Consider the following 144,179-nt stretch of genomic DNA (forward strand, 5'->3'; position numbering starts at 1 on the left):
TGCATAGGGGTGGACATAGGGGTATTCTACACCAGTGATTCCCAAACAGGGTGCCTCCAGCTGTTGCTAAACTCCCAGCATGCTTGGACAGTCAATGGCTGTCCGGAAATGCTGGGAGTTTTTGTTTTGCAACAGCTGGAGGCTCCGTTTTGGAAACACTGCTGTAGGATACGTTTTTCATTTTTATTGGGGGGGAAGGGGGGTGGTAGGGGGGGCAGTGTACGTGTGTATATGTAGTGTTTTACTCTTTATTTTATGTTAGTGTAGTGTTTTTAGGTTACATTCACACTGACGGCGGATTACACTGAGTCTCCCGCTAGGAGTTTGAGCTGCAGCTCAAACTTGAACCGGGGAACTCACTGTAATCCGCCGCCAGTGTGAATGTAACCTGTACATTCACATGGGAGGGGGGGGGGGGGGGCAAAACTACAACTCCCAGCATGTACTGACAGAACGTGCATGCTGGGAGTTGTAGTTTTGCAACAGCTGGAGGCACACTGCTTGGAAAATACTGAGTTAGGTAATAGAACCTATTACCTAACTCGGTATTTCCCAGCCAGTGTGCCTCCAGCTATTGCAGGACTACTGTTGCACAACTCTCAGCATGTACTGATTGCCAAAGGGAATGCTGGGAGATGTAGTTATGCAACAGCTGGAGGCACGCAAGTACAACTCCCAGCATGCCGAGACAGCCATTTGCTGTTCCTGAATGCTGGGAGTTGTAGTTTTGCAAGATTTAGAGGGGTTCAGGCTAGAGATCACTGACAGTGGTCTCTAAACTGTGGCCCTCCAGATGTTGCAAAACTACAAATCTCAGCATGCTAAGACAGCAAACTGCTGTCTGGGCATGCTGGGAGTTGTAGTTTTGTAACATCTGGAGGGCTACAGTTTAGAGACCACTGTCAGTGATCTCTAGCCTGAACCCCTCTAAATCTTGCAAAACTACAACTCCCAGCATGCCAACACAGCAAACAGCTGTCAAGGCATGGTGGGAGTTGTAGTTTTGCAACATCTGGAAGGCCACAGTTTAGAGACCACTCTCTAAACTGTCGCCCTGCAGATGTTGCTAGGCAACAGACTCCCGGACACGCGGCGCCATACTCACCTCCATCGCCGCCATGATCACAGCCGCTGCCGGGTAAGTGACCGCCGCTGCCGCCGCCGCTACTACGCGGTTCCCCCCGCTGTGCCCGGACACCGATGGGTGGGCATAGCGGGGGGAATCGAACTTTAACCCCCCCGCCCCCAGTCTGCTATTGGTCGGTCGCTCCGCCGATCAATAGCAGGGATAGGAGGGGTGGCAACCCTGCCACCTCACTCCTATCTCTTCAAGGGGGATCGAGGGTGTCTTGGAAACCCCCGATCCCCTTTATTTTATCGCGGCGCCGCCATTGATGGGCAGGGGGAGAGCGCTCCCCCTGCAAACACCATAGATGCAGTGATCAGAACTGATCACGGCATCTATGGGGTTAATGCTCGCGGCCCCGGCAGCTGCGGTGGGACTCCAGCTGTGATTGACAGCTGAGTCCCACCCGCGATCTCCTGCGCTGCCCGCGGCAGAGCAGGAGATCGCTTGGACGTATGCAAACGTCCATTTGCGCAAACGTGTAGTTCGCCTGGACGTATGCATACGTCCAATAGCAGGAAGGGGTTAATAAACTCAGGATTTTATGTGCTCGCTACATTCGTCTATTGTGCTGCTTGTCTTGAGGATTGCCGTCTATTCGTCTGCTTGTCTTGAGGATTGCCGTCTATTCGTCTGCTTGTCTTGAGGATTGCCGTCTATTCGTCTGCTTGTCTTGAGGATTGCCATCTATTCGTCTGCTTGTCTTGAGGATTGCCGTGTATTCGTCTGCTTGTCTTGAGGATTGCCGTCTATTCGTCTGCTTGTCTTGAGGATTGCCGTCTATTCGTCTGCTTGTCTCGAGGATTGCCGTCTATTCGTCTGCTTGTCTTGAGGATTGCCATCTATTCGTCTGCTTGTCTTGAGGTTTGCCGTCTATTCGTCTGCTTGTCTTGAGGATTGCCGTCTATTCGTCTGCCTGTCTTGAGGATTGCCATCTATTCGTCTGCTTGTCTTGAGGATTGCCATCTATTCGTCTGCCTGTCTTGAGGATTGCCATCTATTCGTCTGCTTGTCTTGAGGATTGCCGTCTATTCGTCTGCTTGTCTTGAGAATTGCCGTCTATTCGTCTGCTTGTCTTGAGGATTGCCGTCTATTCGTCTGCTTGTCTTGAGAATTGCCGTCTATTCGTCTGCTTGTCTTGAGGATTGCCGTCTATTCGTCTGCTTGTCTTGAGGATTGCCGTCTATTCGTCTGCTTGTCTTGAGGATTGCCGTCTATTCGTCTGCTTGTCTTGAGGATTGCCGTCTATTCGTCTGCTTGTCTTGAGGATTGCCGTCTATTCGTCTGCTTGTCTTGAGGATTGCCGTCTATTCGTCTGCTTGTCTTGAGGATTGCCGTCTATTCGTCTGCTTGTCTTGAGGATTGCCGTCTATTCGTCTGCTTGTCTCGAGGATTGCCGTCTATTCGTCTGCCTGTCTTGAGGATTGCCGTCTATTCGTCTGCTTGTCTTGAGGTTTGCCGTCTATTCGTCTGCTTGTCTTGAGGATTGCCGTCTATTCGTCTGCCTGTCTTGAGGATTGCCGTCTATTCGTCTGCTTGTCTTGAGGATTGCCGTCTATTCGTCTGCTTGTCTTGAGGATTGCCGTCTATTCGTCTGCTTGTCTTGAGGATTGCCGTCTATTCGTCTGCTTGTCTTGAGGATTGCCGTCTATTCGTCTGCTTGTCTTGAGGATTGCCGTCTATTCGTCTGCTTGTCTTGAGGATTGCCGTCTATTCGTCTGCTTGTCTTGAGGATTGCCGTCTATTCGTCTGCTTGTCTTGAGGATTGCCGTCTATTCGTCTGCTTGTCTTGAGGATTGCCGTCTATTCGTCTGCTTGTCTTGAGGATTGCCGTCTATTCGTCTGCTTGTCTTGAGGATTGCCGTCTGTTCGTCTGCTTGTCTTGAGGATTGCCGTCTATTCGTCTGCTTGTCTTGAGGATTGCCGTCTGTTCGTCTGCTTGTCTTGAGGATTGCCGTCTATTCGTCTGCTTGTCTTGAGGATTGCCGTCTATTCGTCTGCTTGTCTTGAGGATTGCCATCTATTCGTCTGCTTGTCTTGAGGATTGCCGTCTATTCGTCTGCTTGTCGTGAGGATTGCCGTCTATCCGTCTGCTTGTCGTGAGGATTGCCTTGACTGGAGGCTCAGGTGAGCTGATCAACTCCTTTTCTACTTAATTTACTAATTTGTTTAACTTTCTGCCACCAGTTGATTTAACAAACAAAGTTTGCCAGTCTAGTACCCCTTGAACCTACCAACTCATCTCTCCTACCTAATGTACCCAGCCTGCAAAGTTTGTTTACTGTTTATTTATTGTTTCTTTATTGTCATTTAACCCCTTAACCCCTTAAGGACCAGGCCATTTTATACCTTAAGGACCGGAGCGTTTTTTGCAATTCTGACCACTGTCACTTTAAACATTAATAACTCTGGAATGCTTTTAGTTATCATTCTGATTCCGAGATTGTTTTTTCGTGACATATTCTACTTTAACTTAGTGGTAAAATTTTATGGTATCTTGCATCCTTTCTTGGTGAAAAATCCCAAAATTTGATGAAAAAAATGAAAATTTTGCATTTTTCTAACTTTGAAGCTCTCTGCTTGTAAGGAAAATGGATATTCAAAATATATTTTTTTGGGGTTCACATATACAATGTCTACTTTATGTTTGCATCATAAAATTTATGAGTTTTTACTTTTGGAAGACACCAGAGGGCTTCAAAGTTCAGCAGCAATTTTGAAATTTTTCACAAAATTTTCAAACTCACTATTTTTCAGGGACCAGTTCAGTTTTGAAGTGGATTTGAAGGGTCTTCATATTAGAAATACCCCATAAAATACCCCATTATAAAAACTACACCCCCTAAAGTATTCCAAAAAACATTCAGTAAGTGTATTAACCCTTTAGGTGTTTCACAGGAATAGCAGCAAAGTGAAGGAGAAAATTCAAAATCTTCATTTTTTACACTCGCATGTTCTTGTAGACCCAATTTTTGAATTTTTGCAAGGGGTAAAAAGGAAAAAAATTTTACTTGTATTTGAAACCCAATTTCTCTCGAGTAAGCAAATACCTCATATGTCTATGTTAATTGTTCGGCGGGCGCAGTAGAGGGCTCAGAAGGGAAGGAGCGACAAATGGTTTTTGGGGGGCATGCCGCATTTAGGAAGCCCCTTTGGTGCCAGGACAGCAAAAAAAAAAACACATGGCATACCATTTTGGAAACTAGACCCCTCAGGGAACGTAACAAGGGGTAAAGTGAACCTTAATACCCTACAGGTGATTCACGACTTTTGCATATGTAAAAAAAATATATATTTTTTTTACCTAAAATGCTTGGTTTCCCAAAAATTTTACATTTTTAAAAAGGGTAATAGCAGAAAATACCCCCCAAAATTTGAAGCCCAATTTCTCCCGATACAGAAAACACCTCGCATGGGGGTGAAAAGTGCTCTGCTGGTGCACTACAGGTCTCAGAAGAGAAGGAGTCACATTTGGCTTTTTGAAAGCAAATTTTGCTCTGGGGGCATGCCGCATTTAGGAAGCCCCTATGGTGCCAGAACAGCAAAAAAAAAAACACATGGCATACCATTTTGGAAACTAGACCCCTCGGGGAACGTAACAAGGGGTAATATGAACCTTAATACCCTACAGGTGTTTCACGACTTTTGCATATGTAAAAAATATATATTTTTTTTTACCTAAAATGCTTGGTTACCAAAATTTTTACAATTTTAAAAAGGGTAATAGCAGAAAATACCCCCCAAAATTTGAAGCCCAATTTCTCCCGATTCAGAAAACACCCCATATGGGTGTGAAAAGTGCTCTGCTGGCGCACTACAGGTCTCAGAAAAGAAGGAGTCACATTTGGCTTTTTGAAAGCGAATTTTGCTCTGGGGGCATGCCGCATTTAGGAAGCCCCTATGGTGCCAGGACAGCAAAAAAAAAACACATGGCATACTATTTTGGAAACTAGACCCCTCGGGGAACGTAACAAAGGGTAATTTGAACCTTAATACCCTACAGGTGTTTCACAACTTTTGCATATGTAAAAAAATATATATATTTTTTACCTAAAATGCTTGTTTTCCCAAAAATTTTACATTTTTTAAAAGGGTAATAGCAGAAAATACCCCCCAAAATTTGAAGCCCAATTTCTCTCGAGTACGGCGATACCCCATATGTGGCCCTAAACTGTTGCCTTGAAATACGACAGGGCTCCAAAGTGAGAGCGCCATGCGCATTTGAGGCCTAAATTAGGGATTGCATAGGGGTGGACATAGGGGTATTCTACGCCAGTGATTCCCAAACAGGGTGCCTCCAGCTGTTGTAAAACTCCCAGCATGCCTGGACAGTCAACGGCTATCTGGCAATACTGGGAGTAGTTGTTTTGCAACAGCTGGAGGCTCCATTTTGGAAACAGTGGTGTACCAGACATTTTTCATTTTTATTGGGGAGGGGGGCTGTGTAGGGGAATGTGTATATGTAGTGTTTTTTACTTTTTATTTTATTTTGTGTTAGTGTAGTGTAGTGTTTTTAGGGTACAGTCACACGGGCGGGGGTTCACAGTAGTTTCTCGCTGGCAGTTTGAGCTACGGCAGAAAATTTGACGCAGCTCAAACTTGCAGCCGGATACTTACTGTAATCCTCCGCCCATGTGAGTGTACCCTGTACGTTCACATTGGGGGGGGGGGGGGAACATCCAGCTGTTGCAAAACTACAACTCCCAGCATGTACGGTCTATCAGTGCATGCTGGGAGTTGTAGTTTTGCAACAGCTGGAGGCACACTGGTTGTGAAACACCGAGTTTGGTAACAAACTCAGTGTTTTGCAACCAGTGTGCCTTCAGCTGTTGCAAAAGCTACAACCCCCAGCATGTACGGACAGCGGAAGGGCATGCTGGGTGTTGTAGTTATGCAACAGCTGGAGGCATACTACTTTGGCTGGGGATGCTGGGGATTGTAGTTATGCAACAGCTGGAGACACACTGGTTTACTACTTAACTCAGTGTGCCTTCAGCTGTTGCAAAACTACAACTCTCAGCAGTCACCGACAGCCAACGGGCATGCTGGGAGTTGTAGTTATGCAACCACCAGATGCACCACTACAACTCCCAGCATGCACTTTAGCTGATTGTGCAAGCTGGGAGTTGTAGTTACACAACAGCTGAAGGTACACTTTTCCATAGAAAGAATGTGCCTCCAGCTGTTGCAAAACTACAAGTCCCAGCATGCCCATAAGGGAATGCTGGGAGTTGTGGTGGTCTGCCTCCTGCTGTTGCATAACTACAGCTCCCAGCATGCCCTTTTTGCATGCTGGGAGCTGTTGCTAAGCAACAGCAGGAGGCTGTCACTCACCTCCAACGATCCTCGCCGCACAGGTCAGTCCCTCGTCGTCTCCGCCGCCGCCGCTGCTCCTGGGGCCCCGATCCCAACAGGGACGCCGGGGATCGGGGTCCCCAGCACCGGGGGTCGTCTTCCCGCACCCGCTCACGTCCTCCGGAAGAGAGGCGGAGCGGGTTGCGGGAGTGACACCCGCAGCAGGCGCCCTGATTGGTCGGCCGGTAATCCGGCCGACAATCAGGGCGATCGTGAGGTGGCACCAGTGCCACCTCACCCCTGCTGGCTCTGGCTGTTCGGGGCCGTCTCTGACGGCCCCGATCAGCCAATAATTCCGGGTCACCGGGTCACTGGAGACCCGATTGACCCGGAATCCGCCGCAGATCGCTGGACTGAATTGTCCAGCGATCTGCGGCCATCGCCGACATGGGGGGTCATAATGACCCCCCTGGGCGATATGCCCCGATGCCTGCTGAACGATTTCAGCAGGCATCGGGGACCGGCTCCGCTCCAGATGGTTGCGGGGGGCCGGTAAAACACATGACGTTCTCATACGTCATGTGTCCTTAAGGACTCGGAAATGGAGACGTATGAGAACGTCATGTGTCCTTAAGGGGTTAAGGACCAGGCGTTTTTCGTTTTTTTGCACTTTCGTTTTTTCCTCCTTACTTTTAAAAAATCATAACCCTTTCAATTTTCCACCTAAAAATCTGTATTATGGCTTATTTTTTGCACCACCAATTCTACTTTGTAATGACATCAGTAATTGTACCCAAAAATCTACAGCAAAAAGGGGAAAAAATCATTGTGCGACAAAATTGAAAAAAAAAATGCCATTTTGTAATTTTGGGGGCTTCCGTTTCTACACAGTGCATTTTTTGTTAAAAATGACACCTTATCTTTATTCTCTAGGTCCATACGGTTAAAATGATCCCCTACTTATATAGGTGATTTTGTCGCACTACTGAAAAAAAATCATAACTACATGCAGGAAAATGTATACATTTAAAATTGTCATTTTCTGAGCCCTATAACTTTTTTATTTTTCCATGTTCAGGGGTAGTGTTGCTCGCGAATATTCGCAATACGAATTTTATTCGCGAATATCGCATATTCGCGAATTCGCGAATATAGCACTATATATTCATAATTACGAATATTCGTAATTTATTTTTTTTTTTTTCACAGTGATCATCCCTCTCTGCTTCCAGCTTGTGTGGTGTAAAGAAGGCTCTAATACTACTGTGTGAGACTGGCGTGCAAATTTTCGCATATGCGAAATTTTGCATATGCTAATTTCGCATATGCGAATTTTTGCTTGCACAGGTTTTCATATATGCAAATTTTCGTATATGTTAATTTTCGCATACGCGAATATTTGTATATGCGAAAATAAAACGCGAATATATTACGAATATTCGTCCATATATTCGCGAATTCGAATATGGCCTATGCCGCTCAACACTGTTCAGTGGGCTATCGGGGCTAATTTTTTGCGCCGTGATCTGAAGTTTTTGTCGGTACCATTTTTGCATTGATCGGACTTTTTATTTATCGCTTTTTTTTTTTATCTTTTCATGATATAAAAAGTGACCAAAAATACGCTATTTTAGACTTTGGAATTTTTTTGCGTGTACGCCATTGAACGTGCTGTTTAAAAAGCGGTATATTTTTATAATTCGGACATTTCCGCACGAGGCGATACCACATATGTTTATTTTTATTTTTATTTACACTGGGTTTTTTTAATTCTTGGAAATGCCGGATGATTCAAACTTTTATTAGGGGAAGGGATAATTGAAAGGCTTAAAGGAGTAGTCCAGTGGTGATTCAGTGGTGAGCAACTTATCCCCTATCCTAAGGATAGGGGATAAGTTGCAGATCGCGGGGGGTCCGACCGCTGGGGCCCCCTGCGATCTCCTGTACGGAGCCCCGACAGCCCGCGGGAAGGGGGCGTGTCGACCTCCGCACGAGGCGGCGGCCGACACGCCCCCTCAATACAACTCTATGGCAGAGCTGAAGCGCTGCCTTCGGCAATCTCCGGCTCTGCCATAGAGATGTATTGAGGGGGCGTGTCGGCCGCCGCCTCGTGCGGGGGTCGACACCCGCTATCTCGGCGGAGAGCCGGGGCCCCGTACAGAGAGATCGCGGGGGGCCCCAGCGGTCGGACCCCCGCGATCTCAAACTTATCCCCTATCCTTAGGAAAGGGGATAAGTTTTTCACCACTGGACTACCCCTTTAATGATTTTTTTTACACTTTTCTTATGCAATATTACAGCCCCCAGGGGGAGCTATAACATTGCATTAACTGATCTTTACCACTGATTGATGCATCTCCATAGGGATGCATCAATCAGTGTTTTCGGCGATTGAATGGATCTCAGGCTTGAAGCATTCATTCGGCGATCGGAGAGCAGGAAGGAAGGTAAGAGACCTCCTCCTGTGCTACAGCTGTTCGGGATGATGCGATTATACCGCGGCGATCCCGAACAGCTCCCTGAGCTAACCGGCACATTTTACTTTCACTTTTAGCCGCGCGGCTCAGCTTTGAGCGCGCGGCTAAAGGGTTATTAGGGCGCGGCACCGCGATCAGTGCCGCCCGCTATTAGGGGCGGGTCCCGGCTTCACTACGACGCCAGGCCCGCCGTGATATGATGCGGGGTTACCGTGTAACCCCGCGTTATATCACGGGAGTGGGACTAGGGGCGTAAGTTTATGCCCTTGGTCCTTAACAGGTTAAAGGGGTATTTCAATTCGGGGCAGTTGCGGCATAGCTACCTGATACAATATAAGTGTCCGATTGATATTGGTCCCACTTCTGTAACCCACCCCTACTGTATGTGGAGCATGAAGGTTGATCCTAGTGACCCTAGATAGGCCCCCACTTTATGATCAGTGGCGGTCTGACTTCCAGCCGTCCCTATTCACTTCAGTGGTGCTGTGCTGTTGTTTGTCTGCACAGCCATATGGCAGCCTTTGGCTGTCCGGGCATGCTGGGAGTTGTAGTTTTGCAACAGCTGGAGGCAACCTGCTTGGGAGACATTGCCATATGGTATTACTTTATAGTTCTATTATTACAATAAAGAACCTAAAAATGTAATAAGTGGAGATTCTGTATCTGTAGCACGGAGTGAAGGGGCCTGCAGTGGTGGAGGAGGAGTTGGCGGAATCTGGGGCAAAGCCAAATATTGTATGCCCCCTTTCCCCCCCCCCTTTAACCCCTTAAAGGGGTATTCCAGGATTTTTTTTATTTGACTATGCTACAGGGGCTATAAAGTTAGTGTAGTCCATAATATAGTGTCTGTACCTGTGTGCGACGGTTTTCTCACAATTCTTCTGTGATTTTCATCCCAATATTTATTTTTATCAGCATACAAAATGACTGTTGTCTCAGCTTTTTCCCAGCTTGCAATGCGGCCGAGACCTGACATCACTAGTCAGCTGATGACAGGGAGCCTGTCTGCTTCAATGGGTGGAGCGATCGCTTGGTGGGAGAGAGATCAATCTGCAACTAATGCAACAGCTGTAGGCAACCTGATTGAAAGCCACAGGTCTTTTGTTTCAATGGGTGGCTGATGTGTGGGAGGGAGGAAAATGGAATTGTGGGATTTGTAGTCAAAAAAAGAAAAGTTAAACAGGAAATACAAGTTCACAAAAAGCTAGCCACAGTGTTATGGTATTCTCATGACATAACCATTTATCCCCAAGACAAGCGCAGATCCTTCCTAAGCATGTCCATTACTGTCTGCCAGGTAGGTACTAAAATTATCTTATGGTGGAGAACCCCTTTAAGGACCCAGCCAATTTTCAGTGTAGGACCCGGCCATTTTTTGCACATCTGACTACTGTCACTTTAAGAATTAACAACTCTGGGATGCATATTCTACTTTATGATAGTGGTAAAATGTTGTCAATACTTGCATCATTTCTTGGTGAAAAATTCCAAAATATGATGAAAAAATTGGAAATTTTGCTTTTTTTTTTTAACTTTGAAGCTCTCTGCTTATAAGGAAAATGGATTTTCCAAATAAATTATATATTGATTCACATATACAATATATCTACTTTATGTTTGCATCATGAAGTTGACATGTTTCTACTTTTGGAAAACATCAGAGGGTTTCAAAGTTCAGCAGCAATTTTCCAATTTTTCCCAAAATTTTCAAAATCGAAATATTTCAGGGACCAGTTTAGTTTTGAAGTGGATTTGAAGGGTCTTCATATTAGAAATACCACACAAATGACCCCATTATAAAAACTGCACCCCTCAAAGTATCCAAAATGACATTCAAAAGGTTTGTTAACCCTTTAGGTGTTTCACAGGAATAGCAGCAAATTGAAGGAGAAAATTCAAAATCTTCATTTTTTACACTGGCATGTTCTTGTAGACCAAGTTTTTGAATTTTTACAAGAGGAAAAAGGAGAAAAATCTTCCTAAAATGTGTAACGCCCCCTCCCATATACTTCAATGGAAGGGCATGGCGTGCTGTTACGAGGGGCGTGGGGTGACGCCACATCTCCAGTCCCGGAAACGAAGAGGTTTCCGGGACTGGAGACGTAGCCCTGCATAGAATGCGGGTGCTGCACGGAGATTGTTGGGGGTCCCAGCTGCGGGCCCCTCGCGATCAGACATCTTATCCTTTGGATAGGGGATAATATGTTTTTGGCAGGAATAACCCTTTAAAAGAAATTAGCTCTGCTACACCTGTAAAGAGAAGCTTTATCTGGATGGCTGGAAGTCTTGTCATCATTGTGTAGTGTTACAACTTCCCTACTAACCAAGTCTTACTCGCTGCTGATTGGCTGGAAATAAGTTAACTGTAGATTGCTACTGGAGATCATGCTGGGATTTCCTGCTGGGAGAGAGGCAGTGAGCGCTGCTTTATTAAGAGGGCTTCCGCAGGGAGAGCAAACTGTGAAATATGATTAAAATAAAAGAGAAGAAACTGCTGGGCTTGCATGGGGCTGACAGTAGTTGTCAAAAAATATTGTCTGTAGGTATATTTTGCTGTTTGACTATCGTAAAATCACCAGCTGAACAGCTCTGCGGTATTTTTTTCGGATTCCTATGGGAATATTCCCAAATCACTAGGATGGGCCTTCCCTTCATATTTAGGAGGAGCTAACCTCTGGGTGGGTAACCTACCCCATGAACCAAGAAGCCTCTTTCACAGTCTATCTACACAGTTGCCCATATACCTTATACTTAAAGGGGTACTCTGGCGAAAAACATCTTATCCCCTATCTGAAGGATAGGGGATTGGATAGCTGATCGTCCCACTACTGGGGACCCCCGCGATCTCCGGCACAGCACCCCAGTCCTCCGTGATCGGAGCAAACTCTGCTCCGTGCAGGATGACTGGTGTCTACAGCCGCCATGCCACCTCCATTCATGTCTATGGGAGGAGGCCGTCACGCCCCCTCGTATAAACATGAATGGAGGGGGTGTGGCGTGACCTCACAAACATGCAAGCTCCAAGCTGCCCACCGCTGGGGAACCCCGCAATCAGACGGATGACCGGGGTGCTGTGCTGAAGATCGCTGGGGTCCCCAGCAGTGGGACTATCAGATATCTAATATCTAATCGCCTATCCTTCGGATAGGGGATAAGATGTTTTTCGCCAGAGTTCCCCTTAAACCCCTTAAGGACACATGACGTTCTCATACGTCTCCATTTCCGAGTCCTTAAGGACACATGACGTATGAGAACGTCATGTGTTTTACCGGCCCCCCGCAACCATCTGGAGCGGAGCCGGTCCCCGATGCCTGCTGAAATCGTTCAGCAGGCATCGGGGCATATCGCCCAGGGGGGTCATTATGACCCCCCATGTCGGCGATGGCCGCAGATCGCTGGACAATTCAGTCCAGCGATCTGCGGCGGATTCCGGGTCAATCGGGTCTCCAGTGACCCGGTGACCCGGAATTATTGGCTGATCGGGGCCGTCAGAGACGGCCCCGAACAGCCAGAGCCAGCAGGGGTGAGGTGGCACTGGTGCCACCTCACGATCGCCCTGATTGTCGGCCGGATTACCGGCCGACCAATCAGGGCGCCTGCTGCGGGTGTCACTCCCGCAACCCGCTCCGCCCCTCTTCCGGAGGACGTGAGCGGGTGCGGGACGTGCACCCCGGGTGATGGGGACCCCAATCCCCGGCGCCCCTGTTGGGATCGGGGCCCCAGGAGCAGCGGCGGCGGCGGAGACGACGAGGGACTGACCTGGTGCAGCGAGGATCGTTGGAGGTGAGTGACAGCCTCCTGCTGTTGCTTAGCAACAGCTCCCAGCATGCAAAAAGGGCATGCTGGGAGCTGTAGTTATGCAACAGCAGGAGGCAGACCACCACAACTCCCAGCATGCCCTTATGGGCATGCTGGGACTTGTAGTTTTGCAACAGCTGGAGGCACATTCTTTCTATGGAAAAGTGTACCTTCAGCTGTTGTGTAACTACAACTCCCAGCTTGCACAATCAGCTAAAGTGCATGCTGGGAGTTGTAGTGGTGCATCTGGTGGTTGCATAACTACAACTCCCAGCATGCCCGTTGGCTGTCGGTGACTGCTGAGAGTTGTAGTTTTGCAACAGCTGAAGGCACACTGAGTTAAGTAGTAAACCAGTGTGTCTCCAGCTGTTGCATAACTACAATCCCCAGCATCCCCAGCCAAAGTAGTATGCCTCCAGCTGTTGCATAACTACAAGACCCAGCATGCCCTTCCGCTGTCCGTACATGCTGGGGGTTGTAGCTTTTGCAACAGCTGAAGGCACACTGGTTGCAAAACACTGAGTTTGTTACCAAACTCGGTGTTTCACAACCAGTGTGCCTCCAGCTGTTGCAAAACTACAACTCCCAGCATGCACTGATAGACCGTACATGCTGGGAGTTGTAGTTTTGCAACAGCTGGATGTTCCCCCCCCCCCCCAATGTGAACGTACAGGGTACACTCACATGGGCGGAGGATTACAGTAAGTATCCGGCTGCAAGTTTGAGGTGCGGCAAAATTTCTCCCGCAGCTCAAACTGCCAGCGAAAAACTACTGTGAACCCCCGCCCGTGTGACTGTACCCTAAAAACACTACACTACACTAACACAAAATAAAATAAAAAGTAAAAAACACTACATATACACATACCCCTATACAACCCCCCTCCCCAATAAAAATGAAAAACGTCTGGTACGCCACTGTTTCCAAAATGGAGCCTCCAGCTGTTGCAAAACAACTACTCCCAGTATTGCCAGATAGCCGTTGACTTTCCAGGCATGCTGGGAGTTTTACAACAGCTGGAGGCACCCTGTTTGGGAATCACTGGCGTAGAATACCCCTATGTCCACCCCTATGCAAGTCCCTAATTTAGGCCTCAAATGCGCATGGCGCTCTCACTTTGGAGCCCTGTCGTATTTCAAGGCAACAGTTTAGGGCCACATATGGGGTATCGCCGTACTCGGGAGAAATTGGGCTTCAAATTTTGGGGGGTATTTTCTGCTATTACTCTTTTAAAAAATGTAAAATTTTTGGGAAAACAAGCATTTTAGGTAAAAAATTATTATTTTTTTTTTTACATATGCAAAAGTCGTGAAACACCTGTAGGGCATTAAGGTTCAAGTTACCCCTTGTTACGTTCCCCGAGGGGTCTAGTTTCCAAAATGGTATGCCATGTGTTTTTTTTTTGCTGTTCTGGCACCATAGGGGCTTCCTAAATGCGGCATGCCCCCAGAGCAAAATTTGCTTTCAAAAAGCCAAATGTGACTCCTTCTCTTCTGAGACCTGTAGTGCACCAGCAGAGCACTTTTCACCCCCATGCGAGGTGTTTTCTGTATCGGGAGAAATTGGGCTTCAAATTTTGGGGGGTATTTTCTGCTATTACCCTTTTTAAAAATGTAAAATTTTTGGGAAACCAAGCATTTTAGGTAAAAAAAATATATATTTTTTTTACATATGCAAAAGTCGTGAATCACCTGTGGGGTATTAAGGTTCACTTTACCCCTTATTACGTTCCCTGAGGGGTCTAGTTTCCAAAATGGTATGCCATGTGTTTTTTTTGCTGTCCTGGCACCATAGGGGCTTCCTAAATGCGGCATGCCCCCCAAAAACCATTTGTCGCTCCTTCCCTTCTGAGCCCTCTACTGCACCCGCTGAACACTTTACATAGACATATGAGGTATGTGCTTACTCGAGAGAAATTGGGTTTCAAATACAAGTAAAAATTTTCTCCTTTTTATCCCTTGCAAAAATTCAAAAATTGGGTCACACCCCTACCCCTTAATTCCCTGGTTGAACTTGATGGACATATGTCTTTTTTCGACCGTACTAACTATGTAACTATGTAACTATGTAACTATGTAACTATGTAACATGCGAGTGTAAAAAATGAAGATTTAGAATCTTCTCCTTCACTTTGCTGCTATTCCTGTGAAACACCTAAAGGGTTAATACACTTACTGAATGTTTTTTTAAATACTTTAGGGGGTGTAGTTTTTATAATGGGGTCTTTTATGGGGTATTTCTAATATGAAGACCCTTCAAATCCACTTCAAAACTGAACTGGTCCCTGAAAAATAGTGAGTTTGAAAATTTTCATTTTTTTCATCAAATTTTGGGATTTTTCACCAAGAAAGGATGCAAATTACCATAAAATTTTACCACTAAGTTAAAGTAGAATATGTCACGAAAAAACAATCTCGGAATCAGAATGATAACTAAAAGCATTCCAGAGTTATTAATGTTTAAAGTGACAGTGGTCAGAATTGCAAAAAACGCTCCGGTCCTTAAGGTATAAAATGGCCTGGTCCTTAAGGGGTTAAGTCAGTCAAACCTGCCACCAGGATTGGCCGATTGGTCTTCAGCATGTGGTGACCTCCCAATGACTCTCCACAGATGATGTTGGTAGAGAGAAGGGTTGGACGTGGTGGATTTTTACCAACTCTCTAAGGCACGTGGTGGACTCCTGACTCTACACAGATAATGTTAACCCCTTCATGACCGAGCCCATTTTCACCTTCAGGACCTGGGCATTTTTTGAAAATCTGACCACTATCACTTTAAACATTAATAACTCTGGAATGCTTTTACTTATCATTCTGATTTCGAGATTGTTTTTTCGTGACATATTCTTCTTTGTGTTATTGGTAAAATTTCACTGATATTTGCATCCTTTCTTGGTAAAAAATCTAAAAATTTCATGAAAATTTTGAAAATTTAGCATTTTTCAAACTTTGAAAGTCTCTGCTTGAAAGGAAAATGAATATTCCAAATAAATTACATATTGATTCACATACACAATATGTCTACTTTATATTTGCATAAAAAAATTGACAAGTTTTTACTTTTGGAAGACACCAGAGGGCTTTAAAGTTCCACAGCAATTTTCCAATTTTTCTCAAGATTTTCAAAATCATACTTTTTCAGGGACCAGTTCAGGTTGGAAGTGGATTTTAAGGGTCTTAATATTAGAAATACCCCATAAATGACCCCAATATAAAAACTGCACCCCCCAAAGTATTCAAAATGACATTCAGTAAGTGTTTTAACCCTTTAGGTGTTTCACAGGAATAGCAGCAAAGTGAAGGATAAAATTCTAAATCTTCATTTTTTACACTCGCATGTTCTTGTAGACCCAATTTTAGAATTTTTACAAGGGGTAAAAGGAGAGAAATCACCCTAAAATTTGTAACCCAATTTCTCTCCAGTAAGGAAATACCTCATATGCGTATGTAAAGTGTTCGGCGGGCGCAGTAGAGGGCTCAGAAGGGAAGGAGCGACAATGGGATTTTGGAGAGTGAGTTTTTCTGAAAGGGTTTTTGGGGGGCATGTCCCATTTAGGAAGCCCCTATGGTGCCAGAACAGTGGACCCCCCCCCCCACATGTGACCCCATTTTAGAAACTACACCCCTCATGGAATTTAATAAGGGGTGCAGTGAGCATTTACCCCCCACTGGCGTTTGACAGATATTTTAAACAGTGGACTGTGCAAATCAAAAATTTTAATTTTCATTTTCACAGACAACTGTTCCAAAAATCTGTCATACACCAGTGGGGTGTAAATTCTCACTGCACCCCTTATTACATTCCATGAGGGGTGTTGTTTCCAAAATGGGGTCACATATGGATATTTATTGTTTTGCGTTTGTCAGAACTGCTGTAACAATCAGCCACCCCTGTGCAAATCACCTCAAATGTACATGGTGCACTCTCCCTTCTGGGCCTTGTTGTGCGCCCCCAGAGCACTTTGCGCCCACATATGGGGTATCTCCGTACTCGGGAGAAATTGCATTAGAAATTTAGAGGGTCTTTTTTCCCTTCTAACTCTTGTGAAAATGAAAAGTATAGGGCAACACCAGCATGTCAGTGTAAAAAATTTATTTTTTTACACTAACATGCTGGTGTAGACAACAACTTCACCTTTTCATAAGGGGTTAAAGAAGAAAAGCCCCCCAAAATTTGTAAGGCAATTTCTCCCGAGTACGGTGATACCCCATATGTGTCCCTAAACTATTGCCCTGAAATACGACAGGGCTCCAAAGTGAGAGAGCGCCATGCGCATTTGAGGCCTAAATTAGGGATTTGCATAGGGGTGGACATAGGGGTATTCTATGCCAAAGATTCCCAAACATTGTCCAGCTGTTACAAAACTCCCAGCATGCCTGGACAGTCAATGGCTGTCCGGCAATACTGGGAGTTGTTATTTTGCAACAGCTGGAGGCTCCGTTTTGGAAACAGTAGCGTACCAGATGTTTTTCCTTTTTTAGGGGAGGGGGGCTGTGTAGGGGTATGTGTATATGTAGTGTTTTTTACTTTTTATTTTAGGTTAGTGTTAGTGTAGTGTAGTGTTTTTAGGGTACAGTCACATGGGCAGAGGTTCACAGCAAGTTTGCCGCTGGGAGTTTGAGCTGCAGCGCAAAATTTGCGCCATCTCAAACTTGCAGCACTCACTGTAAACCTCCGCCCATGTGAGTGTACCCTGTACATTCACATTGGGGGGAGGGGGCAAACATCCAGCTGTTGCAAACTCCGAGCATGCCCTTTGGCTGTCCTTGCATGCTGGGAGTTGTAGTTTTGCAACAGCTGGAGGCACACTGGTTTGGAAACACTAAGTTAAGTAATAAACTTTCAAGTGTTTTGCAACCAAACTTAGTGTTTCCAAACCAGTGTGCCTCCAGCTGTTGCAAAACTACAACTTCCAGCATGCATGGTCTGTCAGTGCATGCTGGGAGTTATAGTTTTGCAACAATTGCAACAGCTGGAGGCACTGAGGTAAGAAACGGACAATGTTTCCCAACTAGTGTGCCTCCAGTTGTTGCAAAACTACAACTCCCAGCATGCCCAGACTGCCAAGGCATGCTGGAAGTTGTAGTTCGGCAATATCTGAAGGATCAGATGTTGCCGAACTACAACTTCCAGCATGCTTGGGCAGTCTGGTATGCTGGGAGTTGTAGTTTTGCAACATCTGGAGGTCCACAGTTTGGAGACCACTGTATAATGGTCTCCAATCTGTGCTCTTCCAGATGTTAGAGAACTACAACTCCCAGCATGCCTGGACAGACTGAGCATGCTGAGATTTGTAGTTTTGCAACATCTGGAAGAGCACAGATTGGAGACCATTATACAGTGGTCTCCAAACTGCGGACCTCCAGATGTTGCAAAACTGCAACTCCCAGCATGCCCAGAAAGCCAAAGGCTGTCTGGGCATGCTGGGAGTTTCAGTTTTGAAACTCCCAGAGGCAGCGGTGAGATCACTTTACGGCGATCTCACTGCTGCCAATGAAGATGCCGCCCTGCTGCCGGAAACTCACCACCGGCACGCAGCGCCGCCGGGACCGCATGGAGGACGCCACTCGCACCGGGACCGCCTGGAGGACGCCGCTCGCACCAGGACCGCCTGGAGGACGCCGCTCGCACCGGGACTGCTCGGGACACCGCATGGCCGGGTAAGTGACGCCGGGGGACGGGTCAGGGACACTTGATCGGGACTCACACACTGCTCTGCTAAGTATTCTGATAGCGAAATGCTGCTATCAGCTAGTCAGATTTGACTAGCTGATAGCAGAGATCGCTGGGGTGGTGGGGGTGGGGTATGAAACCCCCTGTGGTCACATGATAAGATGGCTGGCTGCAGTGATAGCCACCATCTTACCGGTTGCTGCGGGATGCCGCGAGTAGCAGCAAAAATTTTCATGACGTACCTGTATGTCATGGGTCGGGAACACCTTGCCACTCATGACGTACAGGTATGTCATAGGTCGGGAAGGGGTTAATGGACAGAAGGGTTGGGCACATTGGATTTTTACCGACAGTCTAAGGTATGAGAAGGCTTTCAGCTCTCCACAGATGATAGTGATGAAGAGAAGGTTTGGTCATGTTGGATTTTCACCATCTTTTTGTTTTCAAAGGGATTACCTGGCACCAGAGCTATGTGACTGTTACGCCGAGTGCTCCAGGTCCCTGCTCCTCCCCTGAGCGCTTGCGGCGTTCTTCTGTGTGCAGCGCCCCGGTCAGACCAGCTGACCGGGAGCGCTGCACTGTTATCGCCGGCGGGGATGAGATCCGCGTAGCGGGACGTACCTGCCCGTCGGTTGCATCCCAATCATCTCACCTGTCCCGTTGCCCTGCTGTCATGTCCCGGAGCGCGCGGCCTCGCTCTCTAGGGCGCGTGCGTGCGCCGGCTCTCTGAAATTTAAAGGGCCAGTGCACCACTAATTGGTGCCTGGCCCAATCAGTGGTATCACTCCCAAACATATATAAACCCACTTCCCCTTCCTGTCCTTGCCAGATCTTGCTGCCTTGTGCCCTGTGAAAGCCTTATAGTGTGTTCCCAAGCCTGTGTACCCAGACTGCCTGCTGTTACCCCTGACTACGAACCTCGCTGCCTGCCCTGACCTTCTGCTACGTCTGACCTCGCCTCCGTCTAGTCCTTGTGTACCGCGCCTGTCTCAGCTGTCAGTGAGGTTAAGTCGCTATCACGTGGAACGACCTGGGGGTTACCTGCCGCTGCAAATCCATCCCGCTTTGCGGCGGGCTCTGGTGAAAACCAGTAACCCCTTAGACTCCGTTCCCCTGGTACAGCCCACGCCATCACCTCACTGACACAGAGGATCCACCATCAGTGTCCTCTCCGCATACCAGTCCGGATCCTGACAGTGACCTTGGCTTACCCCATCCCTCCCTAGAGACAACACATGAACATTTTGCCATGCTGACAATTCATGTGTATGGGGAGGTTGGGAGAGATAACTGTTGGCCAAATTAATATTATTATGGCCACCTTAACCCATCTCCAGTCAAGTAGAAGGGTCTGGTGCAGATGGATGAAACCCATATCGGGTTGGTAGAGACAATGAGATCTTCGGTAGAAGCCATTTTAAATGGTGAGAAACCTCATTGCTTATAATGGTTTAAACATGTGCCAATAAACCTATATGGCTTAAAGGAAATATTCAGTTCTGAAAAACATATCAGTGGTTGATCAAGGGGGTTCTGACGGGACATCCTGATATCTCTAGAACGTGGCTCGTCTATCACTGCTGAGTGCTCTGGCCTCCACCTTCAAAAATGAACTGGTCTTGGCAGTGATGGCCAGTCACCGGCTGAGACAGGACATGGCTGTGACCAGTGATTGAGTGGCCCATCACTCCCGAGACCAGTTCGTCTCGGAAGGCGGAGGCTAGAGCACTCACATGGTAGAGTTGGGCCCCGTTCTGGAGATCATGGTGGGGTCGGACCGGTCAGACTCTAATCACCTATCCTGTAAATAGTGGATACATTTTTCATAACTGGATAATCCCATGAATGGAGGTCAGTAAAGGGTTTCTATGGCATCACCTAGGCTGGTGTATGTTAGTTTGTTTCCTATAAATTTGGGCACCACAAAAACATTGATGACTTATGCCACTATATGGCTTGGAGATATCCCTTAGATGTATGGGTTGTGAGCATTTCCCAACAAACACGTTCAACACATGCCCAAAAGGCAGTGTGAATGGAGCTTATGGGAACACGATCGGATAGTAGATGGACAGGGCCCTTAATAGAGGCTCCCGAAAAGAGATTATATATAAATATGTAACCATCTTAAAACCTCAAAGGCACATTTCCAATTGTTGCATTGCTTGCAAACCGAAATTCATTCCACATACATTAAACATGTCAGATGCAATTAATTCATGGGACGAAATGCGTGGGGAATGGAGTCCTATATAAATAAATAAACTATAATTGGAGGAATTTGATAGCATTACAATATTTTCTGAAAACATATCGCCTCCCCCCCCCCTCTATGAAAAAAACAACCTGACACAAGAGATCTCGTGGCCGTGACGTGGAAGTGTTTTGTTTGCGCTACTAGTCATTGAAATAAAAGTTGGTCATATGGTAATAGGAATCTCGGCAATTCATCTCTTGTCACTTTTCTGTACGTTACGAAGTGACAGCCAATATACGGTTCGTGTTCCTCGAGATGATGTGATTATAATGAGCAGTGGGCTTGTTATTACCATTAGGAATGTTCCGGAAGAAGCAGACAATGCTCTGACTGTATGCACATCCAAACAAATAGCAATACACATCCCAGGCAGGATACAGATAATTGAGATTTAAAAGAACAAGGATTTTCTTCAATTTTGTCAATTTCATATTTCCTTCTCTTTGTCTTAAAGGAACTGGATGTTATTATATAATACAATGCTACGGAGACTTGAAGGAGCTGTCCATCATCTCCAGCTTACATAGAGAATAGAGGAGTTTTCTCCTAATCTTAGAAAATATCCGTAGAACGAAGGCGGCCATACATATTAGAATGCTTGTCCTCTGCCAATTCTCCCATACACATGCAGGACTGGCTCGACTTGGCTGCCAGACTCAACAAAAGGATCGGACAGATGAAATCACACTGCCTGATCCTACTCTCCTCTGACATCTACCATTGGAGGAAAATCAGGGGGCCCCATACACATAGGATGGGAGGGTTTGACCAATTTGTAGCTAAAGTGTATAGTCAGCTTAAAGGGGTATTCTGGCTTTATACGTCTTAACTCCTATCCAAAGGATAGGGGATAAGATGTATGGCCACATCTGGTTTCTGGCAGCAGTTTATTTCACTCTTACCATTCGGAACACAAATACAAGACTACTTCTCCTTGCATCCTCCTCCAGGACGAGATCTTATCCTTCCAGACATTTCTGGCTCAAAGGGGTACTCTGCCCCTAGACATCTTATCTTCTATCCAGAGGATAGGGGATAAGATGTCTGATCGCAGGGGTCCCGCCGCTGGGACCCCCGCGATCTTGGTGCAGCCCCCCCACATTCTGTGCCGGGCACTGCCTCCAATGTGTGGTTGTGACATCACAACCACGCCCCCTAGTGACATCACACCTCACCCCTCCATTCATGTCTATGGGAGGGGGCGTGACGGATTTCACATCCCCTCCCATAGCCACGTATGTGCTCTTCAATGCATTTCTTTAGCGAACATATTGTGTTGCCTACATAGAAGGACTGGCAAGTGTCACAGCAAATACAACAGACAACATACGTAGACTGACAGATGATAAAGGTACGAATGGTAAAACTTCTGTTAGTGCTTTGGTCCACAACAACATGAGTTTGATGCGCATGTCTACCGACTACACATCTAGGGGAACCACATTTATGGAAACCCCTAATGTGAAGCCAGGTGGTACTTATCGTATTGTCCGAGATGAAGGCACTGGGAGACAAGATGTTACCTAAAGTAGGAGCGCGGTGAGATGAAAACCTACAACCGCTGCGTGTGAATTTGGCCAAAATAGGGGTAAGTACTTCTTTACAATCTTAACTATTTCCTCATATTCAGCACTAAAAGTGGTGACGAACGTGACCTTATTTTCTTCAGAATGTTTATTTTCAAAAGATTTCCTGTTGGACATAACCAATAAATCTTTTCTATCTTTATGGTGCACTGTGGATATTGTTCTATTGATCAGATGAGAGGAATATCCCCTATGTGTGAGGCGCCCAGTCACCACAGCCGATTCCCTACCAAAGAGCTCTTTAGAAGAGCAATTTTGTTTTGCACGTGTGAATTCCCCCACTGGCACTGCAGAAATAGTGTGTCTAGGATGACACGATTCTGCCCTTAAGAAGGAATTACCAGCACTTGGCTTGCAGTAGGTGGACGTCCGAACACCAGGGGTATCAGCAACCAACAAAATGTCAAGAAAAGGAGTGTCACGATTCGGCTTCCAGGTAGTGGATCCTCTGTGCCAGAGAGGGATTGGCGTGGACCGTGCTAGTGGACCGGTTCTAAGCCACTACTGGTTTTCACCAGAGCCCGCCGCAAAGCGGGATGGTCTTGCTGCGGCGGTAGTGACCAGGTCGTATCCACTAGCAACGGCTCACCTCTCTGGCTGCTGAAGATAGGCGCGGTACAAGGGAGTAGGCAGAAGCAAGGTCAGACGTAGCAGAAGGTCGGGGGCAGGCGGCAAGGTTCGTAGTCAGGATGGGTAGCAGAAGTTCAGGTACACAGGCTTTGGACACACTAAACGCTTTCACTGGCACAAGGCAACAAGATCCGGCAAGGGAGTGCAAGGGAGGAGACTAGATAAAGGCAGGGAGCAGGTGGGAGCCAATTAAGCTAATTGGGCCAGGCACCAATCATTGGTGCACTGGCCCTTTAAGTCTCAGAGAGCTGGCGCGCGCGCGCCCTAGAGAGCGGAGCCGCGCGCGCCAGCACATGACAGCAGGGGACCGGGACGGGTAAGTGACCTGGGATGCGATTCGCGAGCGGGCGCGTCCCGCTGTGCGAATCGCATCCCCAACGGCCAACACAGTGCAGCGCTCCTGGTCAGCGGGACTGACCGGGGCGCTGCAGGGAGAAAGACGCCGTGAGCGCTCCGGGGAGGAGCGGGGACCCGGAGCGCTAGGCGTAACAGTACCCCCCCCCTTAGGTCTCCTCTTCTCTTTGTCCGGTAACTGCCTCCCCTGGGATGAGGACACCGGGAAAAAATGGAGGGTTTCCTCAACGGCAGGCAGTACAGCAGGAGTGGGAATGGGGAGGGAGGGCAGAGGGCGAGGCCTGGCACGGGGCAGTGTGACACCAGGACGGGGGCCATGGGGAGGCACAGAGGCTTGCCTGATGGGACTGGGAGGGGGGGAGAGGCACTTCCTGTGGCAGGCAGAGTCCCAGTTCCTGATCTCCCCGGTGGTCCAATCAATGGTGGGGGAATGAAGCCGGAGCCAAGGCAGACCGAGGAGGACCTCAGAAGTACAGTTGGGAAGAATGAAGAACTCAATCCTTTCGTGGTGGGGTCTGATAGACATCAGGAGGGGTTCTGTGCGGTAACGCACGGTGCAGTCCAATCTGGCTCCGTTGACCGCGGAAATGTAGAGCGGTTTGACGAGACGGGTCACCGGGATGCTGAATCTATTAACAAAGGACTCCAACAAAAAATTCCCGGAGGCACCAGAGTCCAAGCAGGCCACGGCTGAGATGGAGGAGTTGGCTGTAGAGGAAATCCGCACGGGCACCGTGAGACGTGGAGAAGAAGACTTAGAAGCAAAAGATGCCACACCCACGTGAGCTGGGTGCGTGCGTGCGTTTCCCAGGCGTGGAGGACGGATAGGGCAATCCACCAAGAAATGCTCAGTACTGGCACAGTACAGACAGAGATTTTCTTCTCTACGGCGATTCCTCTCTTCCTGGGTCAGGCGAGACCGATCCACTTGCATGGCCTCCTCGGCGGGAGGCCCAGGCGAAGACTGCAAAGGATGCTGTGGGAGAGGTGCCCAGAGATCTAAGTCTTTTTCCTGGCGGAGCTCTTGGTGTCGCTCAGAAAAACGCATGTCAATGCGGGTAGCCAAATGGATGAGTTCTTGGAGGTTGGCAGGAATCTCTCGTGCGGCCAGCACATCCTTGATGCGACTGGATAGGCCTTTTTTAAAGGTCGCGCAGAGAGCCTCATTATTCCAGGATAGTTCAGAAGCAAAAGTACGGAATTGTATGGCGTACTCGCCAACGGAAGAATTACCCTGGACCAGGTTCAGCAAGGCAGTCTCAGCAGAAGAGGCTCGGGCAGGTTCCTCAAAGACACTTCGGACTTCAGCAAAGAAGGACTGGACTGTGGCTGTGGCAGGATCATTGCGGTCCCAGAGCGGTGTGGCCCAAGACAAGGCCTTTCCTGAAAGAAGACTTACTACGAACGCCACCTTAGACCGTTCTGTAGGAAACAAGTCTGACAACATCTCCATATGCAGGGAACACTGAGACAAAAATCCACGGCAGAGTCTGGAGTCCCCATCAAATTTGTCCGGCAGGGACAAGCGGAGGTTAGGAGCGGCCACTCGCTGCGGAGGAGGTGCAGGAGCTGGCGGAGGAGATGGTTGTTGCTGTAGCAGAGGCAGAATTTGCTGTAACATGGCGGTCAACTGCGACAGCTGCTGTCCTTGTTGGGCAATCTGCTGCGATTGCAGAGCGACCACCGTGGGAAGATCAGCGAGACTTGGCAGCGGCACCTCAGCGGGATCCATGGCCGGATCTACTGTCACGATTCGGCTTCCAGGTAGTGGATCCTCTGTGCCAGAGAGGGATTGGCGTGGACCGTGCTAGTGGACCGGTTCTAAGCCACTACTGGTTTTCACCAGAGCCCGCCGCAAAGCGGGATGGTCTTGCTGCGGCGGTAGTGACCAGGTCGTATCCACTAGCAACGGCTCACCTCTCTGGCTGCTGAAGATAGGCGCGGTACAAGGGAGTAGGCAGAAGCAAGGTCAGACGTAGCAGAAGGTCGGGGGCAGGCGGCAAGGTTCGTAGTCAGGATGGGTAGCAGAAGTTCAGGTACACAGGCTTTGGACACACTAAACGCTTTCACTGGCACAAGGCAACAAGATCCGGCAAGGGAGTGCAAGGGAGGAGACTAGATAAAGGCAGGGAGCAGGTGGGAGCCAATTAAGCTAATTGGGCCAGGCACCAATCATTGGTGCACTGGCCCTTTAAGTCTCAGAGAGCTGGCGCGCGCGCGCCCTAGAGAGCGGAGCCGCGCGCGCCAGCACATGACAGCAGGGGACCGGGACGGGTAAGTGACCTGGGATGCGATTCGCGAGCGGGCGCGTCCCGCTGTGCGAATCGCATCCCCAACGGCCAACACAGTGCAGCGCTCCTGGTCAGCGGGACTGACCGGGGCGCTGCAGGGAGAAAGACGCCGTGAGCGCTCCGGGGAGGAGCGGGGACCCGGAGCGCTAGGCGTAACAAGGAGTCTTGCTTTGATTCAATGAAAAAGTAAACAACAAATGAAATGGATTATTGTTAATATAATCCACACATTGGCTAAGGAACCGATTCCTGCCACGATTGGTCTCATGGGAGGAGGAAATCGGTTCTTGTGTATACCTTAGGCAACGAGTGGAAAATAGGTGTAGTGGGGTTAGAGACAAGCATGTAATCAAATTGCTTTCGTGTGAAATTGGGACGTGAGTGTAGGATGCACAGGAGTCCAGTACCCTTCTCAGATCATCCTTAAATTGGGATGAAGGTAAAAAGGAGGAGAAAAACAACGGGGTGCTCCCTGGTGTAGTATTTATTGGACAAGAAGTGGATGATGCAAATACCCACCCCCAACACCCAAGGTAACGCACTGACCTTAAGTCGATGTACAAAAAGGTCAGTATGGCCTCTGTCGTGTGGTCAGGGGTATCCAAGGATTAGATTGCAATAGTCTTCTGCTCTCACCCCTTTTTTCCATGTTCCCAAGGGAGACGGACAACAAAGGCAATGTGGAGAGTACAAAAAGATGTTTTTTTTTTTTTTTCTGAGAACGCTGCTGTGTCTCGACGGGAATCAAATAAAACAGAGATATGAGCCAGCACTTATGCAAGATTAACTTTTATTGAAAAAAGAAGTCAAAAGTAAAAACAGGACAACACGTTTCGGCGCACACTCGTGCCTTCCTCAGGTCCACAAATATAATTTTATGTAGTCCTGGCCGAGATTCCTGGGGGCGGGCTGTGACACAAGATCTAGGATACAATCCCGAAAATTAACCCTTACCTTCCATAATCGAAACAACCTGTACACCATGCAGCAGCGCCGGTCAGGACCCCTAAAACTACTTCCATATCAGCCACCAGGGAACGCGGATACGGTCCACAAACAGCACACTGTATATATAAACATCATGTCTTCTATAGAGTTTTGCCTATCACAGAACATAACTCGTCCAGGTAAGTATATGGTGGGGGGTAAAGATCTTCCCAAAATACCCCACCAGGGAATTGCTGCTTTAACCCCTTGGGGACGGAGGGTTTTTCCATTTTTGCACTTTAGTTTTTTCGTCCTTACCTCTTAAAAATCATAACCCTTCCAATTTTGCACCTAAAAATCCATATGATGGCGTATTTTTTGCACGACAAATTCTACTTTGTAATGACATCAGTAATTTTACCCAAAAATCTACGGTAAAACAGAAAAAAAAATTATTGTGCGACAAAATTGAAGAAAAAATCTCATTTTGTAACTTTTGGGGGCTTCCGTTTCTACGACATACATTTTTTGGTAAAAATGACACTTAATCTTTTTATTCTTTAGGTCCATACAATTAAAATGATCCCCTACTTATATAGGTTTGATTTTGTCGGACTTCTGGAAAAAATCATAACTACATGCAGGAAAATGTATACCTTTAAAATTGTCATATTCTGACCCCTGTAACTTTCTTATTTTTTCACATATGGGGCGGTATGAGGGCTCATTTTTTGTGCCGTTATCTAAAGTTTTTAGCGGTACCATTTTTGTATTGATCGGACTTTTTGATTGCTTTTTATAATTTTTTTACATTATATAAAAAGTGACCAAAAATACGCTATTTTGGACGTAGAATTTTTGCAAAAACGCCATTGACCGTGCGGTTTAATTAACTATATATTTTTATAATTCGGACATTTCTGCACGCTGCCACACCACATATGTTTATTTTTATTTACACAGTTTTTTTATGCGAAAAGGGGGGTGATTCAAATTTTTATTAGGGAAGGTTTTAAATGATCTTTATTCACTTTTTTTTATTTTTTACTTTTTTTTTCACAATATTATAGCTCCCATAGGAGACTATAACACTGCACACACTGATCTCTTACACTGATCATTGTTATTCCATAGGAGACTATAACACTGCCCACACTGATCTCTTACATTGATCATTGTTATCCCATAGGGACCTATAACACTGCACGCACTGATCTCTTATACTGATCATTGTTATTCCATAGGAGACTATAACACTGCACACACTGATCTCTTACACTGATCATTGTTATTCCATAGGAGACTACAACACTGCACACACTGATCTTTTACATTGATCATTGTTATACCATAGGAGACTATAACACTGCACACACTGATCTCTTACACTGATCATTGCTATCCCATAGGAGACTATAACACTGCACACACTGATCTTTTACATTGATCAATGGTTTCTCATAGGAGACTATAACACTGCACACACTGATCTATTACACGGATCATTGTTATCCCATAGAGGGCTATAACACTGCACACACTGATCTTTTACATTGATCAATGGTTTCTCATAGGAAACCACTTATCAATGATTCTACCGCTTGACTGCTCATGCCTGAATCTCAGGCACTGAGCAGTCATTCGGCGATCGGACAGCGAGGAGGAAGGTAGGGACCCTCCTGCTGTCCTAGGCACGCTGTGGCCCCGCATTATAGAGCGGGAGTGGGCAAAGGGCGTACAGGTACGCCCCCTGTCCTCCAACAGGTTAAATGTGTTTTAAGTAGGTCAACAGGAAACATGTGTTCCTCCATGTCTCCTTGACGCTCATGCACCTTCTTGCACATTTGCCCTAGACAGGCTTTAAAGGGGTTATACAGGAAAAAACTTTTTTTTATACATCAACTGGCTACAGAAAGATAAACAGATTTGTAAATGACTTCTATTAAAAAAAAATCTTAATCCTTTCTGATTAAGTACTTATGAGCTGCTGAAGTTGAGTTGTTGTTTAATGTATTTTATTTTAATGTAATGTATTAATGCACCCCTTTAATGAATTTTATCTTGTTAGATTGAATTATTTTGCTCACCAAGTTATGAGTTTCATGACAGATTCTGAATAGAGATGTGCGAATTACTGAAAAATTTGATTTGGCCAATTTCGTTTTGGACCTAATTTATTTGTGTCAAATCACTATTCTGGCCTAAAGAGAGGCTCAATTGAGGTGTAGAACAATTTGCCTTGTCCTACCACGCATAGGGAGTGTGCTGTGTTAGTGAAATAATACTGTTATTCAGTATGACATGCAGATTACAGGCATCATTTTTAGAATCCCTGCAGCAGAGCATCTGGATGTTGCAGATTTTTAATGTAATTTTTATTTAATTTAATTTTAATTTATTTACATTTTTTGATTACCCATACTGGTGAGCTCGATGCTCCTCCACCAGGCGAGATGCCACCTGTTCCAGCCCCTGCCTCTCAGCGCCCCCCCCCCCCCTGACTGTGAAAGTGCGAATGTTTCATTTAATCAGTTATGGTTTGTTGTTATCGTTCCAAGCTGTTTCATTAGATTCTTGTGATAATTCCATAATGTCCTGGTGTTTACTTTGAACTAATACTGTATGACCACAAAACCCAAACCAACAAGGAGTCCCATGGTGGAACAATAACAGAGCCTAGAGGTGGCAGCAGCATGAGGAGACCATAATCTGGCAGAATGACACAGCCTTGAATTGGTGGCAGCAAGAGGAGACAATAGGGCTTCAAAATCCCTAAGATCAAAAGATTAATTTTCTAATTTAAATTGAAAATTTATGGTAGCTAGTGCTACCAGAAAAAAATGTAGGTAATGTATCAGGCCCAGCAGCATCAGTAAACCATATTGTGGCTGAATGACACAGCCTGGAGCTAGTGGCAGCATGAGGAGACCATATAGTGGCTGAATTGCACAGCCTGGAGGTGGCGGTAGCATAAGGAGGACATATGGTGGCAGAATGAGATAGCCTGAAGGTGGCAGCAGCAGCATCAGGAGTCCTGAAAGTGACCCGGTGACAGAGTTGTGCGGTGGGTGGCAATACCAATCCCCGGTGACAAAGGTGGGGGAAAAAAGGTCTGATGCGTAGGAAAGTTTGTAACTGGGGATCAGCGCCTTAAATCTGTTTGGCACTGTCCATATTTGTGAAGTGTTGGTGTGGCACCATGGTCAAGCTACTCCCATGCATCAGGCATTGGTGGGTGGAAATCCTGGCTGATCCATGCCTGATTCATCTTCACAAAGGTCAGTCTCTCCACATTTTTCGTGGACAGACAAGTTCTCCTTGGGGTGACTATGGGACACGGTGGAGGATGAGGAGGTGGAGTCGCACACTGTCGCAGGACCAACAGCCTGAGAGCGTGGAGACGGAAGTAGTGTGACCTGTCAAAATTGCTGTTGTGGCTGTGCTGGAACCACATTCCCCCAGTGGGCCATAAAGGACATGTATTGTCCCTGACCGTAGTTACAGCTCCACACGTCGACAAAGTGTTGGTGTGCACAAGTAAGTATTGAGGATATGTATAACGTAAAACTTAACTTTTAACATTATTCTTAGGATAAAATATATGGACCCCAAATTTTTTTCTATCTAACAAAAGTAAAGGTGTGCAAATAAACACCATGTGCCATATACACCACTAAGTATTGATGCGATGCAAAGACCTCAAAAAGGTGGAAGGGAAAAATGTATGGTCCTCAATACTTAATTGTGGTCTAATGCAGAGGAATTTCTGTAACTGGGGACCAGCGCCTTAATTATGTTTTGCAGTATCCATGGCAGCACAATGAGAGAGCCTGGAGGGGGTAGCATCAGCATGAGGAGGCCATATGGCAGCACAATGACAGAGCCTTAAGGTGGCAGCATCAGCATGAGGAGACCATAGAGCAACACAATGCGAGAGCCTGGGGGTGGCAACATCAGCATGAGGAGACCATAGAGCAGCACAATGAGAGAGCCTGGAGGTGGCAGCACCAGCATGAAGAGACCATATGGCGGCAAAATGACAGAGCCTTGAGGTGGCAGCATCAGCATGAGAAAACCATAGAGCAGCATAATGAGAGAGCCTGGGGTGGCAGCATCAGCATGAGGAGACCATAGAGCAGAACAATGAGAGAGCCTGGAGGTGGTAGCATCAGGATGAGGAGACCATAAAGCATCACAATGAGAGAGCCAGAAGGTGGCAGCAGCAGAATGAGGGCCATGCCAAGTGAGGGTTGAGTCTGAGGAACCCACCAACTGGGGGTGTTGGATGTCACTTGGGATGAAGTTGATGACCGAGTGAATCAATCAATCACGGCTGCTGGATTGCTGGTCGAGACACCACTTCTAGCTGACACCAGGAGCTCAGACCTCTCACTGCGACTCCTGCTGCCACACGCCCCTACTCTGCTACAACCTCTGCCTGTGCCTAATGAATTTTGGCCTCTGCTGTGACCTCTGCCTACGCCTGATGAATTTAGGCCTCTGCCACTCCTCTGTGTTTGTCCTGGCACTTCTCTGCCTGACATACTTAGTGCGTAAATGAGGGGAGTACAACACGCTTCACTACGCTTAAAACAGTATTTGTCTAGAACAGCAGCAGGTATAAACTTTTGGCTGTCCTTTCACAGTATATAGGCCCTTGAGTTTAACAGGTACAAAATAATACACCACTTAGATGTACGTATAAGGTATGCACTTATGAGGACAGAAAAATGCGCTACAGTATGCTTAAAAAAGTATTGGAGTAAAACAACAGCCGGTGATTACTTTTGGCTGTCCTTTCACAGTATCTAGGCCCTTGACAGATTAACAGGTAAAAAATAGTACACTACTTAGATGTAGGTATGTGGTATGCACTTATGAGGGCAGAAAAATGCGCTACAGAACGCATATAAAATTTATTTGTGCACAATACCAGCAGTACACAACAGTGCTGCAGCACACAGTCGCTGTGTACTAAACCCAAAATTGCACTCTCTCAAAGACTATTAGGAATGGACTGCTGGTTATTATACCATCTACAGACTAGTATAACCAGCAGATGATTTGTTGTGGAATAAAGACACAGAATTACACTGACAAATTATTCCTGTCTCCTCTGCTAAGGTTTATGAAGTTGAGGCAGCTTGTTTAAACGTATAGGTAACACACAGCTATGTGCCCCTCTCTGTAATACTATGCCGAAGAAAGTGACTGGGAGGTTAATGGCAGCAGTAAAAATTATTTTCTTTGAAAAAAAACACACTGCTCTCTGTCCACCAGAGCGCTGATGTGACTAGGAGGTGAAACGCTGCTGTAAAAAGCTTTTCTGTATAACACACAGTGATGTCCGTCCTATCTCTCTGCAGTGTAATGAATGAAGTGACTGGCCAGAATTTGGCTGCCGATTATAAAGGGCTGTGACATCACAGGGGTAACTGGCTGCTGATAGGCTGCATCCTGCATGTGATTCAGGGTCACCCTGCCTACCCTTGTTCCCGTCTTCCCAGGATTCCTTGCCCCATGTCTTCACATGTGGATACACCATTTTAGATGCCCTGGAGCCTGGAACGCACTAAATTGAGTTTAAAGAAGCAATTTTTCATGAAATTCGTAAGGAATATGGATTTTTCATATTCGATTCGCTCATCTCTAATTCTGAACCATGAGGTCACTTCTACATTATGTATCACTGTAAGTTCCAAGACTTCCCGCAATTTGTCTCCAAGTCTTGTAGGGGCCTCTGCGGTGTCACGTGACTTTGGTCGGCCATGGCCTATGGTGTCCCTTACACCTGATGAGAAACCAGTTCTTTACCCACTGCTAATGTCCTTTAATACATTTTATAAGACACATTACTGAATATGTAATGAAATCCCCAAATCTATTAATCTTCTCTGTTCTCCGTGCACCCGTAGCTGCAGGTGCGACCGTCGTGCCATGTCGCCAAGCACACCGTGGGGATAATATTAGTTCTCATTTTTACATACACCATTAATCTTTCATTTATAAATAGTTGGAGAATTCCACATGGACACTTTCTTAAGTGCTCTCAATATATAAGAAGCACAAGAAAATATTGTGGTCGGGTCCGGTCCAATATACTGCAACCATTCTGCCCCTATGACTGGACTATTTTGTGTCTAAAGATCTAGCTACAGAAAGTGACATGGCCATCACCTAATTCATATCATCTATGACATAAATAAAGTGGGAACTTTAATATTTTCCTCTTTTGTGAGTGCCGGATTTCCTCCTATATAGAACCTTGTTCTCCCGACATGACCATCACATCTACTGTATATAAGCTTGTTGGATGTCCCATTTCAAAATCATGGCTGATAATATTAAGTTGGGTCCTTTTTGCAGCTAAAACATCCTTCCCCGTAATAAGCAGGACATGGTTTTGCCCAAAGAGTTAAGTTTTCAGTTTTTTTTGGCTGGCATCATACGTAGCTGTGGTAGCGCCCGGACCAATTAGGGGGCATGTACTTGGAGCCTATCAAATCAGCTCTCTGAGTTCACACCCTCCTCAGGTGCCAGCCTGCCATTCATTGCTCACATTTGTTTGTCTCTATCAGCACTTGCTCTTGTCTTGTATATTCAACCTTTGGCTATGGTCTCCTGACTATTCTCCTATCTTCTGTATCCGTACTGTAACGCTCTTTATGGTAAAGACCCAGCCTGTTGACTCTGATTTTGCATCTATTTGTGTATTCCCTGACTGTCCTCCCCCCCCCCTCCCCTTTAACCCTTATATCCCGACCTAATTTCCCTGACCTTTGATCTAGTAGTAAAGAGATTACATGAGGAGGTTTGTTACAGTGTATCATCCCAGTATTACGGGGAATCCTTGAATGAGCCCTGACTGTAGCCCTCCAGATGTTACAAAACTATAACTCTCAGCTGCCTGGACAGCCAATGGCTGTTTTGCAACATCTGGAGGGCCGCAGTTTGAGACCACAGTTCTAGAGTGAAGACTTAGCAGCATTATGTGCAGTCACTATCACTGTATGTACCTCATGTTGTGAGGTTAATGTACAGAGCTAAGAGCCCCATGACATACGGCCATATGACAACGCGGGTGATTTAATGGCAGACATGGCTGAATATTCTCACAAAACCTTTTTTCTATGAGCGGATTTAATCAATTTTATGGACAGCGAAGCTCTGTTTAACATTCATTCCTAGATTTAATATCCATTTTATTACATGTAGCCCTCGCTGACCTCAGGTTCCGTAATTAGACTCCGTGTCCTGACATAGCAGATATATTACTATATTAGGACCGGGAGAGGATTTGCATTTATAAGACTTGATCGAGATTAAATTATTGTTACTGGAGATCACAGGGTTAAACAGGATCAGTACTATTGTATCTACAGTGTATGATAATGTGGACTATATATATGATGTGTGATAATGTGACTATATATGAGGTATGATAATGTGGATTATATATGATGTATGATAATGTGACTATATATATATATATATATATATATATATATATATATATATATATATATGATGTATGATAATGTGGACTATATATGGTGTATGATAATGTGGACTATATATATATATGATGTATGATAATGTGACTATATATATATATATATATATATATATATATATGATGTATGATAATGTGGACTATATATGATGTGTGATAATGTGACTATATATATATATATATATATGATGTATGATAATGTGGACTATATATGAGGTATGATAATGTGGATTATATATGATGTATGATAATGTGACTATATATATATATATATATATATATGATGTATGATAATGTGGACTATATATGGTGTATGATAATGTGACTATATATGTATATGATGTATGATAATGTGGACTATATATGGTGTATGATAATGTGGACTATATATATATATATATATATATATATATATATGATGTATGATAATGTGGACTATATATGATGTATGATAATGTGGACTATATATATGATGTATGATAATGTGACTATATATATATATATATATATATATATATATGATGTATGATAATGTGGACTATATATATATGATGTATGATAATGTGGACTATATATATATATATATATATATATATATATATATATATGATGTATGATAATGTGACTATATATATATATGATGTATGATAATGTGGATTATATATGATGTATGATAAAGTGGACTATATATATATATATATATATATATATATATATATACATGGTGTATGATAATGTGGACTATATATATATATATATATATATATATATATATATATATGGTGTATGATAATGTGGACTATATATGATGTATGATATTGTGGACTATATATATAATGTATGATAAGTGGACTATGTACATGATGTATGATAATGTGGACTATATATATGATGTATGATAATGTGGACTATATATATGATGTATGATAATGTGGACTATATATGGTGTATGATAATGTGGACTATATATATGGTGTATGATAATGTGGACTATATATATGGTGTATGATAAGTGGACTATGTATATGATGTATGATAAGTGGACTATGTATATGATGTATGATAAGTGGACTATATATATGATGTATGATAATGTGACTATATATGATGTATGATAATGTGGACTATGTATATGGTGTAGGATAATGTGGACTATATATGATGTATGATAATGTGACTATATATGGTGTATGATAATGTGACTATATATGATGTATGATAATGTGGACTATGTATATGTTGTATGATAATGTGGACTATATATATGTTGTATGATAATGTGGACTATATATATGATGTATGATAATGTAGACTATATATATGGTGTATGATAATGTGGACTATATATATGGTGTATGATAATGTGGACTATATATATGATGTATGATAATGTGGACTATATATATATATATATATATATATGATGTATGATAATGTGGACTATATATATATATGATGTATGATAATGTGGACTATATATATATGATGTATGATAATGTGGACCATATATATGATGTATGATAATGTGGACTATATATATATATGATGTATGATAATGTGGACTATATATATATATATGATGTATGATAATGTGGACTATATATATGATGTATGTTATTGTGGACTATATATATATGATGTATGATAATGTGGACTATATATATATATATATGATGTATGATAATGTAGACTATATATATGGTGTATGATAATGTGGACTATATATATGATGTATGATAATGTGGACCATATATATGATGTATGATAATGTGGACTATATATATATATGATGTATGATAATGTGGACTATATATATGTTGTATGATAATGTGGACTACATATATGATGTATGATAATGTGGACTATATATATGGTGTATGATAATGTGGACTATATATATGATGTATGATAATGTGGACTATATATATGTTGTATGATAATGTGGACTATATATATGATGTATGATAATGTAGACTATATATATATGGTGTATGATATGTGGACTATATATGATGTATGATAATGTGGACTATATATATGATGTATGATAATGTGGACCATATATATGATGTATGATAATGTGGACTATATATATATATGATGTATGATAATGTGGACTATATATATATATGATGTATGTTATTGTGGACTATATATATATATATATATATATATATATATATATATATATATATATATAGATATGATGTATGATAATGTGGACTATATATATATACATGGTGTATGATAATGTGGATTATGGGTGTATTGTGCTGTTTAATACGACCAATAAGTAATTTGTTTTTATAATCCTTATATAAGTGGTGAAGCTCTTTTTCGTTTGTGTATACATTCTATTTGCATTTATAGAGTCCGAAACTATCAGTCAGGGTTGTGGGCGGTGACATCTGCTGTAGAAATCCGCATGTTATTAGGGATTAAGGATATTTTGTGGACGGGCGATCAGCATATTATCTTAATAAGTGTCCCTGTCATATCACAGGCAAGCACTGAATCCGCCCTTGTTCACCATGCAATCACTTCCTAAGTCTCCTGTGCTGTGCTGGGGACTCCTCATCCAATCACTGCAGGCAGCTCTGTAACCCCCTCTTCCCTGTTTTCATGCTTCAGTCTGATAGGGCAGGAGTGAGCACAGAGGAATTCAAGTCCAGTCCTCACTTCCTGGACTTTGTCCATGCCTGTGCTTCAGCTGGGACAAAGATGATGCTGCAGCCAGACAGGATTATGTTCTGAATGGAGACCTCTCCAATACTGCCCCCATGTGGTCTCCTCTAGTAACTGTGACCTCTCCAATACTGCCCCCTGTGGTCTCCACTAGTAACTGTGACCTCTCCAATACTGCCCCCTGTGGTCTCCTCTAGTAACTGTGACCTCTCCAATACTGCCCTCTGTGGTCTCCAGTAGTAACTGTGACCTCTCCAATACTGCCCCCTGTGGTCTCCACTAGTAACTGAGACCCCTCCAATACTGCCCCCTGTGGTCTCCTCTAGTAACTGTGACCTCTCCAATACTGCCCCCTGTGGTCTCCACTAGTGACTGTGACCTCTCCAATACTGCTCCCTGTGGTTATCACTAGTAACTGTGACCTCTCTAATACTGCCCCCTGTGGTTATCACTAGTAACTGTGAACCCACAACAGAATGGAACATTCGTTTAGCCGTTCCAGTGGTGCAGATACCTGCGTGTCGCTCATTTTTGCACATAAATGGCGATTTTTTTTTTAGCGAACTGGCCATTTATGTTGATAAATGAGCGACATTTGGTGCATGTACAACGCCTGTATCAAGGGGCGTGAAGGAGGGATAAAGAAGGCTTGAAGGGGGCTCGGCCTTGCATTTAGGGGGTGTCCAGGGGCGGGGCAAGACACATCTGTGTGTTGGGAATATGTTAAAAGAACACACCTATAATTTAGGAAAACATTTTATCGTCATCCAGAATATATGCCGAGAAAATTAACCCCAAGCGTGCTGCATGTCCTGGGCCACAGAGTATAATGCGGCGCGGATGAGCGGAGTTCCTCCAGTATATCACGTGCTGTTAGAGTCTGCCGCTGTTTACTATCTTTTACATTGTGGTTGTGTTACGTGTTTGTTTCCCTCTAATGTGTAAATGTTGGAGTTTCAGGAGTTTCCCCAGTGGACGGTGAAAATTGATGTAATAAGAAGTTCCATATGTATGTAGGCGTGCGCCGCATATTTTACCACAACAGTCAATGTTTAAATATTTTAACACACATTGAAGCGGAGAAGATACAGATGGAATATATATGGCCGGGGCTGCGCCGTAACATTTCCACTAGTTAAAATGGAACAAAGTCCTGACAGTCGTCTACGGTCCACATGTGGCTCATTACGCTTTATGGAGACGCTCGAGCTCTATTGCCTTTCGAAAATCTATTTAAGCCACGTACTTTCTGATGCGCAATTTGTAGTTAAAACAGATGCCGGAATAATTTCCCCATCTTCATAATGACTCCCGACTACTAAAAACTCTGTCTTGGCTCAATGTCCATTGGCGACTGTAGTACAAAGATGTTCTGTCCTTCAGAGCCGTCCGCGGTGTGTGTGATCTCCGGATGAGTGTGGATGAGTATGGCCGCCCTGTATGGAGATTAGCCCCATGACCCCCGAACAAAGATAAAATCCAGGGATCAGTCTGTGTGAATTAACATTAAATGGGGGAAGATCCAGTAAATGGAAGGAAGTCTGGTCATTGGGGCTACAGGGGGCAGTATTGGAGAGGTCACAGTTACTAGAGGAGACCACAGGGGGGCAGTATTGGTGAGGTCACAGTTACTAGTGGAGACCACAGGGGGGCAGTATTAGAGAGGTCACAATTACTAATGGAGACCACAGGGGGCAGTATTGGAGAGGTCACAGTTACTAGTGGAGACCACAGGGGGTAGTATTGGAGAGGTCACAGTTACTAGAGGAGACCACAGGGGGTAGTATTGGAGAGGTCACAGTTACTAGAGGAGACCACAGGGGGGCAGTATTGTTGAGGTCACAGTTACTAGTGGAGACCACAGGGGGGCAGTATTAGAGAGATCACAGTTACTAGTGGAGACCACAGGGGGCAGTATTGGAGAGGTCACAGTTACTAGTGGAGACCACAGGGGGTAGTATTGGAGAGGTCACAGTTACTAGTGGAGACCACAGGGGGGCAGTATTGGAGAGGTCACAGTTACTAGTGGAGACAACAGGGGGCAGTATTGAAGAGGTCACAGTTACTAGTGGAGACCACAGGGGGGCAGTATTAGAGAGGTCACAGTTACTAGTGGAGACAACAGGGGGCAGTATTGAAGAGGTCACAGTTACTAGTGGAGATGACAGGGGGCAGTATTAGAGAGGTCACAGTTACTAGTGGAGACCAGAGGGGGGCAGTAATGGAGAGGTCACAGTTACTAGTGGTGACCACAGTGGGCAGTATTGGAGAGGTCACAGTTACTAGTGGGGACCACAGTGGGCAGTATTGGAGAGGTCACAGTTACTAGTGGAGACCACAGGGGGCAGTATTGGGGAGGTCACAGTTACTAGTGGAGACCACAGGGGACAGTATTGGAGAGGTCAGTTACTAGTGGAGACCACAGGGGGCAGTATTGGAGAGGTCACAGTTACTAGTGGAGACAACAGGGGGCAGTATTGGAGAGTTCACAGTTACTAGTGGAGAGCACAGGGGGCAGTATTGGTGAGGTCACAGTTACTAGTGGTGACCACAGGGGGCAGTATTGGAGAGGTCACAGTTACTAGTGGAGACCACAGGGGGCAGTATTGTAGAGGTCACAGTTACTAGTGGAGACCACAGGGGGGCAGTATTAGAGAGGTCACAATTACTAGTGGAGACCACAGGGGGTAGTATTGGAGAGGTCACAGTTACTAGTGGAGACCACAGGGGGGCAGTATTGGAGAGGTCACAGTTACTAGTGGAGACAACAGGGGGCAGTATTGATGAGGTCACAGTTACTAGTGGAGACCACAGGGGGGCAGTATTAGAGATGTCACAGTTACTAGTGGAGACAACAGGGGGCAGTATTGAAGAGGTCACAGTTACTAGTGGAGATGACAGGGGGCAGTATTAGAGAGGTCACAGTTACTACTGGAGACCAGAGGGGGGCAGTAATGGAGAGGTCACAGTTACTAGTGGTGACCACAGGGGGCAGTATTGGAGAGGTCACAGTTACTAGTGGGGACCACAGTGGGCAGTATTGGAGAGGTCACAGTTACTAGTGGAGACCACAGGGGGCAGTATTGGGGAGGTCACAGTTACTAGTGGAGATCAGAGGGGGGCAGTATTAGAGAGATCACAGTTACTAGAGGAGACCACAGGGGGCAGTATTGGAGGGGTCACAGTTACTAGTGGTGACCACAGGGGGCAGTATTGGAGAGGTCACAGTTACTAGTGGAGATGACAGGGGGCAGTATTAGAGAGGTCACAGTTACTAGTGGAGACCAGAGGGGGGCAGTAATGGAGAGGTCACAGTTACTAGTGGTGACCACAGGGGGCAGTATTGGAGAGGTCACAGTTACTAGTGGGGACCACAGTGGGCAGTATTGGAGAGGTCACAGTTACTAGTGGAGACCACAGGGGGCAGTATTGGAGGGGTCACAGTTACTAGTGGAGACTACAGGGGGCAGTATTGGAGAGGTCACAGCTACTAGTGGAGACCACAGGGGGCAGTATTGGAGAGGTCACAAATAATAGTGGAAACCAGAGGAGGCAGAATTGGAGAGGTCACAAATACTAGTGGAGACCGCAGTGAGCATATTGGAGAGGTCACAATTACTAGTGAAGACCAGGGTGGACTGGCTATCGGGCACGCCGGGCATTTGCCGGTAGGCCAGGCCATCCTCCTGCACTGTACGGTAACACAATGCGAGAGTCTTATGCCAGAGCAGGAGGCAGAGAGTAAAAACGCTCGGCCTCCAGCTGCTCTCCGGCTCACCTGTAATTGCTCCGCCCCTAAATAAGAGCCAGCACCTGTACGCACGTTGGTCGGCCGCCGCGTAATGAAGCTCACTCACGTCACGCTCTCAGAATTCAAGGGCTGGCATCACTACATCCTGATGCCAGCCCTAGGTATTCTGAGAGGTTGATGTGAGCGAGCGTCATTACGCTGCGGCCGACCGACGTGCATAGTCGTGCTGGCTTTTATCTGGGGAAAGGTGCTGCTCTGAATCCCCATCAACTACAAAGGTACCAGTCGGGGGTGGGGGGTTGTCTAATCTGGGGGTACTACTGTTGAAATTGGTTAATATGATTCTGAATGCTGATCAATATATTAATACTTATATGCCATTGCTAATGCTGCAAAAATATATTTGTTACCCGCCCTTAACCTATATACCAGCTTGCAATCTGCTTGTGACTAAGATGGAGACCTTGGGATGAGGCCAAGAGAAGCGAGATAAAGAAGGCTGAAGGTTGGAAGACAAAATATTTGAAGAGATATAGACTGTGTAGACGCACAGAGAAATACGTCATTTTCCAGTATGAGAGTGAGAGGGCAGCATAAGTGAACTTTGGCCAAGAGAGAAATGGATGCTTAAATATGCTAATATATACACAGACGCAATACTCAAATAACCAATCAGAATATAACAGGAGGATTTTGACGTGATAACTAACTTCCCTTTTTTGTCAAATGTAAAAACCAATATACAGATGAGTGTAGAGATGAACAAAGAAACTCGGCGACTCACCCCTGCTGCAAATGACTTTATTTGGTCACAGATGACACTGCATATTACCAGACATCAAGGCAGGACAAGGATGGAGGGAGGCATCAAGGCAGGACAAGGATGGAGGGAGGCATCAAGGCAGGACAAGGATGGAGGGAGGCATCAAGGCAGGACAAGGATGGAGAGAGGCATCAAGGCAGGACAAGGATGGAGGGAGGCATCAAGGCAGGACAAGGATGGAGGGAGGCATCAAGGCAGGACAAGGATGGAGGGAGGCATCAAGGCAGGACAAGGATGGATGGAGGCATCAAGGCAGGACAAGGATGGAGGGAGGCGTCAAGGCAGGACAAGGATGGAGGGAGGCATCAAGGCAGGACAAGGATGGAGGGAGGCATCAAGGCAGGACAAGGATGGAGGGAGGCATCAAGGCAGGACAAGGATGGAGGGAGGCATCAAGGCAGGACAAGGATGGAGGGAGGCATCAAGGCAGGACAAGGATGGAGTCGGCATCAAGGCAGGACAAGGATGGAGGGAGGCATCAAGGCAGGACAAGGATGAAGGGAGGCAGGGGTTGGGTGTTTCAGCGCAGTTTCGTGCCAAACTGGCACTTCTTCAAGCCACTCAGAGTGTTGTCTGGTGATATGCAGTGTCGTCTGTGACCAAATAAAGTCGTTTGCAGCAGTGGTGAGTCGCCAAGTTTCTTTGTTCATCTCTACACTCGCCTGTATTTTGGGACTGCTATATCCCACTTGTGCACCACCAATACTGCTCCCTGCAGCGGGTTTTGGCACATCCTAGCTTCAGCAAATAGAGACTGTTTACCCCTATCGATAGTAGTGCCAGTCTATGCACTCTTCACTACAGTGTAAAAACCAATGTACTTCCGTGTAATAAACAGAACTCTGAGATCTCCTGGGGATGGCTCCTGAGCTTCCTGCTGAGAAGGAGCTTTATACCAACTTTTTGTCTGGTGTATATTTCTTTTGTCGACACTCAGCAGTATACAGCGGCAGTAATGCACATTTTAAGGCCTATCCAGAAGCCATCCTTAACACTACCTACCTACTGGGGGGGGGGTCTAATCTGGGGATACTACTGGCCTACTGGGGGGTCTAATCGGGGGTTACTACCTGCCTACTGGGGGGGTTATTATGGGGGTACTACCTGCCTACTGGGGGGGGGGGGGTTAATCAGGGGTTACTACCTGCCTACTGGGGGGGGTTATTATGGGGGTACTACCTGCCTACTGGGGGGGTTATTATGGGGGTACAACCTGCCTACTGGGGGGGGGGTTAATCGGGGGTTACTACCTGCCTACTGGGGGGGTTATTATACTACCGGATTACTGGGGGGGGGGGTCTAATCGGGGGTTACTACCTGCCTACTGGGGGGGGGGGTTATTATGGGGGGACTACCTGCCTACTGGGGGGGTTATTATGGGGGTACTACCGACCTACTGGGGGGTCTAATCGGGGGTTACTACCTGCCTACTAGGGGGGTTATTATGGGGGTACTACTTGCCTACTGGGGGGGATAATCTGGGAGTACTACCTGTCTCCTGGGGGGGATTAATCTGGGGGTACTACCTGCCTACTAGGGGGGAGGGGGTTAATTTGGGAGTACTACCTGTCCACTTGGGGGAAGGGTGTTAATCTGGGGGTACTACCTGCCTACTGGGGGGTTAATCTGGCGGTACTATCTGCCTACTGGGGGGGGGGAATTATCTGGGGGTGCTACCTGTTTACTGAGGGTGATTAATCTGGGGGTACTACCTGCACACTGGGGGGGGGGTAATTTGGAGTTACTACCTGTCTACTGGGGGGGGGGAGAGGGGATTAATCTGGTGGTACTACCTGTCTACTGGGGGGTCTCATCTGGGGATACTACCTGTCTACTGGGGGGGGGGAGGGGGTTAATACTGGGGGTATTACCGGTCTACTGGGGGGAAGGGGGTTAATCTGGGGGTAATACCTGTCTACTGGGGGGAAAGGGGGTAAATCTGGGGGTACTACCTGCCTACTGGGGGGGGGGAGGGGATAATCTGGGGGTACTACCTGTCTACTGGGGGATTAATCTGTGGGTACTACCTGTCTACTGGGGGATTAATCTGGGGGTACTACCTGTCTACTGGAGGAGGGGGTTAATTTGGGGTTACTAACTATTTACTGAGGGGGAAGGGGGTTAATTTGGGGGTACTACCTGTCTACTGGGGGGGGGGGAGAGGGGGTTAATCTGGTGGTACTACCTGTCTACTGGGGGGTCTCATCTGGGGATACTACCTGTCTACTGGGGGGGTTAATCTGGGGGTACTACCTGTCTACTGGGGGGCTAATCTGGGGGAACTACCTGCCTACAGGGGGAGGGGGGTCTAGTATGGGCGGATTACCTGCTTACACACCTTCTAACCTAACTACCATGAGATGATATATGGGGGCAGGAGAATGTGACATGAAGGAGAATGTGGCATAAAATGGACATGTGACATAGGGGGAGAATGTGACATGGGGGGGGGGATAGAAATGAAATGGGTTGTGGACATGAAATGGGGGAATAGATGTAAAATGGGGGGAGATTGGACATGAAATGGGAGGATTTCACCCTTTATTTATTATATTGAAATCGCAATATTTAGGTCCATAATCACAATCGCAGTTTCCCCATATTGCAATTGCAGTACCCATACCTGGCGACCTAACTACCTACATCAGTGTTTCCCAACCAGGGTGCCAAACTAAGACTCCACAGCCAGAGGCCGTCTCGGCATGCTGGGAGTATAGTTTCGCAACAGCTATAGGCACCATAGTTGGGGAAACGGTGACCTACCTACATACCTGCCTACCTGCCCTTTTACTGAGTGGGACACCAGGGGGGGCGTTATTACAGGCTATAGATGAGGAGATTGTGTAGCGTTGAGGAGAGCACTGGAAAAAAGCAGAGTCTAAGATGTTTGTTCTGCAGATGAAGAGAGATGAAGTTTTGGCTGGAAGAAGACATCATGGCGGTCTGAGTCTGACGGGGGAAGAAAAGGAAAGAGGACGACGATGATCAGAAAAGACGTGACCTGTGAGTTCCTTCATGTAGCTGTAATCACTAATATGGGGTATATATCCTGTGTACAGCTGGTGTATACCTCTATATGCTCCTGTATATAATCACTTATGGTATATATCCTGTGTACAGCTGGTGTATACCTCTATATGGTCCTGTATATAACCACTTGGAGTATATGGTATACAAATCCAGTGCATAGGTGGTATCTACCTCTATATGGTGAATGTATGTGGGGATATTGGTCTTTTGTATAGTCGATTTTATTCGGTAACAATATAGCGGTATTAGTCAGTGGCAATGGTCATGGTGGTCATGGTGTGGCAGTATTATTTGTCCCTTACTTGTAACACACTAGCACTGTGCACGCATTTTGATTTTGTTTGGAGATGCTGACCATTTATGTTTTTTTTGTACTGGTAAGATTAGTAAGTATTATTGGTCTCAGATTTGGTCACTAACAGTATGATGGTAATATGTTTGGTGGTAATATTCCTCTTTTTACTATGGTATAATTGGTAATATTGGTCTCAGTATACAGGATTTGCTCAGTAACAGTAACATGGTGATATGTATGGTGATAATATTTCCTCCTTACATGCAGGTGTTATTTGGTAACTCTCTGCTTTTATAATGTGTGTGTAATATATATATATATATATATATATATATATATATATATATATATATATATATATATATATATATATATATATGTATATATATATATATATATATAATTTTTTTTTTTTTATGTACCCTATTATAACCAACTACTACCAGTGGAAACCTCAGGGGGCAGTATTGGAGAGGTCACAGTTACTAGTGGAAACCACAGGGGGAAGTATTGGAGGGGTCACAGTTACTAGTGGAGACCACAGGGGGCAGTATTGGAGGGGTCACAGTTACTAGAGGAGACCACAGGGGACAGTATTGGAGAGGTCACAGTTACTAGTGGAAACCACAGGGGGCAGTATTGGAGGGGTCACAGTTACTAGAGGAAACCACAGGGGGCAGTATTGGAGAGGTCACAGTTACTAGAGGAGACCACAGGGAGCAGTATTGGAGAGGTCACAGTTACTAGTTGAGACCACAGGGGGCAGTATTGTAGAGGTCACAGTTACTAGTGGAGACCACAGGGGGCAGTATTGGAGAGGTCACAGTTACTAGTGGAGACCACAGGGGACAGTATTGGATAGGTCACAGTTAATTGTGAAGACCACAGGGGGCAGTATTGGAGGGGTCACAGTTACTAGTGGAGTCCACAGGGGACAGTATTGGAGAGGTCACAGTTACTAGTGGAGACCACAGGGGGCAGTATTGGAGAGGTCACAGTTACTAGTGGAGACAACAGGGGGCAGTATTGGAGGGTTCACAGTTACTAGTGGAGAGCACAGGGGGCAGTATTGGTGAGGTCACAGTTACTAGTGGTGACCACAGGGGGCAGTATTGGAGAGGTCACAGTTACTAGTGGAGGCCACAGGGGGCAGTATTGGAGAGGTCACAGTTACTAGTGGAGACCACAGGGGACAGTATTGGATAGGTCACAGTTAATTGTGAAGACCACAGGGGGCAGTATTGGAGAGGTCACAGTTACTAGTGGAGACCACAGGGGACAGTATTGGAGAGGTCAAAGTTACTAGTGGAGACCACAGGAGGCAGTATTGGAGAGGTCACAGTTACTAGTGGAGACCACAGGGGACAGTATTGGAGAGGTCACAGTTACTAGTGGAGACCACAGGGGACAGTATTGGAGAGGTCACAGTTACTAGTGGAGACCACAGGGGGCAGTATTGGAGAGGTCACAGTTAATCGTGAAGACCACAGGGGGCAGTATTGGAGGGGTCACAGTTACTAGTGGAGACCACAGGGGGCAGTATTGGAGAGGTCACGGTTACTAGTGGAGACCACAAGGGGCGGTATTGGAGAGGTCACAGTTACTAGTGGAGACCACAGGGGGCAGTATTGGAGAGGTCACAGTTACTAGTGGAGACCACAGGGGGCAGTATTGGAGAGGTCACAGTTTCTAGTGGAGACCACAGGAGGCAGTATTAGAGAGGTCACAGTTACTAGAGGAGACCAGAGGGGGCAGTATTGGAGAGGTCACAGTTATTAGTGGAGACCACAGGGGGCAGTATTGGGGAGGTCACAGTTACTAGTGGAGACCACAGGGGGCAGTATTGAGAGGTCACAGTTACTAGTGGAGGCCACAGGGGGCAGTATTAGAGAGGTCACAGTTACTAGTGGAGACCACAGGGGGCAGTATTGGAGAGGTCACAGTTACTAGTGGAGACCACAGGAGGCAGTATTGGAGAGGTCACAGTTACTATTGGAGACCACAGGGGGGCAGTATTGGAGAGGTCACAGTTACTAGTGGAGACCACAGGGGGCAGTATTGGAGAGGTCACAGTTAGTAGATGAGACAACAGGAGGTGAAGCAGGAGGGATGGTCTTTTTTTTACACAGTAAACATCATTGTCATTACGAATATATATCACTATAGTCTAAATATTAGCAAAATTGCTAAGTGCTGATATTCGCGGTAAAAATTTGCATTTCGATTTATTCACGCTCAATACTAGTCTCCAGTTCCCTGGCTTCTTTTTCTCCTTAGACAACACATGATGCTCTGCTGTCTCGATGCTCTGCTGTCTCGATGCTCTGCTGTCTCGATGCTCTGCTGTCTCAGGACGTGTGACTGTATCTTATCTCTGAACTTCACCCCCTAAGTGATGTCACCACCTCTGACCAGCGCCTACAGCCCCATCACTATATTTCTGTCATATACATAGGTATCTTTATTGGGTATTTAGGGAGGAATGAGGTGTGGTTACAGCATGCTGCCTTGTCCTGAACAATATCACTACCAGAGGAGCAGACAGGGTATGACAACAGCAGATGCTGCAGCCTCACTGATTGTGCGATAGGCGATTTGGGAGGGGAGTAGGCAGGGTGGAAAAACTATGACAGAAGAGCAAGGGGAAAGCAATGCATTCTGGGAACTGTAGTATCTGAGCAGCTGCACAATTAGAAAGTACTGGACTAAATTCCCCATAAAACAGATGGATTTCTGATGGTTCCATTACAGGACACATAAAACAATGTTATTTGCATCTGTAGCATATTGTTTACCTGACATTGGAGGACACCTTTAACTCCACCTCTATGCAGAACATGTGGAGATCTGTATCAGAAGAAAATTAAAGGGGTATTCCAGTGGAAAACTTTTTTTTTTTCAAATCAACTGGGGAAAGTTAAACAGATTTCTAAATTACTTCTATAAAAAAAAATCTTAATCCTTTAGGTACTTATCAGCTGCTGTATGCTCCACAAGAAGTTGTGTAGTTCATTTCTGTCTGACCACAGTGCTCTCTGCTGACACCTCTGTCCGTGGCAGGAACTGACCAGAGCAGGAGAGGTTTGCTATGAGTATTTGCTCCTTCTCCGGACAATACCTTACAGGGACAGAAGTGTCAGCAGAGAGCACTGTGGTCAGACTGAAAATAACTACACAAATTCCTCTGCAGAATACAGCAGCTGATAAGTACTGGAAGGATTAAGATTTTTTTTATAGAAGTAATTTACAAATCTGTTTAACTTTATGGAGCCAGTTGATATAAAATAGATACATAAATGTCTTTCACCAGAGTACCCCTTTAAGCATAGGAATAAAAAAAAAAAAATAAATAAAGATCTAGCCTTCCGTAAAGAAACACAATAGCCCTAAATTTAGAATGTGAGGTCCCGGGGGCTAAACGGTTAACAGAAGGAGGAGATTATCTATTCATGTTATAGTTTTCAGTTACATTGAATTTAAATTGTTACTTTGTATCAATTTAATAAGTGATGTATCAGCCGAAACCTTTTCTATGATCACAATGAAGTCTCCTGCTCCGCCCTGGCACACGTTAAAGCGCCCTCGCCCTATTGTGCTGGCATACAGCAGGTATACGGCGGCGTACAGCACATTAGCAATGCTTTATGCTCCAGGTGATATACCGTTATATTTGGTGCCACATTATATATTTTTTCTGCTGCTTTTTATTGGAAACAGCTGCACGAAAGCATCGGAGAGGTGAACGTCAGCCCGCGGCGCACAACAGCTGTTACCTAGTGATTTACAATCCCCGGCTTAACGGAAAAGAATGGTTACAAGCGCTTGTAAGCCCCTCGGGCAAAAGGACAAAAGTTTGGGGGCTTAAGAAACGCTTCCGACATGGTAAATAGCAGTTTGCGGAGCGGAGAGAGAGAATAAATCTTGTCTGACAGCCCCTTATCATCTCACCGGAGCCGGAGACGTGGCAAGTCCGGCTGAGATGTTTCCTTGGCTTCAATAAGATGGAGGATAGCGAGGTCCTCGGCGCCGTACCCACCGGCGGGTAGTAATCTCATCTTATATTACAAAGTGGAAACACCAAGGGGATCCCGCGTCGCAACTTGTTTTATTGGAAAGGGGGGAGGCGGGTGTATACGCGTGGCTTACGCCTTCTTTATATGACCAAAGTGATATCAGTGCAAATTTATTTCTCCAAGGAGTTTAGGGATGGAAGACGTGACAGCCGAGATGGAGGAAGAGGAAGTTCTGCATCAGGTTTTCTTCTCTGGCGGGAATTTGGTTGGGAATCGGTCATTAATGGGGAAAACTAATTGTAGGATAATAAAGGTGCATCGGTGAATAAAAGAAAAACATTTTTTACATTCACAATATATGATAATGGCCCAAAGTGACTAAAGTTTTCAGTTGTCTAAAAGTGTGGGCCTCCAGATGTTGCAAAACTTCAACTCTCAGCATGCCCGGACAGCCGTTGGCTGTCCGGGCATGCTGGGAGTTAAAATTTTGCAGCATCTGGAGGACCACGGTTTGAGACTACTGGGATAAAAACAAATGTCCTGGTAAGAGCGGTGTCACAAATGATGATGTGTAACAAGTTTTAGTGAGTACAGCTCTGGAGTATAATACAAGATATAACTCAGGATCAGTACAGGATAAGTAATGTAATGTATGTACACAGTGACCTCACCAGCAGAATAGTGAGTACAGCTCTGGAGTATAATACAGGATATAACTCAGGATCAGTACAGGATAAGTAATGTAATGTATATACACAGTGACCTCACCAGCAGAATAGTGAGTACAGCTCTGGAGTATAATACAGGATATAACTCAGGATCAGTACAGGATAAGTAATGCAATGTATATACACAGTGACCTCACCAGCAGAATAGTGAGTACAGCTCTGGAGTATAATACAAGATATAACTCAGGATCAGTACAGGATAAATAATGTAATGTATGTACACAGTGACCTCACCAGCAGAATAGTGAGTGCAGCTCTGGAGTATAATACAGGATATAACTCAGGATCAGTACAGGATAAGTAATGTAATGTATGTACACAGTGACTCCACCAGCAGAATAGTGAGCACAGCTCTGGGGTATAATACAGGATATAACTCAGGATCAGTACAGGATAAGTAATGTAATGTATGTACACAGTGACCTCACCAGCAGAATAGTGAGTGCAGCTCTGGAGTATAATACAGGATATAACTCAGGATCAGTACAGGATAAGTAATGTAATGTATGTACACAGTGACTCCACCAGCAGAATAGTGAGTGCAGCTCTGGAGTATAATACAAGATATAACTCGGGATCAGTACAGGATAAGTAATGTAATGTATGTACACAGTGACTCCAGCAGCAGAATAGTGAGTACAGCTCTGGAGTATAATACAGGATATAACTCAGGATCAGTACAGGATAAGTAATGTAATGTATGTACACAGTGACCTCACCGGCAGAATAGTGAGTACAGCTCTGGAGTATAATACAGGATATAACTCAGGATCAGTACAGGATAAGTAATGTAATGTATGTACACAGTGACCTCACCAGCAGAATAGTGAGTACAGCTCTGGAGTATAATACAGGATATAACTCAGGATCAGTACAGGATAAGTAATGTAATGTATGTACACAGTGACCTCACCAGCAGAATAGTGAGTACAGCTCTGGAGTATAATACAGGATATAACTCAGGATCAGTACAGGATAAGTAATGTAATGTATGTACACAGTCACCTCACCAGCAGAATAGTGAGTACAGCTCTGGGGTATAATACTTCATGTAGTTGGCTGCATTTATAAGTTGATTTAACATTGTTAAAACTTTTAAATACCATCCTTGAAGAAGAACAATTACTGTATATAAAGGTGTAACAAACATGTTACTAAGATGTATGTCAGAAGTGTGTCTGGGTCTGAGTCCCCAGGTCTTATATATCAGGACATAACAAGGGGATCATGTCGGGTTCTCCCTCACAGGTGCCTGTATATAAATCATGTGTAATAGTAAAATACATCCTATAATGAGATAACAGGATCTAAGCCTTACTGTAAGTCACAGAGAGATAATTCAGTATATACCGCGCTGTCAGGTTACATCCAGTTTCCTGCAGAATATTAATGCAATATGGATTCTCGAACACAAATAGACGTCTTAGCTCGGAGAGGCGGTCAATATAATGTGTAAGTAAGCAATATAATCACTGGTGGTATTGTTAAGGAAAATCCGCAGCTACAATAGACATATAAATATTAACTACTGTATCGCAAGTCTAATAAATAATTCAGGTCTAAATAAAGAGCGGGGGAGGGGCGGGATCCTTACAGCGCAAACATCCTGCAGGAACATTCATTACAATGGGAAGAAATTTCTTATTGATCATTTGAAGTGGAAAAAAAAGCTCCTGTCGCTCTTTGAGCGCATCACAACACGAGCGAGCGTAATTATAAGTAAGAGGTGGAACGATTAGGAGGGACGGCGAGGATCGGGGCGAGCAGCAAAAGACAAGGAGGGGATCAATGCCGAACATTCTGAACGTGATTGAAAAGCGTTTTATACCGTCATATACATTTAACCGGCCTCAGGCTGCCTGCGCCAAACTCTGTGGATACAAATCAGCATGTGGATTGGTGAACGTTCACCAAACTGATAAATGACTAATCTAGAATATATAATAAGTGTATGAAAAAATGTAGGCGTGTGATAGTAGTTATATTATTACACATAGGAGCAGTATTATAGTAGTTATATTCTTGTATATAGGAGCAGTATTATAGTAGTTATATTCTTGTATATAGGAGGCAGTATTATAGTAGTGATATTCTTCTATATAGGAACAGTATTATAGTAGTTATATTCTTGTATATAGGGGCAGTATTATAGTAGTTATATTCTTGTACATAGGAGCAGTATTATAGTAGTTATATTCTTGTATATAGGAGCAGTATTATAGTAATTATATTCTTGTATATAGGGGCAGTATTATAGCAGTTATATTCTTGTATATAGGAGCAGTATTATAGTAGTTATATTCTTGTATATAGGAGCAGTATTATAGTAGTTATATTCTTGCATATAGGAGGCAGTATTATAGTAGTTATATTCTTGTATATAGGAGGCGGTATTATAGTAGTTATATTCTTGTGTATAGGAGGCAGTATTATAGTAGTTATATTCTTGTATATAGGAGGCCATATTATAGTAGTTATATTCTTGTATATAGGAGGCAGTATTATAGTAGTTATATTCTTGTATATAGGAGCAGTATTATAGTAGTTATATTCTTGTATATAGGAGCAGTATTATAGTAGTTATATTCTTGCATATAGGATCAGTATTATAGTAGATATATTCTTGTATATAGGAGCAGTATTATAGTAGCTATATTCTTGTATATATAGGAGGCAGTATTATAGTAGTTATATTCTTGTATATAGGAGCAGCATTATAGTAATTATATTCTTGTATATAGGAGCAGTATTATAGTAGTTATATTCTTGTATATAGGGGCAGTATTATAGTAGTTATATTCTTGTATATAGGAGCAGTATTATAGTAGTTATATTCTTGTATATAGGAGCAGTATTATAGTAGTTATATTCTTGTATATAGGAGCAGTATTATAGTAGTTATATTCTTGTATATAGAAGCAGTATTATAGTAGTTATATTCTTGTATATAGGAGCAGTATTATAGTAGTTATATTCTTGTATATAGGAGCAGTATTATAGTAGTTATATTCTTGTATATAGGAGCAGTATTATAGTAGTTATATTCTTGTATATAGGAGCAGTATTATAGTAGTTATATTCTTGTATATAGGAGCAGTATTATAGTAGTTATATTCTTGTATATAGGAGCAGTATTATAGTAGTTATATTCTTGTATATAGGAGCAGTATTATAGTAGTTATATTCTTGTATATAGGAGTAGTATTATAGTAGTTATATTCTTGTATATAGGAGCAGTATTATAGTAGTTATATTCTTGTATATAGGAGCAGTATTATAGTAGTTATATTCTTGTACATAGGAGCAGTATTATAGTAGTTATATTCTTGTATATAGGAGCAGTATTATAGTAGTTATATTCTTGTACATAGGAGCAGTATTATAGTAGTATTATAGTAGTCATATTCTTGTATATAGGAGCAGTATTATAGTAGTTATATTCTTGTATTTAGGAGGCAGTATTATAGTAGTTATATTCTTGTATATAGGAGCAGTATTATAGTAGTTATATTCTTGTATATAGGAGGCAGTATTATAGTAGTTATATTCCTGTATATAGGAGCAGTATTATAGTAGTTATATTCTTGTAAATAGGAGGCAGTATTATAGTAGTTATATTCTTGTATATAGGAGCAGTATTATAGTAATTATATTATTTTTCATGAAAGGAATTAGTTGTGCAGACTTGGTAGGTGACAGCTATTGTAGGTTTTCATCAACTGGTTTTGTGCCAATTTTAAATTTTAACAATTTTATAACCTGTAGAGAAAAGTCTTAGAAACTAATTCTCTTAACTCTGACGGAAGGAATGGAAGGTCTTTATGTAAGTTACCGCATTAGTTGGGACCACAGTAGATCCCATTACAATCCCTAATAACTGATTTAAAGTTCTATAATCGCTCCTTTTAATTCTAACAATTGTCTTTGCCTTTATCTGCCCTTTAATGATTACAATTTCCTCCACATAGAAATTGCAGCACCAAGAAGAAGAAGCTGTCAGGTTACGAAAATCAAAGTAATAGCCTACGTTCTGCAAATTATCACATTTTAAAACACCAAGTGCCAATCTGTGACATTTGGGTTGGGCTATAATGGTATAAAAGCCAGATTGAAAGCAAATATTTTCAGCCACATGACCCCAGAATTCGGATCAAGCTAGTACAGTATGATTGTATTTTATTGCATCGTATTGGAAACTAGATAAGTCAGAATAGTCTGGTGTTTGCAGTTTTCTTCAGCCTACCTTTTAGCTTTGCTGCATAGACTGGGACATAATGAACAGAGTCATGTCAGTATCATCAGAAGGTGGGTGCCGTCTTTTGTATTTCGATGAAGGTGTTGATAGTAAAACTGTATTCTATCATTCTATCCACAAGGATAATTCTCCGTATTCAGCTCCCCTGTCACTCTTTCGCTTGGAGTGGAGGTGTCTTAAAGGTGTACTCCAGTTTAAATTTTTTTTGTTTTTTAAGTCAACTGATGCCAGAAAGTTAAAGGACAACTGCAGTGGTACACAGTCATATATGCCCGTGCCCGGGCCACAAAAATAAACAAAATAAACTCATTCATACCTTCCTATGAACCCCCGTTGGTCCTGCACAGGCCTCACGGTCCGTCAGTGCTGACTTCATTCCACTTCCTGGGGATGGGGGACGCCGCAGAGCCGTCGGTGTATCTCCGGCCGTAGCAATGTCCCGCTGCAGTCAGTGATAGGCTGAGCCCACTGTCATGTAAGGAGCTCTGGCCGGGTTCTTACATGACAGTCGACTCAGCCTATCACAGGCCGGGGTGGGACATCACTAAGGCCGGTGATACACCGACGGCTCTGCGGCGTCCCCCATCCCCAGGAAGTGGAATGACGTCAGCACTGCCGGACCGTGAGGCCTGTGCAGGACCAACGGGGGCTCGTAGGAAGGTATGTATGAGTTTATTTTGTTTATTTTTGAGGCCCGGTCACGGGCATACATAAATGTGTACCACTACAGTTGTCCTTTAAACAGATTTGTAAATTACTGCTATACAAAAATCTTAATAACTCCAGTATTTACCAGCTGCTGTATGCTCCACAGAAAGTTGTGTAGTTCTTTCCAGTCTGACCACAGTGCTCTCTGCTGCCACCTTTGTCCTTGTCAGCAACTTTCCAGAGCAGAAGCAAATCCCCATAGCAAACCTATCCTGCTCTGGACAGTTCCTGACATGGACAGAGATGGCAGCAGAGAGCACTGTGGTCATAATGGAAAGACAATTCAAAAGAGAACTTTGTTTCCTGTGGAGCATACAGCAGCTGATAAGTACTTGAAGGATTAAGATTTTTTTATAGAAATAATAAAAAAATCTGTTTAACCTTCTGGCATTATTTGATTTAAAAAAAAGAAAGAATGTTTTCCAATGAAGCACCCCTTTAATTCTTAATTTCCCGGACACTGCAATGCCGTATAATATTTCCTTGTCAATTGAAGGCAAACTTTGTGTCTCCAATATGGCCGTCTCCACCCAGAGAAGTTAAAACAATATATAAACAAAGAAATGAATGAATATTTTTGAAAAGAAACATCACTTTACAACTGGATCAGACGGACACTGATTAATGACAGTAAAATTGCCAACCAGACATTCCCTTTAAATGTGATTTGCGCTGCAGGGAGTAGATTAGTCGCTTCTTCCCATAGAACTATAGGTCTCTGTCCTAGGAAATTTCTTGGGTGCCGTAAAATTGCTGGGTGCCTGTTCTCTCTATTAATTTTACCAGGCAAAAAGCTGACTGTGCTCGAAAAACAAGAATAATGTTTGTGAGTTGGGTAAACACTTTCCCCCGTCAGGTCACACAGAGTCCATTGCTCACCAGGGACAATAGAGACCGCAACTGACCGACAATCTTACAACATCATCTAGTACGGCAGAGATGGATATAGAGATCCAAAGGAATGGTCTGCACCTTCTGCAGACACTTGGTCACTTGCCGGGACATGTACACGTCGATTCAAAAAGGCCCTTTAAATGCATCTGCCCCATGATGCCCTCACTGATTGGGAACTCCGTGGAATGATGCTGGTCTCATTCAGCGGAGGAAGTCCCTTACCTCAGGAATTGTGTTGTGTTAACATACAGTGGGGATCAAAAGTTTGTGCACCCCAGGTAAAAATTTGTATTAATGTGCATAAAGAAGCCAAGGAAAGATGGAAAAATCTCCAAAAGGCTTCAAATTACAGATTAGACATTCTTATAATATGTCAACAAAAGTTAGATTTTATTTCCATCATTTACACTTTAAAAATAACAGAAAACTAAAAAATGGCGTCTGCAAAAGTTTGGGCACCCTGCAGACTTAATATCTTGTACTGCCCCCTTTGGCAAGTATCACAGCTTGTAAACACTTTTTGTAGCCAGCCAAGAGTCTTTCAATTCTTGTTTGAGGTATCTTTGCCCATTTTTCCTTACAAAAGTCTTCCAGTTCTTTGAGATTTCTGGGCTGTCTGTCACGCACTGCTCTTTTAAGGTCCATCCATAGATTTTCAATTATGTAGAGGTCAGGAGATTGTGAAGGCCATGACAAAACCTTCAGTTTACGCCTCTTGATGTAATCCCCCGTGAATTTCGAGGTGTATTTAGGATCATTATCCACTTGTAGAAGCCATCTTCTCTTTACCTTCAGCTTTTTCACAGATGGCATCAAGTTAGCATCCAAAATGTATTGAATCCATTTTTCCTTCTACTCGGGAGATGTTCCCTGTTCCACTGGCTGCAATACAACCCCAAAGCATGATTAATCCACCCCCATGCTTAACAGTTGGACAGAGGTTCTTTTCATTAAATTCTGTTCCCCTTCTTCTCCAAACGTACCTTTGCTCATTCCGGCCAAAAAGTTAAATTTCATCGGTCCACAGAACTTGTTTCCAAAATGCACCAGGCTTGTCTATATGTTCATTTGCAAAGTTCAAACGCTGATTTGTGTGGTGAGGACGTAGAAGATGTTTTCTTCTTATGACTCTTCCATGAAGACCATATTTGTACAAGTATCTCTTTATAGTGGAATAGTGTACCCCAACTCCAGTGTCTGCCAGGTCTTTCTGGAGGGATTATACAGTCAAATATGGCTTTTGAATTGTTTTTCTCACAATCCTGCGAGCTGTTCTGTCTGATATTTTTCGTGGTCTTCCAGATCTTGCTTTAACTTCCACTGTTGCTGATGACTGCCATTTAAAACCTTTGAGATTGACATCACCTGGTCTTCCCAGATGATGATTGAGAACAATCCATGACACTCGCAGGTCTCAGCTTTGCAAAGGGGGCAGTGCATGCTATAAATTCTGCAGGGTGCCCAAACTTTTGCAGATGCCATTTTTTTTTGTTGTCTGTTATTTTGAAAGTGTAAATGATGGAAATAAAATCTAACTTTTGCTGATATATTAAAAGAATGTCTAATCTGTAATTTGATGCCTTTTGGAGAATTTTCCATCTTTCCTTGGCTTATTTATGCACATTAATAAAAGTTTTTACCTGGGGTGCCCAAACTTCCCCGCTGTATGTTAGGTTTTTACAAACTTTTAAAAAAAATTTTGTGCCCTTTTTTGTACTTGTGGTGCACAAGTACAAAAAAAAAGTCACTAATAAAAAAGAAAGTTTGTAAAAACCTAACATATGTTAACATCTTGCCCCCCAAAATGTCTTTGCATATCCCTAGTCACTTTTTTGTACCATTTGTAGTGTTGAGCACAAATATTTGTAATGCAAATTTTATTCGCGAATATCGGCACTTTGCGATTTCACGAATATTTGGAATATAGTGCTATATATTTGTAATGACGAATATTTTTTTTTTCACATGCAAATTTTTATGCAAATTTTTATGCAAATTTTCTTTTTTCCACATGCAAATTTTTATGTGAATTTTTCCCTGCGATCAAACATCTTGCATTGAGGTATCTTTGGATGGAATACCCCCATAACCCTGGAGTAGGTAACATAGAGATACCTTCCGAAGGAACAATAAATCTAACACCGCTAAACTCGGAGATAAGTCAAGATGGCCGCTTGATTACAATTCAAAATAGGCGACGAGAAGAGAAATTGAGATTCCACTTGAATGAATCTTTATTGGGAGAATAAGTATTGCATACGCTGCATATCTGCCGGCTGGGAATGTATGCTGTATACTCATATTGTACAATATACACACACCATGGTCAATAATATATGGATACCCAAATGTCTAAACTGTCAGCATTAAATAGATAGACGGTGAATTAAAGGGGTTCTCCGACCCTAGACATCTTATCCTCTATCCAAAGGATAGGGAATAAAATGACTGATAGTGGGGGATCGCAGGTGCAGCGCCGGAGGCTTGTGACATCACGGTCACGCCCAGCTCTTGACGTCACGGCCACGCCCCCTCAATGCAAGTCTATGGGAGGGGGCGTGACGGCTGTGACATCACTAGCGGGGCGTGGCCGTGACATTTATAGCCTCCGCCCCGTATGGCCAGTCAACCAGCACGGAGCAAAGTTCGAAGTTTCTCATAAATAATTAAAAAATATCTACATTTTCCCTAATCAGCCAGGTACAAAACCAAATAGCAGCAGCCTGGCATTACCATGGTGAAAAGGGACATTTATTTTGGCCGCTGACAACCTAGTGATACTAGCCTGCTACCGGCCAGAGTGTAATTTTTTTTGACCCTCTGGGCCTGACTCTTCAAAGATATTCCCAGTACCCCTGGTTCTGCTGGGCACCAGGGTAATAATGGGGGTGCCATGCTCCCTCCCATAGATTTGCATTAAGGGGGCATGGTGTGACATCCCTACCCCCGCATCCAGCACCCAGCGTTCAGAACTGCCTTGCCCCCTCCCATAGACTTGCATTGAGGTGGCGTGGCGTGATCTCACGAGGGGCGTGGCCGGGAAATGATCCCCGTCGTCCACTCCAAGATGTCCCAAATGCTGGGGCAGCTGAGTACCGCTTTAAGTCCAACCTATGTGTTGAATAATTCTCCCAGTTCGGCTATGTTCCAGACTACTTCTTCCGCAGATCTTCTATGTTCCAGACTACTTCTTCCGCAGATCTTCTATGTTTCAGACCACTTCTTCTACAGATCCTCTATGTTCCAGACCACTTCTTCCACAGATCTTCTATGTCCCAGACCACTTCTTCCGCAGATCTTCTATGTTCCAGACCACTTCTTCTGCAGATCCTCTATGTTCCAGACCACTTCTTCCGCAGATCTTCTATGTTCCAGACCACTTCTTCTGCAGATCCTCTATGTTCCAGACCACTTCTTCTCCAGACCTTCTATGCACCACACCAGTTATTTTCCAGATCTATTATACGCTAGACAACTTTTTCTTCAGATTTTTTATATGCCAGACCTCCCAGATCTTCTAGGTGCCCGACTACTTATTTGGAGGGGCAGGCTGTGTTTAACTAGCCTGCCCCCTGACTGGTGAGCCGGGAGTGAAGGTTCCCCTTAAGTTAGCCCCCCCCCCCCTTTTCTGTAGTTTTTTTCCCTGGGAGGGGGTGGGTTATTAAAGGAACCAGTCCAATCCCCTTTGGGCTTATTTTCCCGGGCTATAAGCCCCTCCCTAGGTACCTTTATAGCGGCCTGGCGCCTTTTCCCTGCAGTCTCCCCTCTTGGATCCCGGAGGTTTGCCCGCCCTCCCTCCCTGTTGTATATGTGTTGTTTTATGTGTATTCTTTTATTTACAGTTGTTGGTGTGGGGACCCCCATGATCTTGGCTGCGGCACCCCAGACATCCGGTGCACGGAGTGAACTTTGCTCCATGCCAGATGACTGGCGATGTGGGGCGGAGGCTTGTGACGTCACGGCCATGCCCCCTTAATGCAAGTCTATAGGAGCGGGCATGATGCCGTCACTCCCCCTCCCATAGACTTGCTTTGAGGGGGCATGGCCGCGACGTCACGAGCCTCCGGCACTGAACCCGATGCTCGAAACGAACGCTGGGTGCAGCAGGGAGATCACAAGGGTCCCCAGCTTTCCCCAGAGTTCGCAGGGTTCCTTTGGATAGGGGATAAGATGTTTTTGGGCAGAGTACCCCTTTAAGTAGAGTTGAAGGACTGGAGTCAAATCTTCTTTCAAAACTTTATAATTGCTGTTTGCCAAGAGGTAAATGATCATTTTTTTCTGCAACAACTAACTCAGCAACCGCAACTATTGGGTTACATGACACTGGGCAGTACTTTCTATAACATATGCCGTGAGATGAACTTTATACAATAATCCATCATAAATTCCATTCGGGATCGGTCCGTATACCAGTCACAAGATGACACGGGAAGCCCGGCCTGTTTATTTATGGCAGATATCAGCTTTGTGTGTTGGGACTGAGAGTACAGAATGTATAATGAATGGTAATAAAACCGGAGATCAGCTCTTCTATATACAGATATCCTTATTTATACATACAGGTATATACCGTATATCATCTTGAAGGATGTGTCAGTTTTAAGGTTTCAATTTAACTGCTGTATATTGGCAGAAGCGGCTGAAGAGCCGCTGTCATTACCAAAGGCTCCATAGCCGCACTATGTGGAGTTCTACATCTCTGTAATAGATCTGTAGTCACTTTTTTTTAATGTTTTTAAAATTTTAAAATGTAGGATTAGGCTCCAAAAGTTGCTGTTGAAATAGTGGGAATTATCAAGGTTGTTATAACACGGTACAAACCACTAAAAAATTATTTAAAGGGGAACTCCGTTGGAAAACAGAAAGTTAAACAGATTTGTAAATTATGAAGAAAGCAGGTAGATGCCAGCGATTATGAAACTTCACCTTTATTGGAACCACGTAAAATCATCGACATGGAGAGACTTCAATAAGACAAACATTTAAAATTCCAGGAATCAGCGCCAAGCATGACGCGTTTCAGGTCATGTGATCTTTCATCAGATGCATCTGATGAAAGGTCACATGACCGGAAACGCGTCATGCTTGGCGCTGATTCCTGGAATTTTAAATGTTTGTCTTATTGAAGTTTCTCCATGTCGATGATTTTACGTGGTTCCAATAAAGGTGAAGTTTCATAATCGCTGGCATCTACCTGCTTTCTTCATATCCTTGGAGGATTACATTGCCGTGCGGTGGCCGGGTGAGCTGACTACTTTCCTACTTTGCTCCAGATTTGTAAATTACTTCTATTTAAAAATCTTAATCCTTCCAGTACTTATCGGCTGCTGTATACTGTAGATATACTACAGAGAAATTTATGAATTTCTTTCTAGTCTGACCACAGTGCTCTCTGCTGACACCTCTGTCCATGTCAGGAACTGTCCAGAGCAGGAGAGGTTTTCTATGAGGATTTGCTTCTAATCTGGACAGTTCCTGACATGGACAGAGGTGGCAGTAGAAAGCACTGTGGTCGGACTGGAAAGAGCTACACAACTTCTCTGGAGAATACAACAGCTGATAAGTACTGGAAGGGTTAAGATTTTGTAATAGAAGTAATTTACAAATCGGTTTAGCTTTCTGGCACCAGTTGATTTGAAAACATTTCTTTCCACTTTTTCCCACTGGAGTTCCCCTTTATGGCATCATGTTCAAGCTAGGTCTATCTAGAATACTCATTGAACTGCGTTGTGAGCTATTAGAGCGAGTACTCCAACCCTAGACATCTTATCCCCCTATTCAAAGGATAGGGGATAAGATGTCTGATCGCAGGGGTCCCGCCGCTGGGGACCTCCGTGATCGCGGCTGCCGCACCCCAGACATCCGGTACACGGAGCAAACTTCGCGCCATGCCAGATGACTGGCAATGCAGGGCGGAGGCTTGTGATGTCACAGCCATGCCCCCTCGATGCAAGTCTATGGGAGGGGGCGTGACGGCCATCATGCCCCCTCCAATAGTCTTGCATTGAGGGGGCATGGCCGTGACATCATGAGTAGAGATGAGCGAATTTTTAAAATATTCGATTCAGCCGATTCGCGACGTTTCCCCCAAAATTTGTTTTGGTCCAAAATTATTCGAGGCGAATCAGTATTAAAAAAGGCTATTTCTGGACTACAGACAGCCTCTATAGGGGTATAGGACACTTTGCTGTGTTCTAAAACGCATATGGAGTGTGCTGGGGTAGTGAAATAATACTGTTATTCAGAATAGCATGCAGATTACCGGCATCGCTCTTAGAATCACTGCCGCACAGCAGCACAATGACAGAGCCTGGTGGTGGCATCAGTGTCAGGAGACCATATAGTGGCTGAATGACACAGCGTGGGGGTGACATCATAGTAACATAGTTCATAAGGTTGAAAAAAGACCAGAGTCCATTACGTTCAACCTATAACCCTAATGAGTCCCTACTGAGTTGATTCAGAGAAAGGCAAACAAAAAAAAAAACCTCATACTAGAGGTAAAAATTCCTTCCCGACTCCAAATATGGCATCAAAATAAATCCCTGGATCAATGTGATGTCCCTATAAATCTTATTTCCATAACCTGTAATGTTATTAATCTCCAAAAATGCATCCAGACCCCTTTTTAAATTATTACAGAGTTCACCATGACACCTCCTCCGGGAGAGAATTCCACAGTCTCACTGCTCTTACAGTAAAGAACCCCGTCTGTGCTGGTGTAGAAACCTTCTTTCCTCTAGACGTAGAGGATGCCCCTTTGTTATAGATACAGTCCTGGGTATAAATAGATCATGGAGAGATCTCTGTACTGTCCCCTGATATATTTAAACATAGTTATTAGGTCTCCCCTAAGCCTTCTTTTTTCTAAACTAAATAACCCTAATTCTGATAATCTTTCTTGGTACTGTAGTCCTCCCATTCCCCGTATTAGCCTGCTTGCCCGTCTTTGAACCCTCTTCAGCCCCACTATATCTTTCTTGTACACTGGTGCCCAGTACTGTACACAGTATTCTATGTGTGGTCTGACCAGTACTGTACACAGTATTCTATGAGTGGTCTGACCAGTACTGTACACAGTATTCTATGTGTGGTCTGACCAGTACTGTACACAGTATTCTATTTGTGGTCTGACCAGTACTGTACACAGTATTCTATGTGTGGTCTGACCAGTACTGTACACAGTATTCTATGTGTGGTCTGACCAGTACTGTACACAGTATTCTATGTGTGGTCTGACCAGTACTGTACACAGTATTCTATGTGTGGTCTGACCAGTACTGTACACAGTATTCTATGTGTGGTCTGACCAGTACTGTACACAGTATTCTATGTGTGGTCTGACCAGTACTGTACACAGTATTCTATGTGTGGTCTGACCAGTACTGTACACAGTATTCCATGTGTGGTCTGACCAGTACTGTACACAGTATTCTATGTGTGGTCTGACCAGTACTGTACACAGTATTCTATGTGTGATCTGACTAGGGATTTGTACAGCGGTAGAATTATTTACTTGTCGTGGGCATCTATGCCCCTATTGATGCCCCTCATGATTTTATTTGCCTTGGCAGTAGCTGCCTGACACTGGTCACTACAGCTAAATTTACTGTTAACTAAGACTCCTACGTTCTTTTCCATGTCAGTCATTCCAAGTGTTCTCCCATTTAATACATAATCCCAGCCCGGATTTTTCTTCCCCATGTGCATTACCTTACATTTATCAGTGTTGAACCTCATCTGCAACTTCTTAGCCCAAACCTCCAACCTATCCAGATCCATTTGTAACAGTGCACTGTCCTCTATTCTGTTATCTGCTATACACAGTGCACTGTCCTCTATAGTGTTTACCGCTTTACAGTTTTAGCATCATCTGCAAAGATTGCTACTTTACTATTCAACCCCTCTACAAGGTCATTAACCCCTTAAGGACTTAGCCCTTTTTCACCTTAAGGACTCGGCCATTTTTTGCAATTCTGACCACTGTCATTTTAAACATTAATAACTCTGGAATGCTTTTAGTTATCATTCTGATTCAGAGACAATTTTTTTGTGACATATTCTACTTTTACATAGTGGTAAATTTTATGGTAACTTGCATCCTTTCTTGGTGAAAAATCCCAAATTTGATGAAAAAATTGAAAATTTTGCATTTTTCTAACTTTGAAGCTCTCTGCTTGTAAGGAAAATGAATATTCCAAATAAAAAAAATTTTGGTTCACATGTACAATATGTCTACTTTATGTCTGCATCATAAAATTTATGAGTTTTTACTTTTGGAAGACACCAGAGGGCTTCAAAGTTCAGCAGCAATTTTCACATTTTCCACAAAATTTTCCAACTCACTATTTTTCGGTGATCAGTTCAGGTTTGTAGGTCTTCATATTAGAAATACCCCACAAATGACCCCATTATAAAAACTGCACCCCCCAAAGTATTCAAAATGACATTCAGTCAGCATTTTAACCCTTTAGGTGTTTCACAGGAATAGCAGCAAAGTGAAGGAGCAAATTTGCAATCTTCATTTTTTACACTCGCATGTTCTTGTAGACCCAATTTTTGAAGTTTTTGCAAGGGGTAAAAAGGAGAAAATGTTTTATTGTATTTGAAACCCAATTTTTCTCGAGTAAGGACATACCTCATATGTCTATGTAAAGTGTTCGGCGGGCGCAGTAGAGGGCTCAGAAGGGAAGGAGCGACAAATGGTTTTTGGGGGGCATGTCACCTTTAGGAAGCCCCTATGGTGCCAGAACAGCAAAAACAAAAAAAATACCACATGGCATACCATTTTGGAAACTAGACCCCCCCCCCCCCCAGGGAACATAACAAGGGGTAAAGTGAACCTTAATACCCCACAGGTGATTCACGACTTTTGCATATGTAAAAAAATATTTTTTTTCCCTAAAATTCTTTCCCAAAAGTTTTACATTTTTAAAAAGGGTAATAGCAGAAAATACCCCCCCAAAATTTGAAGCCCAATTTCTCCTGATTCAGAAAACATCCCATATGGGGGTGAAAAGTGCTCTGCTGGCGCACTACAGGTCTCAGAAGAGAAGAAGTCACATTTGGCTTTTTGAAAGCAAATTTTGCTCTGGGGGCATGCCGCATTTAGGAAGCCCCTATGGTGCCAGAACAGCAAAAAAAAAAAAAAACACATGGCATACTATTTTGGAAACTAGACCCCTCTGGGAATGTAACAAGGGGTTAAGTGAATCTTTATACCCACAGTTGTTTCACGACTTTTGCATATGTAAAAAAATAAAAGTTTTTTTATCTAAAATGCTTGTTTTCCCAAAAATGTTACATTTTTAAAAAGGGTAATAGCAGAAAATACCCCCAAAACTTGTTAGGCAATTTCTCCCGAGTACGACGATACCCCATATGTGACCCTAAACTGTTGCCTTGAAATATGACAGGGCTCCAAAGTGAGAGCGTCATGCGCATTTGAGGCCTAAATTAGGGACTTGCATAGGGGTGGACATAGGGGAATTCTACGCCAGTGATTCCCAAACAGGGTGCCTCCAGCTGTTGTAAAACTCCCAGCATGCCTGGACAGTCAGTGGCTGTCTGGCAATACTGGGAGTAGTTGTTTTGCAACAGCTGGAGGCTCCATTTTGGAAACAGTGGAGTACCAGATGTTTTTCATTTTTATTGGGGAGGGGAGGGGGCTGTGTAGGGGTATGTGTATATGTTGTGTTTTTTACTTTTTATTTTATTTTGGGGTAGTGTAGTGTTTTTAGGGTACAGTCGCACGGGCGGGGGTTCACAGTAGTTTCTTGCTGGCAGTTTGAGCTGCGGCAGAAAATTTGCCGCAGCTCAAACTTGCAGCCGGATACTTACTGTAAACCTCCGCCCATGTGAATGTACCCTGTACGTTCACATTGGGGGGGACATCCAGCTGTTGCAAAACTACATCTCCCAGCATGCGCTGACAGACTGTACATGCTGAGAGTTTTAGTTTTGCAACAGCTGTAGGCACACTGGTTGTGTATCACTGAGTTTGTGACCTAACTCGTTGGGTTTCACAACCAGTGTGCCTTCAACTACAACTCTCAGCAGTCACCAACAGCCAACGGGCATGCTGGGAGTTGTAGTTATGCAACCAGCAGATGCACCACTACAACTCCCAGCATGCACTTTAGCTGTTTGTGCAAGCTGGGATTTGTAGTTATACAACAGCTGAAGGTACACTTTTCCATATAAAAATGTGCCTCCAGCGGTTGCAAAACTATAAGTCCCAGTATGCCCATAAGGGAATGCTGGGAGTTGTGGTGGTCTGCCTCCTGCTGTTGCATAACTACAGCTCCCAGCATGCCCTTTTTGCATGCTGGGAGCTGTTGCTAAGGAACAGCAGGAGGCTGTCACTCATCTCCAACTGCTGCAAGCCGCCGCACACAGGTCAGTCCCTCGCCGCCGCCACCGCCACTGCTGGGGCCCGATCCCAACATTGACGCCGGGGATCGGGGTCCCCAGCTGCCGGGGTCCTCTTACCGCACCCAATCACGTCCTCCAGAAGAGGGGTGTAGCGGGTTGCGGAAGTGACACCAGCAGCAGGTGCCCTGATTGGTCGGCCGGTAAACCGGCCGACGAATCAGGGCGACCATGAGGTGGCACCAGTGCCACCTCACCCCTGCTGGCTATGGCTGTTCGGGGCCGTCAGACGGCCCCGAACAGCCTGTAATTCCGGGTCACTGGAGACCCGATTGACCTGGAATCCGCCGCAGATCGCTGGGCTGAATTGTCCAGCGATCTGCGGCCATCGCCGACAGGGGGGGTCATCATGACCCCCCCTGGGCGATATGCCGCGATGGCTGCTGAACGATTTCAGCAGGCATCGGGCAACAGCTCCCCTCCGGCTAGCGGCGGGGGGGCCGGGATTTGACAGGACGTACTCAAACGTCCTGAGTCCTTAAGGACTCGGAAAAGGGGTCGTTTGAGTACATCCTGCGTCCTTAAGGGATTAATGAATATATTAAATAGAACAGGACCCAAGACTGACCCCTGTGGTCCCCACTTGTAACAGTCACCTAATTAGAATAAGTACCATTAATAACCACCCTCTGTTTCCTATCACTGAGCCAGTGTTACAGTTAGCGCTGCAGTCAGTCTTGCTGACTGCAAGCGCATCCCTCTCTCTGCTGCCGGCGCCAGTGCGGTTCACATCCCGCGAGGCGAATGCACACAGTTGCCGGGTCTCCCCTCACCCCCTCGCTGCTCTGCCTCCTCTGCTCTCTGTGTACACCAGCGTGCGTGTCCCCGCCTCCTAGGGCGCGCACTCTGGCTCTTTAAAATTTAAAGGGCCAGCTTACCATTAATTGGTGCTAATGTGGTTTTACCCTATATAACCCCGCACTTTCTTTAATCCTTGCCGGATCATTGTGCCCTTGTTGCCTAAGAGAAAGCGTAAACTTGTGTCTTGCCTTGCCATGTATCTGACCCCTTGCTACGAATCCTGACCTTGCTCCTGTGCCGCCTGCCTTCTGACCTCTTGCTACGTTACCTGACCTTGCTTCATTGCTGCCAGCCCTGACCTTCTGCCTGTCCTGACTTCGTCTGTGCCTCATCCTTCCTGTGCCGCGTTATACCTCTGCTGCCTGTGTGGATGAGTCAAATTAGGGGTAGCGACCTGGGTGCTGCCTGCCGCAGCAAGTCCATCCCACTTTGCAGGGGGGCTCTGGGGAAAACCAGCATCACCTTAGACTTCGCTCCCTGGTACGCCCCACACCATCATCCTCACAGGTCAGTGGATCCACAGATTAATGAATCCACCTCACCACAGCCGTTACAGCCAGTTAGTTACCCACTTACACACATTCTCCCCCAGCCCAAACCTTCTCATTTTATGCACCAACCTTTTATGTGGCACCGTATCAAATGCTTTGGAAAAATCCAGAGAAACAACATACAGCGATTGCCCCTGGTCCAGTCTGGAGCTCACCTCCTCATAAAAGCTGATCAGGTGACAGGACCGATCCCTCATAAAGCCATGTGATATGGGGTCATACATCTATTTTTATCAAGATATTCCAAAATAGCATCTCTTAGTTTAACCTTTGTTGCATGTAAATTGTTTGAGGGTTTTCTAACAGGTCTATAATTCCCGGGGTCCCCTTTTGACCCCTTTTTAAATATTGGCACCACATTTGCCATGCGCCAGTCCTGGGGAACAGTCCCTATAGAGTCCCTGAATATTAAAAATAGGGGTCTGTCTATTCAGGGGCGGACATATCACCTGTTCAGCCGGTTCGGGTGCACAGGGGCCCAGCGTGTTAGGAGGCCCACCTAGTAGCCCAGGTCACAGCCTGGGCCTCACAGTCTGGGCCCCTGCAAGGCCCCCTGCCAGTACTTCATACTATATGCTGCAGCAACAGGTCCCGGACCTGCCACTGACAGCAGTAATTTACCTTTAAACCTGCCGGGCGAGACAGACAGGCCAGGGGCTGATGGGAACAGACGTGCCCCGCGCAGGCACACACATCTGTTCCAAGCCTCTGACGTCATGTGTCATGGCCTCTGACCCCGGCAGAAGCGACAGGAGTAGCAAACCCTCCCGCCTCACACGGCCGCATCGCTGAGCAGATGAGGTGAGGAGAGCGACGATCGGGTGCAGGGCGGCGGGGGGGGGGGGGGGGGAATTGTAATGATGATGAAGAGGACAGGAGGGGTGTTGAAGAGGTTGGTGGTGTAATGATAAGGAGGATTGGGGGTCTGGGAGAGCGTAGTGTTGATAAGGAGGACCAGAAGGGGGGTCAGGGGTGTAGTGATTAGGGGGTTTAATGTTGATGAGAAGGACTGGGGGGGGGTGTCAGCTGTGAAATAATGATGAGGTGCTTAAGGTATATGGGGTGATGAGGAGACTGAGGATGGAGTGTATGGGGGTGATGAGGAGACTGAGGATGGGGTGCGTGGGGTGTATGGGGTGATGAGGAGACTGAGGATTGAGTGCGAGGGGTGTATGTGGTGATGAGGAGACTGAGGATGGAGTGCATGGGGTGTATGGGGTGATGAGGATGGAGTGCATGGGGTGTATGGGGTGATGAGGAGACTGAGGATGGAGTGCATGGGGTGTATGGGGTGATGAGGAGACTGAGGATGGAGTGCATGGGGTGTATGGGGTGATGAGGAGACTGAGGATGGGGTGCGTGGGGTGTATGGGGTGATGAGGAGACTGAGGACTGAGTGCGAGGGGTGTATGTGGTGATGAGGAGACTGAGGATGGAGTGCATGGGGTGTATGGGGTGATGAGGATGGAGTGCATGGGGTGTATGGGGTGATGAGGAGACTGAGGATGGAGTGCATGGGGTGTATGGGGTGATGAGGAGACTGAGGATGGAGTGCATGGGGTGTATGGGGTGATGAGGAGACTGAGGATGGGGTGCGTGGGGTGTATGGGGGTGATGAGGAGACTGAGGATGGAGTGCATGGGGTGATGAGGAGACTGAGGATAGAGTGCATGGGGTGATGAGGAGATTGAGGATGGAGTGCGTGGGGTGTATGGGGGTGATGAGGAGACTGAGGAGGGAGTGCATGGGGTGATGAGGAGACTGAGGATGGAGTGCGTGGGGTGTATGGGGGTGATGAGGAGACTGAGGAGGGAGTGCATGGGGTGATGAGGAGACTGAGGATGGAGTACATGGGGTGTATGGGGTGATGAGGAGACTGAGGAGGGAGTACATGGGGTGTATGGGGTGATGAGGAGTCTGAGGATGGGGTGCATGGGGAGATGAGGAGACCGAGGATTGGTTGTGTGGGGTGTATGGGGTGATGAGGAGACCGAGGATTGGTTGTGTGGGGTGTATAGGGTGATGAGACTGAAGATGGGGTGCGTGGGGTGTATGGGGGTGATGAGACTGAGGATGGGATGTGTGGGGTGTATGGGGTGATGAGGAGACTGAGGATGGGGTATATGGGGGTAATGAGGAGACTGAGGATGGAGTGCATGGGGTGATGAGGAGACAGAGGATGGAGTGTATGGGGTGATGAGAAGACCGAGGATGGGTTGTGTGGGGTGTTTTGGTGATGAGACTTGGGATGGGGTACATGGGGTGTATGGGGGTGATGAGGAGACTGAGGATGGGTTGCGTGGGGTGTATGGGGTGATGAGGAGACTGAGGATGGAGTGTGTGGGGTGTATGGGGTGATTCAGTGGTTGGTACAGTGGTTGGCAGTATTATATTCAGGGTACAGTGATTGGCAGTATTATATTCAGGGGTACAGTATTTGGCATTATTATATTCAGGGGTACAGTGGTTGGCAGTGTTATATTCAGTGGGTACAGTGGTTGGCTATATATTATTCAGGGGTACAGTGTATAGCAGTATTATATTCAGGGGTACAGTGTGTGGCAGTATTATATTCAGGGTACAGTGGTTGGCTGTATATTATTCAGGGGTACAGTGTGTGGCAGTATTATATTCAGGGGTACAGTGGTTGGCAGTATTCAGGGGGTACAGTGGTTGGCAGTATTATATTCATGGAGTACAGTGGTTGGCAGTATTATATTCATGGAGTACAGTGGTTGGCAGTATTATATTCATGGAGTACAGTGGTTGGCAGTATTATGTTCATGGAGTACAGTGGTTGGCTGTATATTATTCAGGGGTACAGTGGTTGGCAGTATTCAGGGGGTACAGTGGTTGGCAGTGTTATATTCAGGGGTACAGTATTTGGCAAGGTTATAATGATTATTGTCATCATACAGAGGATGAGGATCTACTGACAAAAAAGACGTCACTCAGGTCAGTGATATCATTGCGTATTTTCCTAACTGTCCCATCAGAGCTGTAGTCACCGATATCATTGTGTAGTCTCCTGACTGTCCCATCAGCTGTAGTCACTTCAGACATGATGGGAGTTGCAGCTTTCCAACATCTGGGGAGCCACTTGAACCAAGGTGATTGGTGGGGGTCCCATGAGTCAGACCCCCACCATAAAAATGGGCTGTTTATTTTAAAATGGCTGGGCCTATTTTTGGTCCCAGTCTGGCCCTGCCTGTAAGTCACTTCTATCACTAAGGAGCCAAGGAACCAGGGGGTGCCAAGGGGTGTCATGCTAAGTCCAGGGGTGCGAATGTAAAGGGGAGCACTGCCCTCTGCCTCCCAGCTAGATACGGGTCAGGCTGACCAGGGGGAGTACTCACCGGGCCTGGGCCGCACACTGAGAGGGACAGGGGCCACCCGGAGCCCACCTCAGGAGCCGTTCCATCCACCTGTGGTGGACAAGGCAAGTGGCGACACTACACGCGTGGGGTAAGTGGAGGCACTCCGGTGGGGTCTAGGTACATGAGGGGGCACAGTGCTGGGGGGGGGCAGGCACATTCTTTGCACAGGGGCCCTCTGCTGTCTGTGTCCGCCCCTGTGTCTATTACATTATTAATTCCTTTAGAACACAGGGGTGAATGCCAATTTGACCTGGTGATTTGTCTATTTAGATTTTTAGGGGACCACATATGGTTAACCCCTTAAGGACACATGACGTTCTCATACGTCTCCATTTCCGAGTCCTTAAGGACACACCAGTGACCCGGTGACCCGGAATTATTGGCTGATCGGGGCCGTCAGAGACGGCCCCGATCAGCCAGAGCCAGCAGGGGTGAGGTGGCACTGGTGCCACCTCACGATCGCCCTGATTCGTCGGCCGGATTACCGGCCGACCAATCAGGGCGCCTGCTGCGGGTGTCACTCCCGCAACCCGCTCCGCCCCTCTTCCGGAGGACGTGAGCGGGTTGCGGGACGTGCACCCCGGGTGCTGGGGACCCCGATCCCCGGCGCCCCTGTTGGGATCGGGGCCCCAGGAGCAGCGGCGGCGGCGGAGACGACGAGGGACTGACCTGTGCTGCTGGATCGTTGGAGGTGAGTGACAGCCTCCTGCTGTTGCTTAGCAACAGCTCCCAGCATGCAAAAAGGGCATGCTGGGAGCTTTAGTTATGCAACAGCAGGAGGCAGAACACCACAACTCCCAGCATGCCCTTATGGGCATGCTGGGACTTGTAGTTTTGCAACAGCTGGAGGCACATTCTTTCTATGTAAAAGTGTACCTTCAGCTGTTGTGTAACTACAACTCCCAGCTTGCACAATCAGCTAAAGTGCATGCTGGGAGTTGTAGTGGTGCATCTGGTGGTTGCATAACTACAACTCCCAGCATGCCCGTTGGCTGTCGGTGACTGCTGAGAGTTGTAGTTTTGCAACAGCTGAAGGCACACTGAGTTAAGTAGCAAACCAGTGTGTCTCCAGCTGTTGCATAACTACAATCCCCAGCATCCCCAGCCAAAGTAGTATGCCTCCAGCTGTTGCATAACTACAACACCCAGCATGCCCTTCCGCTGTCCGTACATGCTGGGGGTTGTAGCTTTTGCAACAGCTGAAGGCACACTGGTTGCAAAACACTGAGTTTGTTACCAAACTCGGTGTTTCACAACCAGTGTGCCTCCAGCTGTTGCAAAACTACAACTCCCAGCATGCACTGATAGACCGTATATGCTGGGAGTTGTAGTTTTGCAACAGCTGGATGTCCCCCCCCCCCCCCAATGTGAATGTACAGGGTACACTCACATGGGCGGAGGATTACAGTAAGTATCCGGCTGCAAGTTTGAGGTGCGGCAAAATTTCTGCCGCAGCTCAAACTGCCAGCGAGAAACTACTGTGAACCCCCCGCCCGTGTGACTGTACCCTAAAAACACTACACTACACTAACACACAATAAAATAAAAAGTAAAAAACACTACATATACACATACCCCTATACAACCCCCCTCCCCAATAAAAATGAAAAACGTCTGGTACGCCACTGTTTCCAAAACGGAGCCTCCAGCTGTTGCAAAACAACTACTCCCAGTATTGCCAGATAGCCGTTGACTGTCCAGGCATGCTGGGAGTTTTACAACAGCTGGAGGCACCCTGTTTGGGAATCACTGGCGTAGAATACCCCTATGTCCACCCCTATGCAAGTCCCTAATTTAGGCCTCAAATGCGCATGGCGCTCTCACTTTGGAGCCCTGTCGTATTTCAAGGCAACAGTTTAGGGTCACATATGGGGTATCGCCGTATTCGGGAGAAATTGGGCTTCAAATTTTGGGGGGTATTTTCTGCTATTACCCTTTTAAAAAATGTAAAATTTTTGGGAAAACAAGCATTTTAGGTAAAAAAAATATATATTTTTTTACATATGCAAAAGTCGTGAAACACCTGTAGGGTATTAAGGTTCAAATTACCCCTTGTTACGTTCCCCGAGGGGTCTAGTTTCCAAAATGGTATGCCATGTGTTTTTTTTTTGCTGTCCTGGCACCATAGGGGCTTCCTAAATGCGGCATGCCCCCAGAGCAAAATTCGCTTTCAAAAAGCCAAATGTGACTCCTTCTCTTCTGAGACTTGTAGTGCGCCAGCAGAGCACTTTTCACACCCATATGGGGTGTTTTCTGAATCGGGAGAAATTGGGCTTCAAATTTTGGGGGGTATTTTCTGCTATTACCCTTTTTAAAATTGTAAAAATTTTGGGAAACCAAGCATTTTAGGTAAAAAAAATATATATTTTTTTACATATGCAAAAGTCGTGAAACACCTGTAGGGTATTAAGGTTCACATTACCCCTTGTTACGTTCCTCGAGGGGTCTAGTTTCCAAAATGGTATGCCATGTGTTTTTTTTTTGCTGTTCTGGCACCATAGGGGCTTCCTAAATGCGGCATGCCCCCAGAGCAAAATTTGCTTTCAAAAAGCCAAATGTTACTCCTTCTCTTCTGAGACCTGTAGTGCGCCAGCAGAGCACTTTTCACCCCCATATGGGGTGTTTTCTGAATCGGGAGAAATTGGGCTTCAAATTTTGGGGGGTATTTTCCGCTATTACCCTTTTTAAAAATGTAAACATTTTGGGAAAACAAGCATTTTAGGTAAAAAAAAAAATTTTTTTTTTACATATGCAAAAGTTGTGAAACACCTGTAGGGCATTAAGGTTCACGTTACCCCTTGTTACGTTCCCCGAGGGGTCTAGTTTCCAAAATGGTGTGCCATGTGTTTTTTTTTTGCTGTTCTGGCACCATAGGGGCTTCCTAAATGCGGCATGCCCTCAGAGCAAAATTTGCTTTCAAAAAGCCAAATGTGACTCCTTCTCTTCTGAGACCTGTAGTGCGCCAGCAGAGAACTTTTCACCCCCATGCAAGGTGTTTTCTGTATCGGGAGAAATTGGGCTTCAAATTTTGGGGGGTATTTTCTGCTATTACCCTTTTTAAAAATGTAAAATTTTTGGGAAACCAAGCATTTTAGGTAAAAAAAAAAATATTTTTTTTACATATGCAAAAGTCGTGAATCACCTGTAGGGTATTAAGGTTCACTTTACCCCTTGTTACGTTCCCTGAGGGGTCTAGTTTCCAAAATGGTATGCCATGTGTTTTTTTTTGCTGTCCTGGCACCATAGGGGCTTCCTAAATGCGGCATGCCCCCCAAAAACCATTTGTCGCTCCTTCCCTTCTGAGCCCTCTACTGCGCCCGCCGAACAATTAACATAGACATATGAGGTATGTGCTTACTCAAGAGAAATTGGGTTTCAAATACAAGTAAAAATTTTCTCCTTTTTATCCCTTGCAAAAATTCAAAAATTGGGTCTACAAGAACATGCGAGTGTAAAAAATGAAGATTTTGAATTTTCTCCTTCACTTTGCTACTATTCCTGTGAAACACCTAAAGGGTTAATACACTTACTGAATGTTTTTTTGAATACTTTAGGGGGTGTAGTTTTTATAATGGGGTCTTTTATGGGGTATTTCTAATATGAAGACCCTTCAAATCCACTTCAAAACTGAACTGGTCCCTGAAAAATAGTGAGTTTGAAAATTTTGTGAAAAATGTCAAAATTGCTGCTGAACTTTGAAGCCCTATGGTGTCTTCCAAAAGTAAAAACTCATAAATTTTATGATGCAAACATAAAGTAGACATATTGTATATGTGAACCCAACAAAAATATATTTTGAATATCCATTTAGAAAATATCCATTAGAAAAATGCAAAATTTTCATTTTTTTCATCAAATTTTGGGATTTTTCACCAAGAAAGGATGCAAGTTACCATAAAATTTTACCACTAAGTTAAAGTAGAATATGTCACGAAAAAACAATCTCGGAATCAGAATGATAACTAAAAGCATTCCAGAGTTATTAATGTTTAAAGTGACAGTGGTCAGAATTGCAAAAAACGCTCCGGTCCTTAAGGTATAAAATGGCTCGGTCCTTAAGGGGTTAAAGGGGATTATAAATTGTGAAGTAAAGTGTGAAACAGGGATTATAAATTGTGCCGTATTTCCGCAGCATAGAATCTTTTTATGCAGCTTGCTGATGGTTTCTTTGAGGCGATCATTTATCTTCCAGGCTTAGAACACTTGAAAGCACCAATTTAATACAATAAATTAATAATTTTTGAAAGGTATATCACCCATCCGAGTGTTGTGCAGGATTAGAAAAACTCTCAGAACAGTGCCCCACCTGCCCACAGGTTGTGTGAGGTATTGCAGCCCAGCAAGGACTGGTGCAAGGATTTTTGCCACCCAAGGTGAAAGCTGATTTGGCCGTCTCTTGATACCGCCCATTGTCTCTGCCCCTTGACACGCCCCCCCCTAAACATCCTCCTCATGTAATCTCCTTACTACTGGGATGACACACTGTAATAAACCTCCTCCTCATGTAATCTCCTTACTACTGGGATGACACACTGCAACAAACCTCCTCCTTATGTAATCTCCTTACTACTGGGATGACACACTGTAACAAACCTCCTCCTCATGTAATGACCTTACTACTGGGGTGACACACTGTAACAAACCTCCTCCTCATGTAATCATCTTACTATTGGGGTGACACACTGTAACAAACCTCCTCCTCATGTAATCATCTTACTATTGGGGTGACACACTGAAACAAATCCCCCTCCTCACACGATGGGGGTTCTGACTGGACGGGTGCCTCAGATGCTGGCTGGTTACTAACTTTCATGCAGCGTGCAGAGTGGTGCCCCCATCAGGAGGGCGCTCTAGGCAGCTGCCTATTTTGCCTATAGGCAGAACCGGCCCTGAGGCCAGCCCCATACACTTCAATGGATTCCGAATTAACACTGTCATATTATTCCCTCTGAATGATATTTTTGACGTCAGTCTCCGCTCTCTGCTGTGTGCGGGCATTCCTCCAAGAGAACATTTTCCAAAGAGTAAAAAATAACAAAACAGAAGCCGGATGCTGAATGGGAGCATTGACTGGATGTAATTTCATTGGATTAGTTAATGCACATATTACAAAAATATTCAATATAATGAATTCACTCATTGATTGTCTTGTAGCATAACATGATGAGTACCCAGAGCCCGGACCATGTGCCAAGTTCTGAAAACAATGATCTATTCCTAGATACAAGGGAGGGGGGGGGGGGGGCGGTGACTACCCATCTGGCAAATATTGGCTAATGCATTCTAATGGATGGGCGGCAATGATGATTATATAACAAGGACACCACAAATGACAACACACGACCTTCCGGACCAACTTAATATTTAGTCCGTGTGTTCCATGTCTGCGGTATCACCTGACACTCTGACCTTCTCCACGTTCTAGAGTCTCCATCAAATCTGCAATGAACGTGAGTGCCCACCTCAGCCGCCACAGTCATTGTCCTTCAGGAACCACTTGTCTCGTCTGCTCTTAGTCTTGCAAAATGCATTTGGTGAAATTAAATGCAAATGACTGGATCCTAAAGTCTGAACTCTACTGGGTCACCGACCACTAGGAACAAGAAGGAAGCAGGGGGGGGGGGGGGGACTCCATATTGTGTAGTATGTGATGAGTACTACAGCACTAGTAACAAATAGTAGACAAAGACCTGGAATAAGAGACCCCAACCCTAAATGATCATGCACTTCATCTCCTACATGGGTAACAGTGGTCGGGTGGCTCAGCCATAACTATTTAATGAGGCCCGACCATGACTATATAATGGGGCTTGGCTATGACTATATAATGGGGCTCGGCCATGACTATATAATGGGGCTCGGCCATGACTATATTATGGGGCTCGGCCATGACTATATAATGGGGCTCGGCCATGACTATATTATGGGGCTTGGTCATGGCTCTTTTGTGAATCCTGACTATGACTCTACACTGGGGATCAGCCAAAACTAAATACTGGGGCTTGGCTATGATTCTACAATGCAGAATAGTGAGTACAGCTCTCGAGTGTAATACAGGATATAACTCACTGGCCACTGGAAGAGGTACTTGCTGTCCTTGGATCAGGCAAAAGCATTTGATCGGGTTAACCATGAGTACCTCTGGTCTGTCCTTCTGAGATATGGCCTGCCAGGGGGGGGGGGGGGGGGGGGGTTGTTGATTGGCTTAAGACCTTGTATGCAGGAGCAGAGAGTTACCCGCTTGTGAATGGTTGTATTGGTCGCTCCTGTGAGGTTGGGTCTGGCGTCCGTCAGGGTTGTCCTTTGAGCCCTTTGCTGTACGTGCTTGCAATCGATCCTTTCCTTAGGAGGATTGATTGTGGAACGTTGGCGGGGGTGAGAATGGACCTGGACTTGGCTCTGAGGGCGGTAGCGTATGCTGATGATGTCACTGTCTTTGTCTACTCACTGTACCGGCTACTGCTGACATTATTGACGCTGTCAAGACCAACTGTTTCTACGAAATAACGTACACATGGAAGATGAATACCAGAGCTGACTGCGAGTCTAGATGGTGCAGCTGGACGAAACATTATCCACAGTCCTAACTATTGCACGTTTCACACTTAAAAGGCGTCACTTGTGTTCCAGTGTTCATAGTACCTTTTTGGTGTGTAGACTGTACCAAGGGCTACGTACACATATACATAGGTCATTACATGATGCATGGTATATTCTCCACATACTTTATATGGCTGCCTGTGGCGAGAGGGGAGGACTGCGGGATCCTGCATAAATTTACTTGCTGATGGATTACTTCAGGTATAGTAAAGTTATTAGTTATCTGTTCATTTAATTAATGGTAAATCTTTTTCCAACACATTCCGGATATGCTTATACAATATCTGATGGATCTGATAACTTTTTTTTTTTAAGTGTATCTAAACTGAATGATAATTTCTAAAAAAATTGTATGATTCTGTTCTATTTATTTCTGTATTGCTCTTTTGGCCCTGTTTGTTATCTATTGGCCAATTCTGTTTTGTGAAAAAAAAATTCAGGAAAAATTCTATAAAAATTATTTGAACCTTACAAGAGGAGGGCAGATGGGTGATGTCAGAGGTGGTCTGCTACTCGGAGGCATCCGGGTCCAAGATCAATCAGGATAAGTGTGAGAGTCTCTAGCTGGGAGGGGGAGATCCTGGTTTTGATCTCCTGGACGCCCTTCCAGAGCCCCAGAATCTGCAAAAGTCCTCGGCATCGAATTTGGCCAAGGGGATTACCCCAAACAAAACTGGGACAGCAGGCTTAAGATCGCCGTTCAGAAGGTGGATCACTGGAAAGGTTGGTCTTTGACCCTCCGGGAAAGGGTTAACCTGATCAGAACATTCCTGCTCCCTTTGCTGATATATTTCGGCAGTGTATGCATGTTGCCAGAACCTCTCTGGACCCGAGTCTACAGTGTGTTCTTCCAAATGTTATGGGGGAATAGACTGAACCTAGTGAAGAGGGAGGTTACTTACCGTACAAGGAGACTAGGGGGGTTGTGTATGGTCAACCCTGTGGTGTTCCTAGTGAATACCTTTCTTAAGACCAATATTGAAAACCTCTGGAAAGAGAGGGCTCCTCCGTGGGTATCCTTCTGTAGGGGATGGTTTCGGCCTTTCTTCCAGGAATGGGAGACAGGAGGGCAAGTGAAGGATCTTCGCACACCACACGGGCATCTCCCGGCTTATGCTACCCTGGTTCTGAAGGTTATTCATCGGTGGGGTCTGGGGATGGGGGAGATTAGGACTCTGTCAAGGAAATTCCTTGACAAGAGCGTTCTGTCTTCTCGTTTCCAGAGGCCATTGGCGCTCAAGGACTGCCCAAGTCGGGATCTGGAGGTGGGTTTAGAGCTTTTGAATTCTATCAGGATCCCCTTGAAGTTTTGGGACTTGACTTGGCGCTGCTTCCATGGGAAACTGTGTGTGAGGGACAATCTCAAGTGCAGGAGCTCTGAGGACCGGGGATGTCCCCGCGAAGAGTGTGGATGCATACTGGAAAGCATGGAGCATTTTCTGCTTCTTTGTCCCTTTTGACACAGAGATTTACAACAGGGTGGGCGCTTCCATTGGTTGGCCTCGGCTGGCCAGTCTCTCATATGCGGAATTGGCCTATGGGGCATTCAGAAACCTTGGAGGCTGGGACCTGTGCACTTTATTCCTAGTCAGCTCAGTGGTTAGGTACTACACGTGGAACGCACGGTGTTTAGTGTCGACGCAGCGTAAAATCCTCCCTTTGGGTGAGGTGGTTAGGAACATTCTCGGTGACCTGGTGAAGGTGCGTTCTCTGGAGTACAAGAGGCTGGGTGCTGGCGGGGCCTCTCATCTGTGGAGGGGCTCGGCCTTTAAAGTGCCTTAGCCTGTTGTCTCCCCCTGGTGGTGGGCTGATGCTGGCACATTAGTCTTTTTGTTTTGAGCAGTTGGTTTATGGTAATATAGGGCTTGCAGGCACTGAACTTGAGCTTTAGGGGTTTGTTGTTTGGCTTAAAGTGTTATATTTATTTGTTATTGTATTTATTGTTGTAGTCTATGTGTATACTTATGTATTGTATATATTATTAGTCTGTGTATATTTTATGTAATGTATATATTGTATATATTGTGTGATGCCACCTGGGGTTTGGGTTTAGTTTAGGTTGGGTGGTGGGTTAAAAGGGGGGAGGGGGTTTGTATGGGACTTTTATATATACAGAAAATCCTGGACTGGTTCATGGACGTCTGGTAACATGTACTGGGGGCATGGGATGCGGGACCAGCTCAGGGCCCAAAAAAAAAAAGTGGTGTTATTTTGTTTGTGTTGGTTTTTGGTTGTGTTGGTTTTTATTATTTTGTATGTATTATTATTGTGGTTGTTGTTATTCTTTTTGGTATATTATTGGTATTGGGTTTTTGGCCATTGCAATTGGGCCAGGAAATTCACATTTAGTATTAGTGTATATTAGTGTATATAGTTTATTAGTATGGTATGGGTATTATGGGTATTATAGGAATATGTCTTTTGTAAATATTGTATATATATTTGTTTGTGTGCAGGATTGAGTGTGGGGTGGACCGGTGTTGTATTTTATGCTACGGTGTTGGTTTTATGATTCATTATATTGATATGTTCTGTCAGATATGGTATGTTCATGTTTGTAATTATTTATTGTTATGTTTGAAATTTTAATAAAAGATCTATGAGGGACGATGTGGTCTCTGTATTCGAGAGGGTGTGGGACCCATGGATTTCCTCCAACTACTGTCCTGACATGCGTTCAACTTTGTCGTTATATTAAAACACATGTTCACTTGCTGTCTACCTGTTGTCATGGCCTGCCCATGTACGATCCATTTTTTGATGTCTACCGTATGTATACACCTGTCAATGTTTATTGCTGTTTTATTGTTTTTTTATGTTTTTCTTGTCCTTGGGGTTGCACCCCGAATATTCGCTGAAACCTGTTTCCTTGCTTTTGCTTAAAGGGGTAGTCCAGTGGTGAAAACTTATCCCCTATCCTAAGGATAGGGGATAAGTTTGAGATCCCGGGGGGTCCGACTGCTGGGGCCCCCTGCGATCTCTCTGTACGGGGGCCAGGCTCTCCGGCCAGATAGCGGGTGTCGACCCCCGCACGAAGCGGACGCCGACACGCCCCCTTAATGCATCTCAATGGCAGAGACGGAGATTGCCGAAGGCAGCGCTTCGGCTCTGCCATAGAGTTGTATTGAGGGGGCGTGTCGGCCGCCGGTTCGTGCGGAGGTCGACACGCCTCCTTCCCGCAGGCTGTCGGGGCTCCGTACAGGAGATCGCGGTGGGAGAACCCCCCGCGATCTGCAACTTATCCCCTATCCTTAGGATAGGGGATAAGTTGTTCACCACTGGACTACTCCTTTAATAAAAGCTACATGTTTGACACTAAAAGATCTACAGGATGTATTTACAAGTTAAAGTGTCATGATTATTATAGAGCAGTGGTTGCCAAACTGTGGACCTCCAACTGTTGCAAAACTACAACTCCCAGCATGCCCGGACAGCCGTAGGCTGTCCGGGCATGCTGGGAGTTGTAGTTTTCCAACAGCTGGAGATGCAGTTTGGAGACGGCTGCTGTAGTTTGTCAGACTGCGGAGCTCTAGTGTAATAGAGTTGTCGTTGCTATCTGCCGGGTATAACACGCTTTATATCTGGATCTTGTCAGAGTTAAATAACACAACAAAAGCCTCGGCAGGCCCCGGACTCGCTGACAGGTTATTCATTGCCATCCTGAGCCGCTCTTGTCATAATGCAGCATAACACTTTTTGTTTTTTTATATAAATGCCCGGGATCTGAACGTCTGCCAGCTCTGGGAATCGTTCCAGATAAACTTTCAGTAATGCCAATCTCTTTCCAAGATGTCGTCTATATTTCCTTTACACCCAAGAGCGTCGGAATACTACCCCGAGGGCCTCCTGACGGAGAAGTGCCGCTGACCGCACCGGCCAGATATAAAACAAGCGCCGCGCCTTTTTGGACCTCACCGATAAATTAAGCCGAGTCCATGCCGCGCAGCTCACCGCCAGGCACAGCGCAAAAATCTCTTGCGTTGGCAGTTGTCACCAGGCCGATGCCAGGGACATTAGTAAAGGACCAGAGGAGGGTTCGGCTGCCAGCTCTGGAGCTGTTGGCGGCATTGATTAGGCTGAGACAATCTGCGGCCGCTCGGTTCTATTCACGGTCGTGTCTGCTGATACCTGGCAGACGGCTTCACCGGGGGCTCAGATTTACCTGACATTCATCATTACAGTCAATACGGCGCCGAACATTACGGCTGTTTTCTCCTGGACGTCGGAGACGGAGAAGAACTGATGAAGACAAAATTGGATGTTTGATGTTTGTATCGAACAGAAGTGGAGCTGACATCACTCTCTGTCTGCATCAATTTACCGGGACCTGCGCGCTACTGTTCGGCTCTGCTGCATCTTGTGCATTTTGTATCTGACCCTTCACTAGTCTCTATTCTCCTCTGCCGCAGTCACATACAGATTTGTCCGCACTAACAAATGAGTAGATGGGTCACTGATCCCCTTCTAGAAGGGTAGGGTCACACCTAATGGATCTGCAGCGTATTTTATGCTACAGATACACCGGTGACCCGACCCATTTTGTGCCTCCAGCTGTTGCCACCCCCCCCCTTCCCCCAAATCACCTCGCCCATTGGCCTGCTTGCATCGGCAATCCAGGGGCCTGCGAGTCTCCGAGTGCACTCTGACACTCTGACATCGTGGAGCAGCCGCGATGTCTGAGTGCACTGAGCGGCTGCACTGCGATGTCTGAGGGGACTCGGCAACTCACAAGCCCCCTGTGTGGCTGCTTGTAGCTGCGGTTTGCCGAAGTAAGCAGGCCATGGGCGAGATGGGGGAAGTGGGGTGCAACAGCTGAAGGCACAAAATGGGTCAGGTCATCGGTGGATCTGCAGTGTAAAATACGCTGCGGATTCATTACTTGTGACCCTACCGGGACCATGGACTCTTCTCCTGAAATATTCTGTACTGCTGTCAACTGCTTCTTTTTCCACTTTGTAACTCTAATTGTATGACCTGTAAAATTGAGTACACTTCTCTTCTAAAATACTCTGTGCTGCTGTAAGACTCTTTTCCTTCCATTTTGTAACTCTCGGCTGTGACTTTGCACCAGCACACTTCTGTCCTGAAATGCTCTGTGCTGCTTCTACTAAGAAACTATGTATGGTGCTCTTTGGATGCAACTCAGCATTCTTTCTCATCCAAACACGACGAGTTGAGTTTTTACCAAAAAGTTCTACTTTGGTTTCATCTGACCATATGACATTCTCCCAATCCTCTTCTGGATCATCCAAATGCTCTCTAGCAAACTTCAGACGGGCCCAGACATGTACTTGCTTAAGCAGGGGACACGTCTAGCACTGCATGATTTGAGTCCCTGGTGGTGTAGTGTGTTACTGATGGTAGCCTTTGTTACTTTGGTCCTAGCTCTCTGCAGGTCATTCACTAGGTCCTCCCGTGTGGTTCTGGGATTTTTGCTCATCGTTCTTGTGATCATTTTGACACCACGGGGTGAGATCTTGCGTGGAGCCCCAGATTGAGGGAGATTATCAGTGGTCTTGTATGTCTTCCATTTTCTAATAATTGCTCCCACAGATGATTTCTTCACACCAAGCTGCTTGACTATTGCACATTCAGTTTTCCCAGCCTGGTGCAGGTCTACAATTTTGTTTCTGGTGTCCTTCGACAGCTCTTTGGTCTTGGCCATAGTGGAGTTTGGAGTTTGACTGTTTGGGGTTGTGGACAGGTGTCTTTTATACTGGTAACAAGTTCAAACAGGTTCCATTATTAACATAACAAATGGAGGACAGAGGAGACTCTTAAAGAAGAAGTTACAGGTCTGTGAGAGACAGAAATCTTGCTTGTTTGTAGGTGACCAAATACTTATTTCCCACCATAATTTGCAAATAAATTCTTAAAAATTAAGACAATGTGATTTTATGGATTTATTTTTCTCATTCTGTCTCTCATAGTTGAGGTTATAACCTATGATGAAAATTACAGCCTCTCATCTTTATTAGGGGGAAAACAATTGGTGACGGACTAAATATATTTTTGCCCCACTGTAAATGTTTGAACTATAAAAATGTTATGTTACTTCAACAGCACGGTCAATGGTGTACACGTAAAAAAAATACCAAAGTCCAGAATTGCATATTTTTGGTCAGTTTGTATACCCTAAAAAAATTCTAAAAAGTGATCAAAAAGCCCCATCAAAAAAAATAAATAAAATGGTACTAAGAAAAACCTACAGATCATGGTGCAAAAAATAATCCCTCACACATTCCTGTATACGGAAAAATTTAAAAGTTATAGGGGGTCAGAAGAGGACATTTTTAAACATACTAACTTTCATACAAAAAGTTATAATTCTTTAAAAGAAGTAAAACAAAATTAATCCTATATAAGTTTGATATCATTTTAATCGTATGTACCTACAGAATAAAATGAGATGTAATTTTTACCGAAAATTGCACTGTGTGGAATTGAAAGCTCCAAAATTTTTAAAATGGTGGTGTTTTTTTTTTTTTTATTTTGCCCCACAAAAAATTTTTTTGGGGGGTTTTGCCATGGATTTTGTGGGGAAAAGATTGATGTAATTGCAAAGTAAAATTGATGGCACAAAAAACAAGCCCCGTATAGGTCTGTAGGTGGAAAATTTAAAGCGTTATTATCTTTAGAAGGGGACGAGGAAAAAACGAATGTGCACAAATGAAAAATGTCCCAATCATTAAGGGGTTAAGGGTTATCATGAGGGGAGGGGGGAGTTCGGTAGTAAACTTTGTAAAGTCTCCCTCCCTCACCAATGTTTCTTTCGGTTACTCAGAGACATCACTGACCTGAGGACATTCAGAAGGGAGATGCTGGCTCAGAGGATACCCAAACCTAGTCCTTACGTCAGTTTTGTTCTTGTCCCTATAACATCCACCTGACAGTTAACCCCTTATACTTGTATATGGCTCAGTGCATGCAGAAAATATACACATATATAGAAAAATACACCAGCATGGTAACAGCCACCCGAACAGTGTTGATAGTAGCACAGGGTGACCCCGCTCCAGGAACCCACAACATTGCACCAGAACACTTCTCTCCTGAAATACTACTAGTGCTTTTTAATCCCTTAATGATGCAGGACATAAATGTATGTCCTGGTGCGGTGGTACTTGACGTACCAGGATGTACATTTACGCCCTGTACATGACCGCAAGCACCAGAGTGGTGCTTGCATCATGCACAGTAGGTCCCGGCTGCTATCAGCAGCCAGGGACTCACCGGTAATGGCGGACATGAACAATCGCGCTGATGTCCGCCATTAACCCCTCAGATGCCGTGATCAATACAGATCACGGCATCTACGGCAGTGCAGTCAGTAAAATGGATCATCCATTATGGGGAACAGACCCTCTTATGCCTAAAATGGCTTTAGCCCTCCTGGCGCCCTAGTGGTATGCCTTTCATGTTACCCCCATTAGGATGACACCTGGACTGGTTCCAGTGTTTATTATGGCCCTCTCTCTTAGTCCCCTTGTAGCTGTCCCCTTACAGTTGCTGTCCTTCCGTTCTTGTATCCCCTTTCTTTCATCTCTTCCTCCTCTTATGCCTCTTTTTTCTCTTCACAGTTAACCTGGACTCATCCTTCATTTACCTCCCTGACTGACTGCTCTCCGAGCACTCCTGAGTCATGGTAAGTTGTTTCCATCCCCTTCCATTCCCAATGGCTGATGTTAAATTGTCCACCCTTATTGTTAAGGGTTTAAATACCCCTGAAAAAAGGGCTCAATTGCTCCACACATTTCACAAGCAGAGGGTTCAAATCCTGTGCCTCCAGGAGACATATTTTAAAACTGATAACTCCCCTGCCATATCGAGCCGATACTACCCAAATTGGTTACATAACACCAACCCTGACGCCAGGACGAAAGGAGTCTCCCTAGGTTTTTCATAGCTCTCTCCCTATCATGATTACTGATTCGCGGATTGATCCCCTAGCCCGATAAATTTTCACCAACTGTGATCTAGCAGGATAGCGACTGACAATTGTGACAGTGTATGCCCCTAATCGCAATCAGGTATGGTTTCTCCTCAAGGCACTTGACCTCCTTGCCACTTTTGCCACAGAGCCCATTATTTTCTGTGGGGACCTCAATCTGTCCCTTTTCTCCCTACTGGATACCTCATCACGTCACTCATACCTGTCCTACTGTAGACTCCGTGTCTTCATTAGATAACATGGAGTGATATCTGGCAGGCTTTTCATCCTGACATCCAAGACTACACTTTTTTCTCCCACCCCTGACAGTTATACACAAGAATAAAATACATACTTTGCCCTCACCATCTACTTCCAAATGTCTCTTCATCAGAGATCGGTGTGATGACACTCTCTGATCACGCCCCTGTAACATTCTCCATCACCCTGCCATCAATGAGTCTCTGCTGTTGGACGCTCTTTGCCTCCAAGAACTCAAAGACATAGTCATGATGAAACGTCTCCTACAGTTCAGTGGGAAGCCCTTAAGTGTGTCCTCAGAGGAGTCTTGAATACACCATGGGGCACGATTGAAAAGGGAGGCAGCTACTCGATATTGGGCCCTCCACAGCTGACTTCATACTCTTGTATTCCTTCATAAACAGAATAGATCTGAGACAGAACTGCGGAAACTCATACAGGTTCGTCACCACCTGCTAGCCCATATGAACAAACAATATAGCTACTATAGGCAACGTACGGGTCGGAAGTTCTATGAATGGGGCAACTTATAGCTCTCTTGGATCAGACTTAACCCCTTGCCGTAAATGGACGCACATTCACGTCCATTTGCGGCTCCCGAGCTATAATGCGCGCTCAGCAGGTGTCCCGGTTCCTATAAGCAACCAGGACCCGTGGCTAATGCCGGACATCACAGATTGGGCTGATGTCCAGCATTAACCCTTTATTCGTGGCGATCAAACTTGATTGCCGCGTCTATAACAAAAGCAAACATTGCCGGTTAGCTCAGTGGTGCTGTTCGGGACCGCTGCGGCATCCTGGACAGCTTCCAGGACGCGTGGAGGATCCCTACCTGCCTCCTCAGTGTCCGATCGCGAATGACTGCTCCGTGCCTGAGATCCAGGCAGGAGCAGTCAAGCGGCAGAAACACTGATCAATGCTATGCTATGGCAGAGCAGTGAACAGTGTAAGAGATCAGTGTATGTAATGTTATAATCCCCTATGGGGGCTATAACATTGCAAAAAAAAAAAAGGGTAAAAACCCCCCTTTTCCCATAAAAAAAACAAAACCTGTAAATAAAAATAAACATATGTGATATTGTCGCGTGTGTAAATGTCCGCACTTTAAAAATATATAATTAATTAAACCACACTGTCAATGGCGTACGCGCAAAAAAATTCCAGACTAGACGAAATCCACGACATGACAGATACGCTCCTGCTTCTTGACCCTGTTCCTCTGCTTCTATCTATATTCCCCCCCTTCAGTCCTCCGGGTGAGTCAAGACCATTCTACGCTTCCTCCTTCTGGCAAAGAGAATGGTCATTCCCCATCTTTGGAGATCAACCTCCCCCTGACCCTTTCGTCCTGGCTTCAGGAGGTGGCCCACCTTCACAAAATGGAAGAGTTACTTGCTGACCCTCCCCACAGGATTGATAAATACACAGCTATCTGGTCCCCGTGGTTGGCTTTAATAGGCTCACATAACTTTCTTGATCCTATCCCCCCCTTCCTCTGCCCAGTAACATTTCTCCCCTCCCTCTAGTCCACTCCCTCTTTTCCCATGACTCTTCTACTACTCGTCTCGATCTTGGAGATGCTTGGAGTTGCAGTCGTCCACCGAGGTAAGTTGCTCCCTTATTTCCTTCCTCCCTCTTGTACTGTGATCCTGTGCCTTCCCTTACCTCCCCTATCCTATCACCTCCTTTACTCCTTCCACATTTCTTCTCCTCTTCCCTGTTTTTGATCCTCCCTCCCTTTTTTCTTTTTTTCTGACCCCTTTTACCTTCTCTTCTTTTCTGCCTACACTTCTCCTCTATCTCCTTTCTACTGAGATTCCTCCCATTTATTTGGTTTTTGTTCCCCCCCCCCCCCCTTCAATGCCAGAGGATGAATTTTTCACACATGTCCATGCTTCCGTTATGCCTGCTGGAACGACTAGATTGTGTGCACTATTAATAACACGATTAAATGTGTCTTTTGTAATCCTCTACTTTGGTTCTTTATTTAACTTGAAAAAAAAAACTACTTTAAAAAAAAAAAATATACATATTTGGTATCGCCGCATGTGTAAATGTTAAAATGTAATGTTAATGATCCCATACGGTGAATAGTCTAAACATAAAAAAGAAATAAAAAAGAAATTATAAAAAAAATGTATGAAAGGTTTTATATACGCAGATGTGGTATCAATAAGTACAGATCACGGCACAAAAAATTAGCCCTCACACCGCTGCTTATACGAAAAATTGAAAAAGTTATAGGTCGTCAAAATATACAGATTTTAACTGCACTAATTTGGTTGAAACGTTTGGGATTTTTTTAAAGTGGAACAATAAAAGAAAAGTATAAACTCATGGGTATCATTTTAATTGTATTGACCCACAGAATAAAGAAAACATGTCATTTTTAATGTAGATTGTACCGCGTGAAAACAAAATTTGCTAAATTGTGGTTTTCTTATCAACTTCGCCACACAAATAGTATTTTTTGGTTGTGCCATACATTTTATGATATAATGAGTTATGTCATTACAAAGGACAACTGGTCGCACAAAAAACAAGCCCTCATACTCGTCCGTGGATGAAAATATAAAAGAGTTATGATTTTTAGAAGGCGAGGAGGAAAAAAATGAAAATGCAAAAAATAACATTTGCTGAGTCCTTAAAGGGGTAATTCACTGGAAAACACACATATATATATACAAATATATTTATTTATTTTTTATTTTTTTATTTATTTTTTATCAACTGATGCCAGAAACTTAAACAGATTTGTAAATTACTTCTATTAAAAAAATCTTAATCCTTCCAGTACTTATCAGCTGCTGTATGCTCCACAGGAAGTTATTTTATTTTTGAATTCCTTTCTGTCTGACCACAGTGCTCTCTACTGACACCAGTTGATTTGATATTTTTTTTACAGTGGAGTACCCCTTTAACCCCTTAAGGACCAGGCCATTTTACACCTTAGGACCAGAGCGTTTTTTGCACATCTGACCACTGTCACTTTAAACATTTATAACTCTGATGCTTTTAGTTATCAATCTGATTCCGAGATTGTTTTTTCGTGACATATTCTACTTTAACATAGTTGTAAAATTTTATGGTAACATCCTTTCTTGGTGAAAAATCCCAAAATTTGATGAAAAATTTGAAAATTTTGAATTTTTCTAACTTTGAAGCTTTCTGCTTGTAAGGAAAATGGATATTCAAAATATAATTTTTTTTTATTCACATATACAATATGTCTACTTTATGTTTGCATCATAAAATGTACGTGTTTTTACTTTTGGAAGACACCAGAGGGCTTCAAAGTTCAGCAGCACTTTTCCAATTTTTCACAAAATTTTGAACCTCGCTTTTTTTCAGAGACCAGTTCAGGTTTGAAGGGGATTTGAAGGGTCTTCCCATTAGAAATACCCCACAAATGACCCCATTATAAAAACTACACCCCCCAAAGTATTCAAAATGACAATCAGTAAGTGTTTTAACCCTTTAGGTGTTTCACAGGAATAGCAGCAAAGTGAAGGAGAAAATTCACAATCTTTATTTTTTACACTCGCATTTTCTTGTAAACCCAATTTTTGAATTTTTATAAGGGGTAAAAGGAGAAAATGTATACTTATATTTGTAGCCCAATTTCTCTCGAGTAAGCACATACCTCATATGTCTATGTAAAGTGTTCGGCGGGCGCAGTAGAGGGCTCAGAAGCGAAGGAGCGACAAGGGGATTTTGGAGAGTACGTTTTTCAGAAATGGTTTTTGGGGGGCATGTTGCATTTAGGAAGCCCCTATGGTGCCAGAACAGCAAAAATAACCCACATGGCATACCATTTTGGAAACTAGACCCCTTGGGGAACGTAACAAGGAATAAAGTGAGCCTTAATACCCCACAGGTGTTTCACGACTTTTGCATATGTAAAATAAAATAAAAAAAAATTTCACTAAAATGTGTGTTTCCCCCCAAATTTCACATTTTTGCAAGGGTTAATAGCAGAAAATACCCCCAAAAATTTGTAATCCCATCTCTTCTGAGTATGGAGGCACCCCATAAGTTGGCATGAAGTGCATTACGGGCGAACTACAATGCTCCGAAGAGAAGGAGTGATATTTGACTTTTTGAAAGCAAATTTTGCTCGGGGGGCATGTCACATTTAGGAAGCCCCTATGGTGCCAGAACAGCAAAAAAAAAAAAAAACACATGGCATACCATTTTGTAAACTAGACCCCTTGAGGAACGTAATAAGGAATAAAGTGAGCCTTAATACCCCACACGGGTTTTACAACTTTTGCATATGTACAAAAAAATATTTTTTTTTTTCACTAAAATGTGTGTTTCCCCCCAAATTTCACATTTTTGCAAGGATTAATAGCAGAAAATACCCCCCAAAATTTGTAACCCCATCTCTTCTGAGTATGGAGGTACCCCATAAGTGGACCTGAAGTGCACTAGGGGCGAACTACAATGCTCAGAAGAGGAGGAGCACCATTGAGCTTTTGGAAAGAGAATTAGTTTGGAATGGTAGTCAGGGGCCATGTGCATTTACAAAGCCCCCCGTGGTGCCAGAACAGTGGACCCCCCCACATATGACCCCATTTTGGAAACTACACCCCTCACAGAATTTAATAAGTGGTGCAGTGAGCATTTACACCCCACTGGCGTTTGACAGATCTTTGGAACAGTGGGCTGTGCAAATGGAAAATAAAATTTTTCATTTTCACGGATCACTGTTCCAAAAATCTGTCAGACACCTGTGGGGCGTAAATGCTCACTGTACCCCTTATTACATTACATGAGGGGTTTAGTTTCCAAAATGGGGTCACATATGGGGGGGTCCATTGTTCTGGTACCATGGGGGCTTTGTAAACACAAGTGGCCTTCAATTCCGGACAAATTTTCTCTTCAAAATCCCAATGGCGCTCCTTCTCTTCTGAGCATTGTAGTGCACCCATAGAGCACTTTACATCCACATATGGGGTATGCTCTTACTCAGAAGAAATTGGGTTACAAATTTTGGGGGCTTTTTTTTATTTTCCCTTGTGAAAATGAAAAATTTAGGGTGACACCAGCATTTTAGTGAAATTTTTTTTTTTTTTTCATTTTCCCATCCAACTTTAATGAAAATTTGTCAAACACCTGTGGGGTGTACAGGCTCACTATACCCCTTGTTACGTTCTGTGAGGGGTTTAGTTTCCAAAATGGGGTCACATGTCTGTATTTATTGTTTTGTGTTTATATCAGAACCGCTGTAAAATCAGCCACCCCTGTGCAAATCACCAATTTAGGCCTCAAATGTACATGGTGAGCTCTCACTCCTGAGCCTTGTTGTGCGTCCGCAGAGCATTTTACGCCCACATATGGGGTATCTCTGTACTCATGAGAAATTGCGTTACGAATTTTGGGGGTCTTTTTTTCCTTTTACCTCCCGTGAAAATAAAAAGTAAAGGACAAAACCGGCATGTTAGTGTAAAAAAAAATTTTTTTTTACACTAACAGGCTGGTGTAGACCCCAACTTTTCTTTTTCATAAGGGGTAAAAGGAAAAAAAGCCCCTAAAATTAGTAACGCAATTTCTCCCGAGTACGGAGATACCCCATATGTGGCACTAAACTGTTTCCTTGAAATACGACAGGGCTCTGAAGTGAGAGAGCGCCATGCGCATTTGAGGACTAAATTAGGGATTGCACAGGGGTGGACATAGGGGTATTTTACGCCAGTGATTCCAAAACAGGGTGCCTCCAGCTGTTGCTAAACTCCCAGCATGCCTGGACAGTTAGTGACTGTCCGGAAATCCTGGGAGTTGTTGTTTTGCAACAGCTGGAGGCTCTGTTTTGGAAACACTGCCGTACAATACATTTTTTATTTTTTATTAGGGGGACATTGTAAGGGGGTGTTTATGTAGTGTTTTACCCTTTATTATGTGTTAGTGTAGTGTTTTTAGGGTACGTTCACACTGGCGGGTTTACAGTGAATTTACCGCTAGGAGTTTGCGCTGCGGTGAAAAATTTGCCACAGCTCATACTTGAAGCAGAAAACTTACTGTAAACCCTCCAGTGTGAATGTACCCTGTACGTTCACATGGGGGGCAAACCTCCAGCTGTTTCAAAACTACAACTCCCAGCATGTACTGACAGACCATGCATGCTGGGGGTTGTACTTTTGCAACAGCTGGAGGCACACTGGTTGGAAAACCTTCAGTTAGGTTCTGTTTCCTAACTCAGTATTTTCCAACCAGTGTGCCTCCAGCTGTTGCAAAACTTCAACTCCCAGCATGTACTGATCGCCGAAAGGCATGCTGGGAGATGTAGTTATGCAACAGCTGGAGGGATCGCAACTACAACTCCCAGCATGCTGAGACAGCTGTTTGCTGTTTAGGCATGCTGGGAGTTGCAGTTTTGCAACATCTGGAGAGCTATAGTTTAGAGACCACTGCACAGTGGTCTCCAAACTGTGGACCTCCAGATGTTGCAAAACTACAACTCCCAGCATGCCCAGACAGCAAACTGCTGTTTGGGCATGCTGGGAGTTGTAGTTTTGCAAGATCTGGAGGTGCACAGTATAGAGATCACTTTGCAGTGGTCTCAAACTGTAGACCTCCAGCTGTTGCAAAACTGCAACTCCCAGCAAGCCTAAACAGCTCTCTGGGCATGCTGGGAGTTGAAGTTTTGCAACATCTGGAGGGTTACAGTTTAGAGACCACTATAGTGTACTCAGACTGTAGCCCGCCAGATGTTGCTAAGTAACTCACCGGCTTCCGTTGGATCCAGGGAGCTGCGTCGCGGTCCTCTTCTTACGCCGATCGTCGTCCGCTGCCGCCGCTGATCGTCGCCCGCTGCCGTCGCCGATGGGTAAGTGGATCTTCGGCGCCGGTCCCTGTCGGTTTCCCCGTCCTGCCCCGCCTATTGTGGGTGGGCAGGACGGGAAAACCGAAAGTAAACCCCTCCGCCCCCGATCTGCTATTGGTGGTCGCGTCTAGACCACCAATAGCAAAGATAGGAGGGGTGGCACCTCTGCCACCTCACTCCTATCGCTACAGGGGGATCGTGGGTGTCTAGGACACCCGCGATCCCCCTTCTATTCCGGGTCACCGGGTCACCATAGACCCGTATGACCCGTAATTGGCGCAAATCGCAAGTGTGAATTCACTTGCGATTTGCGCCGATCGCCGACATGGGGGGGTCTAATGACCCCCCCTGGGCATTTGCGCGGGGTGCCTGCTGATAGATATCAGCAGTCACCCCGGCCCGATCCCCGCCCGGCGTGCGGCAGGGACCGAAATTCCCACAGGCGTACAGGTACGCCCTTGGTCCTTAAGTACCAGGAAGCAAAGGCGTACCTGTACGCCCTTGGTCCTTAAGGGGTTAAAGGGGTATTCCAGGCAAAACCTTTATATATATATATATATATATATATATATATATATCTCAACTGACTCCGGAAAGTTAAACAGATTTGTAAATTACTTCTATTAAAAAATCTTAATCCTTCCAATAGTTATTAGCTTCTGAAGTTTTCTGTCTAACTGCTCAATGATGATGTCACGTCCCGGGTGCTGTGCATGATGGGAGAATATCCCCATAGGAACTGCACAGCTCCCGGGACGTGAGTCATCAGAAAGCAGTTAGACAGAAAACAACAACTCAACTTCAGAAGCTAATAACTATTGGAAGGATTAAGATTTTTTAATAGAAGTAATTTACAAATCTGTTTAAATTTCCGGTGCCAGTTGATATATGAAAAAAGTTTTGGCCTGGACTACCCCTTTAAGGCCAAAATGGGCTGTGTTCCTAAGGGGTTAAAGCAGTGTTTCCCAAAGAGGGTTCCTCCAACTGTTGCAAAACTACAACTCCCAGCATGCCCGGACAGCCGAAGGCTGTCCGGGCATGCTGGGAGTTGTAGTTTTGCAACAGCTGGAGGCACCCTGGTTGGGAAACACTGGGTTGAAGGATCCTGCTCCTTCTACTAAGACACTCCCTGTCTGTGACTTCACACCAGATTAGCACACGCCTTTCCTAAAATACTCTGTGCTGCTGTAGGACCCTGTTCTTTCCACTGTGTAGCTCTCAGTGGTTTACAAATAACTGGCGGCAGAAGAGTGAAGATCTCAGGGTCACAGACTATGGGGTCATGGGGTCATGTGTAGTGATGAGCGGCATTGGCCATATTCGAATTTGCGATATTTTGCGAATATATAGACGAATATTCGTCCTATATTCGTGCAATTTTCGTATTTGTTATATTCGTATATTCGGATATATGTGAATATTTGCATATTTGCGTATTCGAGCAAGAAAACAGTGCGGGGGTAGGTACTATTGGTTGCTAGGGATGGTGTTCATAACCTCTGACAAGTGTATTTGCATCATTCTAATTGGCCCACAAGGGAAAAGAAGGAATATGCGAATATGCAGAAAAACGAATATTCGCACTTTTGGATATATAGCGAATATATTCGCAATATTTGCAAATTTGCGTTATCCATGATAAAAATTTGAAATGGGAATATTCGCGCCCAACACTAGTCATGGGATGAGGCACTTCAGCTGAATCAGCACAATATATGGCGATGGTTCCATTACTTGACTGGATTTTTCTATCGATAGGATGTATATACTGTGCAATGTGTCAGACATGGAGGCGACAGCTTCTGGGCCCACTGAGGATTTATCCATGCACCGAGGGTCAGTGTAGCCGCTCTGCAATACATAATGTTCAAAAATAAATGCCCCCTGTTTGTGACCTGTAAATCAGTGATCGGGGTCAGGGCAGCCATATAACTTGGAAACACCTCAAGTGTCAAAAGATTTCAGCTCAGGATCCCAGATGTGACCATTAAGGTTTAAGAATCAGAGAAAGGGCATCGCTGTCCACAGAGGTCATAAAAGCATAAAATATATAGTACTGCTACCAGATAGATAGATAGAAAGATAGATATGAGATAGATAGATGGATATGAGATAGATAGATAGATAGATATGAGATAGATAGATAGATATGAGATAGATAAATAGATAGATAGATATGAGATAGATATGAGATATATATGAGATAGATAGATAGATAGATAGATAGATATGAGATAGATAGATATGAGATAGATAGATATGAGATAGATAGATATGAGATAGATAGATATGAGATAGATAGATATGAGATAGATAGATATGAGATAGATAGATATGAGATAGATAGATATGTGATAGATAGATAGATATGAGATAGATAGATATGAGATAGATAGATATGAGATAGATAGATAGATATGAGATAGATAGATAGATATGAGATAGATAGATAGATATGAGATAGATAGATAGATATGAGATAGATAGATATGAGATAGATTGATAGATAGAAATGAGAGATGATAGTTAGATATGAGAGATAGATAGATAGATATGAGAGATGATAGTTAGTAGTGTTGCTCGCGAATATTCGCAATTCGAATATTATTCGCGAATATCGCATATTCGCGAATTCGCGAATTTCGCGAATATAGCGCTATATATTCGTAATTACGAATATTCGTTTTTTTTTTTTTTTGTTTTTTTTTTCTTCACAGTACACATCACAGTGATCATTCCTCTCTGCTTCCAGCTTATGTGGTGTAAAGAAGGCTGTAATACTACTGTGTAAGACTGACGTGCGGAAATTCGCATATGCGAAAATTAGCACATGCTAATTTTCGCATATGCTAATTTTCGTATATCCGAATTTTCACATATGTTAATTTTCGCATACGCGAATATTCGCATATGCGAAAAAAAAACGAGGGTATAACGAATATGCGTATATTCGCGAATATATGACGAATATTCGTCCATATATTCGCGAATATTCGCGAATTCGAATATGGCCTATGCCGCTCAACACTAATAGTTAGATATGAGATAGATAGATAGATAGATAGATAGATATGAGAGATGATAGTTAGATATGAGATAGATAGATAGATATGAGATTTATAGATAGATATGAGATTTATAGATAGATAGATAGATAGATATGAGAGATGATAGATAGATAGATAGATAGATAGATATGAGATTTATAGATAGATATGAGATTTATAGATAGATATGAGATTTATAGATAGATATGAGAGATGATAGTTAGATATGAGATAGATAGATAGATAGATATGAGATAGATAGATATGAGATTTATAGATAGATATGAGATTTATAGATAGATATGAGAGATGATAGTTAGATATGAGATAGATAGATATGAGAGATAGATAGATAGATAGGACAACAGAGAAGAAGCAGCACTCCAGTTGGATTGAGAGTAATGCAGTTCGGGTGCATGCAGGCTAGAGGTCCCGCTCCAGGACTCCAAAAGGAAACAGCAAGTGGAAAAATGCCACCGCGCTTACATGATGTAGTGATACAAAATCTGGCTTTATTCCATTAAAAAAGGCAACGTTTCGGCTGCACAATAACAGCCTTCTTCAAGCAAATACCAAGTGGAAATGGCGTGATATTTATGTGCACAAAGACATACAACATGTGCAGTGATTGGTTGATTAATAATCAATTACATCTGTGTGTAAAAAGTAGTCCCCTGGGCGGGGCGCTCCTCTCACCTGGTCCTGTGTCTTCGGCCGGCAGCGACGCCCCCTCCGCTTGATTGATGGGCTGCATCATCGCTCTGCTTATCTCTTCAGTGAGCAGAGCGATGACACGGCCCGTCAATCAAGCGGAGGGGGCGTCGCTACTGGCCAAAGACACAGAACTAGGTGAGAGGAGCCCCTCGCCCAGGGGACTACTTACGGGCGTGAAGGGGAGCAGTTTATGAGTTCATATCCTCACTATCCCCGCAGGCAGAAATGTCCTCCGGGGATGGTGAGTATAAAGATTTTACCCTATATAATGCTTTGCCAAGCATTATGTAGGGTAAAATCTGATTGTTTCCCTTTAACTTTCTGGCACCAGCTGATTTGAATATTTTTTTTCCTCCACACCGGAGTACCCCTTTAACCTCTAATGATAATGAGATGACTCTGCTCATATTGTACCGGTCTACATAGGAAAGCTGAAAAAACAAGTGAGTATCATGGCGGATCAGTGGTTAGTACTGTTCTCTGTAGCCCCTGCATGAATTTATTCTGTTATCTCTGTGTTCTCATTTGTTTTCTCCAAATACTTCAGTTTCCTCTCACACACAAGAAAACATATAATTAAACTGTGAATTTATTTTGTAAGCTTCAATAGGAATTAAATGTCAGTCTATTGTGTGGACATCTCCTTTCTATATGCCTTATCTGAACACGTGAATATGGCGTACTGGGCGGGACACTGTACTACATGTACAATGTAACACCACATTTCCTGTAAGACCAGCCATAGCTCCTAGGGGCAGAACTAGCTAACCTTCATGGTTTGGAAAGCTTCTCAAGGGGTTCTACCCTTAAAGAATACCTCTCGTGATCTTTGTTGAATTTTATAATCCTCCCAGGTCACTGCCCCCATCATGATAAACCACCCCCTGCCTTTATTTTTATAATTTTTTTTAGTTTTCTACCTTGATATTGTTCTGTATTTTCTGCTCAGTCTCAGTCAGATTCACAGACTGGGAAGGGGCGTTCCCCAGCAGGCGTGACATCATCTGAAGCCATACAGGGGAGAACTTCCTCCCTCACTCTGCTACACACAGCCTAGAGCAGATCAGTGTGAAATGAGCTATGATTGGCTAAGACTGCACATACACACACACCCCTCAGCACTGCAGACTGCATTTCCTGATTTTGGACTTCTGCCAGGTCAGCAGGAGTCCAAAGTCTGTGCAAGAGATGGGGAGAAATGTGCTCTGGACAAGTAGGGAGACACCTAGTGGCAGCTTTTTTAAACACAAATAAAACATAGAAAACTTCCTTTTTTATTTTTTTTAACAAAGTACATTAGAAAGATTTTTCGTATTTACCATAAGGAGTGCAATAGCAAATAATGAGAGTGACCATTTGAAAAATTGCAAAAATGTTTTCTATATCATCACATAATCCAGAATATTTGATAATCTGCCATTTTTCGTCCTGATACTGCTACATTGAAGGACGTTTGCTAAAGTAATAATACTTCCATGTATTCAGCATCTATACCAGTGATCTACAATTTTGGCTCTCCAGCTGTTGCAAAACTTCAACTCCCAGCATGCCCGGACAGCCAACGGCTGTCCGGGCATGCTGGGAGTTGAAGTTTTGCAACAGCTGGACAACTGCAGTTTGAAGACCACTGCACAAAGAGATGAAATGAGAGGAAAGCCTTGATTTACCTTTCAGAGACAGTGTGGATCCTCTGGAGAAGGCAGACAGGTTTTCGGCTGTTCGGGCATGCAAGAAGTTGATATTTTGCAACATCTGGAGGGCCACAGTTTTGGACCACTGATCTATACTGAACCTGGAGCTAAAGTTGACATTTTTGTGTGTTTTTGCAGCAAGAAAACATTGGCTAAGTCACTGCCTCTATCTGCCAGGCATCCTGGGAAATTGCCGAAGATGTATCTTACAACTATGCAGATATAATTGAAAAACACATTCCCCATTGTACCTCTAAAACGTAAAAACCTATTTCCGACGCCGCTAAGTACAGCACAGCTCAATGACCGGTGAAGTTTGTGTCGAAGACGAGCCTTGCATGACCTTGAACAAGTCGCTTAGGAAAATTACATTATCAACAAAAAGTGCCAATGACATCCTTCCCCGGGGTTAGAATGAAATAAGACGTAGTGTAATGTAAGCAGCCACCAGATTAAGAAATAAAAACATCCGTGAGCGCAGATCACCTAGGGCTTCTACAGCCCACTGGGATCCTCAGCCATGAAGAAACCTGGTTAAATAATCAAGAGCCATGAAGGACTGAGCGCGCGTGAAGGAAAACAAATCATACAAAAACATTCTTATCGTTTGGCTTTGGGGGGGGGATTTAGATATAAGTAAATGATCGGCTGTACAGTGAGTTTATTTCTATATTACTGGAAAAAATTAAGGTTTTCTTTTAGTAGCTGTCAACTGTGGGCTATGGTCTGGGGCAAGGATGTCCATCATATCATCTGCGCCAGTGTTTGGCGTATAGAACTCAGACTGATCCCTGTGGATGGTATACTGTAAACATGTGTTGGGCTCATCCTCTTCACAAGTTAGCCTCTACTCTCCATGGGCAGTGTGCACTTGGGCTGGACTCATCCTTTTCACAAGTAGACCTCTACTCTCCATGGGCTCTGTGTACTTGGGCTGAGCTCAACATCATCATCACAAGTAGGCCTCTACTCTGCATGGGCAGTGTGTTCATGGGCTTGGCTCATCCTCATCAAAAGTAGGCCTCTACTCTCCATGGGCAGTGTGTTCATGGGCTGGGCTCATCCTCATCAAAAGTAGGCCTCTACTCTCCATGGGCTCTGTGTACTTGGGCTGGGCTCAACATCCTCATCACAAGTAGGCCTCTACTCTCCATGGGCATTGTGTTCTTGGGCTGGGCTCATCTTCATCAAAAGTAGCCCTCTACTCCCCATGGGCATTGTGTACTTGGGCTGGGCTCATCCTCATCAAAAGCAGGCATCTACTCTCCATGGGCAGTGTGTTCTTGGGCTGGGCTCATCCTCATCACAAGTAGGCCTCTACTCTCCATGGACAGTGTGTTCTTGGGCTGGGCTCATCCTCATCAAAAGTAGGCCTCTACTCTCCATGGGCTCTGTGTACTTGGGCTGGGCTCATCCTCATCACAAGTAGGCCTCTACTCTCCATGGGCATTGTGTACTTGGGCTGGGCTCATCCTCATCAAAAGTAGGCATCTACTCTCCATGGGCATTGTGTACTTGGGCTGGGCTCATCCTTATCACAAGTAGGCCTCTACTCTCCATTAGTGTTGAGCGGCATAGGCCATATTCGAATTCGCGAATATTCGCGAATATATGGACGAATATTCGTCATATATTCGCGAATATTCGCATATTCGTAATATTCTCGCTTTATTTTCGCAATTGCGAAAAATGCGCGTATGCGAAAATTAACATATGCAAAAATTCACATGGACAAAAATGCGCATATGCCAGTCTCACACAGTAGTATTAGAGCCTTCTTTACACCACACAAGCTGGAAGCAGAGAGGGGTGATCACTGTGATGTGTACTGGGGAAAAAAAAAAAACGAATATTTGTAATTACGAATATATAGCGCTATATTCGCGAAATTCGCGAATTCACGAATATGCGATATTCGCGAATAATATTCGAATTGCGAATATTCGCGAGCAACACTACTCTCCATTGGTGTTTAGCGGCATAGTCCATATTCAAATTTGCGATATTTTGCGAATATATGGACGAATATTCGTCATATATTTGTGAAATTTGCATATTCTTAATATTCGCGTTTTTTTGCATAGTAGTATTAGAGCATAGTAGTATTAGAGCCTTCTTTAGATCACACAAGCTGGAATAAATTCATAAAGAAAGGCGTCAAACAGGACATAAATATCACAAAGTATACTTTATTAACATGTATCCAAAATGACAAGACATTTAAAATAATTTAAAAGAATACATATATAGTAATAATCATGAAGCCAAAAAATGCTGAGAGAGAAACGGGGGCTACGCTTGTCTGCCAGGAAAAAGGGGTAAGTAATTAGTGCACAATAAATATTTATTGACTCCCGTGGATTAATGAAAGAAACTGCTGCTCATATATTGTGGATTGAGTATTACGGTCGGATCCAGCAAGTATGCTCGGACCACAGGTAAGTACAGAAAATCATAGAGCAGACAAAGAAACCCCAGGGGATTAATAATGCATTATAGGTAGGGCAAAACCAAAACTGGACAGAGATAACAAAATACTTTACCAAGTGGAGCAAGGAGTACGGCGCTACAGCCACCCGCCACCCAACGTTTCACCAATGAAGGCTTCTTCCGGGGCTGGGCTCAACATTCTCCTCTCAAGTAGGCTTCTACTCTCCATGGGCAGTGTGTACTTGGGCTGGGCTCATCCTCATCAAAAGTAGGCCTCTACTCTCCATGGGCATTGTGTACTTTGCCTGGGCTCATTCTTATCACAAGTAGGCCTCTACTCTATATGGGCTGTGTGTACTTGGGCTGGGCTCAACATCCTCATCACAAGTATATCTCTACTCTCCATGGGCTGTGAGTACTTGGGCTGGGCTCATCCTTATCACAAGTAGGTCTCTACTCTTCATGGTCTGTGTGTACTTGGGCTGGGCTCAACATCCTCATCACAAGTAGGCCTCTACTCTCCATGGGCAGTGTGTACTTTGCCTGGGCTCATCCTTATCACAAGTAGGTCTCTACTCTCCATGGGCTGTGTGTGCTTGGGCTGGGCTCAGCATCCTCATCACAAGTAGGTCTCTACTTTCCATAGGCTGTGAGTACTTGGGCTGGGTTCATCCGTATCACAAGTAGGTCTCTACTCTCCATGGGCTGTGTGTACTTGGGCTGGGTTCCACATCCTCATCACAAGTAGGCCTCTACTCTCCATGGGCAATATGTACTTTGCCTGGGCTCATCCTTGTCACAAGCAGGTCTCTACTCTCCATGGGCTGTGTGTACTTGGGCTGGGCTCATCCTTATCACAAGTAGGTCTCTACTCTCCATGTGCTGTGTGTACTAGGGCTGGGCTCAACATCCTCATCACAAGTAGGCCTCTACTCTACATGGGCTTTTTGTGCTGGGGCTGGGCTCATCCATATCACAATTAGGCCTTTAATCCCTAAGGACAATGTTGACCTGAGCGGGGCTCAACATCCTCATTACAAGTAGGCCTCTACTCTTCCTGGGCAGTGTATATTTGTGTTGGGCTCATCCTCATCACAAGTAGGCCTCTACTCTCCATGGGCAGTGTATACTTGTGCTGAGCTCATTCTCATCACAAGTAGGCCTTCAATCCCTAAAGACAGTGTGGACCTAAGCTGGACACAAGATCCTAACAAGTAGACCTCTATTCTCCATGGGCAGTGTGTGCTTGAGCTGGGCTCATCCTCATCACAAGTGTGCCTCTAATCCATAAGGACAGTGTGCACCTGAGCTGGGTTCAACATCCTCATCACAAGAAGGCCTCTACTCTCCATGTGGGCTCAACATACTCATCACAAGTAGGCCTCTACTCTCGATGGGCAGTGTGTACTTGGGGTGGGCTCATCCTCATCACAAGTAGGCCTCTAATCCATAAGGACAGTGTGGACCTAAGTTGGGCTCAACCTCCTTAAAAGTAGGCCACTAATCCTAAAGGACAGTGTATACTTGGGCTGGGATCATCCTCATCACAAGAAGCTTTGGATCTCAATGAACAATGTAGATCTTCACTGGGTTCAACTTCCACACATGTAGACCTCTGATTCCCATGGATGGTGCAAATGTGTTCTGGGTTTTATTCTCGTCGTGAGAAGGCCTCTTATTCTTATGGACAGTGGAAACATGCGCTGGTCCCAACCTCACCTCAAGTAGGCCTCTCATCCCCATTAACATGCACTGTATTCAACCCCCTCATTTTTAGACCTCTTGTCCCCAAGGGTAGTGTGGACTTGTCCTGGCTACCCCTCCTAACAAGTAGAGCTCTTGTGCCCATGGGCAGTGGGGACTTGTGTTGGGCTGAAGCGCCTTACTAGTAGTCCTCTGGTCCCCATGAGTAGATTTGTGTTGGGCTGAATGTCTTCAAAAGTAGACCTCTGGTACCCATGGGTGGTGTGGACTTGTGCTGGGCTACCTCTCCTAACAAGTAGAGCTCTTGTGCCCATGGGCAGTGGGGACTTGTCTTGGGCTGAAGCTCCTTACTAGTAGTCCTCTGGTCCCCATGAGTAGTACGGACTTGTGTTGGACTGAATCTCCTCACAAGTAGAGCTCTTGTCCCCATGGGTATTGTGGACTTGTGCTGGACTAAACCTTCTCACAAGTAGACCTCTGGTTCTAAACCTCCTCACGCTTGCTGGGCTAAACCTCCTCACAAATAGAGCTCTTGTGCCCATGGCAGTGTGGACTTGTGTTAGGACAAACCTCCTCACAAGTAGAGCTCTTGTGCCCATGGACAGTCAAGACTTGTGTTGGGCTGAAGCTCCTTACCAGTAGTCCTCTGGTCCCCATGAGCAGGAAGGACATGTGCTGGACTAAACCTCCACACAAGTAGACCTCTAGTCCCCATGGGTAATGTGGATTTGTGTTGGGCTGAATCTCCTCAAAAGTGGACCTCTTGTCCTCATGGATTAGTCCTCCAATCTCCATATGGAGTATGAACTTCTACTGAGGTGAGCCTCATCACAAGTAGACCTCTCATTCCCGTGGGCAATGTAAACTTGTGTTAATCTCAACCTCACTCAAAATGGATGATTTCAACCCTAAATAAACCTTGCTCTTCAATACCTCATTGATCAGGTGCTGAAAATGCGATAAGGACTCAATACAAGCTCTTAGTACCATACATTTATTGCATGGTGCAAAGTGGTTAAGGGTCCAGCTATCCAATCTTTGTAAAGTAGATTCCTATTTAAAAGATAATATGTGATAGGACTAATAGTCTGTGACACGTTTCACCTTATAATGTCCTGAGATAAGGAGCTTAAATATTCAGTTCCCTGTCACTATAAAAGTGCTGAGCACAATGTTTATACTGCGCACTGTGTAACCCCAGGGACCCCGCAATGTTAGTGATGATGTCAGAGGGATCCTCTGAGCAGAGAAGACGTGAAAGTGTACAGTGAAGACGTGTCGGTGTATACTGAGGTTATAAAGGGGTCAGCAGAGAAGACAGAGATAATATGTAGTCTGTGCAGCCATAGTAATAAAATAATAATTAGCAAATATATTAAAATTGAAACAATAAAAAAATGAAAATATATACATTATTCATAGGTATTAAATACATTCTGTCAGGCAGAATGTATGTTCCATCTAACAGAAATAATCCCCCCACTCACCAGGTTTAGTCTGTTCTACCCCTTTGTTCTTTTACGGAAAAAAAATGTCTGTCCTATGAGGACTATCCGCCATATCCAGAGAATGTGCTCATGTTCTCTGTGCTATAGCATCATATGTTGCATTATAGGTACGTATATTTGACATCACTACACAAGAAAGATATAGATATATTTATATGTTTTGGTAAATATTATTCTATGAAAAAGTTACCTTAAAGGGTACTCAGCCCCTATAAATCTTATCCCACTATCCAAAAGATAGGGAATAAGATGTCTGATCACGGGGGTCCCTTGACTGGTACCCTAGCGATCTCTGTGCAGCACCCAGCATTCGTTTAGAACTCTGGGTGCGGGTGGCGGGGGACTGATGTCACAGCCACGCCCTCGTGACACCATGCCATTCCCCCTCCTATAGACTTGCATTAAGGGGGTGTGGTGTGACATCACGAGGGGCGTGACCATGACATCATGACCCCCGCTGCTCGATCCCAGAGTTCGGAACAAAATGTTCCGAACGCTGGGGCAGCGGAGTACCCCCTTTAATATTTAACATTAAAAAATTATAAATAGTGTAAATTTTGTTTCTTTTTCTGACCATATTCCCTAAAAAAGACTTAAAAAAAAACAACTATTAACTAACTATATTGTCTTCAATTTAATAAGCCCAATGTCAAAAGAAACAAAACATTTGGAGGGAAAGGCTACAGGAGGAGTTAATGACCTGTGCAGAGGTCATTCTCTACAGGGAGGGGGAGGCTGAGCTCTGAGCTTCATCTATTGTCTTCTCTATCTACAGCTGTTAGCTCTCACTGTAATTCTGTGCAGATCACTTTCCAGCAGCCTCCTCCTTATCCTCACAGACTCAGCTTTAGTTTTGGGCCTTGTAGTGAGAATGAATACTGTGAGATTTCAAAATTATATAGATAGTAAAATGGAAAATTACAACAACAAAAAAATCACCAAAAATTCTTTACAAATATGATCTAAAGTCATTTGCTGATACATTCCATAAAAAAAAAAAAAAAAAAAAAAAATATATATATATATATATATATGTATATATATATATATATATATATATATATATATATGTGTGTGTAGGAAGCCTATTTGGCTGAATTTGTGTGAGGGGGCGTGAATTCCCACGTCCCCCTGCACCTAGAGGCGGGGTCTCGCTGGAGGCACCACTATTAAACGCCCCCGCAACACACAGGCGGGGCGTACGTGGTTTACAGGCACTTCGGCGGTCGTCCAGCGTGCAGAGGTCCCACCACGGGAAACCCGGTCTCCGGCCTTATGTTTTCATTCAGGTACCATCACATGCTCCAGGTCCCCTGAGAGGACCGGAGCACCGTCCCCGGTTGCCACTCAGGACCCCTCGCTGCCCTCTCTGCGTGGCCCCCGCCCCCCCCCCCCCTTTGCCGCGTTACTCTACTGGGCCGGGCGAGACACTGGGGGGCGGCCGCAGGCGGCGGACGTAGTCCTGGCCTCTGCCAGGCGGCCCAGATTGCTTTCCCTAAGAGTCCCTCCGGACCCCTCGCTCCCAGGGGCCCGAGCGGCGAGACCAGCTTCCCCGCTCTCCGGAGTGGTGCCGCCGGGCCACGGGGGTGGGGGGGACGGGGGGGGGGTCGGGGCCCACTGCCGTCTCGGTGCTCGCGGCCCCTCATCTGGGTTCCGATCCGGGCCTCCTCCTCCTCGCTCCCCGACTCGCGGCTGCTCGGCTGCGGGGGGTGCCGAGTCCACGTCCAGCTCGTTGAACGGTCTGGTCCTCACGCCGGGCTCTCCTCCTCCTCGCTCCCCGTGGTGCCGGTCGGCAGGATGCGGCGTTCTCCCCGGTTGCCGGGGGCGGCGCCGCCGGGCCTCGTGGTGTGCGAGGGGGCGGAGCCAAACGTAAAGAGGAAAAAAAAAAAAGGCAAAATAAACAAGTAAATTAATAAATAACAAGGCGGCCGGGTTGAACACTCTGGCTTCCCAACAGAAGGGGGACTGGCGGCACCCCTGTACAATTCAAGGGGCTCGGCTCCCCGCGGCCACCGGATGCCATAGGGGGAGTCTCCACTGCAATTCCCCTCCTCCACTTTCACACCCAGGCTTTCCTTCCGGTACCAGGGCCACCACGGCCCAGGTTGGTGGGGGTCGACGCTTCACTTAGCGGCCATGCCTCGCAGCCGCTCACAAGCGTTGTGCCGTTCAGTCACTCATAACATTCTTTCCGCACAGTCGCCCTTAGATTTCTTTCCGTACAGCCACTCAGCTTTCTTACCTGGCAGTCACCCGGCTCTTACATCGTCCAGTCACTCATAGCATCCACACCATGCAGTCTTTTCATAGCTTTCACACCGTGCAGTCACTCATAGCTTCATTTCATACTGTGCAGTCACTCACAGCTTCTTACCATACTGCGCAGTCACTCACAGCTTCCACACCATGCAGTCACTCTCAGCTTCCATGCCGTACAGTCACTCACTACGTCCCTCACTGTGCAGCCACTCCTAGCTTCATACCGTATAGGCACTCTTAGCATTATTCCGTCACAGTTCACGCACAGCGTTCTGCCGTGCAGTCACTCGTAGCATTCACACCGTGCAGTCACTCATAGGTTTCACCATGCAGCCGCTCATAAGCGTCGCCCACAGCTTCTTGCAGTCCGGTCACTCATAGCGTCTTACTGCACAGTCACTCATATCATTGATATTGCACTGTCACTAGGCACTCATACCATGCAGTCACCCTTACCATCTCATACTGTGCTATCTCCTCAGCATTTACACCATGCACCTACTCTCAGCACTCATACCATGCAGTCACTCATAGACCGTTCCACACGTAGCTTCTCACGATACATATACTCATGGCTTTCACACCGCACACAACACGTATACGGTTCATACACTCACAACATTCACCACTCTTACGTAATGTCAGTACTACACCGCCCGCCGCTCATACTGCACTTACGCGCATGCATTTCACACCAAGTATAAACATTCAGAAATTTCATCCTGCACAACAGGCGCTCTTAGCTGCACAGGCAGGGCATACAATTACAGTGTGGTATAGAGCACACACGTCATAGTGCTTCATGCAGTGGGTACAGCAGTACAGCACGTCATTTACAGGTTACTCAAGTTCAGGGTCACATGCAGCAAGTACAGTCAAGTCATTGTACAAATACACGCTCACAGTGTCACATACAGTGGGTACAGTCTGGGTATCGTGTACGGTATGTACGCTCTTGGTGTCACTTACAGTGAGTACAGTTGTTGTTGCATTCAATTCACACGCCCAGTCAAACATAGTGGGTACAGTGGCATCACACACGAGTACACACGCTCACTCTGTTACATACAGGGAGTACAGTCACATTGTCGCATATAGCACACACGCTCATAATGTTATGCTGCGAGTGCAGCTGTAGTACAGTTACAGTTCATATGATAGTTCCATGCAGTGGGTACAGTTCCATTTTACACACAGTACATACGTACATCACGCCACATACTGTGAGTACAGTTGTAGTGCCAGATGTTCACAATTGCAGCACCGCACCGTGCCCATCATGGTCATTTCGCACTCACATGTGCCGCGGCATCAATTCATATGCGCTCACGGCTCGCACGGAACGTACGCTCACAACCATCGTAGTGTCTGGCTCCTCACTGTGTTGCCGCACTTGCTCTTAGCTACTACTGTTCATACGCACAACCTCACTCGGCACACCATACTCACGCTCGTAACGTCTCACGGTACAGATATTCTCAGGTGGCACTGTACAGTCACATATAGTTACCCTGCACACGTCGGTACCGGCGGTTGGTCCCTGTAGTTGACATGCCACACTCACGTTACCACAGTAACTGCTCAGTCTCAGTCAAGCATCCGCATCTTGCCACGCTCACCAATTACCTAGCTTGTCCTAACAGCTTGCTTTATATTGTTGTTGTGGACACGTCATTCTGCACATTTCATGCCACGACACAAGTGGTGTACACCCACTCCTCCTGCCACGTCCTGCAGGGAGAGCCGCTTCCCATTCCTTGTTACTGTCATGTCTTCTGAATAGAACATCACAACACGTAGGTGGTTGTTTTCTCATCACACCTGCCACGCCTGTAGGGGGCAGCACTGCGTGGTTGCCGCTACTGACACTCCTTCAGAGCTACGACACCATGAAACACGGATGGTGGGCGTAGCCCTCATGCCCACAGGGGGTTGCGCTGAGCAGCCATGGTTATAGACTCCGTCAGATCACACACACATAAATAAAAAATAAAAAAAAAGGGAAACATGTACACTCTCACGCATGTACTTCTCAACACGTACCCACTGTTCCATGTCATTTTCATCACTCTTGTTTGCTTACCACAGTTACTCGTTCCACACACCGTCGCTGCTACTGACACGTCTTCAGAGCCTCGCGCGTCCTCTCACCCACCATGTTCCCAGGTCCGACTCGCTCCAGTCGGGGTCCTGGTGAAGTCCGTTGTTCCTGACTCTGCTTCAGTGCAATGTGACTCGACACACATAGGCAGTGGGTCAACCGTTTGGCTGACACGTCTTCAGTGGGGGCCCCTGCGTATGCTGTTCTGACTCTTCTTCAGTGCAACAGCATACACCTAGTCTCATTTCACGACACCATGCATACATCATGTCAGGCACTCAGCTGTCTTTCACTCCCGCTATAAAAAGAATAAAAAATAAGGGAAGTATGCACACTCTTATATATGTACGTCTCAACACGTACCCGATGATCCATGTTTACTTTCACCTCTTTGTTGCTTACCACAGTTACTCGCATCCCACACTGACGCTGCTACTGACACGTCGTCAGAGCCTTGCGCGTCCTCTCACCCACCAAGTTCCTCAGGTAGGACTCTCTTCAGTCGGGGTCCTGGTGAAGTCTGTTGTTCCTGACTCTGCTTCAGTGCAACATGACTCGATACACTTAGGCAGTGGGTCAACCGGCTGGCTGTCACGTCTTCAGTGGGGACCCCTGCGTAGGCTGTTCTGACTCTTCTTCAGCGCCACAGCATACACCTAGTCTCATCTCGCGTCACCACGCATACATCATGTCAGGCACGCAGCTGCAATTCACTCCCGCATTTATCTTTTTTTAAATAAATATGAACCCAGGGGTTGCATACCATCTCCACCTGCCACGCCTGCAGGGAGATTCACGGCTTTGTCAGTATTTCCCTAAACACAGGTCATAGAGTTTCAATGTCATGACTCATAGGCGGTTATTTCACGCATCAATCTGTCTTGTCCGCGCATGTCAGCATCACGTTAACAGCTATCTCTTCCACAGACACGAGGGTTACTCTAAGACCTGTCAAGCCTACAGGCACGAGGTTCGAGTCAGACTGCCTTTCCAGGCACAGCAGCTATGCAGAGACCTGCCACATCCACAGGCACGAGGGTATGCAAGACCTGTCAGCTTACAGGTACGACAGTCACATAGAGGCCTTCCACAGGTATGAGGGCATGCAGGACCTGTCAGAATCTGCAGGCTCGATAGTCGTGTAGAGGTCGGTCATGTCTGCGGACACAGTGGTTCTGTTAATGCCTGTCTGCAGGCATGGTGGTCCTTAGGCTTAATTTGTTTACTGGTATCTGTCGAGTCTGCAGGCATGATCATGGCTGGGAGGCCCGTCGTTCGCTACTGGTCATTACTTCGGAGACTATATTTGGGACGGTATGTTGGCAGGGCAGGATATGGCTCACGGTACAGTCCAGCCAACTCTTCTTATCACTACATAATGAAGTTTTTGCCACTCTTTAGCAGGGACAGGAGGACATGTGATGCCCGACAAGCTCTATCGGTTCCCCTTTTCGGCAATTACCACAGTGAGCATGCCAATATGAACGAATCAGCTAGCACGTAGTCAGGCCCCGTTCCAGGGCTGGGCCGGACACAGTAGGCGTCTCCAACATATTATCTCCATGTCAGATACTGCCTCAGGTGGTCACCAGCCGGCAGGCACAACTCTCTTGGTTCCTTGAGTCTAGCATGAACAGTTTAGGGGAAGATAGACATGACTAATTTTGGTGTTGGTTACTATGGTTAGGGATGTTATCAACTCTACTTCTTGATTTTTTGCCCACTATAGGCGTGCACTCATACGCGGTTACGGGCACAATTCAACCGCTTTACCAGTCATTTTATTTATATAAGTACATAGGTTTGTATGTAAGGTGCAATTGCAAGTACGGAACAACGCAAGCCGCTTGGTAAGTCAATGTATGGTTTTGCATAGTTGTGTTTCAGTGCTTGCCACTACAAGCCCGAATGTAAGCCCTGAGCACAAATATATACACACACACACATATATATATATATATATATATATATATATATATATAGTGTGAATTCAGGTAGAAGAAACAGACATGGTCGCACATCTACATGTTGTATTTTGATTTAATTGCTTCTCATAAATTCAAAAAATAACAGGTTGTTAGTATACATTTCGATCAAAAGGTACAAGCCCACTCGCCATGTCAAGGCCACCTATTTAGAGTGGGTCCCTAACGTCCCTAGCATAAAATGGCGTGGCACTGGGCGGCGACCACCATCGCCGCGACACCAGTGCCCACAGGGGGAACGACCCACTGGCCGAGCGGCCCCAATGCCACCCAAACCAGTCCATGGGTCGCAGCTCCGCACAGACACAGCGCCATGGCAGCAACTGATGCCGCACAGCACCACACCAGTGTGAACAGGGTGTAAAAGCTCACTTACCATGTTCTCCCAGTCAGACTGGGAGACTGCTAGGAAAGAAAAGGCCCTTGTGTAGCTAACTACTACATATATATATATTGGACTCTAATCATAGTGTACAAAGCAAATAAAGAAAAAATAATAATTTAATTCAATCTAATAGATCATTTAATCTATTAATAAAATAAAATATGATTGTCAGATGAATTTATTATTAATTTAAATAATAAAATTTAAAAGTAAAATAGTAACAAATAACAATGCGCCTGGAGTTTTACATTAGATATTATATTAGCTATATTTCCAAAGTCAATGGAAGCTCAAAGGGGTACTCCGCCCCTAGACATCTTATTCCCTTTCCATAGTATAGGGGATAAGATATCTGATTGCGGGGGTCCTGCCGCATGGATCCCCCACGATTTCCTTGCAGCACCCAGCGTTCTAAACGCCATAACCCCGGCGCAGAAACCGAGCCTTCTGAACATATTGCTTAGAACGCTGAGTGCTGCACGGAGATCACAGGGGTCCCCAGCGGAGCGACCCCCGCGATTAGACATCTTATCCCCTTTCCTTTGGATGAAGGATAGGATGTCTAGGGGCGGAGTACCCCTTAAAATAGTGAATGATCCATTTCCTTAGTCCTTAAGTAGGAAATATTACTGCAATAGGATATTCAGCAAAACTCTAAGGGGGATTTCATTGATAGTTTTACTCACTCCCGTTTTGCATAATGTTGTTTTTTTTTTACTTTTATTATTTTTAGGCTACTTTACAAGAAAATGGGAAGATACTTTTATGGCTCAACAGATTTCGCACAAATGATGGTAGAAATAGTCATGAAGCATAGTGGCCATCTACGCCAGCTCTTTCTTGGTTTCAGTGTGTGGTGCACAGAAAGGTTCAGCGTAAGATGTGTGTGCCTCTTAAAGGGGTTCTCCGTTGCTCCAGCGTTCTGAATGTTCAGAACGCTTAGAGCTTGAGGCCGTGATCATGATGCCACGGCCATGGCCCCTCATGTCGTCACGCCACGCACCTTCTATTCATGTCTTTGGGGGGGGGCGGGAAGCCGCCACTCCCCCTCCCATAGACATGAATGGAGGGGGCGTGGCGTGGTTGACCACGTTTTTGTCCCCGGTTTAAAAACCGTACTGCAACCACATACGTTTTTTTTTTACATGGACGTCAATGGGAAACTGTCAGGATCCAGACTGGTATGCGGGGTGGACATGGGTAGTGGATCCTCTGTGTCAGTGAGGTGATGGCATGGGCCGTACCAGGGGAACGGAATCTAAGGGGTCACTGGTTTTCACCAGAGCCCGCCGCAAAGCGGGATGGACTTGGTGCGGCAGGTAACCCCCAGGTCGTTCCACCCGATAACGACTCAACCTCACTGACAGCTGAGACAGACGCGGTACATAAGGATAAGGCAAGGGCAAGGTCGGACGTAGCAGAAGGTCTGGGCAGGCAGCAACGGTTCGTAGTCAGGGGCAACGGCAAGGGTCTGGATACACAGGCGATAGGCACACCGAAACGCTTTCACTGGCACAAAGGCAACAAGATCCGGCGAGGACAGGAAGGGGAAGTGGAAATATATAGTGTGGAAGTGATTTGAACTGATTGGGCCAGGCACCAATTAGTGGTGCACTGGCCCTTTACATTTCATAGAGCCAGCGAGCGTGCGCCCTAGAGAGCGGGGCCGCGCGCGCTGGGACGGAGCCGAAGGAGGACGGGGCAGGTGAGACGATCGGGATGCGACCCGCGGGCAGGCACGTCCCGCCACGCGGATCACATCCCCGCCGGAGACACCAGAGCAGCGCTCCGGGACAGCGAGACTGCCCTGGGCGCTGCAGGCAGAAGGACGCCGTGAGCGCTCCGGGGAGGGACAGGGACCCGGAGCGCTCAACGTTACAGTACCCCCCCCCCTTTGGTCTCCCCCTCCTTTTGGAGCCCAGGAATCTGCGGACGAGCTCTTTGTCAAGAACGTTGACCTCAGGTTCCCAGAACCTCTCTTCTGGACCACAATTCTCCCAATCGATTAAAAAAAATCTTTTACCTCGGACGACCTTGGAGGCGAGGATCTCTTTGACCGAGAAGACATCAGAGGAGCAGGAAACAGGAGCAGGAACAGTGACCTTGGGAGAATAGCGGTTAAGTATGAGAGGTTTAAGAAGAGAGACATGGAAAGAGTTGGGAATACGAAGAGAAGGGGGAAGATGAAGTTGGTAGGAGAGAGGATTGTTTTGTTTTTTAATTTTAAAAGGGCCAAGAAAACGAGGACCTAGCTTGTAGCTAGGCACACGGAAACGAATGTACCTAGCTGAAAGCCACACTTTGTCACCAGGGGCAAAAACAGGAGGAGGTCTTCTTTTTCTATCGGCATGTTTCTTCATGCGAGATGAGGCTTGCAAAAGAGCATTACGAGTCTCATTCCATATGGAGGAAAAATCTTGAGTCAATTCATCCACAGCAGGAACTCCAGAGGAAGAGGGAATAGGGAGGGGGGGGGGGGGGAATCGGGTGATGGCCGTACACCACAAAAAATGGGAACTTGGAAGAAGACTCAGAATCTTTAAAATTGTATGAAAATTTGGCCCAGGGCAAAAGGTCCACCCAGTCATCTTGACGAGAGGAGACAAAATGACGCAAGTAGTCACCGAGTATTTGATTTACTCTTTCCACTTGACCGTTGGATTGAGGGTGGTAAGCAGAAGAAAAATTTAATTAGATTTTTAATTGACTACATAGCGCTCTCCAGAATTTGGAAACAAATTGGACGCCTCTGTCAGAGACGATGTGCGTGGGAAGCCCATGGAGGCAAAAAATATGAAGAAAAATTTTTTTGCCAATTGAGGCGCAGTAGGCAGACCAGGCAGAGGGACAAAGTGAGCCATTTTAGAAAAACGATCAACGACCACCCAAATGACTGTATTGCCGTGAGACAATGGAAAGTCAGTAATGAAGTCCATGGCTATATGGGACCACGGCTGTTCAGGCACAGGCAGAGGAAGAAGAAGACCTGCAGGTTTCTGACGTGGGGTTTTGTCACGGGCACAAACAGTACAAGCCTGAACTAAATCAATCACGTCCTTCTCCCGGGAAGACTACCAATAGTGTCTGGAAATTAACTGCACAGACTTCTTGACACCAGCATGTGTGGCCAAATGAGAGGAGTGTCCCCATTTAAGGATTTTAAGCCGAAGGCGTGGAGGTACGAAGGTCTTTCCCGGAGGAATTTGCACAAGGGTGGTAGGAGCTGAGGAGATAAGGCACTCAGGAGGAATAATGTGCTGAGGAAGAGATTCAGATTCGGAGACACCGGTGGAACGTGATAGAGCATCAGCCCTGACATTTTTGTTGGCAGGATGAAAATGTATTTCAAAATTGAAGCCCAACGCCCATGCGCAAGCTTTGAGTGCGATAGCGCACGGTACAGTCCAGATTTTGACTATTCTCGGAGGTAATGTAGAATGGTTTGAGGAGACGGGTCACAGGGATGTTGAATTTATTGATCAGGCATTGCTTGTGACAGGAAGGACCTCAACTTTTAACATCTCCTGAGGAATAATCTAGGGTAGGTGTATGGCGCTGCAGCCAGGGCAGGCCAAGTTAGACTTCCGAGGTACAGTTAGGAAGTACAAAAAATTCTATGTCCTCATGATGGAGAACACCAACACCCATGCGCAAGGGTTGAGTGCGATAGCGCACAGTACAATACAGATTTTGACCATTCACGGAGGTAATGTAGAATGGTTTTAGGAGACGGGTCACAGGGATGGTGAATTTATTGATCAATGAAGCTTCATTGAAATTTCCCGTAGAACCAGAGTCCAGAAAAGCCTTAGCAGAAAAGGAAGACTTAGTGGGCAAGGAAATCCGTACTGGTATAGTCAGACGTGGAGAGGGAGGATTCACACCTAGTAACGCCTCTCCCACGTTCACTAGGTGCGTGCATTTTCCCTGATGAGGAGGACGAAGAGGACAGTTCTTTAAGAAATGTTCGGAGCTCGCACAATATAGGCACAAGTTCTCGTTCCTACGTCAAGTCCTCTCTTGTTGGGTCAGGCAAGACCGGTCCACTTGCATGGCCTCCTCGGCGGAAGGTACAAAAACAGGTTGCAATGGATGCTGTGAGAGAGGGGCCAGGCACGGATTACGCCTGCGGTGAACAAGATCCTTTTCCTGGCGAAGCTCCTGGTGTCTTTCAATGTAACGCATATCAATGCGGGTCGCCAACTGGATAAGTTCAGTCAGGGAGGAGGGTATCTCTCGTGCGGCCAGACAATCCTTGATGTGGCTGGATAAACCTTTCTTGAAGGTCGCGCAGAGAGCCTCATTATTCCAGGCCAACTCAGAGGCCATCGTGCGGAACTGTATGGCATATTCGCCCACTGTAGAGTCTCCTTGGACGAGGTTTAGCAAGGCTGTTGCAGCAGATGATGCACGGGCAGGTTCCTCAAAGACCCTGCGTACTTTGGAGAAGAAGGTCTGAATAGTAGCAGTGGCAGGATCGTTGCGGTCCCAAAGCGGTGTGGCCCAGGACAAGGCCTTTCCGGATAGCAGACTGACCACGAATGCCACCTTAGACCGTTCTGTGGGAAACTGGTCCGACTTCATCTCCAGATGTAGCGAACACTGGGTCAGGAATCCACGGCAGAGCTTGGAATCCCCATCAAACTTGTCAGGTAGAGACAGTTGGATTCTGGACGTAGAAGCGGCAGCTCGCTGTGGAGGAGATGATTGCTGAAGCATGGCAGTTAACTGAGACAGCTGTTGTCCTTGTTGGGTGATCAGGTGAGATTGCTGGGAGACCACGGTGGTGAGGTCAGTGAGACTTGGCAGCGGCACCTCAGCGGGATCCATGGCCGGATCTACTGTCAGGATCCGGACTGGTATGCGGGGTGGACACGGGTAGTGGATCCTCTGTGTCAGTGAGGCGATGGCATGGGCCGTACCAGGGGAATGGAATCTAAGGGGTTACTAGTTTTCACCAGAGCCCGCCGAAAAGCAGGATGGACTTGGTGCGGCAGGTAACCCCCAGGTCGTTCCACCCGATAACGACTCAACCTCACTGACAGCTGAGACAGGCGCAGTACACAAGGACAAGGCAAGGGCAAGGTCGGACGTAGCAGAAGGTCTGGGCAGGCAGCAACGGTTCGTATTCAGGGGCAACGGCAAGGGTCTGGATACACAGGCGATAGGCACATGGGAACACTTTCACTGGCACAAAGGCAACAAGATCCATCAAGGACAGGAAGGGGAAGTGGAAATATACAGTGTGGAAGTGATTTGAACTGATTGGGCCAGGCACCAATTAGTGGTGCACTGGCCTTTTAAATTTCATAGAGCTGGCGCGCACGCGCCCTAGAGAGCGGGGCCGCACGTGCCGGGACGGAGCCGAAGGAGGACGGGGCAGGTGAGTGGATCGGGATGCGACCCGCGGGCGGGCACGTCCCGCCACACGGATCGCATCCCCGCCGGAGACACCAGAGCAGCGCTCCGGGACAGCGAGACTGCCCGGGGCGCTGCAGGCAGAAGGACGCCGCGAGCGCTCCGGGGAGGGACAGGGACCCGGAGCACTCGCCGTTACAGAAATGCACATGTATACATTTCCATACGGGAAACCGTATACGGATTTTACTTTGTACATGCCCATTTGCATCCTAAAGTCCCCACCAACACCCCTCCCATTAAAAATGGACAAGATTATCAAAAACGTGTATATATATATATATATATATATATATATATATATATATATATATATCAAAAATAGAAAAATAGGGAACCTTTTAAAATATTAATATTTATTGTAATCATTAAAATATGAAAAAACTTGAAAAAATCACTCCACGTGAAAAAAAATAAAGATGTATTGCCACCGCCATATGTTAGTATCTTTCTTGGTGCTCACCTCTCCACATGAAATCAAGTGTGAACAGTGATCAAAAAGACTGTGGCGTTAATACAAGAATATAATGTTGGGGCGCTCATCTGTATGAAATAATGTGGAGAGGTGAGCACCAAGAAAGATACTAACATATGGCAGTGGCAATACATCTTTAGTTTTTTTCACGTGGTGTGATTTTTTCAAGTTTTTTCATATTTTAATGATTACAATAAATATTAATATTTTAAAAGGTTCCCTATTTTTCTATTTTTGATATTTTTGTACTAGTTGGGAGACCTACATCCTCCGGATCATTGTAGTTTTTATATATATATATATATATATATATATATATATATATATATATATATATCCAAAATAGTAATCCGCAGCACTCCAGGAGTAGGTGCAAAAATAAAGTGCTTGAGAAAGGCTGCATGGCAGCTGAAACGTTGCTCTGTATTAGTATGGAATAAAGCACTTTATTTTTGCACCTACTCCTGGAGTGCTGCGGATTACTATTTTGGATGTGTGACCGCCTTGACCGGGCTATTTTGCCGCTGGCACCGCTTCACTTATCTGCCTTTTGGATGTGCTGCTCTGTTGGTATTTTGGAAATATATATATATATATATATTTTTTTTTTAATAAAAACAGACAGAACTGTATGCACTTTTAAAAACAGTATACAGTTTAAAAACGCATATGGCTTACTTTTCCCCATACTGTTCCATCCATTTTTTTGCCATACGGTTTTCTTTAGAAAAACGGATTGAAAACAGTATGGCAAAAACGTGATGTGAACCCAGCTGTTCCCTATTCCCTTCACAGCAGACTTTTGCACAATCAGTGAGGTGGCAGCACCTGTTGTAATCATTTCGGTCTGCTCCTCTGCATGCAGTATTATTCAGCTCAAGGCAGCATGCCTTATTCAGCACAAGGCAGGACTACAAAACTCTCTGTTAGGAGAGAGGAAGGAACCACTGAACTTCTGGGACAATATCCCACTGACAATAAGAGGACTACTCAACTTCCTGCCAGGGGAGAGGAAGGAGTCACTGAACTGATGAGACAACACCAAACTGACAAGACTACTACACAAGTTCCTTTTAGAAGAAAAGGAAGGAGCCAGGGAGATGCTGAGACAGCACCACCCTGACAATGAGAGGGCTACACAATTTCTTGTTACAAGAGTTGAAAGAGCCAGAAGATGCTGAGACAACACCACTCTGTCAATGAAAGGATTACACAACTTCCTGCCAGGAGAGAGGAAGGAGCCAGGTGGCTGCTGAGACAATACTGCACTAACAATGAGAGGACTACACAACTTCATGTGAAGGATAAATCACGTGAAGGGATGTAAAGCCAGAACAATTTGTAATAAAACTATATCAGTAAGTTATATGTCTTGAACTGCCTCAAGTTCTTGACCCCCTATTGCATCAGCATGTAAGAAGGGGTTAATAATAGTATTCAGAACATAATGTATTATTATTTTGAAGGGACAGTGATGTGAGTTACGGGCCGCACTCCACTGTGAAATGTTTCTGGAACGTCTTTGCAGTGTTCTTGAAAATATCCTCAGTGCATAAAACAATCCCGGAATAATACTCGGGAGCCCAGTATTTTCTCTGCTGAAATGACAGGTTATGGAGATCGCAGAACCTTGGTCATTTTCTGTTTTATGAGGCTGTGTGTGACCCGCGTGTCATTAGAATTCCTTGTCCCCTTGGGGGGGATTTCTGCAGCACGATATAAATTCAGAGCAGGAACAGGACCATGAAATCAGCTGCTGACAATAGGCACCAAGAAAGATGAGAACACCGAGCCGGCTGAGATAACCGCCGCCAGGACTTGTCCCATTTTATGGGATTTTTTCTGAATATTGGGGGTGGGCAGGGGGGGGGGGGGGGGATGTAATTCTCACATTTTCTAGGTAGAGAAAACCAAAGATGATAAGAAAAGACAAAATGAATACATTTATCCAACTTTCATTCCCTCCATTCCCTTCCAGATGTATAGAAATAGATAAAGAGACATATGAATTTTCTGAAGAATTTTCTTTAAAGGTAAAATTTATACTTTATGAAGCTATGAAATATTATCTCTAATGGAAAACAAACAAACAAATAAATAAATGATATCTTAAAATTATCTAAAACTTTTAAAACCTGTCAATTTTCCATAAATTCTTTTTACCCCCATTTTTTTAATTTATATATATATATTTTTTATTATTATTTTTTTTTTTCATTTGCGGGATTATAAATATATATATATATATTTTTTTGTCTTCATAGTCTTTGAGTCTCTGCTGTTATGGTAATGATGAATGGGCATAAACATTTTAATAATTATCATAGTGGTAAGCAAATACACCCATTGGATATTGTTTGTATGATTTCTAATGCATAGACCAGCAAATCCACTGCAGACAGAAGTAGCTGTGGTTGAAAGCTTGACACCAGGGAAAGAAGAGCACTTATCGCATTAGTTAAAAAGAACAAAACTGTGCTCAGGAGTTGTTGAATAACAATGTAGGAGAGTGGTGTTTATAACTTCAAGTGCATCCTAACACTCATACAAGTTAAAAGGGGCATTTAACTTAAAGTGTACCTGTCGTCAACAAAAACTTTTATATAATGTAGATAATACCATATGGGCCTGGTCAAAAAACCAAGTGTCAGGCAATAAAGGAGCGGGGATGTCCTCTACCAGACCAAGCTTTACAGTATGGTCGTGACACGGAGGCGGTTCGAGGCCATTCGGAAATGCCTGTATCACACTGATAATGCGGCATGTCCGTCCCGAGGTGATCCCGCCTATGACCGGCTTTACAAAGTGAGGCCGGTCATCGATTACTTTGAGGCCAAATTTTTGGAGGCCTACGTACCGCTCAGGGAGCTCTCGGTAGATGAGTCTCTTATCAGTTTTAAGGGGAGACTCATCTTCCGCCAGTACATTCCCTCGAAGTGGGCGCGGTATAACGTAAAGCTCTATAAACTTTGCGAGAGTACCTCCGGGTACACTTATAAGTTTAGAGTATATGAGGGACGAGATTCCCGTATTGAACCCCCAGAATGTTCCCCCACTTCTGAGTGTTAGCGGGATAATCGTTTGGGACCTTATGTACCCATTGCTGGATAAGGGTTACCACGTGTACGTTGACAACTTTTGTACCAGCATCCCTCTCTTCACATCCCTTGCTGCCAGGTCGACGTCCTCTTGTGGGACCGTGCGGAAGAATCAGAGCGGCCTCCCTCTAAATTTTATCCAGACACCTATTCCCAAGGGTGAGTCCCGTGCCCTTACCCAAGAAAACCTGTTGCTGGTCAGGTATAAGGATAAGAGGGATTTCCTTATGCTGACCACTATTCATGGTAACGGCAGCACCCCTGTCCCTGTGCGAGGTACCACAACACCGGTCCTCAAGCCCGATTGTATTCTGGACTACAATCGGTATACGGGGGGGAGTTGATCTCTCTGATCAAGTCCTCAAGCCATACATGGCCATGTGGAAATGGGTATGGTACACGGGTATGGTACAAAAAAGTTGCGGTCTACATGGTACAGGTTGCCATGTACAACTCTTTTGTACTGTACCGGAACGCTGGCAACACAGGGACATTCCTCCAGTTCCAAGAACTATTCCAAAAGGTCCTTATCTTGGGCGACAAGGAAAGAGCAGGCCGGACTTCCCAAGGAACTGAAGTTATAGGTGCCAGGATCGTCCCAGGCCAACACTTTCCAGGTGAGGTCCCCCACTGTCACGATGCCGGCTGGCAGGTAGTGGACCCTCTGTGCCAGAGAGGGATTGGCGTGGACCGTGCTAGTGGACCGGTTCTAAGCCACTACTGGTTTTCACCAGAGCCCGCCGCAAAGCGGGATGGTCTTGCTGCGGCGGTAGTGACCAGGTCGTATCCACTAGCAACGGCTCACCTCTCTGGCTGCTGAAGATAGGCGCGGTACAAGGGAGTAGGCAGAAGCAAGGTCGGACGTAGCAGAAGGTCGGGGCAGGCAGCAAGGATCGTAGTCAGGGGCAACGGCAGAAGGTCTGGAAACACAGGCAAGGAACACACAAGGAACGCTTTCACTGGCACTAAGGCAACAAGATCCGGCAAGGGAGTGCAAGGGAAGTGAGGTAATATAGGGAAGTGCACAGGTGAAAACCCTAATTGGAACCACTGCGCCAATCAGCGGCGCAGTGGCCCTTTAAATCGCAGAGACCCGGCGCGCGCGCGCCCTAGGGAGCGGGGCCGCGCGCGCCGGGACAGAACAGACGGGGAGCGAGTCAGGTAGGGGAGCCGGGGTGCGCATCGCGAGCGGGCGCTACCCGCATCGCGAATCGCATCCCGGCTGGCAGCAGGATCGCAGCGCCCCGGGTCAGAGGACGTGACCGGAGCGCTGCAGCGGAGGGAGTGAAGCGAGCGCTCCGGGGAGGAGCGGGGACCCGGAGCGCTCGGCGTAACAGTACCCCCCCCCTTGGGTCTCCCCCTCTTCTTGGAGCCTGAGAACCTGAGGAGCAGACTTTTGTCAAGGATGTTGTCCTCAGGTTCCCAGGATCTCTCTTCAGGACCACAACCCTCCCAGTCTACTAAAAAAAAATTTTTCCCTCTGACCTTTTTGGCAGCCAAAATTTCCTTGACCGAGAAGACGTCCGAGGAGCCGGAAACAGGAGTGGGAGGAACAGATTTGGGAGAAAAACGGTTGAGGATGAGTGGTTTGAGAAGAGAGACGTGAAAGGCATTAGGGATACGAAGAGAAGGAGGAAGAAGAAGTTTATAAGAGACAGGATTAATTTGACACAAAATTTTGAAAGGACCAAGATAGCGTGGTCCCAACTTGTAGCTAGGGACACGGAAGCGGACATATTTAGCGGAGAGCCATACCTTGTCTCCAGGGGAAAAAACGGGGGGAGCTCTTCTTTTCTTATCCGCGAACCTCTTCATGCGTGAAGAAGCCTGTAAGAGAGAATTTTGGGTCTCTCTCCATATAATGGAAAGGTCACGAGAAATTTCATCCACAGCGGGCAGACCAGAGGGCAAGGGGGTAGGGAGGGGGGGAAGAGGGTGACGGCCGTACACCACGAAAAATGGGGATTTGGAGGAAGATTCAGAGACCCTGAAGTTATACGAAAATTCGGCCCATGGAAGGAGATCTGCCCAGTCATCCTGGCGGGAGGAAACAAAATGTCGCAAATAATCACCCAGGATCTGGTTAATTCTTTCTACTTGTCCATTGGACTGGGGATGATATGCAGAGGAAAAATTTAATTTAATCTTGAGTTGTTTACAGAGAGCCCTCCAGAATTTAGACACGAATTGGACCCCTCTATCCGAGACAATCTGCGTAGGCAACCCGTGAAGACGAAAAATGTGTACAAAAAATTGTTTAGCCAACTGAGGCGCAGAAGGAAGACCAGGAAGAGGGATGAAATGTGCCATTTTGGAGAATCGATCAACGACCACCCAAATAACGGTGTTGCCACGGGAAGGGGGTAAATCAGTAATAAAATCCATACCAATCAGAGACCAAGGCTGTTCGGGGACAGGCAGAGGATGAAGAAAACCAGCGGGCTTCTGGCGAGGAGTCTTATCCCGGGCACAGATAGTGCAGGCTCGCACAAAGTCCCCAACATCCGTCTCCAGAGTCGGCCACCAATAGAAGCGGGAGATGAGTTGCACAGATTTCTTGATGCCCGCATGACCTGCGAGATGGGAGGAGTGACCCCATTTGAGGATTCCGAGGCGTTGGCGTGGAGAAACAAAGGTCTTTCCTGGAGGAGTCTGCCTGATGGAGGCAGGAGAAGTGGAGATCAGGCAGTCAGGTGGAATGATGTGTTGCGGAGGGAGATCAACTTCTGAGGCATCCGAGGAACGAGAGAGAGCATCGGCCCTAATGTTCTTATCGGCAGGACGAAAGTGAATCTCAAAATTAAATCGGGCAAAGAACAGAGACCACCGGGCCTGGCGAGGATTCAGCCGTTGGGCCGACTGGAGGTAGGAGAGGTTCTTGTGGTCGGTGTAGATAATAACAGGAAATCTTGATCCCTCCAGCAGATGCCTCCATTCCTCAAGTGCTAATTTAATGGCTAGAAGCTCTCGATCCCCGATGGAGTAGTTCCTCTCCGCTGGAGAGAAGGTCCTAGAGAAAAAACCACAAGTGACAGCATGCCCGGAAGGATTTTTTTGTAGAAGAACAGCTCCAGCTCCTACTGAGGAGGCATCAACCTCCAATAGGAAGGGTTTGGAAGGGTCAGGCCTGGAGAGCACGGGAGCCGAAGAAAAGGCAGACTTGAGTCGTTTAAAGGAGTCTTCTGCTTGAGGAGGCCAGGACTTGGGATCAGCATTTTTCTTGGTTAAAGCCACGATAGGAGCCACAATGGTAGAAAAATGTGGAATAAATTGCCTGTAATAATTGGCGAACCCCAAAAAGCGTTGGATAGCACGGAGTCCGGAGGGGCGTGGCCAATTTAAGACGGCAGAGAGTTTGTCTGGATCCATCTGTAGTCCCTGGCCAGAGACCAAATATCCTAGAAAAGGAAGAGATTGGCATTCAAACAGACATTTCTCAATTTTGGCATAGAGTTGGTTGTCACGAAGTCTCTGAAGAACCATACGGACATGCTGGCGGTGTTCTTCTAGATTGGCAGAAAAAATTAGGATATCGTCCAGATATACCACAACACAGGAGTATAACAGATCACGAAAAATTTCATTGACAAAGTCTTGGAAGACGGCAGGGGCATTGCACAGTCCAAAGGGCATGACCAGATACTCAAAGTGTCCATCTCTGGTGTTAAATGCCGTTTTCCACTCGTCCCCCTCTCTGATGCGGATGAGGTTATAGGCGCCTCTTAAGTCCAATTTAGTGAAGATGTGGGCACCTTGGAGGCGATCAAAGAGTTCAGAGATGAGGGGTAAGGGGTAGCGGTTCTTAACCGTGATTTTATTAAGACCGCGGTAGTCAATGCAAGGACGTAGGGAGCCATCTTTTTTGGACACAAAGAAAAATCCGGCTCCGGCAGGAGAGGAGGATTTACGGATAAAGCCCTTTTTTAGATTCTCCTGGACGTATTCGGACATGGCAAGAGTCTCTGGGGCAGAGAGAGGATAAATTCTGCCCCGGGGTGGAGTGGTACCCGGGAGGAGGTCGATAGGGCAATCATAAGGCCTGTGAGGAGGTAGAGTCTCAGCTTGTTTTTTGCAGAAAACATCCGCGAAGTCCATATAGGCCTTAGGGAGACCGGTTACTGGAGGAACCACAGAGTTACGGCAAGGGTTACTGGGAACCGGATTTAGACAGTTCTTGGAACAAGAGGACCCCCAACTCTTGATCTCCCCAGTGGACCAATCCAGGGTTGGGGAATGAAGTTGAAGCCAGGGAAGTCCAAGGAGAATCTCCGAGGTGCAATTGGGGAGGACCAAAAGTTCAATCCTCTCATGATGAGATCCGATGCTCATAAGAAGGGGCTCCGTGCGGAAACGTATGGTACAGTCCAATCTTTCATTATTTACACAATTGATGTAGAGGGGTCTGGCGAGACTGGTCACTGGGATGTTGAACCTGTTGACGAGAGAGGCCAAAATAAAATTTCCTGCAGATCCAGAGTCCAAGAAGGCCACTGTAGAGAAGGAGAAGGCAGAGGCAGACATCCGCACAGGCACAGTAAGACGTGGAGAAGCAGAGTAGACATCAAGGACTGTCTCACCTTTGTGCGGAGTCAGCGTACGTCTTTCCAGGCGGGGAGGACGGATAGGACAATCCCTCAGGAAGTGTTCGGTACTAGCACAGTACAGGCAGAGGTTCTCCATACGGCGTCGTGTCCTCTCTTGAGGTGTCAGGCGAGACCGGTCGACCTGCATAGCCTCCACGGCGGGAGGCACAGGAACAGATTGCAGGGGACCAGAGGAGAGAGGAGCCGAGGAGACGAAACGCCTCGTGCGAACAGAGTCCATATCTTGGCGGAGTTCCTGACGCCTTTCAGAAAAACGCATGTCAATGCGAGTGGCTAGGTGAATAAGTTCATGTAGATTAGCAGGAATTTCTCGTGCGGCCAGAACATCTTTAATGTTGCTGGATAGGCCTTTTTTGAAGGTCGCGCAGAGGGCCTCATTATTCCAGGACAATTCTGAAGCAAGTGTACGGAATTGTACGGCATACTCGCCAACGGAAGAATTACCCTGGACCAGGTTCAACAGGGCAGTCTCAGCAGAAGAGGCTCGGGCAGGTTCCTCAAAGACACTTCGGATTTCCGAGAAGAAGGAGTGTACAGAGGCAGTGACGGGGTCATTGCGGTCCCAGAGCGGTGTGGCCCATGACAGGGCTTTTCCGGACAGAAGACTGACTACGAAAGCCACCTTAGACCTTTCAGTGGGAAACAGGTCCGACATCATCTCCAGATGCAGGGAACATTGGGAAAGAAAGCCACGGCAAAACTTAGAGTCCCCATCAAATTTATCCGGCAAGGATAAGCGTATCCCAGGAGCGGCCACTCGCTGCGGAGGAGGTGCAGGAGCTGGCGGAGGAGATGACTGCTGAAGCTGTGGTAGCAACTGTTGTAGCATAACGGTCAGTTGAGACAGCTGTTGGCCTTGTTGCGCTATCTGTTGTGACTGCTGGGCGACCACCGTGGTGAGGTCAGCGACAACTGGCAGAGGAACTTCAGCGGGATCCATGGCCGGATCTACTGTCACGATGCCGGCTGGCAGGTAGTGGACCCTCTGTGCCAGAGAGGGATTGGCGTGGACCGTGCTAGTGGACCGGTTCTAAGCCACTACTGGTTTTCACCAGAGCCCGCCGCAAAGCGGGATGGTCTTGCTGCGGCGGTAGTGACCAGGTCGTATCCACTAGCAACGGCTCACCTCTCTGGCTGCTGAAGATAGGCGCGGTACAAGGGAGTAGGCAGAAGCAAGGTCGGACGTAGCAGAAGGTCGGGGCAGGCAGCAAGGATCGTAGTCAGGGGCAACGGCAGAAGGTCTGGAAACACAGGCAAGGAACACACAAGGAACGCTTTCACTGGCACTAAGGCAACAAGATCCGGCAAGGGAGTGCAAGGGAAGTGAGGTAATATAGGGAAGTGCACAGGTGAAAACCCTAATTGGAACCACTGCGCCAATCAGCGGCGCAGTGGCCCTTTAAATCGCAGAGACCCGGCGCGCGCGCGCCCTAGGGAGCGGGGCCGCGCGCGCCGGGACAGAACAGACGGGGAGCGAGTCAGGTAGGGGAGCCGGGGTGCGCATCGCGAGCGGGCGCTACCCGCATCGCGAATCGCATCCCGGCTGGCAGCAGGATCGCAGCGCCCCGGGTCAGAGGACGTGACCGGAGCGCTGCAGCGGAGGGAGTGAAGCGAGCGCTCCGGGGAGGAGCGGGGACCCGGAGCGCTCGGCGTAACACCCACACTGGAAAGAAGGGACAATCCCAGAAAAGATGCAGAGTGTGTAACAGGAGGGTGATACGGATGGGCACCACCACTCAGTGTGACATTTACCCTGATTCATCCGGGCCTCTGCATTATAAACTGCTTCAGGGAGTATCACACTTCTATGGAGTACTACATTTTCCCTATTCATTTAAATTTCCCATAATTTTACCCCAATGTACCAAGTCCAGAGTACATTCCAAGTTTTAACCACATAAACCACAAAATTACCTCAAAAAATCTTTCATAAAAAAAATAAAAATAAATAAAAACTGATAAGACCTCTGAGGATATTTTTTCCAAAAATGGGTCATGGGTCACTGAGTCACTATCATCGGGGACCTTCTACGTTGCCTCAAATGCGCAGCGCTCTCTCTCCACCTGAGCGGGGTGCCATTTGAGGCAACAGGTTAGGGACGGCCACACACATCACATTCCCAGAATGATGATTCAGAGCATAGGGTTTGGGGTGGGCATATTTTTTAGTTTTGGCTATGCTCTGGGTCATCATTCTGGGAACATAACCTATTTTATCATTTTACGGCCCATTGTACCCCACTTTAGTAACTTAGTGTACCCCATGTAACACTCCTTGAGGGAGGGTCCCACTGTTCTGGCTCCATGTAAATGCTCAAGGCCCCTGACTGCGCTCCTTCTCTTCCTAGACCGGTGTGCGCCCGCAGAGCAGTTTACAATCCCAAAATGAGGTATGTCCTTATTCCAAAGAAATGTATTTACAAATTTACGGTGACATTTTCTTCTGTTACCACTGGTGAAAATGAAAAATTTGGGGTAACCCCAGTATTTTAGTGTAAAAATCAAATGTTTCCCTTTCACATCCCACTTAATGAACCTGTGGGGTGTTAAGGCTCATTGTACCCCTTGTTACATTCCTTGAGGGTTGTAGTTTCCAAAATAGTATGTGATGTGTTTTTTTGCTGTTCTGGAACCATAGGGGCTTTCTAAATATGACATGCCCCCCAAAAACCATTTCAGCTATATTTGCTTTCTAAAAGCCAAATGTGACTCCTTCTCTTCTGAGCATTGCAGTGCGCCAGCAGAGCACTTGACGTCCACACATGGGGGTCACAAATTAACACAACCTATCGTGGGATTTTCTACAGGGGGAACCTCCCTTACAGGGGCTCTATCTGCAATAATAAGCCCTCATACAGTTCAGTGGACAAAAAAAAAGTTAAGAATGAATCCGGATATTTAAGTCATAATTATATAAAAACAAAACAAAAAACTTAAATCAAAACAAAACCTATATAAATTTGGTATCATTGTAATCGTATGGACCTACAGGAGAAATTATATATGTTATTTTTACCATAAAATGTACTACAAAAGTTGAAAAATTGATTTTATATATACATATGTATATATATATATATATATATATATATAAATTTTTTTATACTTTTATCTCAAATAAAATGTTTTCTCTGTTTCGCTGTGGGTTTTGTGGTAAAATAAGTTGAGTCATTAAAAAGTATAATTGGTCCCACATAAAACAAGCCCCATATGGCCCTGTAGATGGAACACTGAAAAGAGTTACGGCATTTAAAAGGCAAAATTGAAGATTGGCCGCGTCATGGAAGGGTTAAATATTTTTTTGTTCTTAGTACATCTGAAAAGACTCCAGGAGAAGATTCGGCTTGTTCTCCACTGATTTATAACAAAGTATAAAGCAACGCTTATAGAAACAGCTGCTGTTCTAAATGCCCCATAATCACCGCGTGAAGCTCCAGGTGGGTCCGCGGTAACAGCCTCCCCGACATCAGCTGCCACATTTTTCATATTTATCTACCATTTTATGCTCCTTTTAGTTTTATGTTCTAATTTATTATTCATAATAAACTGGAACAACTTTTTGCAATAGTTTCCTTTGTTAACCCCATGAGGATTGAGACAAATTTGACAAGGCAAAACAAATACACTGCAGTATGCCTGGGGCAGGCCTGCGGGGGCAGTGCTTGACATCTAAGAGGAAATCCCTGTGTCATGCTCCACCCCTCAGGCCCTTCCTTTGACTAAAAGGGGTACTTCATTGCCCCAGCATCCACATTTTGTTCCGAACAATGGGTGCGGGGATAAGATGTCTAGGATAGGGGTAAAGATGTCTGATTGCGGGGGTCCAATTTCTGTGCAGCACCCGGTTTTCGTTTAGAGCGCTGGGTGTGGGGGTTGTCACATTTTGTTCTGAATGCTGGGTGTGGCCTTTGGGACCGTGATGTTACGGCCACGACCCTTTTGTTGCCCCGCCTCCTCCCATAGACTTTCATTGAGGGGGCAAGGCATGACATCATGAGGGGGCATGGCCGTGACCCTCCCCCTCATGACATCATCCCTTGCCCCCTCAATGCAAGTCTATGTGATGGCCACGCCCCCCTCATGACATCCAGACATCTATTTTCTTTTTTTTCACTAAAAAATTCTTTTTTTTTTTTTATAAAAAAATGGAAAAAAATTCCTTTTCTTTTACCTTTTGGTGCTGCCATGTTCCGACAGCCATAACTATTTTTTTTTTATTTTTTTTATCTAAGGCTAAGTTTCCGCTTGGTTTTTTTTCTGGCCAAAAAAAAAAAAAATGTCAGAAGAAAACGCCACAGCATTATCCTGTGTTTGTCATTTTTTTCTTGCGTTTTTGCCTTTGTGTGAAAATTACATTTTTGGCCCCCTTGGCATTTTTTAAAGAATTAAGTTGGGTACCAAAAAAAAAAAGGATGCAGTGGGGATGGAAAAAGTTGTATTAAACGTAATCTATATCTTTTTTTATAACAAAATGTTTATTAACTTTTAAACAGGAACCAATTTATGTGGGCGGGCAGGGACCTAAAAGTGTAGCCGGCAATATAAAAATGTAGAAAGGGGCCATGTAGCTGTAAAAAAAAAATTTTTTTTATAATTAATATTGCTAAACTTTTTATTAGTAATGTATTTTAATTATGTTTTTAATAAAGTGTGTTCTTTACTTTTTTCACTTTTTTTTAAAAACATTTTTTAGGTAGTGCTACTACTCCCAGCATGGAACAGATTGTTCCATGCTGGGAGTAGTAGTACCTGTACTAATAGACAGATTGCCCCGGGTGTCACTTCTGACACCCGTTGCGACCCTCCTATATAATGTATAGAAGCGGGCGGCACAGCCGCAATTCTCTGGTCCCCTGCCTTCTGTGATGTGAAGTTATCTTCATATCACAGATTTGTATATGCTGCTGAGAGTTGTAATTGGCTGGAACCATCCGGCCAATCACAGCTCTCAGCGGGAAATATGAATCTGTGATATGAAGAGAACTTCACATCACAGAGTACAGTGCAGGGGAGTGGAGAAGCGACCATGCCACCCGATTATATACATTATGTAGGAGGATCGCAACAGGTGTAAGAAGTGACACCTGGGGCGATGTGTCTATTAGTACAGGTACTACTACTCCCAGCATTGAACAGTCTGTTCCATGTCTATTCAAAGGATAGGGGATAAGATGTCCGATCGCGGGGTCTCGTCACTGGGGACCCCCGCGATCTCGGCTGCGGCACCCCAGACATCAGTTACCCGGAGCAAACTTCGCTCCATGCTGGATGACATCACGGTCACGCCCCGCTCGTGACATCACGGCCATGCCCCCTCAATGCAAGTCTATAGACTTGCATTGAGGGGGCGTGGCCTTGACGTCACGAGCGGGCTGCGACCATGATGTCACGAGCCTACGGCGATGCACCCGGCGCTCTAAAGTAACGCCGGGTGCAGCAGAGAGATTGCCAGCGGCAGAACCCCCGCAATCAGACATCTCATGCCCTATCCTTGTGATAGGGGATAAGATGTCTAGGAGTGGAGTACCCCTTTAATACCTCAGTGTCTGTAGAGGTAGAAAAGTGACATAGAAGACAGTATACAAATTCAGACACTTAGAGGACTCCCCCAACAGACCAAAAATATACACCTCAGTAGCTGGGAGATGGTATTGAGACTCTGCAAAAGCATGATTGAAACCTGGACCTACTCAGTGACTGACGGCCTTTCTTGTATGAGGAGGACCGCCCACTGGACTCCTATGGCCAAAATTGCAGAGACATGAATGAAGAAATTAATAAAACTTAAAATCACCAATAGACATAAAAATATATAAAGTAAATAACAATAAACATTTTCGGTATGACCAAAGTGCACAATTGTTCGAACTATTAAAACATGACGTCAATGTTCCCATATGGTACGTTAATTTTTGGGTCACAGCACATCCCAGAAAAATGTAATAAAAACTGATCAAAAAAAGTCCCATCAAAATAAGAATACAAACATAAACTACAAATCACGGCACAATTAATAAGCCCTCCTACAGCCCTGTATACAGAAAAAATAAAAGTGTCATAGGGGTCAGAATACGGCAACTTAAAAAAAAATACTTAATTTGTTAAAAAAAAGTTTGTCTTTTTTAAAGGGGTATTCCAGGAAAAAATTATTTTTTTTTAATATCAACTGACTCCAGAAAGTTAAACAGATTTTTAAATTACTTCTATAAAAAAAAATCTTAATCATTTCAATAATTATCAGCTGCTGAAGTTGAGTTGTTCTTTTCTGTCTGACAACAGTGCTCTCTGCTGACATCTCTGCTTGTCTTGGGAACTGCACAGAGTAGAAGAGGTTTGCTATGGGGATTTGCTTCTACTCTGGACAGTTCCCGAGACAAGTGTCATCAGAGAGCACTTAGATAGAAAAGAACAACTCAACTTCAGCAGCTCATAAGTACTGAAAAGATTAAGATTTTTTTTTTTTTATAAAAGTAACTTACAAATCCGTTTAACTTTCTGGAGCCAGTTGATATATTAAAAAAAAAAAAAAAAAAAAGAAAAAGAAAGTTTTTTCCCTGGATAACCCTTTTAATTAGTACCATAATAGTGTATTGTTTTATTTGTGTTGACCCAAAGAATAAAATAAAGTGTGTCAGTTCTACTATAAAATGTACTGCATTTTTTTTCACTATTTACCCCAAAATAGTAATATTTTTTGTTTCATTGTACATTTTATGGTAAAAAAAAAAGTATAATCAAGGTGTAGTTTTGCAAAAGTTGGAGGCACCTTGTGTGCGAAACACTGCCTTAACCCCTTAAGGACCAGGCCATTTTATACCTTAAGGACCGGAGCGTTTTTTGCAATTCTGACCACTGTCACTTTAAACATTAATAAGTCTGGAATGCTTTTAGTTATCATTCTGATTCCGAGACAGTTTTTTCGTGACATATTCTACTTTAACTTAGTGGTAAAATTTAATGGTAACTTGCATCCTTTCTTGGTGAAAAATCCCAAAATTTGATGAAAAAAATGAAAATTTTGCATTTTTCTAACTTTGAAGCTCTCTGCTTGTAAGGAAAATGGATATTCAAAATATTTTTTTTTTGGGTTCACATATACAATATGTCTACTTTATGTTTGCATCATAAAATTTATGAGTTTTTACTTTTGGAAGACACCAGAGGGCTTCAAAGTTCAGCAGCAATTTGGAAATTTTTCACAAAATTTTCAAACTCGCTATTTTTCATGGACCAGTTCAGGTTTGAAGTGGATTTGAAGGGTCTTCATATTAGAAATACCCCATAAATGACCCCATTATAAAAACTACACCCCCCTAAAGTATTCAAAATGACATTCAATAAGTGTATTAACCCTTTAGGTGTTTCACAGGAATAGCAGAAAAGTGAAGGAGAAAATTCACAATCTTCCTTTTTTACACTCGCATGTTCTTGTAGACCCAATTTTTGAATTTTTGCAAGGGGTAAAAAGGAGAAAATTTTTACTTGTATTTGAAACGCAATTTCTCTCGAGTAAGCACATACCTCATATGTCTATGTTAATTGTTCGGCGGGCGCAGTAGAGGGCTCAGAAGGGAAGGAGCGTCAAATGGTTTTCGGGGGGCATGTCACCTTTAGGAAGCCCCTATGGTGCCAGGACAGCAAAAAAAAAACACATGGCATACCATTTTGGAAACTAGACCCCTCAGGGAACGTAACAAGGGGTAAAGTGAACCTTAATACCCCACAGGTGATTCACGACTTTTGCATATGTAAAAAAAAAAAAAAAAATGTTTTACCTAAAATGCTTGGTTTCCCAAAAATTTTACATTTTTAAAAAGGATAATAGCAGAAAATACCCCCCAAAATTTGAAGCCCAATTTCTCCCGATTCAGAAAACACCCCATATGGGAGTGAAAAGTGCTCTGCTGGCGCACTACAGGTCTCAGAAGAGAAGGAGTCACGTTTGGCTTTTTGAAAGCAAATTTTGCTCTGGGGGCATGCCGCATTTAGGAAGCCCCTATGGTGCCAGAACCGCAAAAAAAAACCACATGGCATACCATTTTGGAAACCAGACCCCTCGGGGAACGTAAAAAGGGGTAAAGTGAACCTTAATACCCTACAGGTGTTTTACGACTTTTGCATATGTTAAAAAAAAAAAAAAAATTACCTAAAATGCTTGGTTTCCCAAAATTTTTACATTTTTAAAAAGGATAATAGCAGAAAATACCCCCCAAAATTTGAAGCCCAATTTCTCCCGATTCAGAAAACACCCCATATGGGGGTGAGAAGTGCTCTGCTGGCACACTACAGGTCTCAGAAGAGAAGGAGTCACATTTGGCTTTTTGAAAGCAAATTTTGCTCTGGGGGCATGCCGCATTTAGGAAGCCCCTATGGTGCCAGAACCGCAAAAAAAAACCACATGGCATACCATTTTGGAAACCAGACCCCTCGGGGAACGTAAAAAGGGGTAAAGTGAACCTTAATACCCTACAGGTGTTTCACGACTTTTGCATATGTTAAAAAAAAAAAAAAATTTACCTAAAATGCTTGGTTTCCCAAAATTTTTACATTTTTAAAAAGGATAATAGCAGAAAATACCCCCCAAAATTTGAAGCCCAATTTCTCCCGATTCAGAAAACACCCCATATGGGGGTGAGAAGTGCTCTGCTGGCGCACTACAGGTCTCAGAAGAGAAGGAGTCACATTTGGCTTTTTGAAAGCAAATTTTGCTCTGGGGGCATGCCGCATTTAGGAAGCCCCTATGGTGCCAGGACAGCAAAAAAAAACACATGGCATACCATTTTGGAAACTAGACCCCTCGGGGAACATAACAAGGGGTAATGTGAACCTTAATACCCCACAGGTGATTCACAACTTTTGCATATGTAAAAAAAAAAAAAATAATTTTACCTAAAATGTTGGTTTCCCAAAAATTTTTGATTTTTAAAAAGGGTAATAGCAGAAAATACCCCCCATAATTTGTAACACAATTTCTCCCGAGTACGGCGATACCCCATATGTGACCCTAAACTGTTGCCTTGAAATACGACAGGGCTCCAAAGTGAGAGCGCCATGCGCATTTGAGGCCTAAATTAGGGATTGCATAGGGGTGGACATAGGGGTATTCTACGCCAGTGATTCCCAAATAGGGTGCCTCCAGCTGTTGTAAAAGTCCCAGCATGCCTGGACAGTCAGTGGCTATCTGGTAATACTGGGAGTAGTTGTTTTGCAACAGCTGGAGGCTCCGTTTTGGAAACAGTGGCGTACCAGACGTTTTTCATTTTTATTGGGGAGGGGAGGGGGGCTGTGTAGGGGTATGTGTATACGTAGTGTTTTTTACTTTTTATTTTATTGTGTGTTAGTGTAGTGTAGTGTTTTTAGGGTACAGTCGCACGGGCGGGGGTTCACAGTAGTTTCTCGCTGGCAATTTGAGCAGCGGCAGAAAATTTGCCTCAGCTCAAACTTGCAGCCGGATACTTACTGTAATCCTCCGCCCATGTGAGTGTACCCTGTACGTTCACATTGGGGGGGGGGGGGGGGGAACATCCAGCTGTTGCAAAACTACAACTCCCAGCATGTACGGTCTATCAGTGCATGCTGGGAGTTGTAGTTTTGCAACAGCTGGAGGCTTCGTTTTGGAAACGGTGGCATACCAGACGTTTTTCATTTTTATTGTAGGGGTATGTGTATATGTAGTGTTTTTTTACTTTTTATTTTATTGTGTGTTAGTGTAGTGTTTTTAGGGTACAGTCGCTCAGGCTGTGGGTTCACAGTAGTTTCTCGCTGGCAGCTTGAGCTGCAGCAGAAAATTTGCTGCAGCTCAAACTTGCAGCCGGATACTTACTGTAATCCTCCGCCCATGTGAGTGTACCCTGTACGTTCACATTGGGGGGGTGGAACATCCAGCTGTTGAAAAACTACAACTCCCAGCATGTACGGTCTATCAGTGCATGCTGGGAGTTGTAGTTTTGCAACAGCTGGAGACACACAGGTTGTGAAACACCGAGTTTGGCAACAAACTCAGTGTTTTGCAACCAGTGTGCCTTCAGCTGTTGCAAAAGCTACAACCCCCAGCATGTACGGACAGCGGAAGGGCATGCTGGGTGTTGTAGTTATGCAACAGCCGGAGGCATACTACTTTGGCTGGGGATGCTGGGGATTGTAGTTATGCAACAGCTGGAGACACACTGGTTTGCTACTTAACTCAGTGTGCCTTCAGCTGTTGCAAAACTACAACTCTCAGCAGTCACCGACAGCCAACGGGCATGCTGGGAGTTGTAGTTATGCAACCAGCAGATGCACCACTACAAACCCCAGCATGCACTTAAGCTGTTTGTGCAAGCTGGGAGTTGTAGTTACACAACAGCTGAAGGTACACTTTTCCATAGAAATAATGTGCCTCCAGCTGTTGCAAAACCATAAGTCCCAGCATGCCCATAAGTGCATGCTGGGAGTTGTGGTGGTCTGCCTCCTCCTGTTGCATAACTACAGCTCCCAGCATGCCCATATTGCATGCTGGGAGCTGTTGCTAAGCAACAGCAGGAGGCTGTCACTCACCTCCTGCTGCTGCTTGATCGCCGCACAGGTCAGTCCCTCCGCCGCCGCCGTCGTCGCTCCTGGGGCCCCGATCCCAACATTAACGCCGAGGATCGGGGTCCCCAGCACCAGGGGTGCACGTCCCGCACCCGCTCACGTCCTCCGGAAGAGGGGCGGAGCGGGTGCGGGAGTGACACCCGCAGCAGGCGCCCTGATTGGTCGGCCGGTAATCTGGCCGACGAATCAGGGCGATCGTGAGGTGGCACCAGTGCCACCTCACTCCTGCAGGCTCTGGCTGTTCGGGCCGTCTCTGACGGCCCCGATCAGCCAGTAATTCCGGGTCACCGGGTCACTGGAGACCCGATTGACCCGGAATCGCCGCAGATCGCTGGACTGAATTGTCCAGCGATCTGCGGCCATCGCCAACATGGGGGGTCATAATGACCCCCCTGGGCGATATGCCGCGATGCCTGCTGAACGATTTCAGCAGGCATCGGGCACCGGCTCCCCTCCGACTAGCGGCAGGGGGCCGGGAAAGGACAGGACGTACTCCTACGTCCTCGGTCCTTAAGGACTCGGAAACGGGGGCGTAGGAGTACGTCCATTGTCCTTAAGGGGTTAAAGGGCTACTCCACTGGAAAACATTCTTTTTTTTTTTTTAAATCAACTGGTGCCAGAGAGTTCAACGGATTTGTAAATTGCTACTATTTAAAAATCTCAATCCTTCCAGTACTTATCAGCTGCTGTATGCTCCAGAGGAAGATGTGAAGTTCTTTCCAGTCTGACCACAGTGCTCTCGGCTGACACCTCTGTCCAGAGCAGGAGAGGTTTGCTATGGGGATTTGCTCCTACTCTGGACAGTTCCTGACATAGTCAGAGGTGTCAGCAGAGAGCACTGTGGTGAGACTGGAAAGAACTACACAACTTCCTCTGGAGCATACAGCAGCTGATAAGTACTGGAAGGAATAAGATTTTTAAATAAAAGCTATTTACAAATCTGTTTAACTTTCTGGCACCAGTTGATTTAAAAAAGAATGTTTTCCAGTGGAGTACCCCTTTAAAGGGATATTCTTTCTACAAAATCCTATCGCTCATCCTACCCGCGGTCTCCGTGCAGCACCCATGCCGCACTCGACATTCTAAAGAGTATGTTTAGAAAGCTGGGTTTGGGCGTCCGGAGACCTGACATCACGCCACGCCCCTCCATTCAGGTCTATGGGAGGGGGCGTGACGGATGTCACGCCCCCTCCCATAGACATGAATGGAGGGGGCGTGGTGTGACATCACGTCTCCGGTCACCCAAACCCATAAACTACTGTTAAGAATGCCAGGTGCAGCATGGGTACCAGCACAGAGATCGTGGGGGGGGGGGGTCCAAGTTGTAGGACCCCCGTTATCATACATCTTATCCCCTATACTTTGGATAGGGGATAAGATGTCTGTAGGCTGAATACCCCTTTAATAATTTATGTTGATACAACGAACCAATAGATCTATGAATGCAGCTTTGGATACAACTTAAGTGCAAAAAGAAAGTCGCTGAATGTCCATGAAAAAAATCTAAAAATAGAAAATTTCCAAAGCTCTAAAGTCTAGAAAGTATTGCTTTGATGTATAGTATAAGCATGACTCCATCGATGGGATGTGACTGACGTCTACCATACGGAGATGCGATTTATGCCTCCAGTTTCAATTCGGCGCTGTCTACCTTTCAGAGAGATAAGTGTAATCACAATATTAGCATGTCTGCCGGCATTGTTATCAGCAGCACTGTCCATGTGCGGCCGATAACTCCACAACATGATTTTCTTAAGGGAATTGTTCTACTTGTCAGTAATGTCCACTTGTCTGACGAGCGGTAAAGGCGTTTTCTGAAGAAGGTATAAAAAAAAGAGCTTTTCACAACTAAAGTAGGGCTGAAAGTAGTCCCCAATATTGATGGAGTGGAATTCTAAGCTCCCCCAGACCTCTGCCCCTGCCATTTGGGGTTAAACCTAACAAAAAAACAGGGAGCATAAAATAGGTAACAGCAAACTAAGAAACAATGGAAAGTCAAATGGGCCAGAGTAAAAACCAGAAAGTAACGCAGTACCAAAATACTAAGCAAACGGATAGTCAAAAAACCAACATAACTAAAATAATACAGCACTCCTATATACAAGAATATAACTACTATAATACTGCTCCTATATACAAGAATATACCTACTATAATACTCCTCCTATATACAAGAATATAACTACTATAATACTGCTCCTATATACAAGAATATAACTACTATAATACTGCCTTCTATATACAAGAATATAACTACTATAATACTGCTCCTATATACAAGAATATAACTACTATAATACTGCCTCCTATATACAAGAATATAACTACTATAATACTGCTCCTATATACAAGAATATAACTACTATAATACTGCCTCCTATATACAAGAATATAACTACTATAATACTGCTCCTATATACAATAATATAACTACTATAATACTGCTCCTATATACAAGAATATAACTACTATAATACAGCCTCCTATATACAAGAATATAACTACTATAATACTGCTCCTATATACAAGAATATAACTACTATAATACTGCTCCTATATACAAGAATATAACTACTATAATACTGCTCCTATATACAAGAATATAACTACTATAATACTGCTCCTATATACAAGAATATAACTACTATAATACTGCTCCTATATACAAGAATATAACTACTATAATACTGCTCCTATATACAAGAATATACCTACTATAATACTGCTCCTATATACAAGAATATAACTACTATAATACTGCTCCTATATACAAGAATATAACTACTATAATACTGCTCCTATATACAAGAATATACCTACTATAATACTGCTCCTATATACAAGAATATAACTACTATAATACTGCTCCTATATACAAGAATATAACTACTATAATACTGCTCCTATATACAAGAATATAACTACTATAATACTGCTCCTATATACAAGAATATAACTACTATAATACTGCTCCTATATACAAGAATATAACTACTATAATACAGCCTCCTATATACAAGAATATAACTACTATAATACTGCTCCTATATACAAGAATATAACTACTATAATACTGCTCCTATATACAAGAATATAACTACTATAATACTGCTCCTATATACTAGATTATAACTACTATAATACTGCTCCTATATACAAGAATATAACTACTATAATACTGCTCCTATATACAAGAATATAACTACTATAATACTGCTCCTATATACAAGAATATAACTACTATAATACTGCTCCTATATACAAGAATATAACTACTATAATACTGCTCCTATATACAAGAATATAACTACTATAATACTGCCTCTATATACAAGAATATTACTATAATACTGCTCCTATATACAAGAATATAACTACTATAATACTGCTCCTATATACAAGAATATAAGTTGTACTGGTGCAAGTTCTCCATCCTACAGAGGTCCTTGTGATTTGGAGATTTAGAATACACAAAGAAACACTGGCAATGACTCAATGCCATAAACTGGTCGAAATCATTCTATAAACACCAAATTAAGCACCAGCTATGCAAGGTTAATATAAACACATGAACAAATGTTATTAAATAAATAAATATATATATATATATATATATATATATATATATATATAAACATTAGATAAAAACTAGAAGAAAATAAATGAGGCACTTTGAATACGTAAGCAGAAGATGCTGGTGGTAGCAATGACAGGTGCTAAACGTTTCACAGGTTAAGTCACATAAATATGAGATAATAGTAACAGCGTGTAAAACTGAGCAAAAACAGATAAAGGATACAACACAAATGCTACAATGATATAAGGGTATGTAACATACAATAAAGCATCACAGAAGACAAAGTCACAGACATGGACACCAGAAGCATGAATTTACCTGCCATACCCTGTCAGAGACCAGTCACCAGACACCCCAACGTGCATTTCGCGTACTTGCTTCGTCAGGGGCTGGGATATTCATTCTCAGCACAGGGGAGAGAAGAGAGTCAACTCCTTTGCTCAAGAACCATTGTTAAAGGAGTTCTCCGCTGCTCTGTTTGGAGCGGGCGGTGGGGGTCATGACATCACGCCCACACCCCTCATTACATGATGTCACACCCCCTCATTGCAAGTCTATGGGGGGGGGGGGGGCGTGACGGCTGCCACGCCCCCTCCCATAGACTTGCATTGAGGGGGCATGGCGTGACATCAAGAGCGGCGTGACTGTGATGTCACAACCCCACTGTCCATACCCAGCGTTCTCACTGGTTCCTCTCACCGGATGAATGTTTTATTATGCACTGAATACATTTTCCTATATGTCGAATGGTGAGTGCCGCTGTTTTGGATCTTCTATGGACTGTTATGTCTAATGCTACTATATAGGCTGAGACCCTCTCGAGCCAAGTGTGAACTGTGTAACTTAACTTGTTGCTAAGCTGCTTAAAGGAAATTTGCCATGAGTGTCACCTGCACTAACTTGTGTGTACAGACAGGTAGTGCAGGTGACACTGATGACGACAATACTTACCTTTTCCCCTTCTGTGCTGTCGTTTTCCCACTATTTTCTTCGCTATCTTACTTTTCAGGGCCGATTTGGAGCATGGGCGGAGCTTGGTGACATCACTGCTGCTGTTTGCTAGCAGCGGGACTAAGCAGAGATCAAAGTTGGGACATCACTAAGCTCCGCCCTTGCTATTAGTCGGCCCCAAAACAAAAAATACGGTGGAAGTTTGCGGAGAGCCACAGCACGGAACAAGACCGGTTAAGTATCATTGCCATCAGTGTCACCTGCGCTAACCTGTTGGTACAGGCAGGTAGTGCTGGTGACACTGATGACAACGATACTTACCTGTTCCCGTTCCGTGCTTTGGTTCTCCCGCTATCCTCTTCGATATCTTCCTTTCTGGGGCCATTTTGGAGCATGGGCGGAGCTAAGTGACATCACTCCTGCTGTTTGCAAGTAGTGTTGTTCGCGAATATTCGCAATGCGAATTTTATTCGCGAACATTGCATATTCACAAATTTGTGAATATTCGTGAATATAGCGCTATATATTCGTAATTACGAATATTCGTTTTTTGTTTTTTTTCACAGTACACATCACATTGATCATCCCTCTCTGCTTCCAGCTTGTGTGATGTAAAGAAGGCTCTAATACTACTGTGTGAGACTGGTGTGCGAATTTTCGCACATGCAAAAATTTACATACGCTAATCTTCGCATATCCGAATTTTTGTTTATGCTAATTTTCGCATGCGCAAATTTTTTGCATATGCGAAAATAAAAATACGAATATTCCGAATATGCGAATTTAGCAAATATATGACGAATATTCGTCCATATATTCGCGAAATATCGCAAATTCAAATATGGCCTATGCCGCTCAACACTATTTGCAAGCAGCGAGACCCAGCAGAGAACATCAGCAGTGACACCACTAAGGTCCACCCATGCTCCAAATCGGCCCCGGAATGGAAGATACGACTGAAGATTATTGGAGAACCACAGCACAGAACAGGATCAAGTTAGTATTGTTGTCATCATGTTACGTGCACTACCTGCCTGTACCAACTGGTTAGTGCCGGTGACACTGATGACAGATTTCCTTCAACTTAAAAGGTTCTGGTTTAAACTCTGACATGTAAAGTAAATATACAATCATAAGCCGTTACTAGTCTACGTAGAAGGGGTATCTACTAAATCCGCATTCTGCCTCCGAGAGGGAGATTCTCTTAGAGTCAGAAGGGAGAAGAATGTAACAAGTGCCCTTCTGCAACTACTGAACTCCTACTGAGTCTTCAGTCAGAGCCGGTGCATGTGGATTTAAGATACCAATTTTACCACCATACACCCCCCTATAGGGAATCATAGTGCACAAAACCATGAATATGGAAAGTCTTCTAAAAATTCTTACTCACCACGGGAAGCCAACCCATATATAAGTCTATTCTACTGTATCCTGAAGGAGAGAAACTAGTCTAAGTCACCCCTAGAGACTCTCTAAAACATGTCTACCAAACAGAAACTTACCTCCTCTCACATGGTACGGCTGTTTTGGGGTTATTGCCCCTCTTTAGTATAGTGCAGGGTCCTGACTGGCTGTTAAGAAGCCTATCGTTGTGAAACCCAAGAGGTAATGTTTCTCTTTGAGGAGAGCATCACCAATACATGTGTAGCCTTATAGGTCATTCATGCCCCACTGGGTATTATGGGAAAAGTTCTATACTAAGAAGGGGCAATAACCCCAAAACAACTGACTACAGATGTGTATTCTTTACTTCTGGAGAGATCTCTGGCTTGGCATACATTCCCAGTCATGTTCTAAGAAGCATGAGACTGAGTTAGTTACAAAAATCCAACGCTCGAGATCCCATAGACTTGCATGAGACCTCCAGCATTGGGCTCCCAGAAATCCATCTGATCATGTGAGTCTTGGAAAAAATTATTTGGCTAAGAGTTTGTCCAGGAAGTTTAAAGGGGTACTCCGCCCTTAGACATCTTATCCCCTATCCAAAGATAGGAGAAAAAGATGTCTGAACGGGGGGGCTCCCACCGCTGGGGACCCCTGCAATCTCGGCTGCGGCACCCCAGACATCCAGTGCACTGAGCGAACTTTGCTCCATGTCGGATGACTGGTGATGCGGCCGTCACGCCCCCTCCCATAGACTTGCATTGATGGATGTGGCCGTGACATCACGAGCCTCCGGCGCTGCACCCGATGCTCGAAACGAACGCCAAGTGCAGCAGGGAGATCGCAGGGGATCGCAAGGAGATCAGACATTTTTTATTCTCATTTTTTAGGATAGGGGATAAGATGTCTAGGGGCAGAGTACCCCTTTAAAGGTACCCTGCTGTCCGAGTGTACCCTTTAAGGGAAAACTGCTTGGAAAAGACATAGAGAGAGAGAGAGAGAGAGAGAGAGAGAGAGAGAGAGAGACACTTTGCATATTCTTTCTTACCAATATTCTGTGTGAAATGGTCTGGTGAGCCGGTGTATCTAATCCTATCATGTGTGATCCTGTCTGCTGAATGTATGTATCTAATCCCATCTCGTGTGATCCTCTCTGCTGAGTCAGTACATAGAAGACTATCATGCATAATACCGTCCGGGAGAGTGGGTGTATCTAATCCTATCATGTGTGATACAGTTTTCCAGAGAAGCCACACATTCATGTAATGCTCCTGATATAAACCTGACATGGCGTATCTAAGCCTGGATCAAATGCTTTATACCAAAGTCCCGAAATAAAAAAGTGGATAAAAAAGTTGTCTGAAGTTTGCAACAAGCAGGAAAACCAAATAATCTGGATGAGGCGGCGGCTGTCACCTTCCATTTAATAGTCAATTGGGCTGCAGAGCTTCTCGCCGTCGCCCTCATCTCCCGACACGCTGTATAATGAGGCTAGACGGCCGCGCGCTGCTGTAAGAAGAACATTTTCCTCCCTCCAATAATCACGGGAGACGACTTTTCCTGCCCAGGATAATGTGTTCAGTGGGTACACATCCCGACTGGGCACAAGTAACTGCATACCAGCGCCATGCCCGGGTATTCTCCGCACCCAAAACAAGCTCGCCAGGAGCTCTGCCAGATGGATTACATAAAGAGACAAAACATCTCGTCTTCTCCCCTCTCAGGGGATTTTTCTATATTCAGCTACTTAAAGGGGTACTCCGCCCTTAGACATCTTATCCCCTATCTGACCCCCCACGATCTCTGAGCTGGCGCCATGGCGTTCTGAACACGGAAGCTTCTGTGTTTGTGACGTCACACCACGCTCCCTCCATTCATGTCTATGGGAGAGATCTTGTGAACGCTGTGGTCGCCAGTCAACCGGCACGGAACAGATATCGCTCTGTTCACCAGATGACTGGGGTGCTGCGCAGAGATCCTCCTCAGGCTGTGTCCACAAGTTGCGTATTTACTGCATTTTTTGCAGCATTTACATTTTTTTTAACCATATTTTTCTAAAATCTCATAAAAATTGTGTTTTTACACCGATTAGTGAAATCAGAGGAAAATTCTGAAAAAATTCTGCATGTTCAGGAAAATCAAAGCAAAACAAAACTTGTGACCACAGCTTCAAGAAGAGGTGTATAACTACTATACATCCTGATCCCTAAGCAATAGCAGCGGTATAAAGAAAGAGCTGGAGGGGAGGTGTATAACTACTATACATTCTGATCCGATAGAGATAGCAGCAGTATATAGATAGAGCAGGAGGGGAGAGGTATAACTACTATACATCCTGATCCGATAAAGATAGCAGTAATATATAGATAGAGCTGGAGGGGAGTGGTATAACTACCATACATCCTGATTCCATAGAGATAGCAGCAGTATATAGATTGAGCTTGAAGGGAGGTGTATAACTACTGGAGTATGTATCCTGATCCTATGGAGATAGCAGCAGTAGTAGTATAACTACTATATATCCTGATCCCTATAAGATAGCAGCAGTGTACAGGTAGAGCTGGAGGGGAGGTGTATAAATATATATATATATATATATATATATATATATATATATATATATACAGAAGTGTGTTGTGTGGATAAATATTAATAAGTGGATATTATGAAGCCAGGGAATTTATTGATGCTTGTGGTTTTATTTTGGTTTCGCAGTAAATCAGTCGGTTATTATATACAAAAGATAGTTATTCCCGGCACTCACCACTGTCTGCTGAATCACATTGAGGTTTCTTCATGTTCTTCATCGCAGGGATAAACATACAGGACGCATTTCGGCTCAGTTTGCCTTCCTCAGCTGTCTATAAGTAGATGTGATGTCACAATAAGTGCAGTGATGTCATTCAGTTTATGAGGCAGGTCCGTCTGAGATCAGATGGTTATGATGTCACAAGGAGTACAGTGTAGTTGTGCGTTCTACAGTGCCTTGCATAAGTATTCACCCCATTGGACTTTTTGCTACTGTTAAAAGCTGGAGTTTGAATTAACTTAAAAGGGTACTCTGCTGCTAGACATCTTATCCCCTCTCCAAAGGAGAGGGGATAAGATGTCTGATCACGGGGGTCCCGCTGCTGGGACCCCCGCAATCTCCTTCGGCCCCCGGCCCCCAGCGTTCTATACAAATTACAAATGCCTGGTTCCTGTGGCAGTGGTTGTGGCGTCGCGGCCATGTCCCTTGTGACGCTACACCACACCCCCTCCATTCATGTCTAAGGGAGGGGGGTTGTGCTCAGGGTGATGGGCAGTGTTGGGTTCTAATGGTGTGCTCAGGGGGATAGACAGGGATGGGTTCTGATGGTGTGCTCAGGGGGATAGACAGGGATGGGTTCTGATGGTGTGCTCAGGGGGATAGACAGGGATGGGTTCTGATGGTGTGCTCAGGGGGATGGGCAGGGATGGGTTATGATGGTGCGCTCAGGTGAATGGACAGGATTGGATTATGATGGTGTGCTCAAGGGAGATGGGCAGGGTTGGGTTCTAATTGTGTGCTCAGGGTGATGGGCAGGGTTGGGTTATGATGGTGTGCTCAGGGTGATGGGCAGTGTTGGGTTCTAATGGTGTGCTCAGAGGGATAGACAGGGATGGGTTATGATGGTGTGCTCGGGAGATGGACAGGGATGGGTTATGATGGTGTGCTCAGGTGGATGGGCAGAGTCGGGTTCTGATGATTTGCTTAGGGTGATAGGCAGGGTTGGGTTCTGATGGTGTGCTCAGGGTGACGGGCAGTGTTCAGTAATGATGGTATGCTCAGACTGATGGACAGTGTTCGCTAATGATAGTGTGCTCAGGGTGATGGGCAGGGTTGGGTTATGATGGTGTGCTCAAGGGAATAGGCAGTGTTGAGTTCTGAGGGGCAGGGTTCGGTAATGATGGTGTGTCCAGGGTGATGGGCAGGGTTCGGTAATGATGGTGTGTTCAGGGTGATGGGCAGGGTTTGGTAATGATGGTCTGCTCAGGATGATGGGCAGTGTTGGGTTATGATGGTGGGCTCAAGGTGAAAGACAGGGTTGGGTTCTGATGGTGTGCTCAGGGTGATAGGCAGGGTTGGGTTCTGATGGTGTGCTCAGGGTGATAGGCAGGGTTGGGTTATGATGGTGTGCTCAGGGTGATAGGCAGGGTTGGGTTATGATGGTGTGCTCAGGGTGATAGGCAGGGTTGGGTTATGATGGTGTGCTCAAGGAAATAGGCAGAGTTGGGTTCTGATGGTGTGCTCAGGGTGATAGCCAGGTTGGGTTATGATGGTGTGCTCAGGGTAATAGGAAGGGTTAGGTTATGATGGTGTGCTCAAGATGATGGGCGGTAGAGTTGAGTGAACTTACAGTAAATTGGC

This window comes from Hyla sarda, chromosome 5 (genome assembly GCF_029499605.1).
Source record: "Hyla sarda isolate aHylSar1 chromosome 5, aHylSar1.hap1, whole genome shotgun sequence".
In the NCBI taxonomy this organism is placed as follows: Eukaryota; Metazoa; Chordata; class Amphibia; order Anura; family Hylidae; genus Hyla; species Hyla sarda.